Below are 144,179 nucleotides of genomic sequence, written 5' to 3' on the forward strand. Positions count from 1 at the left end.
ACTTAACGACTCAGTTAAAATGTATATACATGTAGTGTTTTAATATGTATTTATACACTTTTGAAAGACTTAAATACACTTATCAAAATACTTCTACTTAACAAAAATGCTTACAATTACATCCTCGTTCAGTTTCATCAACAATTCTACTCGTATGCACCCGTACTCGTACTCGTACCATACACAGCTTTTAGATGTATGTACTATTGGTATATACACTATAATGATTAGCTCTTAGCAGCCCATGTGAGTCACCTAACCCATGTGGGAACCATCATTTGGCAACTAGCATGAAATATCTCATAAAATTACAAAAATATGAGTAATCATTCATGACTTATTTACATGAAAACAAAATTACATATCCTTTATATCTAATCCATGCACCAACGACCAAAAACACCTACAAACACTTTCATTCTTCAATTTTCTTCATCTAATTGATCTCTCTCAAGTTCTATCTTCAAGTTCTAAGTGTTCTTCATAAATTCTACAAGTTCTAGTTACATAAAATCAAGAATACTTTCAAGTTTGCTAGCTCACTTCCAATCTTGTAAGGTGATCATCCAACCTCAAGAAATCTTTGTTTCTTACAATAGGTTATCATTCTAATACAAGGTAATAATCATATTCAAACTTTGGTTCAATTTCTATAACTATAACAATCTTATTTCAAGTGATGATCTTACTTGAACTTGTTTTCGTGTCATGATTCTGCTTCAAGAACTTCGAGCCATCCAAGGATCCGTTGAAGCTAGATCCATTTTTCTCTTTTCCAGTAGGTTCATCCAAGGAACTTAAGGTAGTAATGATGTTCATAACATCATTCGATTCATACATATAAAGCTATCTTATTCGAAGGTTTAAACTTGTAATCACTAGAACATAGTTTAGTTAATTCTAAACTTGTTCGCAAATAAAACTTAATCCTTCTAACTTGACTTTTAAAATCAACTAAACACATGTTCTATATCTATATGATATGCTAACTTAATGATTTAAAACTTGGAAACACGAAAAACACCGTAAAACCGGATTTACGCCGTCGTAGTAACACCGCTGGCTGTTTTGGGTTAGTTAATTAAAAACTATGATAAACTTTGATTTAAAAGTTGTTATTCTGAGAAAATGATTTTTATTATGAACATGAAACTATATCCAAAAATTATGGTTAAACTCAAAGTGGAAGTATGTTTTCTAAAATGGTCATCTAGACGTCGTTCTTTCGACTGAAATGACTACCTTTACAAAAATGACTTGTAACTTATTTTTCTGACTATAAACCTATACTTTTTATGTTTAGATTCATAAAATAGAGTTTAATATGAAACCATAGCAATTTGATTCACTCAAAACGGATTTAAAATGAAGAAGTTATGGGTAAAACAAGATTGGATAATTTTTCTCATTTTAGCTACGTGAAAATTGGTAACAAATCTATTCCAACCATAACTTAATCAACTTGTATTGTATATTATGTAATCTTGAGATACCATAGACACGTATACAATGTTTAGACCTATCATGTCGACACATCTATATATATTTCGGAACAACCATAGACACTCTATATGTGAATGTTGGAGTTAGCTATACAGAGTTGAGGTTGATTCCAAAATATATATAGTTTGAGTTGTGATCAATACTGAGATACGTATACACTGGGTCGTGGATTGTTTCAAGATAATATTTATCAATTTATTTCTATACATCTAACTGTGGACAACTAGTTGTAGGTTACTAACGAGGACAGCTGACTTAATAAACTTAAAACATCAAAATATATTAAAAGTGTTGTAAATATATTTTGAACATACTTTGATATATATGTATATATTGTTATAGGTTCGTGAATCAACCAGTGGCCAAGTCTTACTTCCCGACGAAGTAAAAATCTGTGAAGGTGAGTTATAGTCCCACTTTTAAAATCTAATATTTTTGGGATGAGAATACATGCAGGTTTTATAAATGATTTACAAAATAGACACAAGTACGTGAAACTACATTCTATGGTTGAATTATCAAAATCGAATATGCCCCTTTTTATTAAGTCTGGTAATCTAAGAATTAGGGAACAGACACCCTAATTGACGCGAATCCTAAAGATAGATCTATTAGGCCTAACAAACCCCATCCAAAATACCGGATGCTTTAGTACTTCGAAATTTATATCATATCCGAAGGGTGTCCCGGAATGATGGGGATATTCTTATATATGCATCTTGTTAATGTCGGTTACCAGGTGTTCACCATATGAATGATGTTTATCTCTATGTATGGGATGTGTATTGAAATATGAAATCTTGTGGTCTATTATTATGATTTGATATATATAGGTTAAACCTATAACTCACCAACATTTTTGTTGACGTTTTAAGCATGTTTATTCTCAGGTGATTATTAAGAGCTTCCGCTGTCGCATACTTAAATAAGGACAAGATTTGGAGTCCATGTTTGTATGATATTGTGTAAAAACTGCATTCAAGAAACTTATTTTGTTGTAACATATTTGTATTGTAAACCATTATGTAATGGTCGTGTGTAAACAGGATATTTTAGATTATCATTATTTGATAATCTACGTAAAGCTTTTTAAACCTTTATTGATGAAATAAAGGTTATGGTTTGTTTTAAAATGAATGCAGTCTTTGAAAAACGTCTCATATAGAGGTCAAAACCTCGCAACGAAATCAATTAATATGGAACGTTTTTAATCAATAAGAACGGGACATTTCACATGGAACCTGAATGGAATGATTATGAGGAATACAATTCAAATTGGGATCATTCCCAAGAATATATCCAAACTCAACAACCAGAGGACGAGGAAAATTATGTGTCTGAAAATTTTTTAGATTCTATGAAAATCAAACTCGAAGAACTTGACGCTCAAAATGAACAAATGAGAGAGTTCGCAAATATGCAAGCTGAAACTCTATCAGATTACACACCTATTAATCTGAGGAGTATTGTGCAAGAAAATCCCATATCATCGAATTTTGATGAATTCGAGAGCTCCGAAATCACCAATTATCCTGATGATACTTTTTATTCAGTTTTACCAATTTCACAACATACCGACACATTAACCTCTACCGACGAAATCATCGATCCATCAATGGATAAAGAAGAAGTAAGGGTGACAAATTGGTACTCTTGGAAAAATGATAACGTTGAAAATTTTACCCCCGAGACCAAAGTGATGGGACCGATAAGGACCGTTAAAGAAGAAGAATTTGCTTCGATCCCGAAATTCACCATTCCACAACCTTCCAACCCAATATTCTCAATAGACGAGTCATCTACCAAAGATGAATTACAAGCTGTAATAGATATTGACACCTCGAATTTCACCCAATTGGGTAATAGAGGTGAAAACTTTGATCCCGAGAATAAACGGAAGGAAATGTTAGGAATTGTCCACCCTATAGAAATATGTATGTCGGTGTATATCGATCCATTTGACCAAGAACCAGAAAAGAGACATATCCATTTACTAAAAGCTACACTTAAAAAAGAATTAAGTAGTGACGATCGGGTGGGTCTAAACTTTAAACCCATTGATATATTTTATACCATCCGAGATGTAAATAACTGGCTCACTATTTTAATTCGTGGAACTTATTCTACCGACTTCACATGTCGTCAGCTAAGTATGGGGAAGTCTAACCCCACTTAACGTTAAATTCGGGGTTCGGGTTAGTGCATAACTCGTTAATAAACATGCATAATAAGTTAAGGTAAAAGACGCATTTTCAAAAATTAGCAAACAGTTCAGAAAAGCAACCGTTTTTGAAGAAAAACATGTGTGATAAAACAAGAAGGAATGAACGATGAGGCGCGACATCTATCATTCGATGAGCTTTGTAATTACAAACTGGGTATTTTTAATCACTTTCTACACTTATCACCCTCGTGAATTTATAATTATAGTCTGATTTCATGCAAATGAGGGCATTGCATGATCTCAAGTGTGGGGAAGGGTTATAAATTCTCTCGGGTTTGCACTTGGTTTATTTGCCAAATTTTGTGAAAATTTTTAAAAAAATTTCAACTAAATGATTTCAAAATCATGTTTATACATATTTATGAACGATGAAAACTAGGTGTTAATACCGAAATTACCGTTACCTCGAAAAGGACATAAATTGAGAAACAACCCAAAACACTTGAATTCATTTAAAATGGAATAAAGGAGAATAAAAAGGCAAAGAAAGAAACTAAGTGTGGGGAGAATGTACCAAGTTATTCAATTAAAAAAAACTATCTATCACATGTTTCTGTAAAGTTATTGCGGGTGCTTTTGTTTTAGACTAAATTGACTGTATTACCCACAATATTATAATAAAGATAAAAGAAAAGATGGATCTACAATATGAATCCATTCCATCATTAAAAGGAAGTAAAGTCTTCCGAAAAAGACACGCGCTTCTTGATTTAGGTCAAGAAGTTGTCGTCCAGACCAGCTATAGGTTGACGAAAAATCTAGAAAAGTCATCTCTAAAATCAGCAGGAAATTCACGGACCTCAGCATCAAACAGGGTTGCCAAGTGGTCAGACTTATCCTAACCATGAGAGGATCTGTCTCGTAAAATGGGGAGGGTGCCGTGCAAATTAGCTTGATAAGACTAATGAATCAGACTCCCAGAAAGGATAATCTCCTTAAAAGATTAAAAATCAGCTTTTAAGCCTGATATTACTCAATCCTTGAGATTGACTTTAAATATTGAGAATTACAAACTCATGGAATTCGATGATATCTAAACTCGAGCTTGAACGAGAAAATATTTTGATCAAATTACAAACCGATTTATTTTCTGAAAACCCATTTTTAATGCATTCATTACCATTGAATGTAAAATCCTAGGAATTTACCTGGAATTCATTAGGTCATCTGAACCAATTCGGGTGTCAACCGTAAAAACAGTGGTTGCATAGCATGGTCGAAGACAGGACCTTGTGCCAGACTGAAAAAATCATAAGGGTGAGCTTTACTATTGCTCCTACCAAGGATAGTAATTGCATCCGACACGATATAGACCATAATCAAAAGCATGTCACGGGGCATTGCCTTAACAGTTTCTTGTTCATCGCTTTCCTTTACAGTCGGACGGTAGTTTACCGAAAGGTAATATACGGAGCAAGTAAACTGGACGTGTTGCTTTCCCAATACAAGGTTAGCATGTGGGTGACACAAAACCATAAGTTTTTAGCTAAAATTTTAAAATCTGAAACCCACCAAACCCACAAAAACATTTTGCAAACACCGGTGAAGGGTTATTCCGGAAAACTTATCTAGGGTAAAAGCTAGAATGAATTTTCTAAAGATCAAATGTTTTCATAAAGATCCTTTCCTTAAGGATCTAAATTTTTATAGTCATGTGGGACTGTAAACCACATCGTTACTATCATTGTTTATACCGTCATATCAAAATCACTGATGTACAAAGTGTGAAGAATAAAGAAGTGATTCGTGTGATGAATTATATTATTTCAAGTTCTGTATTGCTTGAGGACAAGCAACGTTCAAGTGTGGGGATATTTGATAGTGCTCCAAATGAACATATATTTAGTATCAATATCCTTCCAATATGTAAAGTTTTCAGTTGCAATTATTCTATTTCAAGTAATATTCGTTTATATGAAATAAGTGCAAAGACAAAAGGCAAAAACGAAGATTTGAAGACGCAAACGTCCAAAAAGCTCAAATGTACAAAATACAATCCAAGTGGTTCAATTTATTGATAAGAAACGTCTAAAAAAGACAAGAGTACAAGTTGCGGAACGCAAATTACAAGATATTAAATTATACGAAAGGACGTTCGAAAATTCGGAACCGGGACCAGAGCCAACTATCAACGCCCGACTCAACGGACCAAAATTTACAAGTCTACTATGCACAAGAATATAATATAATATTTAAATAATTATATAAATTATTTATATATTATATATTATATTAAATAACGTCGACAAGCAAGAAAACAAAAGAAATGTGATCTGATCCAGCTGTCCATGCGATCGCATGGCTAGAAGGCACAAAAGCCATGCGATCGCATGAGCCCAAAAATCTGGCCAACTCTATAAATTCAGCAATTTTTGGCCAGTTTATGTACACCATCATTCTCTCTACTCTTTGTAACATATATATATATATATATATATATATATATATATATATATATATATATATATATATATATATATATATATATATATATATATATATATATATATATATATATATATATAGGGTAGTTTTATATTAGTTAGTTTGGGTTATGTAATGGTTAATTTACGGGTTTTAAAGTCAAAGTTATGTCCGTGTAAAGCTACGCGATAAATAATCAATGTAAGTTATGTTCTTCCTTTTTAAATTAATGTCTCGTAACTAAGTTGTTATTATGCTTATTTAAATCGAAGTAATCATGATGTTGGGCTAAATATTAAGATTGGGTAATTGGGCTTTGTACCATAATTGGGGTTTGGACAAAAGAACGACACTTGTGAAAATTAGACTATGGGCTATTAATGGGCTTTATATTTGTTTAACTGAATGATAGTTCGTTAATTTAATATAGAGATTTACAATTTGATGTATTTATAAATAACCACATACACTCGATCGGACACGATGGGCGGGATATTTATAAGTACTAATGATCGTTCATTTAACCAGACACGGGAATGGATTAATAGTCAATGGACTTATTAAAACACGGGTGAATTATATACAAGAAAAATTGGTGTAATTATAGTTTAAGTCCCCAATTAGTTGGAATATTTGACTTCGGATATAAGGATAATTTGACGAGGACACTTGCACTTTATATTTATGACTGATGGACTGTTATGGACAAAAACCAGATGGACATATTGAATAATCCAGGACAAAGGACAATTAACCCATGATAATAAACTAAAATCAACACGTCAAACATCATGATTACGGAAGTTTAAATAAGCATAATTCCTTTATTTCATATTTAATTGCACTTTTAATTATCGCATTTTTATTTACTATCATTTTATTTATTGCACTTTTAATTATCGCACTTAAATTATCGTCATTTATATTCTTATTAGGTTTTAATTGTGACTTTAAATATAAAATCGACAAACCGGTCATTAAACGGTAAACCCCCTTTTATATCATTATTATATATAAAAATATATTTTTTGTACAAATATAGTTGTTTAAAATATAGTGTAAAATAAGTCGTCTCCCTGTGGAACGAACCGGACTTATTAAAAACTATACTACTCTACGATTAGATACACTGCATATAGTGTTGTAGCAGAGTTTAGTTATATCCCATTTGTAAATAAATTAATTAAAACTTGTATCATATTTCGTAGTAAAAATATAGCATATTTCGTACGCCTCCGCTCGCACATCAATACAGTATTGTGAGTTTCATTTGCTCCTTTTTTAATTGCTTTTGCAATATATATTTTTGGGCTGAGAATACATGCGCTACTTCTATGTTTGACGAAATAGACACAAGTACTTAAAATATATTCTACGTTGAGTTGTACCACCTTTCATATCTTCCCTAATAGCTTGGTAACTAATATTTACATGTTGGAAGAACATGTAAGCGCGAATCCTATTGATAGATCTATCGGGTTTGACCACCCCAACCGGGCTAGTCGCTCTAGTATCATAAACGGTTGCATAGTACTTCGTTTTTACTACACTTGGTACAGTGTAGGGAGATTTCATAATAAAGGGAATATGCCACATTAATTGTTAAGTATGGTTACCGAAGCGCTCAACAACTTATAGAATACTTTTATACACTTGCGAGTGTACATATATATAAACTGAAATCTTGTGGTCTATTAAAATATTGAAATAACTGTTATGATAAACCTATGAACTCACCAACCTTTTGGTTGATACTTTTAAGCATGTTTATTCATAGGTATGAATTAAGTATTCTACTGTGCATTTGCTCAATCAAAGGATATTACATGGAGTCATTCATGGCATATTTAGGTCAGCACCTCGCAATGGGACCAGATGTTGATGACTTCATCCTGGTGGATTAGGATGGGTCGTCACAGGTATGATCTGTGAACCTTTATCACGTTCCATTAGAAACTCAGCATGACTTACTGTAATATAACCACGTTGGCCCGACGTCATTATATTATACTAACTCATGCTTCAATTCCCAACACTACTTCAAAAACATCCATTTTTCGAATTTTTCAGAATTTATAAAATAAAATAGTTTCTTTTATGATGTACCATAGATAGCGCGAAGAGATAAATAATTTCGGATAATAATAGTTATGAAGATATCTTCGGAAATATCGAAGATATTTATAATGACAGATATGATGATATCTTAGAATTTCTAATATCGAAGGATGATGAAGAAGATTTGTTTGTAAAGGTTTAGAGTCAGGAGCAAGGTATTCGTTAATGACTTCAGCAGATACTGAATCATTTGGATTCTTTGAAGGCGGGTTTAGTCTTTGTGATTTGTCCACAGCCTCCTTCATGGTTTGCTTAACAGTTTCTCAGTACCAAATTTTTCTCATTTTCTGAGTTTTTTCAACACACTACTCTTTATCATCAAACTTTCGACTGTTAAGGTCATTTATAGTTTTTGCTGCTTCATCAGCTTTTTCAAACTCCAAGAACTGATTCGTAAACTGGTGTAACGACCCGACTTTTTTGACTTTTAATTATGTTTATTTCTTTCACGAAACTGCATACTTTTGCGTACTGAGATAGATTATATTCTGGGATCATTAGTTATGTTAATTACATTCGTTAATGCCTTACAAAGTGTTTTTAGGTACTTAGTTACTTAACGTGATCCTTGATTGCATTTACGACCGTTAGTGTCACTTATTGATTAAAGCGAGCTACGAACTTGGTACATGTTAAACTTTTGCCATAATTGGGATATTATGGCTACGTAAAAGTAATTGTTACTTATTAATGGTAATTACTTAGTTTTATGGTTCCTTAATTATACTTAAGTGCTTACTAAGGCTTACTAGTTACCTTATTGGACTTAACACCTTAATGGACTTCCATGGCCCAACCCACCCAACTTAGTGGGCTACTTAGTGGGCTAATTAACCCATGTGATTAAGATTTAGCCCATGAAAGCATAAGACAAGTATTATGCATGCTTATGTACCAAGGCTTGCATGATGTCTCAAACTACCCAACATGTCACCATCACCATGTACTACACCATGCACCACACCACATAAGGCCAAGATGGTCCCCCCACCCTTGCCCCCCATGACCGTCGGCCACCACCCCCATCCCCACCAATTTTTATTTTTTTTCTTTTTCTTTCTTTGATAAATACCAACACTTCATCCACTTCTCTCATTCTTCATTCATTTTCTCAAACACACACTTCTCTTTACTTTCTCACTCTAGAATTCTCTCTCAAATTGTAAGTTTGAAAACTTACTTCTTTTCTTTCTTTTCTTAACTTTAATTCATAAATCATCATCATCATGAACAAAGATTCAAGTTTGTAACTTGAATCTTCATAACTTTTGTTGATTTAAACTTTGTTTTGAAAAGCTTTCAAGAACATGATGGATTAAAGCTTCTTAGCTTTGAATCTTCATAATCTTGCTAGATCTAAGTCTATTTACTTAAGATCTCTTTATTTATGTTTAAAGATCAAAACCCATGTTTATAATCTTCATGTAACTTGAAGATCTAACACTTTACTTTATGGATCTTCAAGAAAGTTTGAAATACAAGCTTACTAGCTTGATTTTTCTACAAAAAGTTAAGATAAGATCAAAGTTTGTTAACTTATTATCTTCTTTTGTTTGTTGTAGTTTAGATTTGTGACTTGTGTTTTCAAGAAACAAAAGATGCAAGCTTACTAGCTTGAGATCTCATAAGTGTTGTTAGGAATCAAAGCTCTCTAGTTTAGGGTTTCATTTTGGTGGTTGATCTAAGTTGTGTAACTTAGATCTTCTACTTTGTTTAAGAGAAAGCTTATTAGCTTATGATCACTTATTTTACAAGATCTAAGTTTCCTAACTTATGGTTGTGTAAGAGTTGAAAGTCTAAGTGTTATGACTTAGGGTTTCACCAAGAACATGAGATCTAGACTTTGTAGTCTAAGGTCTTTAATATTTAGCTAAGATATAAGCTCTCTAGCTTAAGGTCTTGCTTATTTAGTTTGATTCAAAGTTTATAGCTTAATAGAACTTGTGATTGTGTTAAAACTAGGAATTGATGTAACTTTGGTTCATCGTCTTGCTCAAACTCGTACATTAGTTTTTATTTGTTTTCTAGTCTTAACTTTGTGTGTTGATGGTTAAACCTTGGTTAAATTTATGCTAAAACATCAAGAGTTGTACACTTGAGGCTTATACGCATCAAGGATGAGAACCGTGATGAGCATTAAACACTGAGAAACCCACCGGAGCACTTGCTTTCTGTTTTCAGGGTCTTATCAGGCTCCTGGGCTACTGGAAATGTTTATTTCCAGATAGTTCGGTTCGATTAGATGACTTTTCGTTTAGGCCTTTCCTAAATCCGATGTACGGTTTAGGATTTATAGCCTTTCGAAAGTCACTACGCCCTTATAACGTTGTGCTGAAATTTCTGACCTACTCGTACTTAAATCGTCACCACGGTCAAATGCAGACGAGTTAGGTTCTGAAAATTGGTCAGCGATTAGAGGACTCAGATACGGAGCCATTTCCACTGGCCTCGCTTCATTTCAACTTGTATAGAGGTCGTAGCATCTGAACGAAATCAGCCTTTGTTATGGTCTCTATCCTTGATTGAAAACTTACTTTACTTTTTACGTATGATGTTGATGATGATGATACTTAAGACTTAACTTACGTACTTTTAAACCTTTGGGAACGATTTACTGACTTAGTAACTTTTGACCTAGGTTGAGGACCTTTCGGACCGACTTACTTGCTTACTTATCTCGTATCGACTTCTACCGCACTTTCACTGTGAGTTATAGCTTCCCTTTTTACTTATACTATTTTTGGGACTGAGAATACATGAGCTTTTTATGTTTTACTTACTAGACACGAGTACTTAAACTTTATATATGTGTGTGTTATATAATGGCATAAACTTTCCCCTTAGCCCGGTAACGTTTAGCCATTGGTTTTTGAACCGGTGAACGCGAATCTTAGATAAGGATCCATAGGGTTTGACATCTCCACTCGGGCTAGTCGCGCTAGCATTTAACGGGTGTTTAATACTTCGTAGACTTACGCACTCGCCAAGTGTACCTTTAGGGGGTGATATTACGTTAAGTTAGTTACCAAGTGCCCACGGATAAACATATACTTTTCATACTGTTTTGAAATACGAAATCTCGTGGCCTACCTCTCATTACTGTTATAATTAAACTATAGCTCACCAACATTCGTGTTGACTTTTAAGCATGTTATTTCTTAGGTGCTTAGACGTTTGATGCTTCCGATGTAGTAGTCTCGCTGTTAGACTTGCTGGGTAGACTCCCGCTGCTTGTTTAGAGATGTCTCTGCATGAAACATTTACTTTGCATTCACAATCTATGTTACTTTTGAACAATGAATTTGTAATGACCTTTGAGTCTCGTACTTATGTTATTGCTTCCTATTCGTAGAAGCACACTATCATTTGTAAAACATTTGACGTCGGTAATGACGTTACCCCTTTTTATGAATGCAAACTTATTTTAAAATAGCATATAGTGTTTGACCTTGTAATGATCCTGTTGTTGATGATCCGTACACGTTAATTTTGTACGGGGAGTCACATTTGGTATCAGAGCATTGGTTGTAAGGAATTAGGTTGCATTAGTGAGTCTAGACCGAGCCAAGTAGGATTCACTAATAGGACTAATCTACAACTTGCTTGTTTACCTGTTTCTGCGGAACTTACTGCATGCTACTGCTTACTTTTACTGCTATGATTACTTACCGTACGCTACTGTTCATTCTCACTACTGCATGCTACTATCTGCCTTTGATTACAGGTTACTTTAGTTTAATACTGTCAATATTGTCATGCTATGTACTGCTAGGATGCTGTAGTGCCTAATTACATGCTTGCTATCTGTCTTACTAATATGGAAAAAGTTATTTTTGCTTGTTCAGATGTCGGACATACTGCCCATTATCATTGATTTGGAGAGTGGCCAGATTCGTCCGCTGCATCGCCTACCATTGTTGCTGACTCACAGATCCCGTCACCGCTACCCTCCGACGACTCTGGCGATTCACCTTCCAGTGGACTCGTGCTGGACCTTATGGACATCTCAGACGGAGACGAGGATCCCGCGGAGATTCCAGCTCTACCCAGCCCTAGACTCCCGAGGCCACAGCACCATTCTGGTGGTACTGTGATTACTGGGGGAAATGGGGACGGTCCTTTCTGTAATGAGCATGGACATTAGGCTAGACGCCTTGCTGATGGACGTGTCGTGCCGATCCCACCTGGCAGATATCGACTTATGACCACCGGCCGGACAGATCCACCTTCAGATGATTCAGACAGTTCATCATCCGATGATACCAGCGAGGAGGATTTCGAGGAGGATTCCGAGGATGATTCCGAGGAGGACCCTTAGGAGGAGCCCTTGCAGCTGCCCTCTACCCCGCCGAAGAAGTGGTATCATTTCGATGGTACTGTTATCCCAGGGATTAACGAAGGTAGAGTGTTCGTGGACGCACGTGGACAGTTGGTTAGGGTTACCGCCCGTAAGCGGGTTGTGCCATATCCTGCTGATCCATTCGTGCGTAAGGCCGCTCGTTATGTGCCTTCTACTTCTGGCACTGCACCGTCTGCACCATCGGCGCCACCTGCACCATCTGCACCATCTGCACCATCTACACCACCTACCCCACCAGCGTCTCCCACCGTCGAGGAGCTGACGAGGGAAGTGCATACCCTCCGTGCTCGAGTGACTGAGCTCGAGGACCAGATGACCCACCTGATGGACATTATTTACCCACCATCACCATAGGGCTGTTGTATTAGATTTCATTATGTAATCCCGTTGGTAGTTTCATGTTTTACTCATGTATTGTACGAACCTTATGCGGATGTATGCAACTTTCTTATTAATGAATGGAACTTAATGTTGTTTCATTATTGTACCATGTTTATTTAAGTTATTGCATGTTGGCTTTTGTGCAATCTGCTGCTGTTTGCCTTGCTTAGTTGTCGTGTTTTGTGTTGATTCCCTATTGGTTACCACATGTTATAATATTATGACTTATTGAACGCTGGATTTTGACTTAAGTTGAAATTTTGTTTAGAAGATCAATGGCAAACAGAAGAGTTCCAAGGGAAACGCCCACATCGGCACAGATTGAGGAAATGATAACTGCTAGAGTAGCCGCAGCAATGGTGAATGTCAACCCCCAAGCTCCACTGGCTAACCAGAAGATTCAGAACGGGTGCACCTGTAAGGAATTTCAGAGCTGCAAGCCCCACAATTTCAGTGGTACTGAGGGGCCGGTTGGATTAACGAGATGGTTTGAAAAGTTGGAAGCTATTTTTCGCGTGAGTAACTGTTCCGAAGCAAACAAAACTAAGTACGCCACCTGCACGTTATCGGACGGCGCTTTAACTTGGTGGAACATACTTGCTCAGGCTAAGGGAATTGACGAGGCTTATGCTACACCATGGGAGGAGTTTAAAAGTGCTATGATCGAGGAGTACTGCCCCAGAACCGAAATTCAGAAGATGGAAGCGAAGTTTTGGGAACTGAAAGTTGTAGGGACTGATCTTGATGGCTATAACAGCAGGTACTTAGAGTTAGCTTTGATGTGCCCCACGATGGTTACCCCTAAATTTAAGCGAATGGAACGGTATTTGTGGGGACTTCCCAAGACAATTCAGGGAAATGTTACCTCTTCGAAACTGGCAGATGTCCCGGAAACTATGCGCATGGCGCATACCCTGATGAACCAGATCACCCGCAAGGAACCAGAAAAAGCGAAATCAGAATCAGGAGCTAGTAATGAGAAGCATAAGTGGGAAGGCAACAAAGGAAAGGTCTTTGATCAAAACCCAGCTAAGAGGCATGAGAGTTTTAAGGGAAACAACGACTGGAGGAACCCCAACCCGAACCCTAGCTCGAACCCTAACTACAAGGGTAGTCTCCCGCAGTGCAAAAGATGCTACAAGCATCATACTGGGTACTGCAACGTGGTATGTTAAAAGTTTAAGAGGACTGGGCACATTGGCAAAGATTGCAAGATCACTACCCCAGCTGTGAAGACAAACCCTACTGGACCAAGAAAGTGTTTTAAGTGCGGTCAACAGGGCCACTTCAGGAATGAATGCCCGAACAAGAAGAAGGACGGCGGACCGGCACGTGGAAGGGTTTTTAACATGAACGCCAGGGATGCCCGTGAGGATCCTGACTTGGTCACAGGTAAATTCACTATCAATAACCTATTTGCTTCTGTCTTATTTGATACCGGTGCCGATAGGAGTTATGTATGTAGACATTTTTGTTCTAACATAGACTGGTCGTTAGTACCTTTAGACGAAAGTATTCTTGTTGAAGTAGCCAATGGGAAACTTGAGAAAGCTGACCAAATTGGCCGAGGAGGTATAATAAACCTAGCTAGTGTGAACTTTGAGATTGATTTGATACCCATCAAGTTGGGAAGTTTCGATGTGATAGTTGGTATGGACTGGTTGTCCAAAGTAAGAGCAGAAGTTGTTTGTGGAGAGAAGATTATCGGTATACCTCGCGAGGACGGTGTGCCATTGATTGTATACGGAGAGAAAGGTAGCCTAAAACTGAACCTTATTAGTTGCATGAAGGCACAGAAAGTAATGAGGAAAGGACATTTTACTATTTTAGCACATGTGAAGAGGTTAGAAACCGAGGAGAAGAGCATTGATAATGTACGAATTGTGAATGAATTTCCCGATGTCTTTCCAGAAGAGTTACCTGGATTACCGCCGCTGCGATCAGTGGAATTCTAGATTGATCTAGTACCAGGAGCTGCACATGTAGCTCGCACACCTTATCGACTTGCACCTTCCGAAATGCAAGAGTTGCAGAGTCAACTACAGGAATTGTTAGACCATGAATTTATCCAACCAAGCTCTTCGCCTTGTGGCACTCCTATTTTGTTCATAAATAAGAAGGACAGATCTTTCCGCATGTGTATCGACTACCGCGAACTCAACAAATTGACGATCAAGAATCGGTATCCCCTTCCCAGGATTGACGATCTTTTCGATCAGCTGCAAGGATCAAGCGTTTACTCTAAGATCGATTTGCGATCCGGTTACCACCAGTTGAGGGTGAAGGAGAGCGATGTGATGAAGACTGCGTTCAGAACCCGTTACGGTCATTATGAGTTTCTCGTGATGCCATTCAGTTTAACCAATGCACCTGCCGTGTTCATGGATCTCATGAATCGCGTATGCAAATCATACCTGGACAAGTTCGTTATCGTCTTCATAGATGATATCCTCATCTATTCCAAAAGTGAAGCAGAACATGAGCAACATCTTCGACTCGTACTGGAACTCTTAAGACAAGAGCAACTTTATGCTAAATTCTCCAAGTATGAGTTTTGGTTGAAGGAAGTCCAATTTTTTGGTCATATTGTGAGCGATCAGGGTATCAAAGTTGATCCTGCAAAGATCGAAGCTATCAACAAGTGGGAAACCCCCACTACTCCAACTCATATCTGCCAATTTCTAGGCCTCGCCGGTTATTACCGAAGGTTCATTGAAGGTTTCTCTCTGATTGCACGCCCATTAACTGCACTGACTCACAAAGGGAAGAAATTCATTTGGGCAACCGAGAAAGAGTCAGCATTTCAAACCTTGAAGCAGAAGTTGACCACCGCACCTATCCTATCCCTCCCCGAAGGCAGTGATGATTTTGTTGTTTATTGTGATGCCTTGAAAAATGGTTTTGGGTGTGTACTAATGCAACGAACGAAAGTTATTGCTTATGCCTCTCGTCAACTAAAAATTCTCGAGCGAAACTACACGACTCACGATCTCGAACTTGGAGCCGTTATCTTTGCATTAAAACTATGGAGACACTATCTTTATGGAACAAAGAGTACCATCTTCACCGACCACAAAAGCCTCCAACACATCCTTGATCAGAAGCAACTAAATATGAGACAGCGACGATGGATCGAGACGTTGAACGACTACGATTGTGAACTTCGTTACCATCCTGGCAAGGCAAATGCTGTAGCTGATGCTTTGAGCCGAAAGGAAAGAATGGTACCTCTTCATGTCCGAGCCTTGAACATTACCATCTATTCAAATCTCAATAGCCAAATCCGAGTAGCCCAAGGTGAGGCTCTCAAAGAAGAGAATATTTCTCAAGAACATTTGAACATCCTCGTTTCTCGATTTGGGGTCAAGGAGACTGGACTCCGGTACTTTGCCGGAAGAATATGGGTGCCTAGTTATGGGGATTTACGAAGCCTCATTCTAGACGAATCCCACAAGTCAAGATATTCGATTCATCCAGGAGCCGGTAAGATGTACCACGATCTCAAGGAACAGTATTGGTGGCCTAATCTTAAGAAGGACGTTGCTACTTATGTTGGGAAGTGTTTGACTTGTTCAAAGGTTAAGGCCGAACATCAAAGGCCATCCAGGTTACTTCAGCAACCCGAAATCCCACAATGAAAGTGAGAAACGATAACGATGGACTTCATTACGAAACTACCAAAGACGGTGGGCGGATACGATACCATCTGGGTTATCATTGACCGTCTTACCAAATCTGCACACTTCCTAGCCATGAAAGAAACTGATACAATGGAGAAACTCGCTCAGCTATACATAAAGGAAATTGTATCTCATCATGGTGTGCCCTTATTGATTATTTCAGACCGAGATGCCCGTTTTGCTTCTAGATTTTGGCATTCCCTACAAGAAGCTTTGGGAACACGTCTCGACTTGAGTACCGCATATCACCTGCAAACCGACGAACAAAGTGAATGCACGATTCAAACTTTGGAGGACATGTTGCGTGCTTATGTTATTGATTTCGGAAAAGTTTGGGAAAAGCATTTGCTGTAATGACCCGTCCTAATCCACCTGGACGAAGTCTTCAACAACTGGTTCCATTGCGAGGTACAGACCTCTATATCTCTTGAACAACTCCATGTAATATCTTTAAAATGAGCAAATGCACAGCGGAAGACTTAATTCGTACCTGAGAATAAACATGCTTAAAAGTGTCAACCAAAAGGTTGGTGAGTTCATAGGTTTATCATATCAATCATTTCAATATATTAATAGACCACAAGATTTCCATTTATAAATATATGTACACTCGCAAGTGTATAAAACAGTTCTGCTTATGTTGAGGCCTCAGTAACCAACCTTAACAATAATATAATAAGTCATCTTCGCAAAGATGGATATGTACACTCGCAAGTGTATAAATAATCCTCGAAGTACTAAACATCCGCCCACTAGCTCTTATGTCTAGTGCAGCCTACAGGATGGGGGTGTTAAGCCCAATAGATCTATCTTTAGGATTCGCGCTCACATGCTCTTATAACATGTAACTAAATTACCTAGCACATCAATCCGCAGAATTATCATTTTTGATCACTTGTCTCTATTTCGTAAAGCATTTATAAAAGCAGCGCATGTATTCTCAGCCCAAAAATATATATTGCAAAAGCAATTAAAAAGGGAGCAAATAAAACTCACCTAATGTATTTTGTAGTAAAAATACATATGACGAAATTGAACAATGCAAGGTTGACCTCGGATTCACGAACCTATATTATTTATATATATATTAAAATATATACTTGAAATCTCATAATTTCATTTATTAATTGTATAAATTTTATATGTTTGTAGTTATATATAATTTATACTAAATTTCATTAAAAATATATACTTTACTTATATATATTATATCTTATGTTGTATTTGTTTATTTTGTATATATTTAAAATAACCAATATCTATACATTTAGTTATATTACTAGATCTATATATATCTATGATTAGTATTAAATGTTAAATTCAATAGTTTATTGTATGAAAGTATTTATATAAATAATATTAGTAAATTTGATATATATAGTTATGTGAAAACTTAACATAATTATAGTATACGTAATAAGTATATTTTATGTGCAAAATATTTATCTGTTAAAAAAATGATAGTCTTGATAATAATGATTTACTAATAAAAATAATAATAATTTTATTGATAATGATAATACTAATAATAGTAATGATATTGTTATCGATAATGCTTAGGTTAATAATAATAGTAATAATACTAATAATTTCATAAATGGTACTAATACTTATTTTAGTATTACCAATTACATTACTTGTAATAATAATAATAATATCTAATAATAACAATACTAGTAACAACTATAGTAATATTTAGTAATAATAATCATACTAATATTATTGTGTGCTAATTAATAATACTACTATTTATAATACTACTAATAATGATAATAATCAATTTAATGATACTACTAATGATAATAATAATAATAATAATAATAATAATAATAATAATAATAATAATAATAATAATAATAATAATAATAATAATAATAATAATAATAATAATAATTTTTGAAATTAAACACTACCTCAAAAGGCCCTTAAAAAAAATAATGTCCCGAATCGGAATCGAACCCGTGACCTCCCGTTCCCTCACCAACACACCGAACCACTACTTTGTCCCTCATTTTTCTGAATTACACCCCATTCCAATTTACTTAAACCGATTCTTTGTTTATCTTCTTCATCTTCTTTATATCAAAATCAACATCGAATCCAATTCCTTTTTAATCTTAATAATAATTACAACTTAACTTTAGGATTTAATCTCCAACATGAAAAAGATTAAATGAGATTAATTGTATTGAAAAAAAAAAGAAACACAGGTACCTGCTCGTCGCTGTTTACTTAAATAAAGAAAAAAAAATTTGATTTTTGCAAGTGGTAACAATTTAGATAACAGTTATAACACGAAATAGGTTTGAAAACATCCTTGAAAACATTACAAATCATTAATTTAACTTGAATTATAACAAGTAACTCGAATTTGATCAAAACATAATCGATTGACTTTTTATTTCAAACTGTTTGACTTCGAAATTAGAACTCGTTTGAAAGAATTGGAACTTGAGATTTTGAAGAAAGTTTGAGTAGGAGATTTCAATCATAACTAAATTTTTACATTTTAGAAATTTATTCGAAATTGAGTTTTGGTCAAAAAAATTGAAGGACAGAGGTACCTGACTGTGTTCTTCATTTTTCTGTTTAAAATTCATACAATTTAATATTGTAAAAGATATTAGGAATCGATAATTGATAGTGTAAGATTGCTTCTGTATTAAATAACACTGAAATTACTCGAACTTTAAAGTAAAATCCCTCGACAAGAAGATCATTCGTACATGAAAAGAAAATAAATAAAAAGTACTGATTTGCTGTAAATATTTGTATGCTTGTGATGGTGGTCGAAAATCAGTTCCATCAGATACAAGAGAAAGTCAATAAGGAATAAATCAGATGGCGAGAGTTAACAGAATTTGTAGTATTATGCTTGTATCTTCTATATTTAATAAATAATAATAATTAATAATTACATTATTAATAATATTAATACTAATTAATAATAATTGCATTAATTATTAATAATAAGATATATAATAATAATAAACTTGAAAATATATTGATAATCATATGATGTTATTAATAATAACTAAAATGATAATTTTTATTAAGTTTTGTAATAATCATTAATAAGAATGTTAAATATAATATTATTAATGATATAAATAATAATTTGTATCAATTTCTAAGATTAATTATAATAATAATGATTTTAATGATAAGGATAATTATATAAGAAAAGAAAATATAATAATCGAAATTTTACTACTTATTATAATATAATAGTGATATTAACAATGATAACTTTAGTAATAATCATAATATTTATAATTTTTAATAATAAATTTTACTAACAATAATTATAATACTACTACATAATAATAACATTATATTAACTGATAATATTTAACTTACAATTATAATATATACATAGAATTAATCTTAATATTGATATTAGTATTGTATTAATAATAAATAATAAAAGTTATTATGAAAACTATATTCTTAACTTGTATTATTTACATACATATAATTTATTAAAGTTTTCTATTTAAAACATTGATTACATTTATGTATAGAAATTATAAGTTCGAACTAACGGGTTAAATATTAATCGAAGCGATATACGAGTATTAATCATCTAATATTTATTTTAATATACAGTATATATATATATATATATATATATATATATATATATATATATATAGTTATGGTAATATCATATATTATTTTATTTACACAAATGAATTGAATCATATAAGTTTCTATTTCAAGTTATTATATATATTTAAACATATATGTATTTATTTACAGATAGTGGTTCGTGAATCGTCGGAAATAGTCAAAGGGTAATTGAATACATGAACATAGTTCTAAAATTTTTGAGACTCAACATTACAGACTTTGCTTATCATGTCGAAACCATACAAAGATTAAGTTTAAATTTGGTCGGAAATTTCCGGGTCGTCACAGTACCTACCCGTTAAAGAAATTTCGTCCCGAAATTTGATCGAGGTCGTCATGGCTAACAATAAGAAAGTTTTTAAGACGCATATGAGCTAGAATTTAGAGTTTTATCATCATTGAATAATGTGGATAAAACAACTCAATTATGTGAAGAGTACGAATGAAGCTATCGTAAAAGAGTGGAATGAGAAGATAAAGTTTCGTCATATCTTTTGACGTAGATAGGGTTGATTTCGGAGTTCAAGGGATTTGGAGAAATTCTTCTAATCAGAAAGAAGATGTAATAGCACGATCTGATTTGTTAAATTACCAGAATTACAGAAGATAGAACTATCAAGAATATATTTTTCTTGATATGTTCAGAGGTTAAGTAGAATGAAAGAGTTATGTAACATGACACATGATGATGGTATAATCTACTGTGAACCATCATCACGTTTCATTAGAAATTCAGCATGACTTACTGTAATATAATCACGTTGGTCAAGTGTCATTATATTATACTAACTCATGCTTCAATTCCCAACACTTCTCCACAATTCATTCATAATTTATACTTAGATTTTACAGAGGTTTCCAATATAATGGAATACAGAAAACACGAAGAGATAGATAATTTCGGACAAGAATATTTATGAAAATATCCTCAGAAATATCGAAGATATTTATGATGATATTTTGGAATTGCAAAGTTCGAAAGTTGATGAAGAAAAATAAAAAAATTTCGCAGGATTTTAACATGGGTACGGAGCAAGATATTCTCTAAAGATTTCATCGGATCCAGATTTATCTAGGTTCTTTGAATATTGGGTTTGGTCCTTGTATTTATCCTTGGCCTCCATCATGGTTTGCTCAATCCGTTTTTCAGTACCAAATTTTCTATCGAGTGTTCCCAACACTCCATTCTTTATTATCAAACTTTTGGCCATTAAAACCATTTACTACATGCTGCTTCATCAGCATTTTCAATTTTAACGGATCTGGATCATTGGTTATCAAACCGAGGGGTTTCAAGAATTGTGTTTTTAGATGATTAAACGCTTATTTCTGGTAATTGGTATGGCAATCCTCGTTACATGGTGCGGATGAGTTCATGATAAGACTTCAATAGATAAATATAGTGATTTGTTGGAGAGATTTAAGCCAAGGAACAACGAAGTTACTGGTACGTCTGCTGGTGATGTGGTGGAATATAAAAGGTTCTCCGATAACAATAAAAGAGTACGCATATATATCAAGGTTATAATAAGGTTGTTTCAAATAAAAATCGAAGTTGACCTGCTGGGGCTGTGACAAGATTGGCTACTTTGAAAAGGGATTACAAAGTTATTTTTGGTAATAACAACTCCCAAAGGGTTAGCACAGATACGTTTTAAACATTTACTCAGGTTCTGAGTGTTTTCAGGTGCATAACTATATGCATCATTTTTTTTTTTAGATGAAGTGCGGTTGGTTCATCCTCTTGATTAAAGTGTTTTCAAGAATTATGAAATGTTTGAACGCGGATTGGAATTGTTAAGATACAAATGAGGTTTAAGATGAAATCAAGTGGCAGACTTGAAGAATTGTTTAGTTTCATATGTTATAATCAATATTTTAATTCATCTTAATTGTCCAATGTTGGTAATCCATAGTTCAAAGTCCACTGTTAGCAATTCAATAATTCATATATAGTTTAATATATAACATTCGAATTAATTAATACGTATCGTGACCCGTGTACATGTCTCAGACTCGATCACAACTCAAACTATATATATTATAATAGAATCAACCTCAACCCTGTATAGCTAACTCCAGCATTACTGCATATAGAGTGTCTATGGTGATTCCAAATAATATATATAGATGCGTCGATATGATATGTCAAAACCTTGTATACGTGTCCCGATATTTAAAGTGCGTAAAATAAATAACAGAAATTAAATGACGATAAATTAAATTGCGAGAATTAAAAATTGTGATAATAAATTGCGATAAATAAATTGCGATAAATAAATGTAATATGGAATTAACAGTTAGCTAGGAACAGTTAGCTAGGAACAGTTAGCGTGGATTCTTAACAAAATTTTTCACATAGTTAATTTGTTTGTTTCTAACAAATTTTATTTTGTCCAATGTTTTCTTCATTATACCACTTGTTGGATTCTGATAGGTCAAAATCCAAATATGAAATTGAATAAAAATGGTTATTCTGTGGTGAACGGATTCGTATATCTGTGGATGTGAGTAGGATAGTAAATGACTGTTGAATCAGATTCGAAGAATGTACAGTGTAACTTATTAATGTGAAATCTAAATATTCCTCGGGTATTATCTACCCGTTAAAATATTTTCACCATTAACAGTTTGTACAAAAGAATTTTTAATTACAATCCTTATGAAAATATATATACATATATATTTTCTTCAGATGTAATCATGGATTTAATGAGTTAATATAATATTAATCTCATTTGATTTATCGTTAGAGCTAGATCACATAATCTGTAAAACATTAGAGATTACATAATCGTTATGTCGAACGAAGATAAATGATGTAAATTGTCATGTAGAACGATGATTATACTCGAGATACAGAATGAGATGTTGGGGCATGTAATGTTGAAACTTGGGTTATTGGTGGTACTGGTGTTGATGTTGGTGGTTTTGCTAGTCCTGGTGATGTCGCTGAAGCTGGTAACTTTTGCACCACGTTTTCCAAAATTGATTACTCGAGCGTGAAGTTCGTTGACTTCTTCTATTACTCCGGGATGATTATCGGTAAGAACGAGCGAATGAATAAGGTTTAGAATCTGAGATAGTATGTAATCATAACGAGATATTCGGAAAATGAGGGTGAAAATGGTATTTCGGCCTGGTTCACTGGTAAGTGCTTCAGGTTCATCGCCAAGAGGTAAATTCGGTTGGTGAAAAGGATCGCCTTCTTTGCGTCTCCATTGATTAAGTCGACTACGAACCCATCAGATGAATTGGGGATGGCTGATTCATTGATTCATTCTGGTGACACCGCTTTCGGAGCTTAGGTGAATATCCATGTCGGAATAGCTGTCGGAATAACTATCGGAATAGTTATCGAAATCTGAGAGACTCGAACTGGTTGAGGGATTCATCTCGTACAATCAGATGAAGTATTTTCGATAAGAAATAGATTATAGGATGTAGATTAGTACCCTGTAATACATAATTTACATATGCATATAATACTAAAATCCCATAAGTTACGGAGGAATCTACGAAAGCTGTCAGGCAAAGGTAACAATAACAGGTACGCTAAGATATGAATTTATCTATACACTGTCTATGCAATAGAGGCAGTAAGACGTGTCTAGACTTTAAGGATGATAAGCAAATAATTTTCGACACTAAATGATAAGCAAAACTTTTGACATGCAGACACGGTCGAAGTCTAGACTTGCTAATGCATCTAAACAACTATCATTTAGACACACTAATGCAAGACCTGGTTCGCTAAGACCACTGCTCTGATACCAACTGTAATGACCCGTCCTAATCCACCTGGACGAAGTCTTCAACAACTGGTTCCATTGTGAGGTACAGACCTCTATATGTCTTGAACCACTCCATGTAATATCTTTAAAATGAGCAAATGCACAGCGGAAGAATTAATTCGTACCTGAGAATAAACATGCTTAAAAGTGTAAACTAAAAGGTTGGTGAGTTCATAGGTTTATCATATCAATCATTTCAATATATTAATAGACCACAATATTTCCATTTATAAATATATGTACACTCGCAAGTGTATAAAATCGTTCTGCTTATGTTGAGGCCTCAGTAACCAACCTTAACAATAATATAATAAGTCATCTTCGCAAAGATGGATATGTACACTCGCAAGTGTATAAATAATCCTCGAAGTACTAAACATCCGCCCACTAGCTCTTATGTCTAGTGCAGCCTACATGATGGGGGTGTTAAGCCCAATATATCTATCTTTAGGATTCGCGCTCACATGCTCTTATAACATGTAACTAAATTACCTAGCACATCAATCCGCAGAATTATCATTTTTGATCACTTGTCTCTATTTTGTAAAGCATTTATAAAAGCAGCGCATGTATTCTCAGCCCAAAAATATATATTGCAAAAGCAATTAAAAAGGGAGCAAATGAAACTCACCTAATGTATTTTGTAGTAAAAATACATATGACGACATTGAACAATGTAAGGTTGACCTCGGATTGACGAACCTATATTATTTATATATATATTAAAATATATACTTGAAATCTCATAATTTCATTTATTAATTATATAAATTTTATATGTTTGTAGTTATATAGAATTTATACTAAATTTCATTAAAAATATATACTTTACTTATATATATTATATCTTATGTTGTATTTGTTTATTTTGTATATATTTAAAATAACCAATATCTATACATTTAGTTATATTACTAGATCTATATATATCTATTATTAGTATTAAATGTTAAATTCAATAGTTTATTTTATGAAAGTATTTATATAAATAATATTAGTAAATTTGATATATATAGTTATGTGAAAACTTAACATAATTATAGTATACGTAATAAGTATATTTTATATGCAAAATATTTATCTGTTAAAAAAATGATAGTCTTGATAATAATGATTTACTAATCAAAATAATAATAATTTTATTGATAATGATAATACTAATAATAGTAATGATATTGTTAACGATAATGCTTAGGTTAATAATAATAGTAATAATACTAATAATTTCATAAATGGTACTAATACTTATTTTAGTATTACCAATTACATTACTTGTAATAATAATAATAATAATAATATCTAATAATAACAATACTAGTAACAAATATAGTAATATTTAGTAATAATAATCATACTAATATTATTGTGTGCTAATTAATAATACTACTATTTATAATACTACTAATAATGATAATAATCAATTTAATGATACTACTAATGATAATAATTATAACAATAATAATAATAATTTTTGAAATTAAACACTACCTCAAAAGGCCCTTTAAAAAAATAATGTCCCGAACCGGAATCGAACCCGTGACCTCCCGTTCCCTCACCAACACACCGAACCACTACTCTGTCCCTCATTTTTCTGAATTACACCCCATTCCAATTTACTTAAACCGATTCTTTGTTTATCTTCTTCATCTTCTTCATATCAAAATCAACATCGAATCCAATTCCTTTTTAATCTTAATAATAATTACAACTTAACTTTAGGATTTAATCTCCAACATGAAAATGATTAAATGAGATTAATTGTATTGAAAAAAAAATAAATAAAAAGAAACACAGGTACCTGCTCGTCGCTGTTTACTTAAATAAAGAAAAAAAATTTGATTTTTGCAAGTGGTAACAATTTAGATAACAGTTATAACACGAAATAGGTTTGAAAAAACATCCTTGAAAACATTACAAATCATTAATTTAACTTGAATTATAACAAGTAACTCGAATTTGATCAAAACATAATCGATTAACTTTTTATTTCAAACTGTTTGACTTCGAAATTAGAACTCGTTTGAAAGAATTGGAACTTGAGATTTTGAAGAAAGTTTGAGTAGGAGATTCCAATTATAACTACATTTTTACATTTTAGAAATTTATTCGAAATTGAGTGTTGGTCAAAAAATTGAAGGACAGAGGTACCTGACTGTGTTCTTCATTTTTCTGTTTAAAATTCATACAATTTAATATTGTAAAAGATATTAGGAATCGATAATTGATAGTGTAAGATTGCTTCTGTATTAAATAACGCTGAAATTACTCGAACTTTAAAGTAAAATCCCTCGATAAGAAGATGTTCGTACATGAAAAGAAAATAAATAAAAAGTACTGATTTGCTGTAAATATTTGTATGCTTGTGATGGTGGTTGACAATCAGTTCCATTAGATACAAGAGAAAATCAATAAGGAATAAATCAGATGGCGAGAGTTAACAGAATTTGTAGTATTCTGTTTGTATCTTCTATATTCAATAAATAATAATAATTAATAATTACATTATTAATAATATTAATACTAATTAATAATAATTACATTAATTATTAATAATAAGATATATAATAATAATAAACTTGAAAATATATTGATAATCATATGATGTTATTAATAATAACCAAAATGATAATTTTTATTAAGTTTTGTAATAATCATTAATAAGAATGTTAAATATAATATTATTAATGATATAAATAATAATTTGTATCAATTTCTAAGATTAATTATAATAATAATGATTTTAATGATAAGGATAATTATATAAGAAAAGAAAATATAATAATCGAAATTTTACTACTTATTATAATATAATAGTAATATTAACAATGATAACTTTAGTAATAATCATAATATTTATAATTTTTAATAATAAATTTTACTAACAATAATTATAATACTACTACATAATAATAATATTATATTAACTGATAATATTTAACTTACAATTATAATATATACATAGAATTAATCTTAATATTGATATTAGTATTGTATTAATAATAAATAATAAAAGTTATTATGAAAACTATATTCTTAACTTGTATTATTTACATACATATAATTTATTAAAGTTTTCTATTTATAACATTGATTACATTTATGTATAGAAATTATAAGTTCGAACTAACGGGTTAAATATTAATCGAAGCGATATACGAGTATTAATCATCTAATATTTATTTTAATATATATATATATATATATATATATATATATATATATATATATATATATATATGGTAATATCATATATTATTTTATTTACACAAATGAATTGAATCATATAAGTTTCTATTTCAAGTTATTATATATATTTAAACATATATGTATTTATTTACAGATAGTGGTTCGTGAATCGTCGGAAATAGTCAAAGGGTAATTGAATACATGAACATAGTTCTAAAATTTTTGAGACTCAACATTACAGACTTTGCTTATCTTGTCGAAACCATACAAAGATGAAGTTTAAATTTGGTCAGAAATTTCCGGGTCGTCACATTTGCCGCTAGCCGAATTTTCTTACAACAACAGCTATCATTCGAGTATTAATGTCGCACCTTTCGAAGAATTGTATGGCCGCAAGTGCCGTTCTCCTATTTGTTGGGCCGAAGTGGGTGAGAATCAAATCACCAGACCTGAACTCGTTCATGAAACCACCGAGAAGATTGTTCAAATTCAAGCGAGGCTTAAGATGGCCCGTGATCGTCAAAAGAGCTATGCCGACCTTAAACATAAAGATTTCGAATTCCAAGTAGGCAACTGCGTGATGTTGAAAGTAGCACCTTGGAAAGGTGTAATCCGTTTCGAAAAGCGTGGAAAGTTAAATCCGCAATACATTGGTCCTTTTGAAATCTTGGAGCGTATTGGACCCGTTGCTTACCGTTTAGATCTTCCGACACAATTGAGCTCCGTTCATCCTACCTTTCACGTATCAAATCTGAAGAAGTGTCTTGCTGAATCAGAACTTGTCATACCACTAGAAGAACTTACGATTGATGACAAACTCCACTTCGTGGAAGATCCCGTTGAAATTATGGACCGTGAGGTCAAGACCATGAAACGTAACAAGATTTCGATTGTCCGAGTCCGTTAGAATGCCAAACGAGGACCTGAGTTTACCTGGGAACGAGAGGATCAAATGATGCAGAAGTATCCTCACCTTTTTCCTGACTCCACCATCTACCTCAGCTTAAATTTCGGGACGAAATTTTCTTTAACAGGTGGGTAATGTAACGACCCGACTTTTTTGACTTTTAATTATGTTTATTTCTTTCACGAAACTGCGTACTTGTGCGTACTGAGATAGATTATATTCTGGGATCATTAGTTATGTTAATTACATTCGTTAATGCTTTACAAAGTGTTTTTAGGTACTTAGTTACTTAACATGATCCTTGATTGCATTTACGACCATTAGTGTCACTTATTGATTAAAGCAAGCTACTAACTTGGTACACGTTAAACTTTTGCCATAATTGGTATATTATGGCTACGTAAAAGTAATTGTTACTTATTAATGGCAATTACTTAGTTTTATGGTTCCTTAATTATACTTAAGTGTTTACTAAGGCTTACTAGTTACCTTATTGGACTTAACACCTTAATGGACTTCCATGGCCCAACCTACCCAACTTAGTGGGCTAGTTAGTGGACTAATTAACCCATGTGATTAAGATTTAGCCCATGAAAGCATAAGACAAGTATTATGCATGCTTATGTACCAAGGCTTGCATGATGTCTCAAACCACCCAACATGTCACCATCACCATGTACTACCACCATGCACCACACCACATAAGGCCAAGATGGTCCCCTCTATCCTTGCCCCTCATGACCGTCGGCCACCACCCCCATCCCCACCAATTTTTATTTTTTTTTTCTTTTTCTTTCTTTGATAAATACCAACACTTCATACACTTCTCTCATTCTTCATTCATTTTCTCAAACACACACTTCTCACTACTTTCTCACTTTAGAATTCTCTCTCAAATTGTAAGTTTGAAAACTTACTTCTTTTCTTTCTTTTCTTAACTTTAACTCATAAATCATCATCATCATGAACAAAGATTCAAGTTTGTAACTTGAATCTTCATAACTTTTATTGATTTAAACTTTGTTTTGAAAAGCTTTCAAGAACATGATGGATTAAAGCTTCTTAGCTTTGAATCTTCATAATCTTGCTAGATCTAAGTCTATTTACTTAAGATATCTTTATTTATGTTTAAAGATCAAAACTCATGTTTATGATCTTCATGTAACTTGAAGATCCAACACTTTACTTTATGGATCTTCAAGAAAGTTTGAAATACAAGCTTACTAGCTTGATGTTTCTACAAAAAGTTAAGATAATATCAAAGTTTGTTAACTTATGATCTTCTTTTGTTTGTTGTAGTTTAGATTTGTGACTTGTGTTTTCAAGAAACAAAAGATGCAAGCTTACTAGCTTGAGATCTCATAAGTGTTGTTAGGAATCCAAGCTCTCTAGCTTAGCGTTTCATTTTTGTGGTTGATATAAGTTGTGTAACTTATTATCTTCTACTTTGCTTAAGAGAAAGCTTATTAGCTTATGATCACTTACTTTACAAGATCTAAGTTTCCTAACTTATGGTTGTGTAAGAGTTGAAAGTCTAAGTGTTATGACTTAGGGTTTCACCAAGAACATGAGATCTAGACTTTGTAGTCTAAGGTCTTTAATATTTAGCTAAGATCTAAGCTCTCTAGCTTAAGGTCTTGCTTATTTAGTTTGATTCAAAGTTTATAGCTTAATAGAACTTGTGATTGTGTTGAAACTAGGAATTGATGTAACTTTGGTTCATCATCTTGCTCAAACTCGTACATGAGTTGTTATTTGTTTCCTAGTCTTAACTTTGTGTGTTGATGGTTAAACCTTGGTTAAAGTGATGCTAAAACATCAAGAGTTGTACACTTGAGGCTTATACGCATCAAGGATGAGAACCGTGATGAGCATCAAACACCGAGAAACCCACCGGAGCACTTGCTTTCTGTTTTCAGGGTCTGATCAGGATCCCGGGCTACTGGAAAAGTTGATTTCCAGATATTTCAGTTCGAGTATATGACTTTTTATTTAGGCCTCACCTTAATCCGATGTACTGTTTAGGATTTATAGCCTTCCGAAAGTCATTACACCCTTGTAACGTTGTGCTGAAATTTCTGACCTACTCGCACTTAAACCGTCACCATAGTCAAACGAAGATGAGTTAAGTTCTGAAAAATGGTCAGTGATTAGAGGACTCATATACGGAGACATGGCCACTGGCCTCATGTCATTTCAGTTTGTATAGAGGTCGTAGCAGGTGAACGAAGTCAGCCTTTGTTGCGGTCTCTATCCTTGATTGAAAACTTACTTTACTTTTTACGTATGATGTTGATGATGATGATACTTAAGACTTAACTTACGTACTTTTAAACCTTTGGGAATGATTTAATGACTTAGTAACTTTTTACCTAGGTTGAGGACATTTCGGACCGACTTACTTGCTTACTTATCTCGTATCGACTTTTACCGCACTTTCACTGTGAGTTATAGCTTCCCTTTTTACTTATACTATTTTTGGGACTGAGAATACATGCACTTTTTATGTTTTACTTACTAGGCAAGAGTACTTAAACTTTATATATGTGTGGGTTATATAACGGCATAAACTTTCCCCTTAGCTCGGTAACGTTTAGTCATTGGTTTTTGAACCGGTTAACACGAATCTTAGATATGGATCCATAGGGTTTGACATCCCCACTCGGGCTAGTCGCGCTAGCAATTAACGGGTGTTTAATACTTCGTAGAATTACGCACTCACCAAGTGTACTTTTAGGGGGTGATATTACGTTAAGTTAGTTACCAAGTGCCCACGGATAAACATATACTTTTCATACTGTTTTGAAATACAAAATCTCGTGGCCTACCTCACATTACTGTTACAATTAAACTATAGATCACCAACATTCGTGTTAACTTTTAAGCATGTTATTTCTCAGGTGCTTAGACGTTTGATGCTTCTGCTGTAGTAGTCTCGCTGTTAGACTTGCTGTGACGCCCCGTACAAAACCATCGTGTACGATCATCAACAACAGGATCTTTACACGGTCAAGTACTACATGCTGTTTGAAAACCAGTTTGCATTCATAAAGACATAGCATTTACAAATGATAACGTGACACAAAGGTCGTTACAAAGTCATTATTTGAAAATAACATAAACTACGAATGCAAAAGAAAAGTCCCATGATTGAGACATCTCTAAGATTATGCAGCGGAATTCTAGCACGGCAGGTCCTTAACGGCAAGTCTAAACAGCAAGACAGCAATTCTAAACAGCGGAAGCAACAAACCTCTAAGCACCTGAGAAAACATGCTTAAAAACATCAACAATAATGTTGGTGAGCTATAGTTTAAGTTGTAACATTAATGTAAGGTAGGTCACGAGATTTCAGTGCTTCAAACAGCGTATCCAAACAGTATGAAAAGTATATGTTTAACCGTGGGCACTTGGTAACTAACTTAACATTTATAACCCCCTAAAAGTACATTTGGCGAGTGCGTATGTTTACGAAGTATTAAACACCCGTTAAATTCTAGCGCGACTAGCCCGAGTGGGGATGTCAAACCCTATGGATCCATATCTAAGATTCGCGTTTACCGGTTCAAAAACCAATGACTAAACGTTACCGATCTAAGGGGAAAGTTTATGCCGTTGTATAACCCACACATATATAAAGTTTAAGTACTCGTGCCTAGTATGTAAAACGTAAAAAGCGCATGTATTCTCAGTCCCAAAATAGTTAAAGTAAAAAGGGATGCTATAACTCACAGTGATAAGAGCAGTAAAGTCGATAATGAAAGTACGCAAGTAGTAAGTCGGTCCGAAAGGTCGTCAACCTAAATCAAAGGTTACTAGGTCAGTAGGTTATCCTCATAAGTTTTAATAGTGCATAAAATAAGTTTAAGTGTTATCATCATCATTATTCATCATCATAAAAGCTAAGTAAGTTTGACAAGAATAGAGATCGAAACAATAGGCTGACTTCGGTCAGCTGCTACGACCTCTACGTAAATTGAAAAGACACGTAATCAGTGGATATGGCTCTGTAAATGAGTCCCCTAGTTTCTGACCAATTTCCAGAACCAAACTCGTCTTCGTTTGACCATGGTGACGGTTTAAGTGCGAGTAGGTCAGAAATTTCAGCACAACGTTAATAGGGTGTAATGACTTTCGGAAGGCCATAAATCCTAAACCATAACTCGAATTAAGACGAGGTCTAAACAGAAAATCATCTAATCGAACCGAACTAACTGAAAATTAAATTTACAGTAGACCAGATAGTCTGATCAGATCCCGAAAATAGTAAGAAAGGTGCTCCGGTGGGGTTCTTAGTGCTTGATGCTCATCACGGTTCTCATCCTTGATGCTTGTAGCTTTAAGTGTACAACTCGTTGATGGGTTAGCATCACCTTGACCAAGATTCTACCATCAACACACAATATGTTAAGACCAAGTAAGAACACAACTCATTTAAGAGTCTTAGATGGATGATGAACCAAGGTAACATCATATCCTTAGTCTTAACACAATTAAAAGTTACATTTACAACTAAATCTACAAACTTTACTTCAATCAAGCAAGTATGAACATAATCTAAGTCAAATGAAGTGATGGAACCCTAATCTAGAGAGCTTGGATCCCTTTTACACAAGTTTTAAGGTCACAAAGCTAGAAAGCTTGAACCTTTAGTGTTCTTGAAGATCTTGAAGCATAAAGCTTGGATCTTTAAGTTACTTGAAGACCATAAACACAAGTTTTGATCTTTATAACAAAATAATGAGATCATAAGTTAGAAAACTTAGATCCAACAAAAGATATGAAGATCCAAGCTAGAAAGCTTGCATCTTGATTGTTCTTATAGATCTTGAAGCATAAAGCTTGGATCTTTAAGTTATATGAAGATTACAAACACAAGTTTGAATATTTATAACAAAATAACAAGATTTAAAGTTAAAAGATATAGATCTACAAAGTTGGTGAAGATTCAAAGCTAGAAAGCTTGAATCTTCCATGTTCTTGAAAGATTCAAATCCATGTTTGAATCTACAAGATGTAATCAAGATCAAAAGCTAAAAAGTTAGACCCATGATGATGATGATGATGATGATGAATTCGTGATGATAAGAAGGAGAAGAAGAAGAAAAATTCAAAATATTTACACTTTTAGAGAGAGAAAGAACTAGAGAGAATTAGAGAGTGAGTGTGTGTGAATTAAAAATGAAAGCAAGTGTAAAATGAATGGAATAAGGCTAGTATTTATAGGTGAATGGGGGGTGAGGGTAGTGGTGGTGGCCATGAATTTGGAGGGGGACAAGGGGGACAAAAGTTTACTTTTTGGTTAATGGTTGTCTAAAGTTGATGCTTATGTTAGGATCCCATGCAACATTAAGGATAATACTTAACATAAATGCTAGTATGTTCCCTCTAATAAATGGACATTTGTCTTACATATTAATGGGTCACTAGCTAATAATAATTGGGCTAATTAAATAGTCCACTAAGTAGTGTAGGGTGGGCTAAGGCCCAACAAGGTAGAAAGTCCAACAAGACTAACTAGTAAGCACAAGTAAATTATTACGCGTAATTAAGCATCCATAAACCCAGGTAATTATTATTATAAAATAATAATTAAGATTTCGTAGTCATAATATTTCGATTACGACAAAAGTTAAACGTGTACGCAATACGCAGTTTGTTCGTAACGTTAAGTGACACTAACGGTCATAAAGGTTTCTGGTGAACAAATTAAGTAACATACGTACTTAAAGGCACGTTTTAACACATAAATGAAAGTAAGCCATGTGTATAAAGATTCCAGAGTATAAAGTAGCACAGTACGCACAAATACGCAGTTTCGCAAAAACACAAGGCACAAAAGCAAGTCGAAAAAGTCGGGTCATTACATTACCCACCTGTTAATGGAAATTTCGTCCCGAAATTTAAGCTGAGGCAGGTGTTGAAGTTGGGAAAAGGTGAGGATACTTCTGCATCATTTGATCCTCTCGTTCCCAGGTAAACTCGGGTCTACGTTTGGCATTCCATCAGACTCGGACAATTGAAATCTTATTGTGCTTCAAAGTCTTAACCTCACGGTCCATGATTTCGGTAGGTTCTTCCACAAAGTGGAGTTTGTCATCAATCGTAAGCTCATCGAGAGGGATGAAAAGTTCTGGTTTGGCAAGACATTTCTTTAGATTCGACACGTGAAAAGTAGGGTGAACTGCGCTCAACTGAGTCGGAAGATCCAAACGGTAAGCAACGGGTCCAACACGTTCCAAGATTTCAAAAGGACCAATATATCGCGGGTTTAACTTTCCACGCTTTCCAAAATGGATCACACCTTTCTAAGGTGCGACCTCCAACATTACACGGTTACCCACGTTGAATTCAAAGTCTTTACGTTTAAGGTCGGCATAACTCTTTTGGCGATCACGGGCCGCCTTAAGTCTCGCTTGAATTTGGACAATCTTCTCGGTTGTTTCATGGACTACCTCGGGTCCGGTGATTTGCTTTTCGCCTACTTCGGCCCAACAAATAGGAGATCGGCACTTGCGGCCATACAACGCTTTAAAAGGTGCGGCATTAATAATCGAATGATAACTGTTGTTGTAAGAGAATTCAGCTAGCGGCAAATGTCTCTCCCAAACTTTTCCGAAGTCAATAACACAGGCACGCAACATGTCCTCCAAAGCCTGAATCGTGCATTCGCTCTGACCGTTGGTCTATGGGTGATATGCGGTACTCATGTCGAGTCGAGTTCCCAAGGCTTCTTGCAAAGAACGCCAAAATCTAGAAGCAAAACGGGTATCGCGATCTGAAATAATTGATAAGGGTACACCATGACGAGATACAACCTCTTTGATGTATAGTTGAGCGAGTCTCTCCATCGTATCCATTTCCTTCATGGCTAAGAAGTGTGCAGATTTGGTAATTCGGTCAACGATAACCCAGATGGTATCATAATCGCCTACCGTCTTCGGTAGCTTTGTGATGAAGTCCATCGTTATCCTTTCTCACTTCCATTGTGGGATTTCCGGTTGTTGAAGTAATCCAGATGGCCTTTGATGTTCGGCCTTAACTTTCGAGCAAGTCAAACACTTACCAACGTAAGTTGCAACATCCTTCTTAAGATTAGGCCACCAATACTGTTCTTTAAGATCGTGGTACATTTTACCGGCTCCTGGATGAATCGAATATCTCGACTTGTGGGCTTCATCTAGTATAAGGCTTCGTAGATCTCCATAACTAGGTACCCAAATCCTTCCGACAAAGCATCGGAGTCCAGTCTCCTTAACCTCGAATCGTGAAACGAGAATGTTCAAGTGTTCTTAAGAAATATTCTCCTCTTTGAGAGCCTCTTCTTGAGCTACTCGGATCTAGCTATTGAGATTTGAATGAATGATGACGTTAAGGAACGGACACGAAGAGGTACCGTTCTCTCCTTTCGGCTCAAGGCATCGGCTACAACATTTGCCTTTCCAGGATGGTAACGAAGTTCACAATCATAGTCGTTCAGCGTCTTGATCCATCGTCGCTGCCTCATGTTCAGTTGTTTCTGATCGAATATGTGCTGGAGGCTTTTGTGGTCGGTGAAGATGGTACTTTTAGTTCCATAAAGATAGTGTCTCCACAATTTGAGTGCAAAGACAACAGCTCCAAGCTCAAGGTCGTGAGTGGTGTAGTTTGTCTTACAAAAATCTTCAGTTGACGAGAAGCATAAGCAATGACCTTCGTTCTTTGCATCAATACGCAACCAAAACCATTTTTCGAAGCATCGCAGTACACAACGAAGTCGTCACTGCCTTCAGGAAGCGACAAGATAGATGCGGTGGTTAACTTCTGCTTCAGGGTTTGAAATGATGATTCTTGTTTGTTCTCCCAAACGAACTTTTTCCCTTTGTGAGTCAGTGCAGTCAAAGGACGCGCAATCAACGAAAAACCTTCAATAAATCTCCGGTAATAACCGGAAAGGCCTAGAAATTGGCAGATGTGAGTTGGAGTAGTGGGTGTCTCCCACTTGCTGATAGGATTGATCTTTGCGGGATCAACTTTGATACCTTGATCACTCACAATATGACCCAGAAATTAGACTTCCTTCAACCAAAATTCACACTTGGAGAATTTGGCATAAAGTTTCTCTTGTCTCAAGAGTTCAAGCACTAGTCGGAGATGTTTCTCATGTTCTTATTCACTTCGGGAATAGATGAGGATATCATCTATGAAAACGATAACGAACTTGTCCAGATATGGCTTGCATACTCGATTCATGAGATCCATAAACACAGCAGGTGCGTTGGTTAAACCGAATGGCATCACTAGAAACTCATAGTGACCATAACGGGTTCAGAACGCAGTTTTCATCACATCACTCTCCTTCACCCTCGATTGGTGATAACCGGATCGCAAATCGATCTTGGAATAAACGCTGGATCCTTGCTGCTGATCGAAAATATCGTCAATTCTGGGAAGGGGATACCAATTCTTAATCGTCAACTTGTTCAGCTCACGATAATCGATACACATGCGGAAAGATCCATCCTTCTTCTTCACGAATAAAATAGGTGCGCCCCAAGGCGATGAACTTGGTTGGATAAATCCACGGTCCAGCAATTCCTGCAGTTGACTCTGCAATTCTTGCAGTTCGGAAGGTGCTAGTCGATAAGGTACGCGAGCTACGGGTGCAGCTCCTGGCACTAGATCGATCTGGAACTCCACTGCTCTCGGTGGTGGTAATCCAGGCAATTCTTCCGGAAAGACATCGAGAAATTCGTTCACAACTCGTACATCGTTCACACTCTTCACCTCGGCTTCTGATGTTTTCACATGTGCTAAAACAGCAAGACGTCCTTTCTTCATGATCTTTTGTGCTTTCATGCAACTAATGAGGTTCAGCTTCAAACCACATCTCTCTCCATAAATAATCAGTGGCTCACCATCTCCGTGGGGTACACGAAGAACTTTATCTCCACAAATAATGTCGGCCCTTACTTTGGTCAACCAGTCCATACCGACAATTACATCAAAGCTTCCTAATTTGATGGGTATCAAGTCAATCTCGAAATCCACACCAGCTATGTTGATAATAGCTCCTCGGCCAATTTGGTCAACTTTCTCAAATTTTCCATTGGCTACCTCAACAAGCATACTCTCCTTTAAAGGAACTAACGACCAATCTTTCTTAGAACAAAAGTTTCTACAAACATAGCTCCTATCGGCACCAGTATCAAATAGGACAGAAGCTAATAGATTGTTGATAGTGAATATACATGTAGCCAAGTCGGAGTTCTCACGGGCATCCCTTGCGTTTACATTGAAAGCTCTTCAACACGGTGGTCCACCGTCCTTTCACTTGTTGGGACACTCATTCCTGAAGTGGCCCTGTTGTTCGCACTCATAGCACTATCTTGGTCCAGTAGGGTTTGTCTTCACCGTTGGGGTGGGAATCTTGCAGTCCTTACCAATATGCCCGGTCCTTTTGCGCTTTTCACATACCACATTACAGTACCCGGTATGGTGCTTGTAGCACCTCTTGCACTGTGGTAGAGTACCCTTGTAGTTGGGGTTCGAGCTAGGGGTCGGGTTGGGGTTCCTTCCGTCGTTGTTTCCCTTGAAACCCTCATGCATCTTAGCTGGGTTCTGATCAAAGACATTTCCCTTGTTTCCATCCCACTTACGCTTCTCATGACTAGTCCCCGATTCTGATTTCGCTTTCTCAGGTTCCTTGCGGGTGATCTGGTTCATCAGGGTGTGTGCCATGCGCATAGCTTCCGGGACGTTGGGTGGCTTAGAAGAGGTGACATTTCCCTGAATGGACTTGGGAAGTCCCCACAAGTATCGTTCCATTCTCTTAAACTCCAGGGTAACCATCGAGGGACACATCAGTGCTAATTCCAGATACCTACGGTTGTAACCATCAAGATCGTTTCCCACAACCTTCAACTCCTAGAACTCAGCCTCCATTTTCTGTATCTCTGTTCTGGGGCAGTACTCTTCGATCATGGCTCCCTTAAATTCTTCCCAAGGAGTAGCATAAGCCTCGTCAATGCCTTTGGCCTAAGTAAGTGTGTTCCACCAGGTTAGGGCGCCGTCCGACAGCGTACAGGAGGCATACTTGGTTTTGTTCATCTCTGAGCAGGTGCTTACATGGAACACAGCTTCTAGTTTCTCAAACCACCTAGTCAATCCAACCGGCCTGATGTTATGCGAGGTGTATATAAAATAGCTTATATTTTACTAGGAAAAACTATTAAATACGATACAATTTTACACAAGATATTTTTTTATTTATAGAATGGATATACTTAAACCTTGCTACAACACTTATAGGCAGTGTACCTAATCGTATAGTAGTGTAGTTTTTAGTAAGTCCGGTTCGTTCCACAGGGAAATCTTTAAACAAAGCTCAACGCTATATTAGTTTACATTTATAAAAATACAAACATATATATAAGTAATATTATTATTATAAAGGGGGGTTTTTACCGTTTAATGACCGGTTTGTCGATTTTAAGATTTTAGTCGCAGTTAAAACCTAATGTAAAATATAAAATAAATACAAGACTTAAATTAAAGCGTAAATTAAATAACGATAATGAAATTGCGAATAATAAAAATGCGATAAAATAAAATTGCGATAATTAAAAAGTACGATAATTAAAAGTGCGATTAAATAACAATAAATAAAAGTGCGATAATTAGAAGTGCAATTAAATATAAAATAAAGGAAATTAAATATGAAATAAAAGAATTATGCTTATTTAAACTTCCGTAATCATGATGTTTGACGTGTTGATTTTAGTTTTATGCCCATGGGTTAATTGTCCTTTGTCCTGGATTATTTAATATGTCCGTCTGGTTTTTGTCCATAACAGTCCATCAGTCATAAATATAAAGTGCGAGTGTCCTCATCAAATTATTCTTATACCCGAAGTTAAATATTCCAACTAATTGGGGATTCGAATTGTAACAAGGTTTTAATACTTTGTTTAATGAATACACCAGGTTATCGACTGCGTGTAAACCAAGGTTTTACTACTTTGTTAACAATTACACCAATTACCCTTGAATGTAATTTCACCCCTGTTTTAATTATTCTAGTGGCTATTAATCCATTCCCGTGTCCGGTTAAATGAACGATTATTCGTACATATAAATACCCCGCCCATCGTGTCCGATCGAGTGTATATGGTAATTTATAGGGACGCCCAATTGTAAATCTTTATATTAACATTAACAAACTTTCATTTAGTTAAACAAATATAAAGCCCATTAATAGCCCATAGTCTAATTTCCACAAGTGTCGTTCTTTTGTCCAAACCCCAATTATGGTACAAAGCCCAATTACCCAATTTTAGTAATTAGCCCAACATCATGATTACTTCGTTTTAAATAAGCATAATAATAACTTAGCTACGAGACATTAATATAAAAAGGTTGAACATAACTTACAATGATTAAAAATAGCGTAGCGTTACACGGACAGAATTTCGACTTATACCCTTACAACATTCGCTAACATACCCTTATTATTAGAATTAAAATTAAAATTAAAATATAAATTATATATATATATATAAATTTTACGTATGATAAGAGAAGAAAAAGATGATGAATTTTGATCAGAATTCGGTTTGCTTTATAGCCAGAGTCGAAATTTGGGGCTCCGCGACTCGCGGCATATTTTGCCTTCAAACTCCGCGAGTCGCGGAGTTTGAGATTCCAGCTCACACTTTGGAGTCTTTCTCTGCCGACGGTTTTTATTATATATATAATATATATATAATTAATATAATTAATTATATATTATATTATATTTATATACATAGTTAACTTGTAATTTTTAGTCCGTTGCGTCGAGCGTTAAGAGTTGACTCTGGTCCCGGTTCCGGATTTTCGAACGTCCTTGCGTACAATTTTATATTTTGTACTTTGCGTTTTGAATCTTGTACTCTTGTAATTTCGAGACGTTTCTTATCAATAATTGGAACTTTTTTGATTGTCTTTTGTTCTTTTGAGCTTTTTGGTCGTTTGCGTCTTCAATTCGTCGAATCTGTCTTTTGTCTTCACCTTTTATTATTTAAACGAATATCACTTGTAAATAGAACAAATGCAACTAAAAGCTTGTCTTTCTTGAGGAATAATGCTATGAAATATATGTTCGTTTTTAGCATTATCAAATATTCCCACACTTGAGCGTTGCTTGTCCTCAAGCAATATTGTTTTGAAATACTAGAATCACTTCTTTATTCTTCACACTTTGTACATCAGTGATTTCTATACGGCGGTATGAACAATGGTAGTAACGATATGGTTTACAGTCCCACATGACTATAAAAAATTAGATCCATTAAGGAAATTGGATCTTTATGAAAACATTTGATCTTTTGAAAATTAAATCTAGTTTTTACCCTAGATAAGTTTGAAAACATTTGATCTTTAAAAATAAGTTTTCCGGGATAACCCTTTACCGGTGTTTGCAAAATATTTTTGTGGGTTTGGTGGGTTTCAGATTTGAAAATTTTAGCTCAAAACTTATGGTTTTGTGTCACCCACTTGCTACCCTTGTATTTGGAAAGCAACACGTCCAGTTTACTTGTCCCGTATATTACCTTTCGGTAAACTACCGTCCGGTTGTAAAGGAAAGCGTTGAACAAGCAACTGTTTAAGGCAATGTCCCATGACATGCTTTTGATTATGGTCTATAACGTGTCGGACGCAATTACTATCCTTGGTAGGAGCAATAGTAAAGCTCACCCTTATAATTTTTCGGCCTGGCACAAGGTCCTGTCTTTGACCATGCTATGCAACCACCGTTCTTACGGTTGACACCCGATTTAGTTCAGGTGACCTAATGAATTCCAGGTGAATTCCTAGGATTTTACGTTCAATGGTAATGAACGCATTGAAAATAGGGTTTTCAGAAAACAAATCGGTTTATAATTTTTGATCAAAATATTTTCTCGTTCAAGCTCGAGTTTAGATATCATCGAATTCCATGAGTTTGAATTCTCAATCTTCAAGGTCAATCTCTAGGATTGAGTAATATCAGTCTTAAAAGCTGATTTTTAATCTTTAAGGAGATTATCCTTTCTGGGGATCTGATTCATTAGTCTTATCCAGCTAATTTGCATGGTGCCCCCCCATTGTACGAGATAAATCCTTCTCATGGTTAGGATAAATCTGACCACTTGGCGACCCTGTTTAATGCTGAGGTCCGTGGATTTCCTGCTGATTTTAGTGATGACTTTTCTAGATTTTTCGTCAACCTACAGCTGGTCTGGACGACAACTTCATGACCTAAATCAAGAAGCGCGTTTCTTTTTCAGAAGACTTTACTTCCTTTTAATGATGGAATTGATTCATCGTGTAGATCCATCTCTTCTTTTCTTTCATCGGGTAAAACAGTTTAGTTTAGTCCAAAGCAAAAGTATTTTCAGTTATTTGTTACAGATATATGTGACATATGTTTAAAATAACTTGGTAAATTTTCCCACACTTGGCTTTTTATTTTTCTTTTTATCGTCCTCTATTCCATTTTAAATGAATTTTGACATTTTAGTTTGTTTCTTAATTTATGTTCTTTCTGAGATAACAATAATTTCGGTGTTAAAACCTAGTTTTATCGTTCATAAATATGTATAAACATGATTTGAATTCATTTAATTGAAAAATTTTACTAGAATTGGGTAGTCAGTATATAAGACTAGGGATGTTCTTTATTATCAGAGAGCACTAGATTCTAATACAACTACTGCTTTACTAGTATTTTTAATGGTAACCAAATGTATAAAGTAAAAAAAAAATTTTTTAAAATCCGAAAGAATTTAACCCCTTCCCACACTTAAGATCTTGCAATGCCCTCATTTGCAAGAAATCAGTAACAATTTAAATTATTGAGGGTGATTAGTGTGAAAATGATTAAATTTTACCAAAGTTTCCAAATATATTGGCGTTTGTTTGCTGAATGATAAATGGTGCACATCATTTGTTCATTCCGTCTTGTTGTTATTTCACATATATTTTGCATCTTGTCGTCAAAATTAGTTGCTTTTGCTGAACTTAATGTCAGTCTTTGAAAATGCGTTGTTTTACCCTGTTGTGTACATAAGATAAACTGCAAACATATATACATATTTTTGAAGTTTGGTATATTACCCCACATTCAAAAATTATTAAAATATAAGAATAAAAGTTAGATAATTATAAAAATGATTACAATATTAACAAAAGTATTAAACGTATCAATAATTACAAATTACAAAATAATAAAAAATAATAAGTAAACTAAGGGTGATATTGGTACCAATAGGGGTTCCAGGCATAACCATAAGTGCTATAGAATGCTTCGGCAGGGTCATACGTAGGATATGGTGGCTGCATCTCTATAGACCAAGGAGGGAAGATGGGTTTCGGTGTAGGAATATAGTTTCTACCTATATGTTGGCAATGAGCTATGATCTGGTTCTGATGAACTTGTCAATCTTCAAATGCTCTCTGTCTAGCATTTTCGTATTCCTGAGAAGCTATAAACCTATGCATTTCTTGCATCTCATTCCCCCCTCCTACATTACCTTGCTGCTGGTTTCTCTCCACCTGTGGATGTCTACCATGGTATCGTACTGCGGCGTTATTTCGCCTCTTCAAAACTTTCGCACCATGGTATACATTTAAACCTATAGTATCGCGGGGTTCCGGCTCTTCTAGTAATAATCCCCCACGACTTATATCCACACCGAGATATTCACCAATCAAAGTAATAAAAATACCACCTCCTATTATGCTATGTGGTCGCATCCCCCGAACCATAGCTGATAAATAATAACCCACACAATATGGTATACTTACAGCGCTTTGTGGGTCTCGAATACACATATGGTAAAACAAATCTTGTTCATTTACTTTTTCCTTGTTTTTACCCCTTTGTGTAATCGAATTAGCTAAAAACCTATGTATCACTCTTAATTCGGCTCTATCTATATCCAAATAAGAGTAATTTCCCCCTTTGAAACGGTGATGGCTTGTCATTTGACTCCACACACCGTGTGTATCAAAATTTTCATCTATCTTTCTACCGTTTAGTATCAATCCTCTACAATCGGCAGACGCTAACTCCTCAGGCGTATATATACGTAAAGCCTGAGCCATGTCCAGTAAAGACATGTGGCGCATCAAACCGCCTAACAAAAATCTAATAAAAGAACGATCGGTTAAACTAGCTACCCGATCATTCAACTCTATACTACATAACAATTCTTCACACCATACTTTATATACAGGTCTACGTATGGTGAATAAACATATCCAGTCATTAAAAGAAGAATTACCATACCTCTGTACAAGTAATTCCCTAATTGGCTCGGCCAATTCTACAGCTTCTAAGGGTCCCCATTCTATGACCCTCGGTACCTCAACAACCTTGGAATGAAGAGTATGCAAATCCCGTTGATATTTTGGATAATCTATCCAAAGTCTGTCAAATCTCAGGTTCGGGTGCAACTCTTCCAAGTGCATATCAGAAAAGGTCATGACTGGATGAGGTATATCCTGCTTGTAGTAGTTATCCACCTCCTGTTGTTCCAAATTCTCAGCAGGAGCATTGCGGGCTTGGGATGAAGATTCACCCCTTTCATTCTGCAAAACACATCAAACACAATTTTTGTGCATCCAAATATGCATTAGTGTCAGCAAAATCATCAATCAAAATAATTACAATGACATTATCAATTTATATCAAACTTAAGCTTATTTTCACATTTTTATCAAATCTACACTTTTTCAAATAAGCATATACGAAAATTTTCGCCAAGTTCATAAGCATTCAACTCAAATAACATGTCAAAATAATCATTACTAGCAATTAAACAAGTCTCAAATGGCATTATCTTTCAAAAATCAAGTTCATGAATTTTAGACTTGAAAAAGTCCACTTTAATTCTCAAAATCATGTTTAGGCTCAAAGTTTGGATCATTTAACTACCTAGACATGTTACACTACTCAATTTAGCAACAATTCATGACAAAAATCGGCCATAACCTGTTTATATCAAAAAGCCCCAAATTTGCTCAAGAACACAAACCCTAGATTACTCAAAATTTTAAGTTTAAGGCTTCTAATCATGTTAAACAGCATCAATCTAGGTTATACAAGCATAATACATAAACAATTTAAGTCTAATTACACTAAAAAGCATCAAAATTAAATTGGGGAAAAAATAGCTCAAGAACATCAAATTTCGAATTAAATGGTGTTTAGGTGTAGAAATTTACCGTTTTTCTTGAGTAATTCTTAGATAGCATCCTTCTCAACATGATTTTAGCAAAAAATTTGGTGATTAACGGTTAAAAATTGGGATTTTTGGGGGTGTTTTTCGGGTTTTTTCGGAGTATTTCGAGCTGTATTTTTCGCAGTGTGTTTTTGTGGGGAGTAAACTGATCTGTTTTTACGTTTTATTTTTTTCTGGGTTTTGGTCCCTCCGCGAGTCGCGGTGAAACACCCTTTAAACTCCGCGACTCGCGGAGTTTGTTTGTTTTTTTTTTTTTTTTATAATCATTAACTTTTGAAAACAATTAAGAAATTAATTTTAAAATTTTGTTTCCCTTGTTATTTAGGACGAGGTCGTTTCGGATCGATGTCCTAGTCCGTCCTTCGACAAAATTTTAAAATTTGTCATTTTTAAGCAATTGCTTTAAAAGCTTAGATTTTTTTGGATTTTTTAATTTTTTTGGCATACTTTAATTCAATAAGATTAAAAATAATGATAATAAAAGTTCTCGTCCCTCCCTCGGGTAAAGCAATTTCGGTTCAAAGACCTAGTCTTCAACTTACGACGAATTTTAAAAATCATATTCTTAACTTAATGAGATAAAGTAAATTTTTGTTTTTAAATTCACACAACATAAATATAAAATTCAAAATTAATAAAAAAAAATCACACCAAACTTAAAATTTGAAATGCATAAAATTAAAAATTCATATTTTAAAAATTAAAAATTCACACCAGACTTAATTTAAAAATTTATAAATTCATACTAAACTTATATTAATTTTTCAAATATTTACAATTTTAAATATATTGTTTTTACAAAGTTTACAATATTAATTTAAGATTTAAATATTAATTTTAAAAATATTGTAAAAATAAAATTAAAATTCTTTTTGTCTTTTTATCCCACTTTAATCAATCAAATATTATCAAAAATATGCGCCCCTCTTTTCGGTAAAGTAATTTCGGTTCCAAGACCTAATTTAACTCATGACGAATTTTTGAAATATTTTGGGTTGATTGTTTAAAGATATTTATACCTTAAGAATAAACGTTAAATTTCGCAGTGATGTAATAAATTTTTGAATGATATCAATAATTTCGGTCGCCAAACCTAATTTTATTCAATACCAATTTAATACTTTTTAGCGAACAAATTAGCGTTTATTATCAAAAGGTTAAAAATAAAAATAAAAATAAAAACTGTACAGACATACCTGTGAAATAGATTTCTTAGTTATATGATCTATCCCATTCATAAGATAGTCGGTTTAATTGGTTTTCCATGGCTACATAGGCGTAACCTCGAGCATTCAGTGTCTTTTCTTCTAAACATATGAACGGTCCGTCTCTGCATAAAGTAACAAATTCGGTATTTGAATAGGTTTGATTATTTGAACATTTACCTCCATGTGACCATTTTCCGCATTTGTGACATCTTTCTAGGTGTCGTGCTCTTCTTTTCGCTGCGGATTTTGATTTTCCTTTACCAAATTGTAACTTATTATCTTCGCATCTGGATTCTTTTCTAACTCCGTCCATTCTTTCTCTGATTACTGATACTATCTCACTCGGTAGTATGTCATTATTACGTTTTGTGATCAAAGCGTGTAGCATTAGACCATGGTTTAGTTCACAAGCAGTCTTCATTTCGTAAAAACCTAAAAAAATAAAAATTCAGAATGGGGGGAGAAGACTAGTTCTTTAGGGTCTGCTAGGGAAAGACCATTCGGGTTCCATTTTCGAGAACTACACGAGAACAGAACAACTAACTCTAGATAGCATTTTCTTTTTAGAACATTTGAATCTCCCCACACTTAGGTAGCCGTGGTGTCAAAATTGTGATTAACTTCATCGTTAATTTCTCTTGGTCCATAATCAACTTGCATATCCGTGACTTTTTCTTTAAGCCATTGGTCGGATTCCTGTGTAATTTCCACAATTTCAACTAGTTTCTCCTTTTCTTTAGGTGATAGATTGGATACTAACCGGTTACATAACTTAAAGTTCCCCTTGGTTCTAGCATCGCGAATCCGTTTAATAAGTTTCTTCATTGAACTATTAATAACGGGATCATTTAATTTCGTATCAACAACGGGGTTCTTTGTTATCATGTCATCATTAGGTGTTACTTCATTTTCCCCACACTTAGGCGTTTCATTATTGCTAAGTATTACCGTTGGAGTTGGTAAAAACACATGGTTCTTACCAATTATTTTTACTGGTTCAACCGTTTTGGCTGGTGGAGATTTAGACTTTCGAATCATAAAGGTGATCGATTTGTCACCACTTTTAAGTGTCATTCTTCCATTTCCTACATCAAATAACGCCTTGGTGGACGCTAAGAATGGCCGACCTAAAATTAGAGGAATGTTTGGGTCCTCTTCTATGTCAATGACAATAAATTCGACTAGAAAGGTTAAATTACCTACTTGAATGGGTAGGTTGTCAGCAATTCAAACTGGGTGCTTAATGGTTTGATCAAAGAGTCGAACACTCATATCCGTTGGAGTTAACTCACCTACACCTAATCTCTTATATAAGGAAAGAGGCATAACACTCACACTTGCACCTAAATCTGCTAGTGCATCATACATGACACAATCACTAAGTAGACAAGGAACAATAAATTCACCCGGATCACCTACCCTAGGTGGAGGTTTTGGTGGAACTGTCTTCACCGGGTTTACTTCTACGGCTTTTGTTTCTTGTACTTTCTTATTCTTTTTCTTCTTCTTCTTTCCAGAAGTATCACAATCTTTATTACTTATTACTTGCTCATACTCAACTCCTTTTCTTGGAAACGGGATGGGTGGTTTGTATGGTGTCACCACTGGCTTTACATACTCGGGTGGTGGTGTTGGTGTAACTTCTTCATTGTTACTCACATCTAAAACCTTCCCATCTTCTGGAGCTGGTTTTTCAGAATTTGTTGACACCATATTAACATTCTCTTTCCGAGGATTTACTTCAGTATTACTCGGTAGCTTTCCTTGTTCCCTCTCACTCATCATGCTAGCAAGAGTACCTACGTGTTTTTCTAGATTCAAAATGGAAGCTTGTTGAGTTCTTAATGACTGATCAAATCTCTCGTTCGTTTGGGTTTGAGTTTCAATAAATTATGTTTGAGATTCAACTAGCTTGAATACCACGTCTTCCATATTTGACTTTTTCTCTTCGGTTTGTTGTTGTGGTTTATATAAGTCAGGTCTTTGTTGATTGAAAGTGTTGTTTTGAGTTGGTTGGTTATTCGGACCTTGTTGGTTATACCAGTTATTTTCGGGTCCTTTTGGATTGTAAAGAATGTTTTGATTTCGATTGAAGTTTAGCTTTGGCGGTTGATAATTATTTTGATAATTATTTCCAGGCCTTTGGTTCATATAGGAAACATTCTCTCGTTGTTCCAATGTTGGTTCAATGTGACAATCTTTCAATAAGTGTGGTCCACCGCATAGCTCACAACTGATTCGTATTGCGTGAATATCTTTATTCATCTTTTCCATTCGTCTTTCGAAAGCATCTATTTTTGCTGAAACGGAATCAAAGTCATGGCTAGAATCGGCTCTAGCCACTTTAGATGAACGAAAAATATCTTTTTCTTGGTGCCATTCATGCGAGTGGGAGGCTGTGTTATCAATAATTTTGTAAGCTTCAGTTGCGGTTTTCTTCATAATGGAACCACCAGCTGTTATGTCGATGTCTTTTCGTGTAGCAACGTTGACACCTTGGTAGAATATTTGTACTATTTGATAAGTGTCTAAACCGTGTTGAGGACATCCTCTCAACATCCTTCCGAATCTTGTCCACGCCTCATATAATGTTTCATTTGGCTTTTGTGTGAACGTAACAATTTCTCCTTGAAGTCTCACGGCTTTAGATGCCGGAAAGAATCTTTGAAGAAATTTTTCAACTAAGACATCCCATGTGTCAATCGCCCCTTCAGGTAACGATTCTAACCAATCTTTGGCTTCTCCTTTTAAAGTCCAAGGAAACAACATGAGATAGATCTGCTCATCTTCCACTTCTCGGATTTTGAATAGTGTACAAATTCTTTTAAACGTACGAAGGTGTTCGTTAGGATCTTCATTCGGTGCACCACTGAATTGGCATTGGTTAGTTACCATGTGTAGAATTTGTCCTTTGATTTCATAATCTGGCGCATTAACTTCTGGCTTAATAATGGCGTGACCTTGGCCCGTGCGTGTGGCTCTCATTCGATCTTCCATACTTAGAGGTTCCGTTACTTCCATAATTGAATTTGTTGAATACGAATCACTAGAGGATTCTGATTTAATGGTTTGTGGCTCAGGAGGAATAATTAGTGGTTCAAGATCTTGGAATTGTCCTTGAATATGCTCCGGGTTCTTAATTGTGAAGTCGGGTTCAAAAGATGGATTATCGGAAATTTGAGTTGGAGTTCTTGTTCGACTAGATGACGATTCTAAAGAAAAATCAATGGCGACAATATTTGCTAAATGTCTTGATCTAGTTACAGGTGGTGAACGTACAAAAGGTGGTGAACGTCTTGCTCGGTGCATTCACTGAATATCCTATTAGTTTTTAAAAGGAAAGAAAAATTATAATAAGTTATCCAATCAATAGACTTTTCTGATTTTGCCCACGTTTCGAATAGCCAAAAGATGCAGCAGAGGGGCAGGATTCGTTTGGTCTCAATATAATTGAGGACTGTTTGGCTCCAATAACCCGGTCCACGTACAAATCCAACTATTACTACGAACCAGAAAATTTTGATGTCTATCAATTTAACCACTTAAAATAAATTTTCGTAATTTTAAGAAATTTAGATAAGAAGTAGAAAAAATTCTAAGTCCTAAAAACTAGAATGGCGAGAAATAAGAGAGAAAAAGAGTTCGTCGAAAAAGGTAGAAAAAGAAAAAAAATGGTTGAAAAATAAAAGGTGACGGAAAAATAAAAGAAACTTATAAAAACTTAAAAATACTTGACTAACCTAACCTTATTACTACAACTAACTTAAAATTATAATCGCAAATTGATATTACTAATTGGAATGATAATTGGTACATAGTAAAAGTCGTCTAAAAATATTAAAGCTTACAGGAGAAACTAAATCCCAAATGGAAATAACTTAAAAAGAAACTAAAACTTAAAAAGGCGTCGCAAAATTCTAAAGCACCTAAATCTTAGTCTAAAGAAAAAGCACTTAAGGAATTCTACGGCAAAGCCTAAAAATCTAGGAGTAAAAATAACTATAGTAAAAACTAAGTTTAAAATTAAAAATGAGCTAAAAATACAAATATTACGCTTCAACGATTAAAAAGGGACAAAATATAAAAATATACAAAAAGTTGTAAAAAGTACAATTTTTATAAAAATATTATTTTTATATTATTTATTTAATAAAACTACTAATTTTACAATTTAATTAAAACTAATTAATACTAAATACATAAATTAAATAAAAAGTAAAAGTTAAAGTAAAATTAATTATAATAATAATAATAATAATTAGGGTTAAATAATAATTATAATTAATAATAAACCGTAATTAATGCAGGATTAGGGTTTCTGTTCGCGTGTCAGAGAAGCTCCGCGACTTGCGGTGTATAATGCTTCAAACCCCGCGACTCGCGGGGTTCCAGAATTCAGATGACAGCTTTCAATATTCGACGCGTTTTTTCTTTATTTTTTTTTTTTTTATTTTCTGTTTTCTGATTTTAAATAAATAAAAGATATTAAAATAAAACTTATATTTTTATAAACTAAAATAAAAATAAAGAAACTTATAAAACTTAAATATTTAACAAAATCTTAAAAATAATTATATTTTTGTTTTTCTTTTTATATTTTAAAACGTATTTTTACAAAAACGACTTTTAATAAAAGTAACTAAAAATCTTTTTTTTTTTTATATATTAGCGTTGCGCTTCCGGCGTTTAAGAGTGTTCCCCGGCAGCGGCGCCAAAAATACTTGATGTTATGCGAGGTGTATATAAAATAGCTTATATTTTACTAGGAAAAACTATTAAATACGATACAATTTTACACAAGATATTTATTTATTTATAGAATGGATATACTTAAACCTTGCTACAACACTTATAGGCAGTGTACCTAATCGTATAGTAGTGTAGTTTTTAGTAAGTCCGGTTCGTTCCACAGGGAAATCTTTAAACAAAGCTCAACGCTATATTAGTTTACATTTATAAAAATACAAACATATATATAAGTAATATTATTATTATAAAGGGGGGTTTTTACCGTTTAATGACCGGTTTGTCGATTTTAAGATTTTAGTCGCAGTTAAAACCTAATGTAAAATATAAAATAAATACAAGACTTAAATTAAAGCGTAAAGTAAATAACGATAATGAAATTGCGAATAATAAAAATGCGATAAAATAAAATTGCGATAATTAAAAAGTACGATAATTAAAAGTGCGATTAAATAACAATAAATAAAAGTGCGATAATTAGAAGTGCAATTAAATATAAAATAAAGGAAATTAAATATGAAATAAAAGAATTATGCTTATTTAAACTTCCGTAATCATGATGTTTGACGTGTTGATTTTAGTTTTATGCCCATGGGTTAATTGTCCTTTGTCCTGGATTATTTAATATGTCCGTCTGGTTTTTGTCCATAACAGTCCATCAGTCATAAATATAAAGTGCGAGTGTCCTCATCAAATTATTCTTATACCCGAAGTTAAATATTCCAACTAATTGGGGATTCGAATTGTAACAAGGTTTTAATACTTTGTTTAATGAATACACCAGGTTATCGACTGCGTGTAAACCAAGGTTTTACTACTTTGTTAACAATTACACCAATTACCCTTGAATGTAATTTCACCCCTGTTTTAATTATTCTAGTGGCTATTAATCCATTCCCGTGTCCGGTTAAATGAACGATTATTCGTACATATAAATACCCCGCCCATCGTGTCCGATCGAGTGTATATGGTAATTTATAGGGACGCCCAATTGTAAATCTTTATATTAACATTAACAAACTTTCATTTAGTTAAACAAATATAAAGCCCATTAATAGCCCATAGTCTAATTTCCACAAGTGTCGTTCTTTTGTCCAAACCCCAATTATGGAACAAAGCCCAATTACCCAATTTTAGTAATTAGCCCAACATCATGATTACTTCGTTTTAAATAAGCATAATAATAACTTAGCTACGAGACATTAATATAAAAAGGTTGAACATAACTTACAATGATTAAAAATAGCGTAGCGTTACACGGACAGAATTTCAACTTATACCCTTACAACATTCGCTAACTTACCCTTATTATTAGAATTAAAATTAAAATTAAAATATAAATTATATATATATATATAAATTTTACGTATGATAAGAGAAGAAAAAGATGATGAATTTTGATCAGAATTCGGTTTGCTTTATAGCCAGAGTCGAAATTTGGGGCTCCGCGACTCGCGGCGTATTTTGCCTTCAAACTCCGCGAGTCGCGAAGTTTGAGATTCCAGCTCACACTTTGGAGTCTTTCTCTGCCGACGGTTTTTATTATATATATAATATATATATAATTAATATAATTAATTATATATTATATTATATTTATATACATAGTTAACTTGTAATTTTTAGTCCGTTGCGTCGAGCGTTAAGAGTTGACTCTGGTCCCGGTTCCGGATTTTCGAACGTCCTTGCGTACAATTTTATATTTTGTACTTTGCGTTTTGAATCTTGTACTCTTGTAATTTCGAGACGTTTCTTATCAATAATTGGAACTTTTTTGATTGTCTTTTGTTCTTTTGAGCTTTTTGGTCGTTTGCGTCTTCAATTCGTCGAATCTGTCTTTTGTCTTCACCTTTTATTATTTAAACGAATATCACTTGTAAATAGAACAAATGCAACTAAAAGCTTGTCTTTCTTGAGGAATAATGCTATGAAATATATGTTCGTTTTTAGCATTATCACGGCCCTTCAGTACCACTAAAGTTGTGGGGCTTGCAGCTTTGAAACTCCTTATATGTACACCCATTACGAATGGGCTGGTCAACTGGTGGAGCTTGTGGGTTGATTTCTGCAATATCTGCGGCTACTCTCTCCGCAATCATTTCCTCAATTTGTGCTGCTGTGGGCGCTGCTCTTCCATTTTCCATTGCTCTTCTAAACAAAAATTTTGACTTAAGTCAAAATCCAACATTTAATAAATAATAATATAGTATAAGGCAACCAACATGGAACCAACGCAACACATGTTAACTAAGCAATGCACTAGATACAGATACCACAGAAACAACATATAGTAACGTAATTAGAACACCGCACAAAAGTAAACAACACTAAGTTCCATTCATTAATAATAAGTTGCATACATCCGCATAAGTTCGTACAATACATGAGTAAAACATGAAACTACAAACGAGATTACATAATTAAATATACTACAATGCCCTATGGTGACGATGGGTAAAGGATGTCCATTATGTGGGACATCTGGTCCTCGAGCTCAGTTACCCGAGCACGGAGGATCTCTACTTCCCTCGTCAGTTCCTCGACGGAGGGAGATGGTGGGGCAGGAGGTGCAGTCGGTACAGGTGGTGCAGGTGGTGCAGATGGTCTAGCTCCAGAAGTAGATGGTGCGCATTGGTAAACCTTATGCACAAATGGATCGGCAGGATATGGCACAACCCGCTTGCGGGCGGTGACTCTAGTCCTCAGTCCATGCGCACTAACGAATGTCCTACCTTCGTTAACCCCTGGAATAACGGTACCATCGAAACGATACCGCTTCTTCGGCGGGGTAGAGGGTGGCTGCACGGGTGCCTCTTCAGGGTCCTCGTCGGAATCCTCGTCACTGGAGTCATCAGAGGATGAGTCATCGGATGATAAGTCTTCAAAAACAGCTGGAGGTGGCTCTGCTCGGCCGGTAGTCATAATCCGGTATCTGAAAGCTGAGATCGGTATGACACGTCCATCAGGAAGGCGTCTACACCAATGGTTATGCTCATTACGGAACGGAACGTCCCCGTATTCCCCGGGAATCACAACATCAGTAGAATGCTGATGTGGCTCCGAGGGTCCTGGGATGAGTGGAGCTGGAATCTCTGGTGGATCCTCGTGTCCGTCTGAGGTGATCACTGGGTCGGGTGCATGGCCACTGGCTCCAGAGGATGAAGCGCCAGAGTCACTAGAGTGTGTCGACGACTGGATCTGTGAATCGGCAACAATGGCAGGCGAGGGGGAGGGTGAGTCTGAGTCGCTCTCCAAAATGATAACGGGCGGGAAAAATAACTGTTTCCGTGTCAGTAAGTCATAAAGCAAGCACGTAAACAATAGCATGCAGTAATATCATGCATGGCAATAATAACAACGCTAAACAGAAATAACATGTGAAAGCAGATAGTAATCATGCAATAGCGGAAATAAGCATACAGCAAGTTCGCATGGCAGTAAAGATAAGCAATAGCATGCAGTAATATCACATAGCAGTAAAAGTAATCAGTAGCATGCAGTAAGTTTCGCAAAAACAAGTAAACTAGCAAGTTGTAGATTAGTCCTATTAGTGAATCCTACTTGGTCGGGTCTAGACTCACTAATGCAACCTAATTCCCTACAACCAATGCTCTGATACCAAATGTGACACCCCGTACAAAACTATCGTGTACGATTCATCAACAACAGGATCTTTACACGGTCAAGTACTACATGCTGTTTGAAAACCAGTTTGCATTCATAAAGACATAGCGTTTACAAAATATAGCGTGACACAAAGGTCGTTACAAAGTCATTATTTGAAAATAACATAAACTACGAATGCAAAAGAAAAGTTTCATGATTGAGACATCTCTAAGATTATGCAGCGGAATTCTAGCACGGCAGGTCCTTAACGGTAAGTCTAAACAGCAAGACAGCAATTCTAAACAGCAGAAGCAATAAACCTCTAAGCACCTGAGAAAACATGCTTAAAAACGTCAACAATAATGTTGGTGAGCTATAGTTTAAGTTGTAACAATAATGTAAGGTAGGCCACGAGATTTCAGTGCTTCAAATAGCTTATCAAAACAGTATGAAAAGTATATGTTTAACCGTGGACACTTGGTAACTAACTTAACGTTTATAACCCCCTAAAAGTACACTTGGCGAGTGCGTATGTTTACGAAGTATTAAACACCCGTTAAATGCTAGCGCAACTAGCCCGAGTGGGGATGTCAAACCCTATGGATCCATATCTAAGATTCGCGTTCACCGGTTCAAAAACCAATGACTAAACGTTACCGATCTAAGGGGAAAGTTTATGCCGTTGTATAACCCACACATATATAAAGTTTAAGTACTCGTGCCTAGTATGTAAAACGTAAAAAGCGCATGTATTCTCAGTCCCAAAATAGTTAAAGTAAAAAGGGATGCTATAACTCACAGTGATAAGAGCGGTAAAGTCGATAATGAAAGTACGCAAGTAATAAGTCGGTCCGAAAGGTCGTCAACCTAAATCAAAGGTTACTAGGTCAGTAGGTTATCCACATAAGTTTTAATAGTGCATAAAATAAGTTTAAGTGTCATAATCATCATCATTCATCATCATAAAAGCTAAGTAAGTTTGACAAGAATAGAGATCGAAACAATAGGCTGACTTCGGTCAGCTGCTACGACCTCTACGTAAATCAAAAAGACACGTAATCAGTGGCTATGGCTCCATATATGATTCCCCAAGTTGCTGACCAATTTCCAGAACCAAACTCGTCTTTGTTTGACCGTGGTGACAGTTTAAGTGCGAGTAAGTCAGAAATTTCAGCACAACGTTAATAGGGTGTAATGACTTTCGGAAGGCCATAAATCCAAAACCGTAACTCGGATTAAGATGAGGTCTAAATGGAAAATCATCTAATCGAACCGAACTAACTGAAAATTAACTTTCCAGTAGCCCAGGTGGTCTGATCAGATCCCGAAAACAGTAAGCAATGTGCTCCGGTGGGGTTCTTAGTGCTTGATGCTCATCACGGTTCTCATCCTTGATGCTTGTAGCTTCAAGTGTACAACTCGTTGATAGGTTAGCATCACCTTGACCAAGATTCTACCATTAAAACACAATATGTTAAGACCAAGTAAGAACACAACTCATTTAAGAGTCTTAGATGGATGATTAACCAAGGTAACATCATATCCTTAGTCTTAACACAATTACAAGTTGCATTTACAACTAAAGCTACAAACTTTACTTCAATCAAGCAAGTATAAACATAATCTAAGTCAAATGAAGTGATGGAAACCTAAGCTAGAGAGCTTGGATCCCTTTCACACAAGTTTTAAGGTCACAAAGCTAGAAAGCTTGAACCTTTAGTGTTCTTGAAGATCTTGAAGCATAAAGCTTGGATCTTTAAGTTACATGAAGACCATAAACACAAGTTTTGATCTTTATAACAAAATAATGAGATCATAAGTTAGAAAACTTAGATCCAACAAAAGATATGAAGATCCAAGCTAGAAAGCTTGCATCTTGATTGTTCTTGAAGATCTTGAAGCATAAAGCTTGGATCTTTAAGTTGTATGAAGATTACAAACACATGTTTGAATCTTTATAACAAAATAACAAGATTTAAAGTTAAAAGATATAGATCTACAAAGTGGGTGAAGATTCAAAGCTAGAAAGCTTGAATCTTCCATGTTCTTGAAAGATTCAAATCCATGTTTGAATCTACAAGATGTAATCAAGATCAAAAGCTAAAAATCTAGACCCATGATGATGATGATGAATTTGTGATGATGAGAAGGAGAAGAAGAAGAAAAATTCAAAATGCTTACACTTTTAGACAGAGAAAGAACTAGAGAGAATTAGAGAGTGAGTGTGTGTGAATTACAAATGAAAGCAAGTGTAAAATGGATGGAATAAGGCTAGTATTTATAGGTGAATGGGGGGTGAGGGTGGTGGTGGTGGCCGTGAATTTGGAGGGGGGACAAGGGGGACAAAAGTTGCTTTTTGGTTAATGGTTGTCTAAAGTTGGTGCTTATGTTAGGATCCCATGCAACATTAAGAATAATACTTGACATAAATGCTAGTATGTTCCCTCTAATAAATGGGCATTTGTCTTACATATTAATGGGCTACTAGCTAATAATAATTGGGCCAATTAAATAGTCCACTAACTAATGTAGGGTGGGCTAAGGCCCAACAAGGTAGAAAGTCCAACAAGACTAACTAGTAAGCATAAGTAAATTACTACGCGTAATTAAGCATCCATAAACCCAGGTAATTATTATTATAAAATAATAATTAAGATTTCGTAGTCATAATATTCCGATTACAACAAAAGTTAAACGTGTACGCAGTACGCAGTTTGTTCGTAACGTCACGTGACACTAACGGTCATAAAGGTTTTCGGTAAACAAATTAACTAACCTACGTACTTAAAGCCACGTTTTAACACATAAATGAAAGTAAGCCATGTGTATAAAGATTCCAGAGTATAAAGTAGCACAGTACGCACAAATACGCAGTTTCTCAAAAACACAAGGCACAAAAGCAAGTCGAAAAAGTCGGGTCGTTACACTTGCTGTGTAGACTCCCACTGCGTTTTTAGAGATGTCTATGCATGAAACATTTACTATGCATTCACAATCTATGTTACTTATGAACAATGAATTTGTAATGACCTTTGAGTCTCGTACTTATGTTATTGCTTCCTATTCGTAGAAGCACACTATCGTTTGTAAAACATTTGATGTCGGTAAGACGTTACCCCTTTTTATGAATGCAAACTTATTTTAAAATAGCATATAGTGTTTGACCTTGTAATGATCCTGTTGTTGATGATCTGTACACGTTAATTTTGTACGGGGCGTCATAACTGGGGTGCTTTTCAGAAATTTATAATTGAAGTACATAAGTTCAGGAGATAGATGTTATATGTATATATATATAATTATTGATGTTGCGGTGTTCGAATATGATGATTGATGCTTCTCGATATTTGGTATGGCAATTATCGTTAGAAGATGTAGACGAGTACATGATAGGGTTTCAATGAATAAATATAGTGATTTTTCGGAGAGACTTAAGTCAAAGGTTAATGAATTTGCTGGTACGTTTACTGTTAATATGGTGAAAACATAAAAGGTTCCCCGGTAAAAAAAAACGTACATATCAAGGTTATGATAAGGTTAATCTGAAAAGTCGACGTTGACTGATTGGAAGTGTGATAAAACTGGATACCTTAAAAAAATTTGCAAGGTTATTTTCGGTAATAACAATGCCAATGGATCACAGATTTATGTTAAATTTTTACTTAGGTTCCGAGAGTTTTCAGGTGCATAACTATATGCAAAAATCTTTCTTTTCGCAGATAATGTGTGGTTGGATCATCCTCTCGATTGTTTCTTAATTGAGGTGTTTTCAAGAATCATGAAGGGTACGAACGCAGATTGTAATCGTCAATATACATATGATGTTTTAGAATCTTGAATGATAAAAATATTTTCCTGGGTTTTATGAATAGAAGTGATGTTCTAGCACAGTTTTAAAGTCAGTATAGTTTTGAAAGATGTAGGGATCTAAGAGTGATGTCACCCGTTAAATCTTGACCTGAATTCTGTTTTGTCAAAATCGGAATATGTAATTGAATTTGTATGAAATGATTGTGTATAGATGTAAAGGTAGTGAGTATAGTTAATGATTTTTGAATCAAAATTTGAAGAATGTACAGTGTAACATATTAATTGTGAACTTATATATTTCCCGGGTATTACCTACCCGTTAAAAATTTCACAAGTAATATTTTGTACAGATGATTTTTACTACAGTCTTTATGAAAAAATATATATATATGTATATTTTCTTCGGATGTAATGTGGATTTGATGAGTTAATATACTATTAAACTCATTTGATTTTTGGCTGGAACTAGAAATGAATAATCTCTAAAACATTAGAGATTGCATAATCTTCGCGGAGTATTTCACTAATGTAATCAATACTTTATTATCTATTCTTATTGACATTCCTCGGTGAAGGATATTAGTGCTTGTGGAATTTTGTGAACTTTGCAAGGTACGAATGATGTTTTCTAGAAAGTTTCAAATACATCGAAGATGAAAGTGTAAAATCAAACATGTAATTGATTAATACGTTTGGTTTATTATGAAATGGAATTCATTGAGTTAAAATAGAGATTGTAGTTAACGATGGTTAAGTCGTACATCATAGCATATTAGTAATATGAATTAACCGAGTAGTACTTACCCTTAAAAATTCATACGTAATAGCTTAGTACGAAAAGATATATTATGGTTATATATATATATATATATATATATATATATATATATATATATATATATATATATATATATATATATATATACATATATATATATATATATATATATATATATATATATATATATAAATTCTTTGGAAATAATAAGTTAATACTCCATAACTCGTTATTTCAATATAACCATTGGTGATTGTGTTGTCAATATTGTCGGTGGTTATGGAGCTGGTGGAGCTTGTAGTGCTACAGGTGTTGCTGGTGTTGGTGATACTGATGGTGATGCTGGTGATACCGCTGGTGGCGCTTGTACAACAAGTGTAGCTTGTAAATCACACACCATTCTTGTCAGGGTTTCCTCTATCATCTATATCCATCTACTCATCTGGTTTACTGTTAGAACTAGAATAAGTAATCTCTAAAACTTTTAGAAACTACATATTCTCTGCAGAATATTTCTTCAATGAAGTGATGAATTAATACTTCATCGTTTGTTGTTGTTGGTACTCCTTGGTATCTGTGGTGCGTATGATGTTAATGCTCGAGGTACAGATTATGATGTTGAGGCATGTGATGTGGACGTTGTTGTTGTTGGTGGTAATGGTACTGTTGGTGTTGATGATGGTGGTACTGTTGATGCCGGTGTTTCTTGCGATGCCTGTAAGTTGCGCATCATACTCTCCAAAGCCACTACTCGAGCGCGAAGCTCGTTGACTTCTTCTATTACACCGGGATGATTGGCGGTTCGAACGAGCGGATGAATAAGATTTAGAATTGTAGATATTACGTAATCGTTGCGAGCTATTCTAGAAATGAGGGTGAAAATGGTGTTACGAATTGGTTCGCCGGTAAGTGCTACAGGTTCTTCGCCCAGAGGGAAATGTGGTGGATGGAAGGGATCACCTTCTTCTTGTCTCCAATGATTAAGTAGATTACGAACTCATCCCCAATTCATCCAGAATAGATGATGGCTAATTGGTTGATCCATTCCGGTTACACTACTTTCGGAGCTTAGGTAGAATTCCATATCAGAAGAGCTATCGGAATCTAAGGAATTTGAACTAGATGCGGGATCCATATTGTATAATCAGGGAAATGATTTTTGATATGAAATAGATTATAGGACTTAGATTGGTATTCTTCAACACATAATTTACATATGAATATATAATACCAAAATCCCATAAATTACGGAGGAATCTTTGGAAGATGTCAGGCAAAGTTTACAGTAACATATATGCTAAGATATGAATTTGTCTGTACACTATCTATGCAATAAATGCAGGAAAACGTTTCTAGACATAAGAATGATAAGTATGTAATTTCCGACAAGAAATGATAAGCAAAAATCGGTAAAAACAAATACGGTCATAGTCCAGACTCACTAATACATCCTAACAATTACCAGTTAAACACACTAATGCAAATTCTGGTTCCCTATGACCTCAAGCTCGGATACCAACTGTAACGACCCGCCAAAATCGCTATTGACGCAGTACGTTATTCATTGGTTTCATAGTGAGGTTTTGACCTCTACATGATACGTTTTGTAAACATTGCATTCTTTTGAAAAGGCACACCATAAATGAATATCTAATTCCAAGGTTTTCGACATCTGATGATTTCTACATATAGACAATCACCGTAAATAATAGTTTACAATAATACATCCATTGACAATGCAGTCAAAATAAGATACATGGTGATGATTTTGTGAATGCAAAGTTTTCTCGAATAAAGCATGTATGACTCCATGCACATAGCTTGTATAACGTATAAGCAAACAGTGGAAGACTTCTAGGAACCTGAGAATAAACATGCTTAAAAGTGTCAACACAAAGGTTGGTGAGTTCATAGTTTTAAATGTTGCGCATAATCTGTATATAAAGATGGATCACAAGATTTCAGTTGTTTCATCCAGAAATGTTTATCATAATATTCTACGAAATTGAGCACCTTGGTAACTAAACTTAATGTATATATAATAAATACCCCTGTTTTAACATACATGCAACCAACATGTACAATACACGCAAACCAACGTGTACTAAACTCAAATAGCATACGTCCATTTTATAGTTCAGGCTAAGGTCTCTATACCTGGAACGAACGGGGATATCAAGCCCTATGGATCCATATACAACTATTCGCACCCACCAGTTCTTATAACTAGCAGCTACTAGTTACCAAAGCTAAGGGATTTTCGGTTCAAACTCGGTGTAGAATTTAGTATGTACTTGTATCCATTGCATTTAAAATAAAGTGCATGTATTCTCAACCCAAAAATATAGATTGCAAAAGCAATTAAAAAGGGAGCATATGAAACTCACCGTTCAATATTGTGGTTCAATATTGTAGAAAAATATATGTAGGTGCAACGAAAATGATAAGTGCAAGGTTGGCCTTTGATTCACGATCAAAACCCCCGAGCAATACCCATAAAATCCTTAGCTATAACCCATAATTTCCTTAGCTTTAGCCCGTTTGAAAACCCGTTTTGAAATCACTCGAACATCACTCCGTCGTAGTATTTTATGTATATACTAATAATAATAATACTATTAATGATAATAATAAGATTAATAATAATAATATTAATCTTAATAATAATAATAATAATAATAATAATAATAATAATAATAATAATAATAATAATAATAATAATAATAATAATAATAATATATTAGAGAGAATGAGGTCGAGAGATAGAAAAGATCAAATGAATTTGGCAGAAACGATCGAGTATATATATAGATATAATAATAATAACTTAAATAATATAATAATATAAAAAATAAAAACGTGACAATTAACATTCAAAAATATCTGCCGACAGTTTTCGCGGACCGGTATTTCGTACTCTGTTGCTAATAATTGACGGGTAAAAGTATAAATAAAAAGAATTCCACTTTTTATAATTGAATACATATATTTATTTTGGTCTTAAACTTTATAAAACTAGTTGTAAAAAGGTCCATTTATTTATAAAATTTCTATATACGTTCGATGTAGAGTGTACGTACTAGTCTGCTGATCATTCTGTGCCACTGTAATTTACTGAATTCTTTTAATTCAATCGAATTAACAAATTTTAATATTTTAAAAAGTCGTATTTATTAAATACTTCAGAGGTATTTTATGTAACTTATAATTAATAATTTCTATCATGTCGCTTTCATGTGAATAGTAAATTAATTAATTTCGTTTCATTTACTATTCACATGAATAGTAAATGAATTAATTTTAATTCAACTATTTAAGTCAGTTGTTGTACGTTGTGCTTTACAACTTGTACATCTTTGATTTAACTTCGTGTCTTCTTAAAATTTTTAAAAAATACATCATAAAAATAAAACGATTATATACGTAAAAATTTTAATTTTTAATTGTATCATTCACTAGTAAATTTTTATCATTTCGTATATAAATATTATTCGCATGTTTCTGTATATATATATATATATACATACACAATTATATAATTATCACAAGTTATGACTTTCGTGAATCGTCGGACAAACAAGGTGGTCAACCGTTATATAAAACTCATCTACAAAAGTTTTAAAACTTGTCAAAATGCATTGCTTAAATATTAAATCATATAGAGAATTTGTTTAAATAAGTCAAAATTTTCCGGGTCATCACAGAAGCCATCATTCCTCAATGCAGAGTCAATATTATCCTATGAATTTATCCTTGTGGATGCTGAGGTAAGGAAATTCCATTCAAATATTTAATCATATTTACTTTTGCTTTGTTAAATTTAAGTTAATATTCAGTTATGTACTCTGTATATTACAATCTATGATACAATAATAATATATAGATCTGTTATATCACAGTATGTAGATACAATACACAAAACAGTTAGAAAATATACCTCAGTATGTTATGACTCTATTGTTCCTTGAACATACCTCAGTATATAGTAACAATAGTTTTTAGGCTTTATGTTATAAATCTTAGGGTTTAGGTTAATGTATATTACAATGTATGATACAATTATAATAGATAGTTCTGTTATACTACAGTATGTAAATACAATACACAAAACAGTTTGAAAATATACCTCAGTATATTATGACTTTATTGTTTCTTGAGCATACCTCAATATATAGATACAATATTTTTTAGGTTTTATGTTATAAATCTTAGGGTTTAGCTTTAGGTGTATGGTTTACACTATAAATCTCATGGTTTAGGTTTTGGTTTATGATTTATATTATAGATCTTAGGGTTTATAATTTTGGGTTTATAATTTTGCAATAATAGTTTTATGTTATTAATTAAATATGTTTTTATGAATCTACTTCACCTATACATCTGCTAATGTAGTTTTACTATTACAGGGGAATAAAATAAGGGCTATAATTTTTAAAAATTTAATGCCATTTTTTGCTCATACATTCAAGGATGGTAGTTTTGTGGAAGTTAGCAACTTTGAAGTCAAAGATGATAAAGATGACAAAAAAGAATATAAACTCGTGGACCACAATTTTATAATCAGTTTATTGAAAAAATCTAAAGTAAGAAGATGTCAGCAGTTTACTATTAACAAAGATATCTTCAACTTTGTTACTTTCAAAGATGTTCAAGAGTGGTTTGTTCCAAAGGAAAACAAACAACCCATGGTTTCTGTTTTTAGTGAGTACTACAATAAGTAATATATTTTCATATGTATTTTAAATTCTATTCACATTAATTTTGAAATAATATCTGACTTCATCATATTTATGATATTATATATTATATAAGATGTTGGACAACATGTCAAGATGAACAAGTATAAAGCTGTTGGCAAAAAAAATATTGAGTTTGAGCTAGCAAATGCAAGGTATCACTCTTATGTTTGTTATTATTTTGATTTAATTAATATTATAACAAGCTACATGAATGTTTTTTAATATTTATAGTGGAGAGGTGGTTCGCTGTAGAATATAGGGTGCACATGCTAAAAAATTGCATGAAACTTTATTGAACAATAATGATAAGGAAGAACCTATTATATTGATGCTTCACAACTGCAGGATGAAGAATTGGGAAGGTAAAAAATAACAACCTTTCATACACTTTTTATCCCTCATAATAATACTATATTCATTTCTTATTTATTAACTTTTTTTGTTTCTATAATTAGGTCCTCAAATCAACAATCAATGGTGGGGCTTTAGACTTTACATCAATGACAATATTAAACCCATTGAGGATTATAAACAAATGTATGGTTCATCACATATATTCTTACATCTGATTAAATACTAAAAAGTTAAATATAATATTGGTTACTAATATGATCAAGTATTTACTTTTAATCAATATCAACTAACAGGTGGCATCTGCTAAGAAAGAAAACAAAGATTATGTTAAACCTGTTGTGGAAATTGATCTTGGAAAGGATGACACGTCCGATCTTGACAAATTTACTGATCAAAAGCAGAATCTAGCATACATACTTGATGATGTCCGTTTCATTGAGAAGATATGAAAGTTTTATTATTAATAATAATAATAATAATAATAATAATAAAGTATGCCAAATATATATTAATTGTTCTTATAAATTGTAATACATGTCATTAATTTTGTTGTTTTAAACTAATGCTAATCTAAATTACCATAGGTCTGCACTTTTGTTGTACGAGGACGTGTCAGTAATTTTGGAAACAATGAGGGATGGTTTCAATATTACTGCAGTCAGTGTGAAAAAAGGTGATGAAAATCTTTTGTCTAGATCAAATGATCTTCGTGTATGATTGTCGTAAATGCAAAAAAATAGTTGAAGATGTATTCCCAAAGTAAGTACGGAGTACAAAATTTTAAACACAAGTTGTAATATACTATTTATCTAATGTACTACTGTTTCATATTAATTAATTTTAAATAATTCCAATATTTCAATGTTTTTAAAAACAACACTATGTATACCTTATAAGTTTTTGTTTCGATATTTCATGAAGATCCGATTAACTTTAGAAAAAAGTATAGTGATTGGCTTACAGAACATCAACAACATATATTACAACTACGAAGAAGATTGATTGTAGATTTCATTGAAGAAGATATTCTACCAATTATCGAAAACATATTATCACATTTCTACAAGTTATTTAATATGAAAAAATTGGCAACTAAATTTGATATCTATAGTATTACTTATGGTACTTGGATGTGCCTGATGTGTGTGAGGTGTACTAGGAAATAGTATTATTTTTACAACGAAATACTATTAAATACGATACAATTTTACACAAGATATTTATTTATTTATAGAATGGATATACCTAAACCTTGCTACAACACTTATAGGCAGTGTACCTAATCGTACAGTAGTGTAGTTTTTAGTAAGTCCGGTTCGTCCACAGGGAACTCTTAAACAAGCTTAACGCTATATTAGTTTTAAATTTATAAAAATACAAATATATATATAAGTGATATTATTATTATAAAAGGGGGTTTTTTACCGTTTAATGACCGGTTTGTCGATTTTTAAAACTTTAGTCGCAGTTAAAACCTAATGTAAAATATTAAATAAATAAAAGACTTAATTTAAAGCGTAAAATAAATAACGATAATGAAATTGCGATAAATAAAAGTGCGATAATCAAAAAGTACGATAATTAAAAGTGCAATTAAATACAATGGCAATAAATAAAAGTGCGATAATTAAAAGTGCAATTAAATATGAAATAAAAGAATTATGCTTATTTAAACTTCCATAATCATGATGTTTGACGTGTTGATTTTTAGTTTATTCCCATGGGTTAATTGTTCTTTGTCCTGGATTATTCAATATGTCCATACGGATTTTTCCATAATAGTCCATCAGTCATAAATATAAAGTGCGAAAGCCTTCGTTAAATTATTCTTATTCCCCAAAGTCAAATATTCCAACTAATTGGGGATTCGAATTGTAACAAGGTTTTAATACTTTGTTTAATGAATACACCAGGTTATCGACTACGTGTAAACCAAGGTTTTACTACTTTGTTAACAATTACACCAATTACCCTTGAATGTAATCCACCCCTGTTTCAACAAGTCTATTAACTATTAATCCAGTTCCGTGTCCGGTAAAATGAACAATTATTGGTATTTATAGATATCCCGCCCACCGTACCCAGTCAAGCGTATGTGGTTATATATAAATACGTCAAATTATTAGTCTATATATTAATTTAACGAGGTATCGTTTAGTTAATATAAAACCCATTAATAGCCCATAGTCTAATTTTCACAAGTGTCGTTCTTTTGTCCAAACCTCAATTATGGTACAAAGCCCAATTACCCAATTTTAATATTTTAGCCCAACATCATGATTACTTCGGTATTAAATAAGCATAATAATAACTTAGCTATGAGACATTAAATTAAAAATAACAATAATCATAACTTACAGTGATTAAAAATAGCGTAGCGTTACACGGACAGAATTTTGACTTACACCCTTACAACATTCGCTAACATACCCTTATTATTAGAATTTAAAATTAAAATTAAAATTATAATATAAATATAAATATATTTACGTATAGATAGAGAGATGGATATATCATATATATTGAACCAAAACACGTGAATTTATAGCAATGTGGCCTGTCACCTACCACCATGCGATCGCATGGTATTAAAGCTTCCAGGCCATGCGATCGCATGGCCTCTTTTTCCAGCTCACATGAGTTTGTTTCTTTGTATGCCGACGGTTTAATATATAAATATAATACATAAATAATTATAAGAATTATTTAAATATTATATTATATTTATGTGCATAGTTGACTTGTAATTTTTAGTCCGTTGCGTCGAGCGTTGAGAGTTGACTTTGGTCCCGGTTTCGGATTTTCGAACGTCCTTGCGTACAATTTAATATCTTGTATTTTTCGTTTTGCATCTTGTACTCTTGTAATTTTGAGAAGTTTCTCATCAATAATTGGAACCACTTTGATTGTATTTTGTACTTTTGAGCTTTTTGGTCGTTTGCGTCTTCAATTTGTCGAATCTGTCTTTTGTCTTCACCTTTTATTATTTAAACGAATATCACTTGTACATAGAACAGTTGCAACTAAAAGCTTGTCTTTCTTGAGGGATAATGCTATGAAATATATGTTCGTTTTTAGCATTATCAAATATTTCCACACTTGAGCGTTGCTTGTCCTCAAGCAATATAGTCTTGAAATAAAAATACTAGAATCACTTCTTTATTCTTCACACTTTGTACATCAGTGATTTCTATACGGCGGTATAAACAATGGTAGTAACGATGTGGTTTACAGTCCCACATGACTATAAAAATTTAGATCCATTAAGGAAATTGGATCTTTATGAAAACATTTGATCTTTTGAAGATTAAATCTAGCTTTTACCCTAGATAAGTTTTCCGGAATAACCCTTCACCGGTGTTTGCAAATTATTTTTGTGAGTTTGGTGGGTTTCAGATTTGAAAACTTTAGCTCAAAACTTGCGGTTTTGTGTCACCCACTTGCTAACCTTGTATTGGGAAAGCAACACGTCCAGTATACTTGTTCCGTATATTACCTTTCGGTAAACTACCGTCTGGTTGTAAAGGAAAGCGTTGAACAAGCAACTGTTAAGGCAATGTCCCCTGACATGCTTTTAATTATGGTCTATAACGTGTCGGATGCAATTACTATCCTTGGTAGGAGCAATAGTAAAGCTCACCCTTATAATTTTTCGGTCTGGCACAAGGTTCTGTCTTTGACCATGCTATGCAACCACCGTTCTTATGGTTGACACCCGATTTGGTTCAGGTGACCTTAATGAATTCCAGGTGAATTTCTTGGATTTTACATTCAACGGTAATGAACGCATTGAAAATGGCTTTTCAGAAAACAAATCGGTTTGTAATTTTGATCAAAATATTTTCTCGTTCAAGCTCGAGTTTAGATATCATTGAATTCCATGAGTTTGTAATTCTCAATCTTTAAGGTCAATCTCAAGGATTGAGTAATATCAGTCTTTAACAGCTGATTTTTAATCTTTAAGGAGATTATCCTTTCTGGGGGTCTGATTCATTAGTCTTATCCAGCTAATTTGCACGGCGTCCTCCCCATTTTACAAGACAGATCCTCTCATGGTTAGGATAAGTCTGACCACTTGGCGACCCTGTTTGATGCTGAGGTCCGTGGATTTCCTGCTGATTTTAGTGATGACTTTTCTAGATTTTTCGTCAACCTACAGCTGGTCTGGACGACAACTTCATTGAAAGGACCCGTTCATATACATTATAAACGATTCACAATAGTTGATTACATTGCGAGGTATTTGACCTCTATATGATACATTTTACAAACATTGCATTCGTTTTTAAAAGACAAACTTTCTTTACATCGAAAATTGACAGGCATGCATACCATTTCATAATATCTACTATCCAACTATAAATTAATTTAATAATAATCTTTGATGAACTCAATGACTCGAATGCAACGAACTTCGAAATATGCTATGAAAGACTCCAAGTAATATCTTTAAAATGAGCAAATGCACAGCGAAAGATTTCTTTAACACCTGAGAATAAACATGCTTTAAAGTGTCAACCAAAAGGTTGGTGAGTTCATTAGTTTATCATAATCATTTATTTCCATCATTTTAATAGACCACAAGAATTTCATTTCCAGTTCTCATAAATATACGTCCCATACGTAGAGACAAAAATAATCATTCATATGGTGAACACCTGGTAACCGACATTAACTAGATACATATAAGAATATCCCCTATCATTCCGGGATCCTCCTTTGGACATGATATAAATTTTGAAGTACTAAAGCATCCAGTACTTTGGATGGGGTTTGTTAGGCCCAATAGATCTATCTTTAGGATTCGCGTCAATTAGGGTGTCTGTTCCCTAATTATTAGATTACCAGACTTTAATAAAAAGGGGCATATTCGATTTCGATAATTCAACCATAGAATGTAGTTTCAATTACTTGTGTCTATTTCGTCAAACATTTATAAAAGCTCATGTATTCTCAGTCCCAAAAATATAAAGGGTAAAAAGGCAAATGAAACTCACCATACTGTATTTTGTAGTAAAAATACATATAACATCATTGAACAAGTGCAAAGTTAGCCTCGGATTCATGAACCTAAATTAATTATATATATTTATGTGTTGGTCAATATTTGTCTAACAAATTAGGTCAAGTCATAGTGTACCACAATTCTAATGCTCGAGACTATATTGCAAAAGTCAACAAAAGTAAATTTGACTCAAAATAATTTCCAAAAATCTATACATGATTAATATATAATTTAAATATCGTCATTTTATATTTTTAAATATTTTTAAAATATTTATTAGAGTAAATAATATAATTTATTTATTAATAAATAAAATTTTATATTAAATTTATATAATAAAATATACTTTTATATATATTAAGTAATAAAATTTATAGGGTTCATTTAATATCATAAAGATAATATGATAGGTATTATTAAAGTAAGTTATTACGCGTAGTAAAATATGTTTGTATCACATATTTATTTGATAAAATAATATCTATAATGATAGTAAGTAAAAGTTGTATTATTTTGTAATAATAATTATTATTATAAAAATATCAATATTTATAATTACTAAGATGACATTATGATAAAACGATAATTCTAATTATGATAACTTTAATATTTACGATAATTTTTAATATTATCTTTAAAATAATAATTCTATTTAAAATAATAATAATAATAATGATATTTTATAGTAACAATGACATTTCTATTAAAATGATAATTTTTGTTAAAATGATAGTTTTAATACTAACGATACTTTTAATAATAATAGTAATGATAAAAATAATAAGAACGATAATTTTATCTAAATCAATATCTTATAATATTTTAATTTCATTATGATACTCTTACTCATTATTTCCTAATCGTTTCGTTTAATAGCTTTTAATCGTCTTTTATATCGTATTCATAATAATGATAATAATAGTAATCAAAATAATTAGGTGTTATAAATATTTGTTTTAATTACACTAATATTAATAATGATAGTTACTATAACATTATTAACGATAATACTAATAATTATCTTAATGATAATATAGTAATAATAATAACAATGACAATAACCATTTTTAAATAATGATATATATATTAATAATGATAATAATAATAATAATAATAATAATACTAATAATAATAATAATAATAATAATAATAATAATACTAATTATAACTTTAACGATAATAACGATAGTAATAATAAAAAAAATAACAATTTTTAATGATAAATCCCTTTTATTGATAAAGATAATAATAATGATAATAATAAGATAAAACTAGAACGACGATAAAAACGACGATAATAATAATCATTTTTAATAAAAATATCGAAAATTCAATTGATTATAACTTCTAATCCATTCATCGAAACCATTCGATATCTAAAGGAAAAGTTCTTAATTTTTCGCTAGCTTTCCAAGGACATGCATATCTTATACCTTATCTCAACCGCAAGTGTAACTAATTCAAGATTCAACCTAACCTGTCTAAGGGCAATATCAAAAGTACAAGCATGCATAATCCTAAATACTCGAGCACTAGTCAGGGATACACTATTAGTATGTAAAAGTTAAATTATGAGTACTCACGTATCAATATTGAGATTCAATATTGCAGGAAAGGTACGTAGACGCAACGAAAATGATAAATACTATATTGACCTCACGAGCATAACCATGAACCATACTCAATCACCTCCATAGCTATAACCCATAATTTCCTTAATCCTATCCTACTCGAAAAACAATTTCGAAATCACTCGGACAGCACTCCGTCGTAATATTTTATGTATACTAATAATATCTTGAAATAATACGGAGTAAATATATATATGTAAATCGATTGAGAGAGTTTAGAGAAAAATATTTTCAAGTTTCTATGAAATAATGAAACCTATTGAATTCTATTTATAATAGATTTTTGAATTATTAAAGTGAGATATTAAAGTGAATTATTAAAGTATGAATTATTAAAGTGAATTATTAAAGTGAATTATTAAAGTATGAATTATTAAAGTGAATTATTAAAGTATGAATTATTAAAGTGAATTATTAAAGTATGAATTATTAAAGTGAATTATTAAAGTATGAATTATTAAAGTGAATTATTAAAGTATGAATTATTAAAGTTAAAGTAAAGTAAAAATAAAGTAAAGGTAAAGTTTATAGTAAAAGTATAAAATTATGTACGTATAATACGCGTATAAATATATATAATATTAATTTAAATTGTTATATATATTTAATAAAATAAAATATAAATATCGTTATCTTTATCATACTAGTTAAGTAATGAGTTGTCAAAAGTGGTTCTAGATATTTATAAAAGTTATATACGTTTTAATAATAAAGTTCTTTTTAAACTGAAAACGTTTTTGTACGTTTGAAACTAAATAGATCAATCGAGTCTTTATGAGATTCAATCTTCCACTATCCTTTGTCTAGTTCTCAATGATTGACAAATATATATAAGTGATATTATTATTATTATAAAAGGGGGTTTTTTACCGTTTAATGACCGGTTTGTCGATTTTTAAAACTTTAGTCGCAGTTAAAACCTAATGTAAAATATTAAATAAATAAAAGACTTAATTTAAAGCGTAAAATAAATAACGATAATGAAATTGCAATAAATAAAAGTGCGATAATCAAAAAGTACGATAATTAAAAGTGTAATTAAATACAATGACAATAAATAAAAGTGCGATAATTAAAAGTGCAATTAAATATGAAATAAAAGAATTATACTTATTTAAACTTCCATAATCATGATGTTTGACGTGTTGATTTTTAGTTTATTCCCATGGGTTAATTGTTCTTTGTCCTGGATTATTCAATATGTCCATACGGATTTGTCCATAATAGTCCATCAGTCATAAATATAATGTGCGAAAGCCTTCGTCAAATTATTCTTATTCCCGAAGTCAAATATTCTAACTAATTGGGGATTTGAATTGTAACAAGGTTTTAATACTTTGTTTAATGAATACACCAGGTTATCGACTGCGTGTAAACCAAGGTTTTACTACTTTGTTAACAATTACACCAATTACCCTTGAATGTAATCCACCCCTGTTTCAACAAGTCTATTAACTATTAATCCAGTTCCGTGTCCGGTAAAATGAACAATTATTGGTATTTATAGATATCCCGCCCACCGTACCCAGTCAAGCGTATGTGGTTATATATAAATACGTCAAATTATAAGTCTATATATTAATTTAACGAGGTATCGTTTAGTTAATATAAAACCCATTAATAGCCCATAGTCTAATTTTCACAAGTGTCGTTCTTTTGTCCAAACCCCAATTATGGTACAAAGCTCAATTACCCAATTTTAATATTTTAGCCCAACATCATGATTACTTGGGTATTAAATAAGCATAATAATAACTTAGCTATGAGACATTAAATTAAAAATAACATTAATCATAACTTACAGTGATTAAAAATAGCGTAGCGTTACACGGACAGAATTTCGACTTACACCCTTACAACATTCGCTAACATACCCTTATTATTAGAATTTAAAATTAAAATTAAAATTATAATATAAATATAAATATATTTACGTATAGATAGAGAGATGGATATATCATATATATTGAACCAAAACACGCGAATTTATAGCAATGTGGCCTGTCACCTACCACCATGCGATCGCATGGAATTAAAGCTTCCAGGCCATGCGATCGCATGACCTCTTTTTCCAGCTCACATGAGTTTGTTTCTTTGTATGCCGACGGTTTAATATATAAATATAATATATAAATAATTATAAGAATTATTTAAATATTATATTTATGTGCATAGTTGACTTGTAATTTTTAGTCCGTTGCGTCGAGCGTTGAGAGTTGACTTTGGTCCCGGTTCCGGATTTTCGAACGTCCTTGCGTACAATTTAATATCTTGTATTTTGCGTTTTGCATCTTGTACTCTTGTAATTTTGAGACGTTTCTCATCAATAATTGGAACCACTTTGATTGTATTTTGTAATTTTGAGCTTTTTGGTCGTTTGCGTCTTCAATTCGTCGAATCTGTCTTTTATCTTCACCTTTTATTATTTAAACGAATATCACTTGTAAATAGAACAATTGCAACGAAAAGCTTGTCTTTCTTGAGGGATAATGCTATGAAATATATGTTCGTTTTTAGCATTATCAGTGCCCTACTCAACAGTGTATAATGTGGATTGGTAGATTACGTCCAACTGATATATTAAAGGCAAGTAAAAGAAATTATTTATTTACCTTATTTATTATCATTGGTTTTATATTAACTACATTTTCCTATTTACATTTCAATAAGAACATACAATAACTTAATTTTTATTGTGGCAGTTAATCAACAATTATATTGAAGTATTTGGCCCTCAACATGAAAAACTGAAATCTTTAACAACTGAAATTACAAACGAAGAGATTGCACTAACTACAAAATTGAGAAATTTAGAAGCAACAATATCAAATTCTTTAACAGGCAAAGATTTTGTGAATAAAGGAGACGAAGCGGCGCTGTCAAGTTATCAAAATTCTATATCGTGTTTAGTTGGAAAGCTTACAATTATGAACAACTTTATGGATGAGGTATAGTAAATCATAACATGCATATATCCTATTAATAACCAAAAAAAAAAAAAAAATACTATATTATGCATTTTAATACAATTATAATGTTATTATAGGCTGACGAATTACGACAGAAGACTTTTTCAATGATGCACAAAGTACTAAACACGAGACAAAAAGTTATGACATTATTTACAATTCATGATCATCTAACGAGAATAACTACATTGTCAAATATGTGAGAAACTACAACAAATATCTAAGAAATAACATATAACACTATATTTTAGATAATTTTTTAAATTTTAAAGCAATCTATCTTTTAAATATATATTCGTTGTTACATTTTTAAATTTTATTTCTAAGAACTCATTCTACACCCATTGGTTTAATTTTGGTAAAATAATTAATCATATAAATTCTATTATATATATATATATATATATATATATATATATATATATATATATATATATATATATAGGGGTTTTAACATATATCCCCTTAGTAACTTTTAAAATAACATATTTACCCAATTAAATATGATAATATCATATATGCCCCTTGTTAACCTCTAAATTCACATATTTATACATTTAAAGAGCATAATATCATATAAAACCATATTAACAGTTAAACTTATATCCTTACTATGTCGGTAATGAAATTACTAATTACTACGCCTTTTTGAATAGAAAGTCTCTCTAGATAATCGCTTGCAAAGAACACTTTAGGGACTAGATCAACACATTTGCACCACAATACCGTGGACTCATCTCGAACTCAGACACCATAAGTCCATACCCCTCAAGACTAAATCGAATTAAAAAAAAAAAAAAAAACTTTCAATCTTTAAGTTAGTTAATACAAACACATCATCTTGACATTTACACTAAGCAGGTCAGGAGGCAGTTCGAGTATAGTATTTATTATATTCTATAGGATTTCATGCAAACAAATTATAATGTAAATGATGATTCGTACAGAACAAACATGAAATTAATACAAAACACGAACATGTTATTCCCAAACTAAGAAAGAGCCTTGGATACCCATTGCTCGTGTGAAGAAAAATGACATATAAATTGGGGCTCATTATCAAGAATTCACGTTATATTTTATATTAGGATTAGGATTGAGTTAAAGGATACATATGATGAGTGTAAGTGTTTAAATTGCTTATGTAATATTATTGTTTTTGTGTGGGTAAATATGTGAATTTATAGGATAAATTTGATGAACTTAAGTGTTTACAATGGGCTTATATGATATTTTCATCTTTAAGTGGGTAAATATGAGATTTTACTATATATATATATATATATATATATATATATATATATATATATATATATATATATATATATATATATATAACATATTATAAATCGTGAAAAATTATCTGACGTGTCAAGCCATTAGTTACCCTTAATCTCACATGTCATTGTTAATTCCTCTAATCACAAATTAGCAGTTAATTATTCCACGCTGTCACAAACACAATCAGTACGCTCATTCCCAAAACCAGCCTCTCTTCTCCTTTGGCGATTTTGCATCTCATCCCATACAAACCCTAAAACTCAATAGATTCAATCGGAAAATAATCAAGCCCAACCTAAAACTCAATTGATTCAACCTGAAAAATAGATGGATATACTTTGAACGATTCATTCCCTATTTTCAGGTATGTATAATTGATTTAATTCTGCTTTGTACTCAAACAATCAATTATGTTTTTTTGACATCATGTTTGAACGATTTATGCCACATTCTTGCGGTTCTTTCACTCTTTTCATCTTCAAATCGTGTTGAAGGTGTATTCCTTCTTCCCGGTTGTTTGAAATCGATTGAAATTGGGGCGAATATTAGGGTTTCATGTGATAAACCATCCCGTTATCTCTACTGTCACCATTAGTTGCTTGTATTTTTCGTGTAACTTTTTATATACTTAAAATTGTTAAATAATTTTTTTGATTTTGTTAATCCTAATTAGATGTTTTTTTTGTTAAACCTAATTATATGCATTCGTTTATTTAATCCCCCTAACAATTATATGGACAAAATGGGCTATCTGCAAATTTTAGGCTCATACATTAGATATTTTTTGTTAACCCTATTAGTAGAAATTCTACTGCAACAACAGGGTATTTGGGTAAAGGTGGACCCAAATGTGATACTGATAATACATCAAACCATTTATTTGAGTTAGATTGGATCCTTGTATTATAGGACAGGAATGTAAAAATGCAAGGCAATTTGACATTAGTGTATGAGCCTCACAGGTATCCTACTTTTTTGGTCAGTATAGATTCTATTTCCCTTCCTATTGCTTTTTAATGTACATATAGTGTTTCTGAATTGCAGCCGTTCCTCGGCTCTACATTGTGTAGAATGTAAATCACCAAGACTAACGTTTTGAGGCATCCCGATCATGGGTCAGAAGATGTGCTGCAGTTGCAAGGTACGTATTCAGTATCAACTATCATACATTCCAGTTTCACATTTTGAGGCGTATTTTATTTTTATTAAATATCATACATTCAACTTTCACAATTCAAGATCCACGTGCTAACTATGGTGTTCAAATTGCTCTTAGTGAGGTCTGTAATCCTTTTTTAAAATTATGGTTTATTATCATGATAGCAAAATAGGCAGGTAAGGTTATGAGTAGAATGGGTCGAGTCAGTTTGGTTGACCCAAAAAACAGATGACCCTTCTTTATTAATTAATAAATAGAATAGACGTTTGGTTGACCCAAAAAAATGCTGGTTAAACAAGGGGGCTTATGTTGCACCTCTTATTGTGAACGCCTAAGTTGGATGATCGGTATAAACAAATTGGCTTGACTTGATAACACTTAATTTTTGTAGGTTATAACAGTCTTAATAATATATAAACTATTATTTTAAGATATTTGAATTTAAAGAACATTGATCAAGATATTTGCATTTATGTTAATTATCAAATTGTTACGGATAATCGTGTAATTCACATTTTTGTGTTACTTCTCATTTTTTCGATGAATAGTACATCGTTCGACACTCGAAAGAGCTATGAGCAAAAAACAGATTTCAAGCGACATATATAGTTCAAACTTGTGGAAGCTGTTAAAACGCGCGAGGAAACGATAGGGTAAGAACCATGATTGTGGAGGTATAATACTGTTATCCTTTTGGACTTGATAAATTTTAATTATTTCTTTTTATACCAATCATCCTATTTATACATAGGGATGTTTTGATGGCTAATCTTATTTTATGCAGGTGCAACTACTATTCTGGTTGCAGATACGACTGATCTGAGAAATTAATCATCATGGATTGGACTTGCCCGGAGATAATACAAATGCAGATTACTTGCAATACTTAACACTCCCATAGGCACTCATTAACTACTCACTTGGGAAGTTGAGAAAGAAGGTCATACACAATAAGGATCATGTCCTCATATCTTTTACGAAGCTAATGTTGATAGAGTGACAAATGGGCACGTTGGACAACGGGTCAAAAATGAAGTTGGTTGGTAGGCGTGCCATTATCCCTTTCTTCAAGTTTGATATGTCATTTTTAAATTTTGGTTATGGTAAAAAGATATGTCAAACATAGTAGCTAAAATATAAAACTCGCAACACATGTGGACGTACCAAGCTACTTTTTATCCATCTAACTTTTCAACCCAACGCACTCATAATTGTTAATAATTGTATGTTTTCTAACCAATATACACACTTTTTTTACAGAGGCAAAAAGAAGCCTTGCGAATGGTGTTGATTGAAGATGTTCAAACGTTCGGCGGCTTGGAATTGGTTATGTATTTTTAGTGCTAATAAGTTTCAAACTTTTTTTATTATCATATAATACCCGTTTGACCTTACAATGTTTATATGAAACATGAATCTATAAAGCTTTCATATCCATAAAATATGTAGTTGAATTATTTCAGATATTAATACTTCCTATGAATATAATCCTTCTTTTCTGAAAGAAAAAAAAAAAAAAAACTATACCCATGATATGACCAAAAATATTGTATATAAAGGACTTCTGCAGGTCTTTCAATCATAAAGAATGCATTATGTTTACCATGAAGCAACTTTAAGCAGCAACAGTACAGAATGAATTTAGCTTTTCAATATTAGTAACCCATTTTACACATTTATTTTTTACAGGATGGCACAAACTGGCACAACCAGTTCCAATAAGTGATATAAAGCCCAATGACACAAACAAGGTACTAGACGTTAAACTTTACCGGACATGAACTAGACGCAATTTCAAGACAAACACTCCAATAGGGTACTGCTGCATTCTTCTAGATCACTATGTAAGTATACGATAAAGCTACAACTATACCAACGACCAGCTTCACCAAATTAGTCTATACCAACTGACATTTAATGCAGAAGTAGGTTTTCGACTACATGATCAAACCTTATTGCTAAGTGAAGGCTTTTCAAAGATAATTAATGATCTACAAGTTCGAGAATCTAATACAATGTGTTTCACTCCTTTTGATAAAGGAAACTATGAGTTGGTGATTTACTCAAGAGACATGATCCCAAAGAATTTTTTTAACATCACCATAAATTGGACAAAAATTCTTGAAATTCAGCGTAAATTGTTTGATATGGCTCCTTACAGGTGATGTTATGAGAGAGGTATACGAAATAGTATTAATTTTTGCAAGGAAATAATATTAAATACGATACAATTTTACACAAGTTATTTATTTATTTATAGAATGGATATACCTAAACCTTGCTACAACACTTATAGGCAGTGTACCTAATCGTACAGTAGTGTAGTTTTTAGTAAGTCCGGTTCGTTCTACATGGATCTTTAGTCAAGTTTAACGCTATATTTTTAAATATATAAATATATATAAGTAGTATTATTATTATAAAAAGGGGGTTTTTACCGTTTAATGACCGGTTTGTCGTTTTTAAAACTTAAGTCGCAGTTAAAACCTAATATAAAATATTAAAAAATAACTTAATTTAAAGCGTAAAGTAAATGACAATAATGAAATTGCGATAAATAAAAGTGCGATAAAATAAAATTGCGATAATTAAAAAGTACGATAATTAAAAGTGCAATTAAATAAAATGACAGTAAATAAAATGTGATAATTAAAAGTGCAATTAAATATGAAATAAAAGAATTATGCTTATTTAAACTTCCGTAATCATGATGTTTGACGTGTTGATTTTTAGTTTATTACCATGGGTTAATTGTCCTTTGTCCTCGATTATTCAATATGTCCGTCTGGTTTTTGTCCATAACAGTCCATCAGTAATAAATGTAAAGTGCGAGTGTCCTCGTCAAATTATCCTTATATCCGAAGTCAAATATTCCAACTAATTGGGGACTTAAACTATAATTACACCAAGTGTCCTTGTATATAATTCACCCCTGTTTTAATAAGTCCATTAACTATTAATCCATTTCCGTGTCCGGTTAAATGGACGATTATTAGTACTTATAAATATCCCGCCCATCGTGTCCGAGCGAGTGTATATGGTTATTTATAGGTACGTCCAATTGTAAATCTTTATATTAAATTAACAAACTATCATTTAATTAAACAAATATAAAGCCCATTAATAGTCCATAGTCTAATTTTCACAAGTGTCGTTCTTTTGTCCAAACCCCAATTATAGTACAAAGCCCAATTACCCAATTTTAATATTTTAGCCCAACATCATGATTACTTTGGCTTAAATAAGCATAATAATAACTTAGCTACGAAACATTAATTTAAAAAGGTTGAACATAACTTACAATGATTAATAATAGCGTAGCGTTACACGGACAGAATTTCGACTTACACCCTTACAACATTCGCTAACATACCCTTATTATTAGAATTTAAAATTAAAATTAAAATTAATATATATATATATATATATATATATATATATATATATATATATATATATATATATATATATACACGTTGAGAGTAAGAGAGGAAAGAAAAAGATGTGTTTTGATCGATCACAAAACTGCTTTTTATAGGGATGTGGCCAGAAAAAGTGGCCTATGCGATCGCATGGAAAATGCACTTCTAGGCCATGCGATCGCATGGTCTGCTTTTCCAGCTCACATGATTTTGTTTGCTTCTTTTGCCGACGGTTTAATATATAAATAATTTTAAGAATTATTTATATATTATATTATATTTATGTACATAGTTGACTTGTAATTTTTTCTCCGTTGCGTCGCGCGTTGAGAGTTGACTTTGGTCCCGGTTTCGGATTTTCGAACGTCCTTGCGTACAATTTAATATCATGTATTTTGCGTTTTGCGTCTTGTACTCTTTTAATTTTGAGGCGTTTCTTATCAATAATTGGAACCACTTTGATTGTATTTTGTACTTTTGAGCTTTTTGGGAGTTTGCGTCTTCAATTCGTCGAATCTGTCTTTTGTCTTCACCTTTTATTATTTAAACGAATATCACTTGTAAATAGAACAATTGCAACTAAAAGCTTGTATTTTTTGAGGGATAATGCTATGAAATATATGTTCGTTTTTAGCATTATCAAATATTCCCACACTTGAGCGTTGCTTGTCCTCAAGCAATATAGTCTTGAAATAAAAATACTAGAATCACTTCTTTATTCTTCACAATTTGTACATCAGTGATTTCTATACGGCGGTATAAACAATGATAGTAACGTTATGGTTTACAGTCTCACATGACTATGAAAATTTAGATCCTTAAGGAAATTGGATCTTTATGAAAACATTTGATCTTTTAAAAATTAAATCTAGCTTTTACCCTAGATAAGTTTTCCGGAATAACCCTTCACCGGTGTTTGCAAAATTATTTTTGTGGGTTTTGTGGGTTTCAGATTTGAAAATTTTAGCTCAAAACTTATGGTTTTGTATCACCCACTTGCTAACCTTGTATTGGGAAAGCAACACGTCCAGTATACTTGCTCCGTATATTATCTTTCGGTAAACTACCGTCCGGTTGTAAAGAAAAGCGTTGAACAAGCAACTGTTAAGGCAATGTCCCGTGACATGCTTTTAATTATGGTCTATATCGTGTCGGATGCAATTACTATCCTTTATAGGAGCAATTTTAAAGCTCACCCTATAGTTTTTCGGTCTGGCACGAGGTCCTGTCTTCGACCATGCTATGCAACCACCGTTCTTACGGTTGACACCTAATTTGGTTCAGGTGACCTAATGAATTCCAGGTGAATTCCTAGGATTTTACGTTCAATGGTAATGAACGCATTGAAAATGGGTTTTCAGAAAACAAATCGGTTTGTAATTTGATCAAAATATTTTCTCGTTCAAGCTCGAGTTTAGATATCATCGAATTCCATGAGTTTGTAATTCTCAATCTTTAAGGTCAATCTCAAGGATTGAGTAATATCAGGCTTAAAAGCTGATTTTTGATCTTTAAGGAGATTATCCTTTCTGGGGATCTGATTCATTAGTCTTATCAAGCTAATTTGCACGGCGCCCTCCCCATTTTACGAGACAGATCCTCTCATGGTTAGGATAAGTCTGACCACTTGGCGACCCTGTTTGATGCTGAGGTCCGTGGATTTCCAGATGATTTTCGAGAAAACTTTTCAAGATTTTTTGTAGACTCTACAACTGGTCTGGACGACAACTTCCTGACATAAATCAAGAAGCGCGTGTCTTTTTCAGAAGACTTTACTTCCTTTTAATGATGGAATTAATTCATCGTGTAGATCCATCTTTCTTTCAAATATATTACAATTTACCGGGTAAAACAGTTAATTTTGTCCAAAACAAAAGTATCTTCAATTATTTGTACAAAAATATGTGATATATGTTTTAAATAACTTGATAAATTTTCTCACACTTGGCTTTTATTTTCCTTTATTTGCCTTTTTATTGTCCTCTATTCCATTTTAAATGAATTCTAACATTTTGGGTTGTTTCTCAATTTATGTCTTTTCCGAGGTAACAATAATTTCGGTGTTAACACCCGTTCATAAATATGTATAAACATGATTTTGAATTCATTTATTTGAAAATTCTGAAATTTTTTTACTAGAATTGGATAGTCAGTATATAAGACTAGGGCTGTTCTTTATTATCATATAGCACTAGATTCTAATACAACTACTGCGTTACTAGTATTTTTAATGGTAACCAAGTGTATAAGTTAAAATTTTAAAAATTCGAAAGAATTTAACCCCTTCCCACACTTAAGATCTTGCAATGCCCTCATTTGTAAGAAATCAGTAACAATTTAAATTATTGAGGGTGATTAGCGTAGAAAAATGATTAAATTTTACCAAAGTTTCCAAACATATTGGCGTTTGTTTGCTGAATAAAAAAAAATGGTGCACATCATTTGTTCATTCCGTCTTGTTGTTACATCACATTTGTTTTTCGTTTTGTCGTCAAAATTAGTAGCTTTTGCTGAACTTAATGCCAGTATTTGAAAATGCGCTGTTTTACCCTGTTGTGTACAATGGACAATATACATACAATACAAATAATAACATGCATGGTAATTTGAAATGAGACTTTAACATCCCACTTTCAAATCAAATATGAAATATTAGTACAACATAATAAAAATATTAAACATTACAATAAAAGTATCACAAATATTATATGTTTAAACATAAATAAATAGAAAAAATAAAAATAAAAATCAAAGAAATCACCAACGGGAACTAAATCAATCTGGATAGGGGTTCCAGTTCATGTCGTCGTTCGGGTTCCATGGTTGGTGATAAGTGTACTGGTAGGCCTGGGTCGGGTCGGTACGTAGTGATCCTGAGGTGATAGCCAACTCATGATCTGACGCTGATGATAGTCCCATCTATCATGCTGTCGTTGCCTGGAATGCTCGTAATCATTCCGGGCTTGCCACAGCTCTAACCGACTAAATCTATCCTCGTTTGTCATTTCTACCTCATTTATACGCTGGTAGACGTCAGTCATAGCCTCTCTAATGACATCCCTAATGTCATCCGCTTCCTCCATTTCCTCATCTGAACCTCTCTCTACCTGTGGATGATTACCATCATAGGGTACTGCCTGATTTCGTCTGCTCTTTAATACCTTAGCACCCTGATAGACCCTCAATCCTAAAGGCTCAACCTATTCTCTACATAATAAAAGTGGACCTCCTTGTTCCCTATCTACACCTAAATACTCTCCAATGAGAGTAACAAAAATACCTCCTCCTATTACTCCCCCTTCCTGTATTCCTTCCACCATCTTAGACAAATAAAAACCAACACATTAAGGGATATTAACAAAGCCTCTTGGGTCTCGAATACACTTTAGGTAAAATAAATCATGTAAGGTCATTTTCTCCTTGTTGTGACCTCTCTGTGTAATCGAGTTAGCCAGAAATCTATGAATTATACGAAGTTCGGCTTTGTTAATATGTAAGTAGGTATGTGTTCCTGCCCGCCCAAAAACATTAAAATCTGACATACGCCTCCAGACGGCGTGAGCATCAAAATTCCTATCTACCCTTTCACCATGATAAATCAAGTTTGTACAATCGGGTAATAGTAATTCAACGGGCGTATATATCTGTAAAGTCCTGGCCATGTTCAGTATGGATATCCTGTACATCCTACGGCCAAGTATAAATCTAAGAAAACTTCTATCATCTAACCTATCTACATCCGCATTTAACGCTATAGTACTCATAAGCTCAACGCACCATTCTTTATATACAGGCCTACGAATGGTGAATAAACGTTCCCAATCGGGAAAAGAAGAGCTGCCATACCTTTGGATCAGATGGAGTCTAACTCGGTTAGCTAGTTGGACCCTTTCCAAAGGCTCCCAATCGATTACCCTTGGTACTTCTACATTTTTCGGTACCAGTTTGAATTTGTTACTTTGATATGATGGGTAATCTCTCCAACTTCGATCAAATATGTAGTGACTCGAACTTTTCCATGTTTATATATATTAATTGAGATTGATATTTACATGATTAAATGTTTCCAACATGTTAAGCAATCAAACTTGTTAAGACTTGATTAATTGAAATATGTTTCATATAGACAATTGATCACCCAAGTTGACCGGTGATTCACGAACGTTAAAACTTGTAAAAACTATATGATGACATATATATGGATATATATATATATATATATATATATATATATATATATATATATATATATATATATATATATATATAGTTAACATGATACTATGATAAGTAAACATATCATTAAGTATATTAACAATGAACTACATATGTAAAAACAAGACTACTAACTTAATGATTTTTAAACGAGACATATATGTAACGATTATCGTTGTAAAGACATTTAATGTATATATATCATATTAAGAGATATTCATACATGATAATGTCATGATATTATAATAATTTAAAATCTCATTTGATATTATAAACATTGGGTTAACAACATTTAACAAGATCGTTAACCTAAAGGTTTCAAAACAACACTTACATGTAACGACTAACGATGACTTAACGACTCAGTTAAAATGTATATACATGTAGTGTTTTAATATGTATTTATATACTTTTAAAAGACTTCAATACACTTATCAAAATACTTCTACTTAACAAAAATGCTTACAATTACATCCTCGTTCAGTTTCATCAACAATTCTACTCGTATGCACCCGTATTCGTACTCGTACAATACACAGCTTTTAGATGTATGTACTATTGGTATATACACTCCAATGATCAGCTCTTAGCAGCCCATGTGAGTCACCCAACACATGTGGGAACCATCATTTGGCAACTAGCATGAAATATCTCATAAAATTACAAAAATATGAGTAATCATTCATGACTTATTTACATGAAAACAAAATTACATATCCTTTATATCTAATCCATACACCAACGACCAAAAACACCTACAAACACTTTCATTCTTCAATTTTATTCATCTAATTGATCTCTCTCAAGTTCTATCTTCAAGTTCTAAGTGTTCTTCATAAATTCTACAAGTTCTAGTTACATAAAATCAAGAATACTTTCAAGTTTGCTAGCTCACTTCCAATCTTGTAAGGTGATCATCCAACCTCAAGAAATCTTTGTTTCTTACAGTAGGTTATCATTCTAATACAAGGTAATAATCATATTCAAACTTTGGTTCAATTTCTATAACTATAACAATCTTATTTCAAGTGATGATCTTACTTGAACTTGTTTTCGTGTCATGATTCTGCTTCAAGAACTTCGAGCCATCCAAGGATCCGTTGAAGCTAGATCCATTTTTCTCTTTTCCAGTAGGTTTATCCAAGGAACTTAAGGTAGTAATGATGTTCATAACATCATTCGATTCATACATATAAAGCTATCTTATTCGAAGGTTTAAACTTGTAATCACTAGAACATAGTTTAGTTAATTCTAAACTTGTTCGCAAACAAAAGTTAATCCTTCTAACTTGACTTTTAAAATCAACTAAACACATGTTCTATATCTATATGATATGCTAACTTAATGATTTAAAACCTGAAAACACGAAAAACACCGTAAAACCGGATTTACGCCGTCGTAGTAACACCGCGGGCTGTTTTGGGTTAGTTAATTAAAGCCTATGATAAACTTTGATTTAAAAGTTGTTATTCTGAGAAAATTATTTTTATTATGAACATGAAACTATATCCAAAAATTATGGTTAAACTCAAAGTGGAAGTATGTTTTCTAAAATGGTCATCTAGACGTCGTTCTTTCGACTGAAATGACTACCTTTACAAAAACGACTTGTAACTTATTTTTCCGACTATAAACCTATACTTTTTCTATTTAGATTCATAAAATAGAGTTCAATATGAAACCATAGCAATTTGATTCACTCAAAACGGATTTAAAATGAAGAAGTTATGGGTTAAACAAGATTGGATAATTTTTCTCATTTTAGCTACGTGAAAATTGGTAACAAATCTATTCCAACCATAACTTAATCAACTTGTATTGTATATTATATAATCTTGAGATACCATAGACACGTATACAATGTTTCGACCTATCATGTCGACACATCTATATATATTTCGGAACAACCATAGACACTCTATATGTGAATGTTGGAGTTAGCTATACAGGGTTGAGGTTGATTTCAAAATATATATAGTTTGAGTTGTGATCAATACTGAGATACGTATACACTGGGTCGTGAATTGATTCAAGATAATATTTATCGATTTATTTTTGTACATCTAACTGTGGACAACTAGTTGTTGGTTACTAACGAGGACAGCTGACTTAATAAACTTAAAACATCAAAATATATTAAAAGTGTTGTAAATATATTTTGAACATACTTTGATATATATGTATATATTGTTATAGGTTCGTGAATCAACCAGTGGCCAAGTCTTACTTCCCGATGAAGTAAAAATCTGTGAAAGTGAGTTATAGTCCCACTTTTAAAATCTAATATTTTGGGATGAGAATACATGCAGGTTTTATAAATGATTTACAAAATAGACACAAGTACGTGAAACTACATTCTATGGTTGAATTATCGAAATCGAATATGCTCCCTTTTTATTAAGTCTGGTAATCTAAGAATTAGGGAACAGACACCCTAATTGACGCGAATCCTAAAGATAGATCTATTGGGCCTAACAAACCCCATCCAAAGTACCGGATGCTTTAGTACTTCGAAATTTATATCATATCCGAAGGGTGTCCCGGAATGATGGGGATATTCTTATATATGCATCTTGTTAATGTCGGTTACCAGGTGTTCACCATATGAATGATTTTTATCTCTATGTATGGGATGTGTATTGAAATATGAAATCTTGTGGTCTATTGTTACGATTTGATATATATAGGTTAAACCTATAACTCACCAACATTTTTGTTGACGTTTAAAGCATGTTTATTCTCAGGTGAATACTCTGTCGCATACTTAAATAAGGACGAGATTTGGAGTCCATGCTTGTATGATATTGTGTAAAAACTGCATTCAAGAAACTTATTTTGTTGTAACATATTTGTATTGTAAACCATTATGTAATGGTCGTGTGTAAACAGGATATTTTAGATTATCATTATTTGATAATCTACGTAAAGCTTTTTAAACCTTTATTGATGAAATAAAGGTTATGGTTTGTTTTAAAATGAATACAGTCTTTGAAAAACGTCTCATATAGAGGTCAAAACCTCGCAACGAAATCAATTAATATGGAACGTTTTTAATCAATAAGAACGGGACATTTCAAAATCTCAGATTTGGATGCAACTGTTCTTCATGAATTGTTGGGTGTTGTACTATTGGATGCATCGGAAATACTATGTAGGCATCAATATATTCTATTTGCGGATCATAATATGGAACGTGTTGATCAAGTTGTTGTTGTTCCTGTTGTTGCTCAGGTTCAGGTTCATATTGCATTTCTGGTTCAGGTTCTGGAGCAGATTGTCTAGATGATGATGAAGCACCATCAGTATCGGTATTTTTCTGCAAAACACATTAAACACAAGATTTGTGCATCCAAATATGGATTAGTGTTAGCAAAATAACAACTTGAAACAATTACAATAACATGTTTAATCAAAATTAAACTTATACACATTTTCACAATTTTAACAATTCTACACTTTTTCAAATAAGCATATATGAAAATGTTTACAAAGTTCATAAGCATTCAACTCAAATAACATGTTAAAATAACCATTACTAGCAATTAAACAAGTTTCAAATGGCATTTACATCAATTTAATCAAGTTCATGAATTTTATACCTAAAAAGTCCACTTTAATTCTCAAAAATCATGTTTAGGATCAAAGTTTGGATCATTTAGCTACCTAAACATGTTACACTACTTAATTTAGCAATAATTCATGACAAAAATCGGCCATAACCTGTTTATATCAAAAAGCCCCAAATTGCTCAAGAACACAAACCCTAGATTCTTAAAAATTTTGAAGTTTTTGGCTTCAAATCATGTTAAATAGCATCAATATAGGTTATACATGCATAAAATACTAACAATTTAACTCTAATTACACTAGAAATTAACAAAATCAAATTAGGAAAATTATAGCTCAAGAACACTAAAAATCAAATTTAAAGAGGTTTGGGGGTGAAATTGTTACCCTTCTTGATAAACTTCTTATCAAATTCATGTTTAGAGCGGATTATAGCGAGAAATTTGGTGAATTTTGGTATTAAAAAAATGGCGAATTTAGAGTGGATTTTGGAGAGTGTTCGTGTGTATGTGTGTGTTGGAGTGGGAAGAACAGAACAGCTCGATGGGTTTTTGATTCTGCCCAGTTTTCTCTATCCATGCGATCGCATGGTTTTACTGGCCAAACCCCATGCGATCGCATGGGGTTCTGGTATTTTTTTTTTTTAATTATAAAAACCTTATACTTTTTAAAACAAATAATTAATTAAATATTAAAATTTGTTGTCCTTGTTATTTAGGACGAGGTTGTTTCGGATCGTTGTCCTAGTCCGTCCTTCGACAAAATTTTAAAATTTGTCATTCTTTTTAAGCGCGGTTTTAAAAGCAAAGATTTTTAGATTTTTTTTTTATGTTTTTGGCATACTTTAATTCAATAAGATTAAAAATAATGATAAAAATTCTCGTCCCTCCCTTGGGTAGAGCAATTTCGGTTCAACGACCTAGTTTTCAACTCACGACTAATTTTAAAAATCAAATTTTTAACTTAGTGAAATAAAGTACATTTTTATTTTTAAATTCACACCAAACTTAAATTTAAAATGCATAAAATTAAAAATTCATATAATTAAAATTAAAAAATCACACCAAATTTATATTATATTTTTGTTTTTATACATACAAACTTATATTAAAAATATTAATTTTTCAAATATTTACAAACTTAAATATATTAATTTAAAAAGATTACAATATTAATTTAATATTTATATATTAATTTTTTTTTTTAAAATAAGGTAAAAATTAAAAATTAAAAATCTTTTTGGTCTTTTATCCCACTTTAATCAATCAAATATTATCAAAAATATACGCCCCTCTTTTCGGTAAAGTAATTTCGGTTCCATAACCTAGTTTTACTCCTGACGAATTTTTGAAATATTTTGGGTTGATTGATTAAAGATATTTATACCTTAAGAATAAACGGTAAATTTCGCAGTGATGTAATAAATTTTTGTATGATATCAATAATTTCGATTACGCATACCTAATTTTATTGAATACCAATTTAATACTTTATAGCGAATGATTCAGCGTTTATTATCAAAAGGTTAAAAGCAATAAAAATAAAAATAAAAACTGTACATACTTACATGTGAGAAAAAATTCTCAGAGACCTGCTTTAGCCGACTCATAGGAGAGTCGTGTGATTTGGTTCTCCATAGCTACGTAAGCATAACCTCGAATCTTCAATATCTTTTCTTCTAAACATATAAACGGTCCTTCTCTGCATAGAGTAACAAATTCGGTATTTGAATATGTTTGATTATTTGAACATTTACCTTCATGTGACCATTTTCCGCATTTATAGCATCTTTCAAGGTGTCGTGCTCTTCTTTTTGTTGCGGATTTTGATTTTTCTTTACCAAAATGTATCTTATGATGATCTTTTCTGAGTTCTTTTCTTACTTCGTCACATCTGCTTCTTATTACTGACACCAGGTCACTCGGGAGTGTGTCATTATTACGTTTAGTAATCAAAGCGTGTAGCATTAGACCATGGTTGAGATCAAAGGAATTCTTCATCTCGTAAAACCTAAAAAAAATAAAAATTCAGAATGGGGGGAGAAGACTAGTTCTTTAGGGTCTGCTAGGGAAAGACCATTCGGATTCCATTCTCGGAAACTACACGAAAACAGAATATCTACCTCTAACAGAAATATATATTACCCTAAAAAGATTCGAACCTTCCCACACTTAGTTAGCTGTGGTGTCGAAATTGTGATTAACTTCATCTTTAACTTTCATTGGATTATCTATGTAATGTTTAACTCTGTGACCATTAACCTTAAATTTAATCTCATTTGAATTTATTAATTCTACTGTTCCGTATGGGAAAACTCTTTTGACTATGAATGGTCCAGACCATCTTGATTTCAATTTTTCAGGAAATAGCTTGAATCGTGAATTGAAAAGAAGAACTCTGTCTCCTTCTTTAAATTCTTTTGAACTTCTGATTTTTTTATCATGCCATTTCTTCGTTCTTTCTTTATAGATTAACGAATTTTCGTATGCTTCATGTCTTAATTCTTCTAATTCATTTAATTGACTTAACCGTAGACGTCCAGCTTCATATAAATCAAGATTACATGTCTTCAAAGCCCAAAATGCTTTATGCTCAATTTCTACTGGAAGATGACATGCTTTTCCGTAAACAAGTTTAAAAGGTGTGGTTCCAAGTGGAGTTTTGTAGGCTGTTCTAAAAGCCCAGAGTGTATCCTCCAATTTCATGGACCATTCCTTCGGATTTGATCCTACGGTTTTTTCTAGAATACGTTTTAAGCTCGGTTGGTATTTTCAACTTGTCCACTTGTTTATGGATGATAAGCGGTTGAGATTTTATGAGTTACTCCATATCTTTTGAGAATTTTCTCAAGTTGATTATTATAAAAATGAGTACCCTGATCACTTATTAAAGCTTTCGGTGTTCCAAACCTAGCAAAAAGATGTTTTAAAAAGTTGACTACAACTCGTGCATCGTTAGTTGGGAGAGCTTGTGCTTCCGCCCATTTAGAAACATAATCAATGGAAACGAGAATGTAGAGATTATTATGAGATTTTGGAAATGGACCCATAAAGTCAATACCTCAAATGTAAAATACTTCACATACTTAAATGACATTTTGTGGCATTTCATCACGTTGACTTATTTTTCCGGCCCTTTGACAAGCATCACAGGATTTGCAAAGAAGGTGTGCGTCTTTGAAAATTGTAGGCCAATAGAATCCAGCATCGTAAACTTTTCTTGCTGTGAGTTGAGGCCCATAATGCCCTCCTGTTGGTCCTGTGTGATAATGGTTTAAGATTTTACTAGCTTCATCTCCGAATACACATCGGCGTATTATTCCATCGAGACAACTTTTAAACAAATGTGGATCTTCCTAGAAATAGTGTTTTATATCACTAAAGAATTTCTTTCGTTTTTGGTACGACAACCCTTTTTCAAGGAATTCACATACTAAGTAGTTTGCATAGTCTGCAAACCATGGAATTTCACTATAATCTATCTTCAATAGATATTCATCAGGAAAGTTATCTTGTATGGCCGATTCATTTAGAACTTCTAATTCGGGATTTTCAAGACGAGAAAGATGATCAGCGGCGAGATTTTCTGCTCCTTTTTTATCTAGGATTTCAATATCGAATTTTTGTAAGAGTAAGATCCAACGGATTAATCTTGGTTTAGCATCTTGTTTCGAAAATAGGTATCTAAGAGCAGAATGGTCAGTATAGACCACCGTTTTTGCTAGAACGAGATATGAAAGAAATTTGTCAAAAGCAAAGACAATGGCAAGGAGTTCTTTTTCAGTAGTTGTGTAATTTGTTTGTGCTCCTTGTAACGTCTTACTAGCATAATAAATAGGTTGAAATCGTTTTTCAATCCTTTGTCCTAAAACGGCTCCCATTGCAAAATCACTTGCATCGCACATGAGTTCAAATGATAGATTCCAATTTGGAGTTATCATGATCGGAGCATTAGTGAGTTTTTCTTTAAGAATATTAAAAGATTTGATGCATTCATCTGAAAAGATGAATGGAGCATCCTTTTCTAGGAGTTTATTCATAGGAGTGGCAATTTTAGAAAAATCTTTTATGAAACGTCGGTAAAAACCGGCATGCCCTAGAAAATTTCTAACTCCTCTAACGTTGGTGGGATGTGGAAGTTTAGCAATTACATCTACTTTAGCTCTATCCACTTCAATTCCTTCCTTTAAAATTTTATGACCGAGAACGATGCCTTCTTTAACCATGAAATGACATTTCTCCCAATTTAGTACTAGATTTGATTGTTCGCATCTAATAAGCATTCGTTCAAGATTAACTAGACATGATTCAAATGTATCACCGAAGACTGAAAAGTCATTCATGAAAACTTCCATGCATTCTTCTATCATGTCGTGAAAAATTGCCATCATGCACCTTTGAAAGGTTGCAGGGGCGTTGCAAAGTCCAAATGGCATGCGTTTGTAAGCAAAAGTACCATAAGGGCACGTGAATGTGGTTTTCTCTTGGTCCTCGGGTGCTATCGGGATTTGAAAATATCCGGAAAAACCATCAAGAAAACAATAGTAACTATTTCCGGCTAATCTTTCCAACATTTGATCAATGAACGGTAAGGGAAAGTGATCTTTTCTGGTGGCGTCATTTAATTTTCTATAATCAATACAAACACGCCATCCTGTTACAGTCCTAGTAGGAATAAGCTCATTTTTCTCATTTGTGATGACAGTCATGCCACCCTTCTTAGGTACGCATTGAACTGGGCTTACCCATGGACTATCAGAAATTGGATAAATTAAACCTGCATCTAGCAGTTTAATAATTTCTTTCTTAACAGCATCTTGCATATTTGGATTTAGTCTTCATTGGCGTTGCACATACGTTTTATGACCTTCTTCCATAAGGATTTTATGTGTGCAATACGAAGGACTTATGCCTTTAATGTCATGAATTTTCCATGCAATAGCTGGTTTATGAGCTTTTAGCACAGAAATGAGTTGAGATTTTTCATTTTCGGTAAGAGAAGACGATATTATTACAGGTAATTCAGATTCACCATGTAAATAAGCGTATTCCAAATGGTTTGGAAGTGGCTTTAACTCTAATGTCGGTGGTTCTTCTATCGATGATTTATATCGATATCTGTCTTCTTCTTTTAGCATTTGAATTTCTTCTGTTGTTGGTTCATATCCATTAGCCATGAGTGCGGCTGACATTTCAGCTTCATCAATTGGTTCAGTTCCTTCTCCTAAAGAACATTCTCCTGTTCCTTGTAATTCTGGAAATTCTTCTAATAATTCTGCATGTGAATCTATAGTTTGAATATAATAACATGTATCATCTGCAGATTGCGGTTGTTGTATGGCTCTATCAACTGAAAAGGTAACACTCTCGTCCTCTATACTTAGGGTCAGTTTCTTACCGAACACGTCTATTATTGCTTTAGCCGTGTTTAAGAATGGTCTTCCTAATATGAGAGGAACTCGAGAATCTTCTTCCATGTCCACAATAACAAAATCTACTGGAAATACTAAAGTACCAACTTTAACTAGCATGTTCTCCATTATCCCTCTAGGATATTTTACTGATCGATCGGCTAGTTATATACTTATTCGTGTTGGTTTCAATTCTCCAAGGTCTAGTTTAGCGTATAGTGAATACGGCATTAAATTTATACTAGCACCTAAATCTGCCAATTCTTCTATTGAACTAAGACTACCCAGAAAACATGGAATTGTGAAACTTCCTGGATCTGATAATTTTTCTGGTATCTTATTTAATAGTACTGCAGAACAATTAGCATTCATTGTAACAGCCGAAGTTCTTCCATTTTCTTTCTATTTGTGATTAGATCTTTCAAGAATTCAGCATATCTAGGCATTCCTGAAATCACATCAATGAAAGGAAGATTTACATTTATTTGTTTAAACATATCCAAGAATTTGGATTGCTCGGCTTCAAGTCTCTCTTTTCTCATTTTACTCGGGTAAGGAAGTGGTGGTTGGTATGGTTTAACATAAGGTTTAGCCTTAACTGTGTTATCTTCATTAACCTTTTCAACTACCGGTTCTTTTTCCTTATCTTGCTCAGATTGTGGTTCTTGTGGAGTAGGAATAGAGTCATCAGAAATTACAGACATTTCAGGTGGTTTAAGTGTTGTACCACTTCTTGTGGTAATGGCTTTAGCTGTTTCATTCCGGGGGTTAGCATTTGTATCACTAGGTAAACTTTTCGGTTTTCTTTCACCTATCAACCTTGCTAGGTTACTTACTTCTTGTTCCAGATTTTGAATAGAAGCTTGTTGATTTCTAAATGCTTGTGCATTTTGTTCATTGGTTTGTTTCTGAGATGTGAAAAACTGCGTTTGAGATTCAACTAGCTTTGACATCATATCTTCTAAATTTGGCTTTTTATCATCGGTTTGTGGTGGTTTGTTTTGAAAAATAGGTCATTGCTGATTGTAAGTATTATTGGATACTTGTTGATTACTAGGACCTTGTTGGTTGTTGTATGGAACATTTCGGTTATAGTTCTGATTTTGATTGTAGATTAGTCTTGGCGGTTGATAATTATTCTGATAATTATTTCCAGGCCTTTGGTTAATGTATGAAACATTCTCTCTTTGTTCCATTGTTGGTTCAATACCGAGACAATCTTTTGTCAAATGTGGTCCTCCACACTGCTCACAACTAATTCGTATTGAGTAAATATCTTTAGTCATCTTTTCCATTCGTCTCTCGACAGCATCTATCTTTGCAGAAATGGAATCGAAGTCATGGCTAGAATCGGCTCTAGCTGCTTTAGATGATCTAACGATATCTTTTTCTTAGTGCCACTCATGTGAGTGGGAAGCAGTGTTATCAATAATTTTGTAAGCGTCAGTTGCGGTTTTCTTCATAATGGAACCACCAGCTGCTATATCTATGTCTTTTCTTGTAGTGATGTCGCATCCTTGGTAGAATATTTGTACTATTTGACAAGTGTCTAAACCATGTTGCGGACATCCTCTTAACAACTTTCCAAATCTTGTCCACGCCTCATATAGAGTTTTATTTGGCTTTTGTGCGAACGTAACAATTTCTCCTTGAAGTCTCACGGCTTTAGATGCTGGAAAGAATTGTTTAAGAAATTTTTCAACTAAAACGTCCCATGTATCAATCGCCCCTTCAGGTAACGATTCTAACCAATCTTTGGCTTCTCCCTTTAAAGTCCGGGGAAATAACATGAGATATATCTGTTCATCCTCCACTTCTCTTATTTTGAATAAAGTACAGATCCTATTAAAGGTTCGAAGATGTTCATTTGGATCTTCCTTTGGCGCACCACTAAATTAGCATTGATTAGTTACCATGTGTAGGATTTGTCCTTTGATTTCATAATCTGGCGCATTAATGTCTGGTTGAGTAATTGCGTGACCTTGGCCAGTGCGTTTAGCTCTCATTCGGTCTTCCATACTTAGAGGTTCCAGATTTTCCATGATTGAATTTGTTGAATCTGAATCACTAGAGAATTCTGATTTAATGGGTTGTTCCTCTACAATCTCTTTTTGATTGATTGGTGGTTCCGGAGGAAAGATTAGTGGTTCAGGATCTCTGAATTGTCCCTGAATATCCTCCGGATTCTCAATTGTGAGGTCGGGTTCAAAAAATGGATTATCGGAAATTTGAATTGGAGTACTTGGTCGACTGGATGACGATTCTAAAGAAAAATCAACGGCGACAATATTAACTAGATGTCTTGATCGAGTTACAGGTGGTGAACGTATAAAAGGTGGTGAACGTTTTGCTCGGTGCATTCACTGAATATCCTATTAGTTATAAAAGATAAAAATTATATAAGCTATCAAATTAATAGACTTTTCTGCTTTTGCCCACGTTTCGAATAGCCAAAAGATGTAGCAGGGAGCCAGAACCCTTTAAATCGGAAGCTCACAACTCAGCCACTAACAAATCCAACTATTACTACGAAGCAGAAAATTTTGAATGTCTATCAATTTAACCACTTAAAATAATTTTTCGTTGAAATTTAAAGAAATTTTAGAGAAGAAATAGAAAATTCTATGTCCTAAAAACTAGAGCGGCGAGAAATAAGAAAGAAAAAGAGCGCGTCGGAAAACGTCGAAAAATAAAAGGTCGAAAAATAATAAAAAGAACGTAGCACGTCGAAACTTAAAAGTCTAAAAACTAAAAATTAAAAGTTACGTCTAAAAATATTAAAGCTTAAAGAAATTCTATATCCAAAATGGCAATAACTTAATACTACTAAAATTTATAAAACGGCGTCGCAAAATTCTAAAGCACCTAAATCTTAGTCTAAAGAAAAAGTACTTAAGGGATTTTACGGCAAAGCTTAAAAATCTAGAAATAAAGTAACTACGACAAAAATTATGACTTAAAACTAAATATGAACGAAAAATACAAATATTACGCTAAAACAAATAAAAAGATACAAAATATAAAAATAAACTTAAAGTTATAAAAAGTACAATTTTTTATAAAAATATTATTTTTATATTATTTATATAAAAGTATAAGTAAAAATATGTAAATAATAATAACTAAAACTTAAAATACAAATTATATTAAAACTATATAATAATTAAACCCTAATAATAATAATAATTAAATATTTTAACCTAATTTCGTAATTAATGCTCAGGTCAGAGCTGTCAGGTTAACCCATGCGATCGCATGGGTTTATAGCCTTTCTTTCATGCGGTCGCATGAACTATAAAACCGGGCCAGATATTGGGCTGCTACAGTACCGGGCCGATTACTTATTTTTTTTTTGTTTTATATTTAATTTTCTGTTTTTATAAAATATATATATAAATAAAAACTTATATTTTAAGAACTAAAATAAAAATAAAGAAACTTTATAATTTTATATATATTTAACAAACTTTTAAAAATATATAATTTTTGTTTTTCTTTTTATATTTTTGTATTTTTAATAATTAAAACGTAAATTTTTATAAAACTAAATTAAAAATCTCTTTTTTTTATATAGCGTTGCGCTTTCGGCGTTTAGAACTTCCCGGCAGCGGCGCCAAAAATACTTGATGTTATGCGAGAGGTATACGAAATAGTATTAATTTTTGCAAGGAAATACTATTAAATACGATACAATTTTACACAAGTTATTTATTTATTTATAGAATGGATATACCTAAACCTTGCTACAATACTTATAGGCAGTGTACCTAATCGTACAGTAGTGTAGTTTTTAGTAAGTCCGGTTCGTTTCACAAGGATCTTTAGCCAAGTTTAACGCTATATTTTTAAATATATAAATATATATAAGTAGTATTATTATTATAAAAAGGGAGTTTTTACCGTTTAATGACCGGTTTGTCGTTTTTAAAACTTAAGTCGCAGTTAAAACCTAATATAAAATATTAAAAAATAACTTAATTTAAAGCGTAAAGTAAATGACAATAATGAAATTGTGATAAATAAAAGTGCGATAAAATAAAATTGCGATAATTAAAAGTGCAATTAAATAAAATGACAGTAAATAAAGTGTGATAATTAAAAGTGCAATTAAATATGAAATAAAGGAATTATGCTTATTTAAACTTCCGTAATCATGATGTTAGACGTGTTGATTTTTAGTTTATTACCATGGGTTAATTGTCCTTTGTCCTCGATTATTCAATATGTCCGTCTGGTTTTTGTCCATAACAGTCCATCAGTCATAAATATAAAGTGCGAGTGTCCTCGTCAAATTATCCTTATATCCGAAGTCAAATATTCCAACTAATTGGGGACTTAAACTATAATTACACCAAGTGTCCTTGTATATAATTCACCCCTGTTTTAATAAGTCCATTAACTATTAATCCATTCCCGTGTCCGGTTAAATGGACGATTATTAGTACTTATAAATATCCCGCCCATCGTGTCCGAGCGAGTGTATATGGTTATTTATAGGTACGTCCAATTGTAAATCTTTATATTAAATTAACAAACTATCATTTAATTAAACAAATATAAAGCCCATTAATAGCCCATAGTCTAATTTTCACAAGTGTCGTTCTTTTGTCCAAACCCCAATTATAGTACAAAGCCCAATTACCCAATTTTAATATTTTAGCCCAACATCATGATTACTTTGGCTTAAATAAGCATAATAATAACTTAGCTACGAAACATTAATTTAAAAAGGTTGAACATAACTTACAATGATTAATAATAGCGTAGCGTTACACGGACATAATTTCGACTTACACCCTTACAACATTCGCTAACATACCCTTATTATTAGAATTTAAAATTAAAATTAAAATTAATATATATATATATATATATATATATATATATATATACGTTGAGAGTAAGAGAGGAAAAAAAAAGATGTGTTTTGATCGATCACAAAACTGATTTTTATAGGGATGTGGCCAGAAAAAGTGGCCCATGCGATCGCATGGAAAATGCACTTCTAGGCCATGCGATCGCATGGTCTGCTTTTCCAGCTCACATGATTTTGTTTGCTTCTTTTGCCGACGGTTTAATAAATAAATATAATATATAAATAATTTTAAGAATTATTTATATATTATATTATATTTATGTACATAGCTGACTTGTAATTTTTGTTCCGTTGCGTCGCGCGTTGAGAGTTGACTTTGGTCCCGGTTCCGGATTTTCGAACGTCCTTGCGTACAATTTAATATCTTGTACTTTGCGTTTTGCGTCTTGTACTCTTTTAATTTTGAGACGTTTCTTATCAATAATTGGAACCACTTTGATTGTATTTTGTACTTTTGAGATTTTTGGTCGTTTGCGTCTTCAATTCGTCGAATCTGTCTTTTGTCTTCACCTTTTATTATTTAAACGAATATCACTTGTAAATAGAACAATTGCAACTAAAAGCTTGTCTTTCTTGAGGGATAATGCTATGAAATATATGTTCGTTTTTAGCATTATCAACAGGAGATTCCCTTCATTCATGACTTTTGTGGATGATACTAATCATCACGAATTGGTATGAAATTTCTTAAATACTACATCTTTTATTTTAATACTTTCTACATTAGTAACTTAAATTCCTGATTTGTTGTTTTTTCAATATTGCATATGTTTTTTTTTTTTTTTTTTTTCCATTAACTGCATTAACATGACATTACATGAAAATTGTATATTATTGTATTTGTACATTCATCAGCAACAACTTAATATTGTTTCGGTTTCAGAAACTTAAAAGGAAATGTATATCTCCATACAAAGGAAGGTCGAGGCCCAAAGATCATGTTGTCATTCACTATAATGGATCATATTAAAAAGGTTAGGCATATCATCTGTTGAAGACAAGTTGATCATACGTGTAGGATGGCCAGAGTTAGTTACGGGTCTCAACTTGAATTCTGGAGATTGTGTCATTTTTTATGCAATTGATGAACTTAATATTGAGATGCTAATATATAACAAATATGGTGTTGAATATACTTGCATATTAAATCTTACGGTGGATGTAATGGATCGCCCATATTTCTTGCAAAAAGAAATTTTTTCATGGGATTGCGAGATTTTCATACCCCGCTGTAATCTGCTGGTAGGTAACTATACTATACATTTAAATTTATAAACAAATCTTTAAAATAAGTAATTTTTTTTTTAAATTTACTACTATACAATTATGTTGTAAATTACTTGAATTCATTTCAACATTTTACATTATAATATATAGATACATGTTTTTTTTGTGTTTTTCAGCGTCTTTCAACCAAATTGATGTTACTTCCGTGCCTTCGTAGTAGTAAAGAGTGTGCGTTTCATCTTTTACATGTTTAGAATAATCCTTATATTTTAGTTGTTTAATGAATAAATGAATGAACAATTGTTTTTCAAGTATTGTTATGTATATTTTTTATACTTTACCAATTTAACAACATCAGTACTTGTGATACTATCCGTTGAAGTATCGTTAATTCATATACAACTTTTAAAATTCAATATATTGTTTGCGGATGAGTTCCCGTGCATCGCACGAGCTCATTAATCTAGTATATATATATATTAACAATCTTCTATAAATTCATAAAACAATACATATTTAAAATTTCAAGCACATAAAACAAATTTAGTTAAATGTTGATCTACACATAATAATAGTTTAAAAATTAATATATTTATTTTCAAAGCTTAAATGATTATACTCTACAAAAATCCCGCGAAACTGCGGATATTTAACTAGTATATACATAGAGTAGTTGCAATATCTGAAAGGTTAAAATTGTAAAAGTTTATATTTTGATTGATTTCTTCACTTTCCATCCAACTCAAGAATACGTATAAATTATTTTACATTACATTCTTTTCTATCATTTTTTTTCTCTTTCCCTTTCAATTACATCCCTTTCCATCCAAAAAAAAAAAAAAAAATTGAGAACACAAGCATTAGGGTTTGCCTTCTCTACATTTAAAATCGGAGTATTTTTTCTGTAAATCTAGGAGCGGATTCTTTGTTAATAAAAAATGGAGAACGGATTCTCTTTTGAACAAACGTCTCAATAAAATGGATTGGATTCTTTGTTTATCAAAAATGCTTTTGAGGAGATACTCTTTCACATGTAACATCATGAAATTTTGTTTTCTACAAGAATCGCCGATTAACAAAGAATCGACGATTAGTATCATGAAAGACATATACGATTTGTTAATATTTTTAGTTTTGTCAAATTTCTTACTAAATCTTGCTCTAAAAACCCTAATTTACAACAGAAACTAATTAACGCGGCTGGATTATTCAAAAGGTGTAACTCTGAATCTATTTTTATTCCAAGTCAATTTCATTTGCTAAAATTCTTCACCATCGTAACAAGGTATGTATAATTCGTATGTTAACCTTTTGTTTCTATGTGTTTGATTTACCTTTTTGGATTCAATTTTAATTTAATAGGTTTATTATTGTTTAGGCGTAACTTAATTCGATCTAGGATGAAGAAGCGAAAGTTTCTATACAGATAAGGAGGTTTCCGTCAAAACAGGTTTGATTAATATTTTTATTTGGATTGGTTTTGTATTTGATTTGATTGTATCAGATTTTAAATCACGATCAGTTATTGTGATGAACATGAAGCTATTTTGTATCTGATTTGATTGTGTTAAATTTTAAATCACGATCAGTTATTGTGAATTTGTGATGAACTTGATCGAGAAATCTCCGAGATATAACGAGATCTGCAACACTGTTTTCAACTAAAATCTGCTTATTTACAGCTACATATGCTAAGGTTGTACACAACAATGGTTAAGTGGCTATTTTGAGAGCAAAAAATTTTGAATTATGAAGTCTAATGGAGTAAGATTTTTTAGTGGCTATTTTGATCCATTCAAATAGGACTATTGAATTATGCAATCTAAAGAAGGTTGAATGAGGATATTGCACATTTTGATTCAACGTAGGTTGGTGCCCAAACTCATACTCAAAGTATGTAGTTCAACGTCTTAAATAATACCTAGTGTATTAAATATTGTGTGTGTTAGTTGGATGTATGGTGGTTCAAAGTAGCTATAAGTATCACTTATGTAGACAGTAGTGAGTTTACTGATGTTGTTGCAGTTAGTGCTGGAAACACTTACAGATTAAAAAATATCTTCAAATATAGAACATATTAGGTGCTGCAATTGGTGCTTACATTGACCTATGTCTAATTGTTTGGATATATTGCAAGCTTAATTATTTGTATTTTACAATTTACAATGCTTCTAAACTGTTTCATGAAATGTCAATTAGAAGGTCGGTAACGGATAAGGTCAAAACTAATAACGATCAGTTTATCTAACGGATAAGGTCAAAACGGGCAACATTATAACTCAGGTTCGATACAGTTGGAGTTTATTGATCAATATATTTCTGTTTTGATTTTCTAATTAGATTGGTGAAATGTGGATTTGAGGAGCTGACATGATGCAAACAAGGTATGCATCTTATTATTGTCACTACAGTTCATGTTTGCCATAATGCCATTGTGATGCATTTTTCACTTATTAATATATATATTTACCTCACTCATATGTGCAGGCGTTAAGGAAACGTAGGGTGAGTATTATGAAGACTGGGCAAAAATTCTCGCGTATGACAAGAATTGTTCTATAACTATATGCAATAACCAATTATCAATTCAAAGGTGCTCGATTATGTGAACACTTTTTATCGTTAGTTCCAGATTCGTAATGTGTTAAGATTTTGCTTGAAATCACAATTATTTTTATATGTTTTACGTACGGAAACACATAAAGTTGCTGGAATCATTATCCCGGGGGCTAAGGTATTTCCAAAACTATATTTTGGCGAAGAGGTAATTGCCACACCAGTTCTTCGTTACACGATTTATTGTTACTCTACATCTATATTGCAGCATTAAGTCGGCTTGATTTTAGCACTCTACTACCGATGTTTTTATAAGGTTGGTTAGTTTTAATTTGTTCTACAGTACCATAAAGCAATATTGGTAGTCAAAGAGTTATTAATTAATTTTTGTAATTATAATGAACTACTACTGAAACATTTGAAATATGTACAATGTTTGCTTCTATTGAAACAAACTACCATTAGAGTTGTGGCCATTGTTGCAAAGGGTTTTTCTGAATCTGACAATAGGAGTTGATTTCCAAGGCAAGGTCGAACAACAAGGTACAAATACATGAAATATGTGGTAGTTTTGACACACATAATTAACAAAGGTCAGTCATTTTGGTTTGTTTTATCCAAAACATTTCTGAAAAAGAAAGTTAAGAGGGAACTGGTCAAATGTTTGATATATACATACATTTCTCGATGAAGCTATGTAGCTGTATTTAGGGATGTGATTGTATTGCAGATCTAAGTAAAGGATGTAATTTGTTGTTGGTTTGATGGTATTTTGGTTGTATATTCAGAAAAGGGCTGGTCAAAATGAGCTTGGTCCATTAGTGCATGTTGGTTTCCAATGGACTAACCTCTTTGCTGAATCAGGTGAGTTTCTTTAATTTCTTATTTTTATTTTAACTTTTATTTTAGTCATTAAGAGATAAGATAAATTAACCAATTTGTTTTATTGTTTTTCTTTTAAAATGTTCGTGGTTGCATCTGATCCATACTACATATTGCAGCTACATAAAAGTTAGAGTGAAGAATCTTGTCATCTGTCAATAAAAAATGTGTTTCTCATGAGAGAATTTCTCATTTTACTACACTGATGGTTAGGGTGTTTGCATTCTGATGCTTATTTGGTTGAGGTGTATGTCACAATACGGACTGGAAAATACATTACTCTATTTGAAGGTAAAAATTTTTACCCCTTAAACATGTTTGTGTCGTTATATATATATATATATATATATATATATATATATATATATATATATATATATATATATATATATATATATATATATATATATATATATATATATATACTTATTTGGTCATCTTTCAAATATATATCCTTTAGCTATCAACTTAATTTAGCTGACTTTTAGGCTGTTATCTTGTGAATCGGGCATAGTTGGTGTGTTGTAACATGATTTAACAGGCAACCTTAGGCTGGAAACTAGATTTTTTTTTTTTAAATAGTAATTTTTTGATGTTTTTTTGCAAAAATAGAAATATGAAAAAATTTGTTACAAAAATAGTAAAACCGGAGTTTGAAACTCCGGTTTTGGTGAACCCGAGGTTTCGAACTTCGGTTTGTGTATTTTTTGCCATGTGTACAGAAAACCGGATTTCAAACTCCGGATTTAATTTTTTAATCTTTTTTTAATGATATGAAACAATTCTATTTAATGTCAACTTAAAATTGTGATGATGATGTACGATGTGTTTGGTTTGGTTTTTGCATCGGACCCAATGAAACCTAAAAAACCTATAAAAAATGTAGTGATGCAGTGATGTTCCATCTTTCCATAGTACAAAAATGTTAACATGGAGTCTACATCTTCTCAATCTCTTTTCCTTTTTGCATACTCAAACACCTCTAAACTTTGAACAATTTTTTCTCTCAAAATCAGAAGAATTACACCAGGCCATCACCACCATTAAATTTGTTTTCTTTTTCTGAACACACTCATACAAGTTTGATCTGAAAAAACGTAAAAAAAAAAAAAAATCTGACGACAATTTCCAGCTGCGAGAATGGTGGTCGGAAGTTCATGACAATGGTGGCTGTTTATTGCGTTAGACGGCGATGGTAACTGTTTATGGATGGTGTTTGATAGTGTTTGTATTACTTATTTGTTACAAATATAAATCTATTTAGTACTTGTGAAAGATGAAATAATTAAAATGGAGTTTGATGAGAGTGGAGATTATACTAATAGAGAGTTAATTTTCTTTGAAAATGATGATGTTGACATAAAGTTTTTTTTTATTTTAAAAAAATAGTAATTTGTACGGTCACCTATTTTAAACTAATTTGGTAATTTTGTTTTTTTTTTTTTTTACTATTTTGGACCCTTTTCTTCAACTTTTGTTTTCACATGGTTTAAATATAAAGGGGAATTGTTTTATATCATAAAAAGAAAAAAAAAAGTAAATCTGGAGTTTGAAACTCCGGATTCTCTGTACACATGGCAAAAAGCACACAAACCGAAGTTCGAAACTTCGGGTTCACCAAAACCAGAGTTTCAAACTCCGGTTTTACTATTTTTGTAACAAATTTTTTCATATTTCTATTTTTGCAAAAACACATCAAAAAATTACTATTTTAAAAAAAAATCCCTGGAAACTATATGTCTACTTTTAGATATCCAACTCGCTATGTTTTGTATGTTATCTGTTCACCAAAAGTTAAAGTGTTTTATTTGTTTGAATGCAAATGTCACTTAGATAAGCATAAACGAGATGTGAATCATTCTTTTACACTTACATGTAGGAATGTCAACGACCATCCGATTCGATGGATATCCATCCGACCCGATCCGCTTAAAGCGGATATGAATGATCTAAATGGATGAATATCGGATATGGATATGGATATGGATGTTTACTGGATCGGATATGGATGACAATTTATAATCCATGAATGAACCCGATTTCACCCGAAATGCTTTTATATATACACATATAATATATAAATATTGATATATCGTTATAATTACTCTCAATTATATATAATATTTCATTATATATATATATATACATATTCCGTTCACCTTTTATTACATTAAATTTTCAATACGTCTAAGTCTTAGCGTTAAGAAATTTTTCTAGAAAGTTGATTGATATTTCAATCATCGTACCCGTAGAGATGATCATATTCTTATATGTATGATGTTTATATGTTGTTATCATATCGTATATATGTATATATACACACAAGTTACGATACACTAGTCAGTTAAGTGATATCGAGCTTTTAGGTTATATACATTATGACTTATTTTTAAATAACTTTATAACAAACGATGACTTTAACTAGTATTAAGTTGAAAAAAAAATTAACGACGACTTATCCAATGGATATCCATTAACCCGAATAATCCATCGAATATGGATATGGATGGATGAAACTTTGGTTAACGGATATGGATATGGATATGGATGAAACTTTGGTTAATGGATATGGATGTGGATATGGCGTAATCCGATTCATATCCGATCCATTGCCATTCCTACTTACATGTTACATAAACCTATTGTTAAATCACCAGACTTTTGATATAACAAATAAATCATACCTTGCAGACATATACTACTATTAAATAATCTAAGGTATCACATGATAAATCAATTAATATTCAATAAATTTGAACAATATGCTACTGAAATATGACTCAACACTCTTATTTAAGTATAAATCTTATACTAAAGCTATAATCTTAGCTAATCTCCAATATTAGTAGGTTATCACTCATGGTCGATCATGTTACTTACAAATCTATAATAATAATAATAATAATAATACTAATAATAATAAAAGTTAAATTTAGCTAATCAACATTCAAAAAATTTAAATGAAATAACAAGGACCATTAAATTAAAAATTATCTTGATAACAACTACTATTAGATTACTTGATTAGTCGACAATTATCTCTCGGGAATTTGATATTTCCAAACTTGTTTTTGATAGATCCAAACAAATTCACTAAAGTACCCTTAATGATGTGTTATATAGATTTTTCATTTTCAAATTATTGGAGGGTATAACTGGAAATTAACTGCCGTGTATCTATCCTGTATCGTATAGATGGTTGGAAATATCACCTCCCTTATCTCTCCCCTCAATTTTGTTTAGTGAAAAAACTACCCAAAAGAATTCTCCTCCCAAACTAAAGTACGGGTAACGAATACTCTTGCCTTCATCACAAAAACACCTTCTCTCTGGAAACATACGCTACAGCAACGATCTTCAAAAATCAAAATTAGGTATCCAAACTGGAATTGTGTGGAAATCGAACCTCTTAACCTTTTTACGCTACGATAACCTTTAAACAAAGTAGTATTAATCTTTAAAAATCAAAATTGGACCTCTAAGATTAGGGTTCCAAAGTGGAATTGTGTGGGAACGATCCTCTTAGATTTCGTTAAATTATTTATCTGGCTTCTCAAATTCATTACTCGCGATGATAATAAGGTCAGATAGTTTCTTTTGTTTAAGTTTGATTTATCGTTATTATTTATATCTGAATTATTGAATTTTTGATTTCAAGGGTTTGTACGTTTGTATTTATACGTTTATCATATTGTTATGATATTTTGTTAAACACAAATTAAAACCCTAATTTTGCTTCCGACTATTCACTATGTGATACTCATAATAAATGTTCTATATTTGAAGTGTGACAATTAATGCTCATAATGTTGCTGATTCTGATTTTGTAGATTTTTGACTACTTTAATAGTCGTATGGATGGATGCATAACAGCTGGATGGTCAATGGGAAGTGATTTGTGTAATGAACAAAAGCTGTACATTTTGACTGGGTGAATGGATGGATGAAGCTAAACATAGTTATTTGTCAATTTTATGTTCTAATCAATTCTATAGTTTTTGTTTTGTGTAGATACCAATTTGGTGCTCTATTTGTGTTGCAGCTGTATGCTACAGCCATTTCCTTCAGCAGCCTCCTTCAAGATCATCAAAATCATCATGAAAATAGTTCATGGAAGGATCACTTTTTTGTTTATAAGGTGGTTTTTTGCTCTTAATCGTGTTTATATTCTTTAAGGTTTTTTTAATTTGATTATTTTTAGTATTTCTCAAGATAGTTCTTGAGCTTCAAAATGTTTTAGAGTTCTGACAATTTATGCTTATAGTACGTGGGTAGGCTAATTCGATTGCATTATTATTTAAGATAAGTGAGATTTGGTCATCAGTAATAAACTAATAACACTAATGTTAAGTATGTTTTTATTTTTTGGAAGTGAAATCATATGAGATTAACGCTTATTGTAGTGTAGTTACAGAATGTAATGACAACACATCCTTATAGCTCACAGTAAAGGTTGTAACAGACCAATTACTCCACCTGGTATGCAACTATTAATTAAGGGAGTGTTTGTTGATTCATTTTTCTTGTATTTTTGATTAAATATTGCTATTACTGAATAAGCAACTGGACTAATATGGTGTAGTTTAGGTTTGTAATAAAACATAGATAAGAAGGGAAACAGATTATTAGATATTGTGAAGATTGCAGTCTACTACATACTTCTAAATCTTTTTATAAAAGAATAAATTGAATTGATAAAACTAAAAATATCTTAGATTTTTGAAGATACAGTAAGTACATTAGTCATCAAAGGATACATCTAATGATTCTTCGAAGACCCTTGGTTCATGAACATGGCTGAACTTCTTGGTAGTGCCTTGATGCACGTATTACGTTAGTCGTTAACCTAAGTTGCTTTAGTTGTTCTCACATAATATGCTACAAAACAGATTGCTAAATCATTTCATGTGTTTATATGGCAGGATCTATTAATGTCTCATATGCTTAAGAGTTTATCTAATCCAGATCCTGGATCTGCTTGAAGGGTGAGTGGCACACATCAAATAGGGTCCATCTTCAATTAAAGTGTATTTTATAAGAGAGATAAATATATAAATCGGTGGTATGACTGCAATAATGAGTTAAAAGCTTTTATATCAATGTTTATATGCATAGTTGTTCCAGTTAGGGTTGTATATAAAATGAATCTTATTGTTGTATCAATTCAAAATCCAACATGGCAAAGCCTTGTACTATAATATTTACCAAGCAATTGGTGATGGCAGGTCTACAAGCTTATGGACTGATATGATATCTGGACAGGAAATGTGCAACTCAAAGACAAATACAAGAGGCTTTTTCATCCTGTATATAATATAATATACTTGTATATAATGCTACTATGAATGATTAATGTATGTGATCTTTAAATAAAATATACGGGAATGCAAATCTTAATGGCATAATATGTTCTACAAAGATGGGGAAGAACCTACTGCAGTTCTTTGGAATTCAAAAGAGAGAAGATTGAAGAAGAATAAATAAATGATGAGGAGCCTATCATCAAATTATTAGATTGGTAGCATATGGAGGTACTCAATCTTCAATTATGTTCTTTAATGTTATAGTGTAGGTGGATAGGTGGATGTTCTTTAATATTATGGTGTAGGTGTATGCTGTAATGATCTATTGATCCGATTGATACTAACGTGAGTTTGGCATGGATCAAAATGGGTTCAACTTGTAACATGTCATATTTAGTAGAGTTCGAAAGGGGTCGTGTTTTGTCCAATATCTTGTTTTTTTAACAATAAATGATCGCTTAATTGCGACTATAGAAATAGGAACTTTATGGAGAACATAAAGTGGTGTTGGTAATTCATCCTTTGGGGCAAAAAAAATTACTTACAAAGAGGAATTGTTTAACTTTGGGGTCTTTATGGAGAACATGAAGGATGATTACACTCCTATCAAACCCTCAAAACAATGAGGATCGCCTCGTGGAACATACGCGGCCTAGGTAACAAATCAAGAGGGCCTATGGCGGGGGCTTTAGTTGGTCGGTTTCAAACCCATTTTTTAGCAATTCAAGAGACTATGGTCAAGGAAGTGGAAACGATATATGGGAAGAAGATCCACTGTTGGTTAAGGAATTTGCAATTCATCATTTTGTGAAGTTGTTCACTCCTAATGCTATGTTGTCACAGCCTACTGTCAATTTAGAATGGGCCTCGCTGGATTTGGGCCAGATTACAGCCCAAGAAAAGTCCAAATGTGAGGCTATTTTTTCGACTGTTGAAGTGCTCAAAGTTGTACAATCTTTCGGTGGGAACAAAACACCGGGTGCGGATGGATTTTCGTTACAATTTTTTAAGAAGTTTTGGAGTTATTGAAGAAACTTTCATGGACATGTTCGAAGAATTTCACTCTAATCCTTCTTTTCCTAAAGGAACATAAAATTGAAGGTTTTCCTTTGGGAGACAAATCTCAAGTTTGTTCACGGTCTTCAAGCTTACGTTTGGGAGCATATTCCTTTCTTACTTTGTCATTAACGTTTAGTTATGTTTCTTTTCTTGTGTAACGTTCCACGTTTTTGTATCATGGTTGTAATAGTTCCATTGTACTCTTTTTGATAACCTTCATTTTTTTGATGAAGTTATCATGTTATTTATATATCATATATTCTCTTCGCCGTAAAAAAAAAAAAAAAAAAAAAATGCAAGGTGCTTGGCAGGTTTAGGATGTTATATTCTAGAATTAAAGGATTTATATGAAGTTATATAATAAAAAGAAATGGTCAAATTCATCTTGTAAATTATGGAGTATATTAGTTATGTATGTATCGTACCTATAACAAACGTTTTTACACTCATCACATGGGCACAATATTTTTATATTGCACATCATAAATGAAGAAACATGGCATGGAAATTCTACAAAACTTTATATATATAGAATGGTCAACTAAAAAAACACCAAAATGAACCCACATATTTAGTAAATGCATTACAAATTAATAGGAGTAGGCTTGACAATTAAACCGATTATAAGAGTTTTGATGTCGCCGGTTATAAACTAGTTTATTAAAATGAACCGAAATAGACAATTAAAGTTATCAATTTTTATTTCGATATCGAGAAATCCAAGTTATTAAAATAAACCGATTATAGCGAATCAGGATTCAAATGCTATATTATATTATTTACAGTAATAAAATTGTATAAATGATAAATATTGATAAATAAGAAAGAAAAAATCGCCATATGTATGTTGAAATCACTTAGTGATATTAAAGAACAAACGAAGAAGACGATTTGCACTTTTCATGATTTTTCAGTTTGCCCCTGAACTATTTAAGAAGTTAACGAAATTGTAAATGGATGTTATGCATTATGTAGAGAGTAAAAAACAATGGAATGATGGATGTCACTAGTACTAGTAGATAATTATCATTCTGATATAATTTGATGTAACTTTAGAATCAACATATAATTAATTAGAGAAAATTATTTGAAAATACATTGAACTTTTATCAAGGCGGGATGATAATTAACAGCCGTTATATTGAGAGATTAACTGCGTTAAAAAGTTGATGTTTGTGAACCTGATATATAAAGTCATTTCTTGCATACAATATTACATATTTAAAGTGTTAAAAATTGAATGCATACAATAGGAATTTGTGTAAGTTTAATATATTTTCAAATAATTTTATCAATTAATTACTCAAAATTATTGAATGGATCCCACTTTTAAGAAGGACCAATTTGAGGGAAAAAACAAATCACGGCCGGTGACATTGACAATTACACTTAATGGTGGTTGGGTGATTAATTTTCCAAGCATCTGCTGAGAATTTTCGAAGTGTATATGCAACACATTATTATTAAATTATTGGTTAAAACGTGTTGAAAGTCGAAGTCAATTCGTTTAATACCATTGCAAAACAACCATCAATATCTGTTTGCAACATTTTTACCCATAAAGTTTTCTCTGAAACTCATCTTTTTCTCTTGCATTATTTTTCTTTCAAACACATAACAATTTATTATACAAAACAATATAATAATTAATAGCACTATAGAATTCTTCAATCAAAGTCTTAAGTATTTGGTAAGAAAATTAAAATACTTTGTTTATAGTAAGTACATACCACATATCTTTAGTTTTGCTAATTCCCATTTCATCATTTTCTTTGCGTGAGCGGAACCTAATTATGAGTGGATACGTTTATCTAGAGTACCTAATGCTTATGGATAAACTAGAGAGTAACCAAGACATTTCAAGAGATTTGATTAATTCCTTTTGGGAATTCAGGCAAATAATGTACCGTGCAGATGAGCAAAACAAGTACAGCAAGCCAATGCCATGGATAGGGATGTATATCGCATTTGCTTCTCTGTTTATCATGTCTGCAGTAGTGGCTGATTTATTACATGGTTTGAAAAACAAAAAATTATGGTTTTCGTGTAAATATTTTACACTCAATGCTGCATCTCTCACGGTGATAGCTGTTGCAATGAAGCTACCTGTCGATCTAACTACTCTAATGCCAGGTGAGATAGACCAATATGCTAAGCTAGGAAGCATGTCTTTTATGTGCACCATGATGGCTAACATGTTGCCTTCACTAGCAACCATGGACAACAATGAACTTGTCACAAACATCATAGCTTTAGGTATTCTAGTTATCACTGTCGTTGTGAATGTTTGCATTGAGATAACAACCGGAGTTGTTATTTCCATTCCTGAACTTGATTTATACGCGGGAGTTTTAACTCCAGAACATTATTATTTTTCTGAATCTCAACCATTTGGTATCGTTAAGATATCAGCAATCATTTATGTGGTTATCTTACTAATGTTGCTAATAATACACACATCTTCAGCGTCAACGCTGGTAAAGTCCAAACAACTATTAGAATCAAAATACCAATCAGGTCATGAAACAGCTCTCAAGGACCTAGAGATGCAACAAAAAGGAATATTAACTGTTGAGAAGCTAAAGCATCATCTTAAAAAATACTGGATTATGGCAGGAACTGGAAGCCCTCAATTCATGACAGTTTGCTCTGTTACAACTTCTGCTTCAGGGGTAATATGTGCTTCAAGCACCTTCCTACACATTGTTATTATGATCCGGTCTATTGATCATATAAGGGACGGGTACTATGAATCCGATTATAAGTGGTCTACATTAGTAATTCTCATAACACAATTTATCGCAGTCCTACTTGGTACAATTGCACCAGTTTCAAGATGTTTTGCTAACTTGAGCTTTGAGCTTTCCATAAAATGGATATGGAGTCATATTAAAGTCTTTAAAGTAGAGAGCTATTGGACTCAGAAGTTGTGTGATTGGAAACAGAGTAGCATACCGTTCTTTGCAAGAAACCGCAAAATCAAGATTATCATTAAGAATCTAAAAATCCTAATTCTGAACTTTTGTATAATATTTCAGAAGATAGTTGTGGTGACATGCAAAACGATAGCGTTGATACCAACTTTCTTTGTGATTTGTGTCTTATATTGTAAGAAGTGATTAAAGTCAATATTTAGTTATTCATGTATTGGGTTAGGTAATACGGCTATTCAACAGGGTACAAGCATAGATCTTAGCCATTTTGTTATAAAATATCAAGACGATATGGAGTTTACTACGACAACATTCAAGAAAATTTTGAACTCCATGGACATCTTAATCAAGAAGGCGGAGAAGCAACAACCATATAACCTCATGAAGTTTTGATAACCATGATGTTACAGGTTCACTTACGGAAGAACCCCATAATAGTTGGAGCTTACCCGTGGTAACCTTGACATGCATCGCTATTTCTCTTCCTAACATCCCAAAGAACAGAGTTAATCTCATGAAGCTACTAGAGAGATCTAAAGGTTTTGAAGGAGTTGAAAATTTTGATAACTATAATGTTTCAGGTTTGCTTACTAAAAAACCCCATAATTCTTGGAGCTTACCCGTGGTAACATTGACATCCATCGTTGCATCTCTTCCTAATATCCAAAAGAACAGAGTTGATAGCTTGTTGAAAAGTGTAAGTGAAGGTCTTGTATACGTCACGCTTGTGGAAGAAGTCCTCAATGGTACTGATGAGTACGTAGGAATTAAAAAAGCGGCTGACATGTTGTGGCAAGATGTTGAAGATTCCCATAAGTGGTTAGGAATCAACCTGCAAAATCACACTCCTCGGAGGAATACAGTGGGACAAATATTGCAATGGTTCAAAGTTACCTCTGAAAAAGTGGTGGCTGAAGTCACAAGTATGGATATTGAAAGCGCAAATGCTAATTCCATACAAAAGTTTATTTGCGCCAACTCTATGTATCGAATCAGTGAAACAATGTTGCTTTCATACCACACTGACATTGACCAGGTTAGTGAAGAGGAACTATTTGAGAAATTATCATCCTTGATATCTGACATTTTGGCTGCTTGTTTGACCAACTTACCTCAAGTCATATCAATTAAATGCCACGAAAGTGCAATTGAGAAGAGGGAGGCGAGTGTGAGTGATGTAGTCAAACTCCTTGGTAAGACTGAAAAGATGATCAGCGGCCTTCAAGAACGTGAAATTCCAGACTTGAATCCAGATGACTTCCGCTTCATTGACAAGTGGCGTGCGAAGTTAAGGCATACTTCTCCGTAATAACCAAATCGGTTGAACCAATGAGGTAAGAATCATTAAGTTTTTTAGAGATTTTGAACTTCTTTTGTGTAAAATTATTTCAATTGTTATTTACACTCTTCTCTTGATTTTTTTTAATACTTGTTAAAATTCTTAATCTTGTACTGCAGAATCAAGCTAATTAATTATCTAAAACAACAAGTTCCCCAAATTAAGATCCAGAATGAGAGGCTCGGCTCAAGAAGTCTGCTCAATGAACATTAATAACCTATGTTAAGTTTAGGGTTTCTAGTTAAATTGTGAATTTAGTAAGTCGCTCTTGTGGCGTAGTCCTTGTTTCTCATCGTATTTACTCTTGTGTAATATTTTATTTCTTGTTATGTGGATGATTAATTAATATTTATGATAAGACAATATACCATTTCTAGTGTGATCCAGTATTAGACCGATCATATCAAGAAAACATATATAGCGAATATTAAATCAGAATTGGCTTGTTATTGTGTTATCTTTTCTGTTTTGCATCCTTACAATGGCGACTAGTTTATTACGGATACAATAGAAAAGTTGTGGTTTATGTAAATCCACCAAGATTTTGCATTATGTACACGTTAATGCACATTTTGTGTAAGTGAATCTATCACTATCTTTTCTTTAAATCAGTCACATGCAACTTATGTTCATCAGGCAAATGAAAACAGTATATCCGATTCAAAGGGTTAACTGGTGAGTTACATCAAATCAGTACTTTATAGAAAGTTTGTCACTGGATTTTTAGATGAATGCTTTTTTAAGGTTGATAACAAACATTCGTGGCTCAAGTAAGTTTATGCGTAGGTCTCGGTGTGTAAAGGCTTCGAGGTATTGATTTTTTTAAGTAGTTTTGTTCTTGATTGAATTTCACTTGCATAAAGAAAGTTTATTAGCTTAGTTGATTAAAGTTAATAAGATCATAATCCATTGAAAGGCAGCTAATTTATAGGTTTCTCTTAAAGTTCCAGTGTAAATTTGAAAAATATGTGGAAATTGTAAATTTTAAAACTAAGCAAAGCTACTTAATTTGATACTGCTTTTTGAATCTTTTTCTTTTAGCAACACTTTTCTTGACTAGTTTTAAAATTAATAAATAACATAACCAATCTTCAAAAAAAACATATTCATTGCTACTAAAAATGCTTATTGTTGTTATAATTTATGAGTTTATAACTACTTTTAGTGGTCTGGTTCTTAACAATAGACTACTGATAAAATTAAAAGAGTGAGAGAGAAAGAGTTTATGAGAAGTTTGTATATTGAAAGTGTGTGTGCTTAAAACTCAAACGTTGCATGCATATATATACTACAATATTTATTGTGCAAATAAATACAATAATAATAAAATTGTTGTCCATTGTGGACTTTTGTGTTTCCGTCCATTTGAACTTTTGAGATTACAACACTCCCCCTTGGACGACAATTTTATTATAGAGTAACTAGTACTGCCTCATTAAAAACCTTGCTAAAGAAAACTCAGTGGGAAAAACTTGAAAAACTTTAGCTAAGAGAAAAAGAGTGCAGCATAGAGTTGACTCCCCCTCAAGTAGACATCGTTGAGCTTTTACGTCTTCTTAACATGCCTCATGCCAATATTATGAACGTGTGTTTTGAAAATAGCAGTTGGAAGTGCTTTCGTTAAAAGATCAGCAGAGTTTTTACTGGATTGAACATATCTCATTTCAATCTGGTTGTCCTTAATGAGATCTTGAGTATATGAGAAGAATCTTGGAGGTATATGTTTTGTTCGATCACTTTTGATATATCCTTCCTTCATCTGTGCTATGCAAGCAGAATTATCTTCATAAATAACTGTTGGACTTTTATCACGTTCTAGTCCACAAGAATCTGTAATGAGTTGTGTCATTGATCTCAACCAAATATATTCCTGAGTAGCTTCATGTAATGCTATGACTTCAGCATGATTTGAGGATGTAGCAACAAGTGTTTGTTTCTGGAAATTGTGACAACCCGGAAATTTCCAACCAAATTTAAACTTTAATCTTTATATGTTTCCGACACGATAAGCAATATTTGTTAAGTTAAATTTCAAGAATTTTAAACTATGTTCATACATTCATTCAACCTCGACCAAGTTCCAACGATTCACGAACCATTAAACGAATATGATTATATATGTATATGTGTATATATATTATAACTTGAAACGTAAACAAAATATTAGATTAAATACTTTATATGATTGTATCTGTTTCAAAATGTTTATCAATGGAATTAGAAGATAAGATCAAATGATTGAATTATCAGATATATTGAATTATGATTACAAGTCTCTGTTGAAAGGCCCACGTTGATTTGAGAAATCTTTTCATTTTAACAATATTCGGAAAATGGTAAAGTGATTTATAAATATGAACAAATTGTCAATCATTGAGAACTAGACAAAGGATAGTGGAAGATTGAATCTCATAAAGACTCGATTGATCTATTTAGTTTCAAACGTACAAAAACGTTTTCAGTTTAAAAAGAACTTTATTATTAAAACGTATATAACTTTTATAAATATCTAGAACCACTTTTGACAACTCATTACTTAACTAGTATGATAAAGATAACGATATTTATATTTTATTTTATTAAATATATATAACGATTTAAATTAATATTATATATATTTATACGCGTATTATACGTACATAATTTTATACTTTTACTATACTTAAACTTTACCTTTACTTTATTTTTACTTTACTTTAACTTTAATAATTCATACTTTAATAATTCACTTTAATAATTCATACTTTAATAATTCACTTTAATAATTCATACTTTAATAATTCACTTTAATAATTCATACTTTAATAATTCACTTTAATAATTCATACTTTAATAATTCACTTTAATAATTCAAAAATCTATTATAAATAGAATTCAATAGGTTTCATTATTTCATAGAAACTTGAAAATAGTTTTCTCTAAACTCACTCAATCGATTTACATATATATATATATATATTTACTCCGTATTATCTCAAGATATTATTAGTATACATAAAATATTACGACGGAGTGCTGTCCGAGTGATTTCGAAGTTGTTTTTTCGAGTGGGATAAGATTAAGGAAATTATGGGTTATAGCTATGGAGGTGATTGAGTATGGTTCATGGGTATGCTCGTGAGGTCAATATAGTGTTTATCATCTCCGTTGCGTTTACGTACCTTTCCTGCAATATTGAATCTCAATATTGATATGTGAGTACTCATAATTTAATTTTTACATACTAATAGTGTATCCCTGACTAGTGCTCGAGTATATAGGATTATGCATGCTTGTACTTTTGATATTGCCATTAGATAGGTTATGTTGATTCCTGAATTAGTTACATATACGATTGAGATAAGGTATAAGATATGCATGTTGTTGGAAAGCTAGCGAAAAATAGTTGAATTTTGGTTTAAGAATCACTTGAATCCAAGTAATGGTTAGAAAGTTATGAAATAAACAAATTGCATAATTAATTTCGTAATTAAAATTGCTGATGATAATTAGTGAACTAATTTTCTGGGTTATAAAAAGTGATTATTTGGATTCTACTCGTCGAGTAGATGAATTTTCATATAAAGCACGTCTCGTTTCGTTGAACGGTTGTCAAGTTATGGACAAAAGAAGTTTTGCAAATTTTGATGAAATCTCGAAACGGGAACTGAAATTCTCGCAGATCTGCGTTGTTTCATATATAAAAAAAAATACCACTGAATTCTTTGCTGTAAGGTCTAATAAAAAACTCTAGCCGTTTGTCAATTCGAGTCTCGACGACTTTTCTAAAAATCATCAAAGTTGACAGTTTGGTCACATTTTAAAATTCTAAAAAGAGCTGAAACTTTTTTATTTAAAAATGTCAGTTTTGTATCAGTTGTCATGGTCGGCCTGATATGTGTTTACTCTTGCCAAAAATCATGTTATATCTTTGTGGTAACGAGAATTTGCAGGCTTTGACCGTTTGTCAATACGAGTTTTGAGGAATTTTCTAAAAATCTTCAAAGTAGGCTACTCGGTCACTTTTGTAAATTTATTAAAGCTGAAAAATTAACTTTGAAACGCCGAAAACGCGTTGGCAACTACGAGTTGTCTAGGTTTAGTTTACTTCTGTAATATTTATGCTTATTTTTTTTGGTAATGTGTAACTTTTATCTTTGGCCGTTTATCAATCGGAGTTCCGATAATTTTTCTAAAAATAGCTGAAGTGGCCCGTTTAGTCATGTTTGACCGAAAATCATTTTTGTATAAGTTATTATATATTTGCATGCGACCTCATTTTTACTTTGACCTTTGACTTTTGACTTTAACCTTTGACTTTTGACTTTGAACTTTGACTTTTCCTGTTAACTTTTCAGTTAACTTTTTGTGTTGATTTTCTCTAAAAAAAAAAAAAAAAAAAAAAACCTAAAATACTATTTTATGATTATGAAACCATTTGTGTTACGTTGTTTCACACGTCACATTTTACTAGAATCTTAATTGAGCATGATTAATATAACATGTTACTATACTGTAGAGTTAGACTCGAGCTATAGGATAGGATTACACTATGACCTGACCTAAATTGCTATACAAATATTGACCAACATATAAATATATATAATTAATATAGGTTCGTGAATCCGAGGCCAACCTTGCACTTGTTCAATGACGTTATATGTATTTTTACTACGAAATACAGTATGGTGAGTTTCATTTGCCTTTTTACCCTTTATATTTTTGGGACTGAGAATACGTGCGCTTTTATAAATGTTTGACGAAATAGACACAAGTAATTGAAACTACATTCTATGGTTGAATTATCGAAATCGAATATGCCCCTTTTTATTAAAGTCTGGTAATCTAAGAATTAGGGAACAGACACCCTAATTGACGCGAATCCTAAAGATAGATCTATCGGGCCTAACAAACCCCATCCAAAGTACCGGATGCTTTAGTACTTCGAAATTTATATCATGTCCGAAGGAGGATCTCGGAATGATAGGGGATATTCTTATATGCATATTGTTAATGTCGGTTACCAGGTGTTCACCATATGAATGATTATTTTTGTCTCTATGCATGGGACGTATATTTATGAGAACTGGAAATGAAATTCTTGTGGTCTATTAAAATGATGGAAATAAATGATTATGATAAACTAATGAACTCACCAACCTTTTGGTTGACACTTTAAAGCATGTTTATTCTCAGGTGTTAAAGAAATCTTCCGCTGTGCATTTGCTCATTTTAAAGATATTACTTGGAGTCTTTCATAGCATATTTCGAAGAACGTTGCATTCGAGTCATTGAGTTCATCAAAGATTATTATTAAATCAATTTATAGTTGGATAGTGGATATTATGAAATGGTATGCATGCCTGTCAATTTTCGATGTAAAGAAAGATTGTCTTTTAAAAACGAATGCAATGTTTGTAAAACGTATCATATAGAGGTCAAATACCTCGCAATGTAATCAACTATTGTGAATCGTTTATAATGTATATGAACGGGTCCTTTCAGTTGGTATCAGAGCGGTGGTCTTAGCGAACCAGGTCTGCATTAGTGTGTCTAACAGATAAGTCGATAGGATGCATTAGTGAGTCTGGACTTCGACCGTGTCTGCATGTCAATAGTTTTGCTTATCATTTTGTGTCAAAAATTAACTACTTATCATCCTCAGGAAATTACCTGCTTATCATTTTTAGTCTAAGACACGTCTTGCTGCATTGATTGCATGAATAGTGTATAGACAAAAATTCATATCTTAGCGTATCTGCTAAATCATATCTTATCGTATCTATTACTGTAAACGTTGCCTGATATATCCCGTAAATTCCTCCGTAATTTACGAAATCTTTTGTTCTATATATATGGATATTCTATGTAATTAGAATACCATCCGATAACCGAAAATAATTTCATATCGAAAAAAAAAAATCCTTATTCAATCGTACGAAATGGAATTCATCATTAATTCAAGTTCCTCGGATTTTGAAATGGAATCCCACTCCAGCTCCGAAAGCAGTGTGACCGGAATAGATCAACCAATCAGTCATCACCTATTCTGGATGAATTGGGGATGGGTTCGTAGCCTCCTCAATCATTGGAGACAAGAAGAAGGTGATCCCTTCCATCCACCACATTGCCCTCTTGACGAAGAACCTGAAGCACTTACCGGCGAACCTGTCCGAAACACCATTTTCTCGCTCATTTCCAGAGTATCTCGTCACGATTATATATTACATCAAATTTTAGATTTTATTTATCCACTCGTCCGAACCGACAATCACCCCGGTGTAATAGAAGAAGTCAACGAGCTTCGCGCTCGGGTAGTGGCTTTGGAGAATATGGTGCAGAGATTACAAACACCAGCAGCAGCATCAGCAGCATAACCAGTAACACCATCATCAACGCCAATAGTACCATTACCACCCCAACCACAACCACGTCGTAAACCTCAACTTTACACTCTGTCCCACGAGCACCAATGTCATACGCCCTGTAGATACCAAGGAATACCAACAACAATAACCGACGAAGTATTAATTCATAACTTCATTGGAGAAACATTCCGCGCAGATTATGTAATCTCTAAAGTCTTAGAGATTATCTAATCTAGCCCTAACCATAAATTAGTTAAGCGAACCAAAATGATAGAAGGAAGAGTAGAAACCCTGACAAAAATGGTGTGTGATTAACAAGCTAAACTTGTTTTACCAACAGCGTCAACAGTACCGTCAGCGTCACCAGCATCATCAGTACAGTCAACATCAGAATCAACAACACCTATAACATCACAAACTCCGTCAGCTCAAGAATCACTATGGACATCATTACGAATCAATAACCCGTATATTGTATCAACGAGTTATGAAGAATTAACTCATTCCCTTTGAAGAAATTATATGTATATTTTATATATTTTGAAATAAAAATAAATCTTTCCGTGCTAAGCTATTGTGTGTGAATCTTAACTACTCGGTTAATTCATATTACAAATATGCAATAATGTACGTCCTTCGGCCGCAACTTACCCAGCGTTAACTACAATCTCTTTCGCAATTCAACAAATTCCAATTCATAATAAATCAAGTATATATTTGATTTTACACTTTCATCATCGATGTACCCGAAACTTTTCAGATAACATCATTCGTACTTTGCGAAATTCACAAGAATTCCACGAACCGAACATCATACATCAACAAATAACGAAGTATTGATTCATAATTTCAATGTCATTAAAGAAATACTGCGTAAAAGTTATGTACTTTTTAAAGCCTTTAGGGATTATTCAATTCTAGTTTCAACCGTAAATCAAATGATTTTAATTTAACATTAACTCATTAAATCTATGTTACATCTGGATTATTCAATTCTAGTTTCAACCGTAAATCAAATGAGTTTAATTTAACATTAACTCATTAAATCTATGTTACATCTGAAGAAAATATACATATATATATTTTCATAAGACTGTAATAAAATTCTTTTGTACAAAATATTAATTGTGAAATTTTTTTTAACGGGTAGGTAATACCCGAGAGATATATAAATTCACAATTAATATATTACATTCTTCGAATCTGATTCAGCAAATCATCCATTATACTCCCTACTTTCACAACAATATACATTCTTTTATAGAAATCAAAACAACCATACTCATTCAAAATTTAATTACATATTCTGATTTTGAAATCTCAAAATTCAACTTGAGATATGACCAAAATCATCACTCTTAGATCCTTACATCTTTCACAAGCTATATTTTGACTTCAAAACTGTGTTAGAACATCAAATGTATGTTAACGATTATAATCTGTGTTCAAACCCTTCGAAAATTTCTGAAGACACTTCGAATGATGAGCAATCGAGATGATGATCCAACCACATGTTACCCACAGTTATGTACCTGAAAAACTCTTGAAACCAAAGTAAAAGTTTAAACAACGTATCCGCATCAGATTCTTTAACATTTATTAGCAAAAATAACTTTGCGACTCCTATTCAAAGTAGCCAGTTTTGTCACAGCTCCAGCAAGTCAACTTCGACTTTTTAGTCAGACTAACCTTATTATAACCTTGAGATATACACCATCGTTACCAGGAAACCTTTTACATTCCACCACATTATTAACAGATGTATCAACAACTTCATTACCCTTTAACTTTAGCCTCTCCAAAAAGTCATTATAATTATTCATTGAAACCCCATCATTTACTCATTCGCATCTTGTAATGAGAATTTCCATACGAATCATTGGGAATTAGCAATCAGTATTTTGAAATCTCGCAGCATGTCTACGCCAACAGTTATATGTGTATATATAACGTCTATCTTCTGGACTTAATTTGAATGTGAAGATTCTGAAAAACACTTCGAAATACGAATTGGTTCTCCGAAAATGGAAAAATACTGATGAAGCAGCAAAAAAACTATAAACGACCTTAACAGTAAAAGTTTGATGATAATGAATAGGTGTGCTGGCAAAGCGCAGAAAAAGAGAAGTCTTGGAACTGGAAAACGGATTGAGCAAAGTAGGAAGGAGGCTGTGGACAAATTACAAAGACTGAACCTGACTTCAAAGGATCCAAATAATTCAGTATCTGCTGAAGTCATTAACGAATACCTTGCTCCTGACTCTAAACCCCTGCGGACAATATTCTTCATCATCCTCTGATATTAGAAATTCTAAAATATCATCATATCTTTCATTATAAATATCCTTCATATTTCTGAAGATATTAATTTTTCTTATTTGAAATCATTTACCTCTTCGCGCTATCTGTATTACATCATAAAAGAAACTATTTTAGTTTCTAAATTCTGAAACATTCAAGTTTAAAATAGGAATATTTTGAAGTAGTGTTGGGAACTGAAGAATGAATTAGTATAATATAATGACACTTGATCAATGTGATTATATTACAGTAAGTCATGCTGAGTTTCTAAATGGAACGTGATGATTCACAGATCATAACATCATCATGTGCCATGTTATACGACTCTTGTATTCTATTTAACCTCTAAAATATCAATAAAATATTTCTTGATGATTCGGCCTTTTCCAAGGTATTTTAGTAATTTGACAAGTCAAGATCATGCCATCACAATTTCCTTCCTAGAACATTAACAATGTTCATTTCGAAATTCGTATCTGTGAATTCTGGACCATTACAAGCGGTGCTTAATCGCAAGAAGAAGAAACGAAAGGACAAAACTTCGAAATAGAAATTGGGGTATAAATTGCAGCAAATAAAAGAGAGCATTAACTGTGAATGATAATGATTATAGAAGACAGAAGCAGAGACTTTGAAATATAAGGGAACATATAAAGCCCAACGACAAACCAGAAATTATAAACCATATATATCGATGCATATAGCAATATAAAGACACGGGAGAACTAGGAACACTATAAACCCAAGAGTATAGTAGAAGTAAATAGATTCTTCCGGCGGTAGATGAAAAAAAAAAAAGAATGACCGATATGAAAGTTAGAAGTATATCGAGAATCAGAATTGGATGGAGCTTATTGATGAATACTTTAAAATATGAGTTAAGGGGGAAAGAATAGAAGGTGATGAAACATGACTAGGAACTTAGAAATCAACAGATTTAACTCACACAATGGCAGAATAAGTGAATCAAACCCTCTAGTGAATAGGTTAAGTTTTTTTTTGATTAATTTAGTCAAACCACAACTAAATCAAGTGTGATTAGATCAACACCTAGAGCTATTATTCACCACCTGGGTGATTTGGACTGAGAGAGAATCGAAGGAGCTCACTAGATCTGAGTGTGTGTAACAAATGAGAGGCTTAACCTAAAATGAAGAACATAAGACTTTATATACCCCTGTTGTTGACACACCCATACAATTCATTCATCACACGTACGAGTTGGCTTCATCAACTGTACGGGTGATCACTCACTCGTGTCTTATCATTTAGGTTGTAATTGTGACTTAGCTCAGCATCAACCATGCGCATGAGCCTGTCAGCCGTACTAGTGAGGCTTCACTCATACGTCTGACTAAGTCTAACATAGTCAAACATCTAAATCTCATTCATGTAGTTCCTGTAATCACATACAACCACGGATAGGATAATAACGAGCAATCATGGTGGCCTGTAAACTGTTGTACCTGCAATGGACGTGGGTAGATGTCTAGGGACTTGCATAAAATGCATCAACAGATGGTGTGAGTTGTAAGGAAATGAAGGAGGTGAATTTATAAGAAAATCTCCGACAGAACAATTAAAATGGACGATCACATTTAAAGCGGATCCTAATTCCCTTGATTACCGGAGAGTCAAATCTTATTAAGAAGATTTTTTTCAAATCTCTTAAAATCTGGGAATCAATCATATCTACGTCAAATGATAAGATGAATCTACACTTACTCATTTCACTCTTCTATGTTAGCTTCATTCGTACTCTTCATATAAATAGATTGTTTATCCAAATTATTCGCTGATGATAAAACTCTAATTTTCAGCCCGTATGCATCATGATAACATACTTATTATCATTCACGACCTTTCCACTCAAATTTCGGGACAAAATTTCTTTAACGGGTAGGTACTGTGACAACCCGGAAATTTCCAACCAAATTTAAACTTTAATCTTTATATGTTTCCGACACGATAAGCAATATTTGTTAAGTTAAATTTCAAGAATTTTAAACTATGTTCATACATTCATTCAACCTCGACCAAGTTCCAACGATTCACGAACCATTAAACGAATATGATTATATATGTATATGTGTATATATATTATAACTTGAAACGTAAACAAATATTAGATTAAATACTTTATATGATTGTATCTGTTTCAAAATGTTTATCAATGGAATTAGAAGATAAGATCAAATGATTGAATTATCAGATATATTGAATTATGATTACAAGTCTCTGTTGAAAGGCCCACGTTGATTTGAGAAATCTTTTCATTTTAACAATATTCGGAAAATGGTAAAGTGATTTATAAATATGAACAAATTGCCAATCATTGAGAACTAGACAAAGGATAGTGGAAGATTGAATCTCATAAAGACTCGATTGATCTATTTAGTTTCAAACGTACAAAAACGTTTTCAGTTTAAAAAGAACTTTATTATTAAAACGTATATAACTTTTATAAATATCTAGAACCACTTTTGACAACTCATTACTTAACTAGTATGATAAAGATAACGATATTTATATTTTATTTTATTAAATATATATAACGATTTAAATTAATATTATATATATTTATACGCGTATTATACGTACATAATTTTATACTTTTACTATACTTAAACTTTACCTTTACTTTATTTTTACTTTACTTTAACTTTAATAATTCATACTTTAATAATTCACTTTAATAATTCATACTTTAATAATTCACTTTAATAATTCATACTTTAATAATTCACTTTAATAATTCATACTTTAATAATTCACTTTAATAATTCATACTTTAATAATTCACTTTAATAATTCATACTTTAATAATTCACTTTAATAATTCAAAAATCTATTATAAATAGAATTCAATAGGTTTCATTATTTCATAGAAACTTGAAAATAGTTTTCTCTAAACTCTCTCAATCGATTTACATATATATATATATATTTACTCCGTATTATCTCAAGATATTATTAGTATACATAAAATATTACGACGGAGTGCTGTCCGAGTGATTTCGAAGTTGTTTTTTCGAGTGGGATAAGATTAAGGAAATTATGGGTTATAGCTATGGAGGTGATTAAGTATGGTTCATGGGTATGCTCGTGAGGTCAATATAGTGTTTATCATCTCCGTTGCGTTTACGTACCTTTCCTGCAATATTGAATCTCAATATTGATATGTGAGTACTCATAATTTAATTTTTACATACTAATAGTGTATCCCTGACTAGTGCTCGAGTATATAGGATTATGCATGCTTGTACTTTTGATATTGCCATTAGATAGGTTATGTTGATTCCTGAATTAGTTACATATACGATTGAGATAAGGTATAAGATATGCATGTCGTTGGAAAGCTAGCGAAAAATAGTTGAATTTTGGTTTAAGAATCACTTGAATCCAAGTAATGGTTAGAAAGTTATGAAATAAACAAATTGCATAATTAATTTCGTAATTAAAATTGCTGATGATAATTAGTGAACTAATTTTCTGGGTTATAAAAAGTGATTATTTGGATTCTACTCGTCGAGTAGATGAATTTTCATATAAAGCACGTCTCGTTTCGTTGAACGGTTGTCAAGTTATGGACAAAAGAAGTTTTGCAAATTTTGATGAAATCTCGAAACGGGAACTGAAATTCTCGCAGATCTGCGTTGTTTCATATATAAAAAAAAATACCACTGAATTCTTTGCTGTAAGGTCTAATAAAAAACTCTAGCCGTTTGTCAATTCGAGTCTCGACGACTTTTCTAAAAATCATCAAAGTTGACAGTTTGGTCACATTTTAAAATTCTAAAAAGAGCTGAAACTTTTTTATTTAAAAATGTCAGTTTTGTATCAGTTGTCATGGTCGGCCTGATATGTGTTTACTCTTGCCAAAAATCATGTTATATCTTTGTGGTAACGAGAATTTGCAGGCTTTGACCGTTTGTCAATACGAGTTTTGAGGAATTTTCTAAAAATCTTCAAAGTAGGCTACTCGGTCACTTTTGTAAATTTATTAAAGCTGAAAAATTAACTTTGAAACGCCGAAAACGCGTTGGCAACTACGAGTTGTCTAGGTTTAGTTTACTTCTGTAATATTTATGCTTATTTTTTTTGGTAATGTGTAACTTTTATCTTTGGCCGTTTATCAATCGGAGTTCCGATAATTTTTCTAAAAATAGCTGAAGTGGCCCGTTTAGTCATGTTTGACCGAAAATCATTTTTGTATAAGTTATTATATATTTGCATGCGACCTCATTTTTACTTTGACCTTTGACTTTTGACTTTAACCTTTGACTTTTGACTTTGAACTTTGACTTTTCCTGTTAACTTTTCAGTTAACTTTTTGTGTTGATTTTCTCTAAAAAAAAAAAAAAAAAAAAAAAAAAACCTAAAATACTATTTTATGATTATGAAACCATTTGTGTTACGTTGTTTCACACGTCACATTTTACTAGAATCTTAATTGAGCATGATTAATATAATATGTTACTATACTGTAGAGTTAGACTCGAGCTATAGGATAGGATTACACTATGACCTGACCTAAATTGCTATACAAATATTGACCAACATATAAATATATATAATTAATATAGGTTCGTGAATCCGAGGCCAACCTTGCACTTGTTCAATGACGTTATATGTATTTTTACTACGAAATACAGTATGGTGAGTTTCATTTGCCTTTTTACCCTTTATATTTTTGGGACTGAGAATACATGCGCTTTTATAAATGTTTGACGAAATAGACACAAGTAATTGAAACTACATTCTATGGTTGAATTATCGAAATCGAATATGCCCCTTTTTATTAAAGTCTGGTAATCTAAGAATTAGGGAACAGACACCCTAATTGACGAGAATCCTAAAGATAGATCTATCGGGCCTAACAAACCCCATCCAAAGTACCGGATGCTTTAGTACTTCGAAATTTATATCATGTCCGAAGGAGGATCTCGGAATGATAGGGGATATTCTTATATGCATATTGTTAATGTCGGTTACCAGGTGTTCACCATATGAATGATTATTTTTGTCTCTATGCATGGGACGTATATTTATGAGAACTGGAAATGAAATTCTTGTGGTCTATTAAAATGATGGAAATAAATGATTATGATAAACTAATGAACTCACCAACCTTTTGGTTGACACTTTAAAGCATGTTTATTCTCAGGTGTTAAAGAAATCTTCCGCTGTGCATTTGCTCATTTTAAAGATATTACTTGGAGTCTTTCATAGCATATTTCGAAAAATGTTGCATTCGAGTCATTGAGTTCATCAAAGATTATTATTAAATCAATTTATAGTTGGATAGTGGATATTATGAAATGGTATGCATGCCTGTCAATTTTTGATGTAAAGAAAGATTGTCTTTTAAAAACGAATGCAATGTTTGTAAAACGTATCATATAGAGGTCAAATACCTCGCAATGTAATCAACTATTGTGAATCGTTTATAATGTATATGAACGGGTCCTTTCAGAAATACCATGAAATTGCGGTACCTCCATGTAGGAATACATATCCAGTTTGAGACTTAGATTTATGAGGATCAGATAAATAACCTGCATCTGCATAACCAACCAAATCTTGTTTTGAATCCTTAGAATAAAATAATCCTAAGTCAGTAGTTCCTCGAAGGTATCAAAATATATTTTGATTCCGTTCCAGTGTCTTTTGGTAGGAGCTGAACCTTGCCAACATATTAACTGCAAAAGAAATGTCAGGTCTTGTACAATTTGTAAGATACATAAGAGCTCCAATTGCACTAAGATATGGTACTTTTGGTCCAAGAATATCTTCATGATCTTCACATGGACGAAATGGATCAGCTTCAACATTGAGTGATCTAACAACCATAGGAGTACTTAATGGTTTTGCCTTGTCCATATTGAAACGTTTCAAAATCTTTTCAGTATATGTTGTTTGATGTACAAGTAAACCATTAGACATATGCTCAATTTGCAAACCAAGGCAATATTTGGTTTTTTTTTTGAGATCTTTCATTTCAAATTCTTTCTTTAGAAGTTGAATTGCTTCATGGATCTCTTTATTTGTTCCTATGATGTTAAGATCATCAACATACAAAGCAATGATTACATATCCATATGTTGTTTTCTTAATGAAGACACATGGGCAAATAATGTTATTTATATACCATTTGCTTATCAAGTAATCACTTAATCGGTTATACCACATACGTCTCGATTGTTTTAACCCATATAAAGAATTTTGTAATTTAATCGAATACATTTCCTTGGGTTTTGCATTGGATGCTTTTGATACCTTAAATCGTTTAGGTATCTTCATATATATATATATATATATATATATATAACACTATCAAGTGATCGATATAAATAAGAAGTAACAACATCCATGAGGTGGATTTCTAAATTTTTAGAAATTGCCAGGCTGATTAAGTATCTAAAAGTAATTGCATCCATAACAGGAGAATAAGTTTCCTCATAATCAATACCTGGTCTTTGATAAAAACCTTGAGCTACAAGTCTAGCTTTATACCTTGTAACTTCATTTTTCTCATTTCTTTTTCGTACAAAAATACATCTATAACCCACAAGTTTCACGTCTTTAGGTGTGAGAACGATAGGTTCGAAAACTTTTCTTTTATTGAGTGATTTAAATTCAGATCGTATTGCTGCTTTCCATTGATCCCAGTCATGTCTATTCTGACATTCAATGATAGACTTTGGTTCTGGATCATCATCATCATTCATGATATCGTATGCAACATTATATGAAAATATCTCATCAAGATTTTTCATTTCATTTTGGTTCCATAATATTTTTGAATGTGCATAATTAATTACAATTTCCGTATTGACATCATCAATATCCTATGCAGTAGGAGTATTGATTTGTGGTTCTTCTTGAACACTTTCTTTTACCTCATTATCAGCTGATTTTATTTTTCGAGGATTTTTATCTTTAGGACCAATTGGTCTCCCACGTTTCAGATGTGGCATAGACTCTTGAGTGATATTATTGCTAGCTTTTAGAATTTTAATTCGAGCTGGAGCATTTACTGCTGGTATATATGATTTAGTTACTCTTTTTGTATCTGTAAATGCATCAGGTAATTGATTTGCAAGTTCTTGCATATACATTATTTTTTGAACTTCTGTCTCGTATTCTTTTGTGCGAGGATCAAGATACATTAATCGAGGTTCACACCATGAAACATCATTTGCTTTATTTTTCATTTCTCCCCCTAATCTAGGGAACAATGTTTCATTAAAATGACAATCAGCAAAACGTGCTGTAGAAACATCACCCATCATGGGTTCCATATATCTTTTGATTGAAGATGTTTCATATCCAACATAAATTCTCATCCTTCTTTGAGGACCCATTTTTATACGTTGTGGTGGTGCAATAGAAACATAAACTGCACACCCAAAAGTTCTAAGGTGGGAAATACCTGGCTGATTTCCAAAAGAAAGTTCCAAAGGAGAATATGTATGACTTGCACTTGGTCTAATGTGAATCAGTGACGCAGCATGCAAAATGCATAACCCCATACAGATAGTGGAAGTTTTGTTCTCATTATCATTGGTCTAGCTATTAGTTGCAAGCGTTTAATTAACGATTCAACTAAACCATTTTGTGTATGCACATGGGCAACATGATGTTCAACAAAAATCCCAATAGACATTCAAAAGTTATTAAATGCTTGAGATGTAAAATCACCAGCATTATCCAATCTTACCCTTTTTATATTATAATCAGGGAAATGTGCTCTCAATTTAATAATTTGTGCAAGAAATTTTGCAAATGCCACATTTCGGCTTGATAATAGACAAACATGAGATCATTTACTAGATGTGTCTATTAGAACCATAAAATATCTAAATGGTTCACATGGTGGGTGAATTGGTCCACATATATCACCCTGAATTCTTACAAGAAACATTGGTGATTCTTTTTTAACCTTAAGAGGTGTTGGTCTTATTATAAATTTTCCAATAGAACATGATGTACATGGGATAAGTGCATCATGAGGGATCTTTGGATCCGCTAATTGATGTCCATGTGTATTTTGAATTATTCTTTTCATCATTCTTGATCTTGGATGGCATAATCTTTCATGCCATAAACTGATCATTACAGGATCACGTGTCTTTTTATTAACTACCATGTGTGTTTCTAGTACATTTATATATGTATCATGTAAACCAGAACTAAGTCTTGGTAGTTTTTCAACCGTATGATTCTTGCCAGTGATACTTGGATGTTTTTCATTTTCTGTTGTCACTGACTGATAATCATATCCATTATGATATATATCAGAGAAACTTAACAAATTTCTCATTGACATGGGAGAAAATAAGGCATTATTTATCGAAAAATTGTACCATTTGGTAACATAAATTCTGCCTTTCCCATTTCTTTTATTATTGCAGGACCTGATATGGTATGTACAGTTCCCTCTGTTGCTTTTAAATCTGTGAAATATTTTTTAAATTTGAGTATAGTGTGTGTAGTACCACTATCTGCAATACAAAGATCTTCACCATTTGATTGATTTTGTACTCCAGCAATATTCATGATGAACTTCAAAATATGAGAAAACAAACAATGAGTACATAAATATTCCATTAATATATTACAAAAATATGTAATAAACGATAGTACAAAAGAAGGAAACATATAGTAAATGGCATGTGGTATAGATTGAAAATCTATAACAATTTATCTGATATATATATATATATATATATATATATATATATATATATATATATATATATATATATATATATATATATATATATATATATATATATATATATATATATATATATATATATAGGGAGATCAAGGGATAAGTGACTTTTTTGGAATAAGGGGATAAGTAAAATGATATTTTTATATCTTTTACATTAGAGTTCTAATTTAAAAAAATAAAAATTTCCGTGATCTACTGACATTGTGTAGATCCATAAATTTTTTTTTTTTTTTCAACAGGAGCTTAAAATGCACCTGATGCATGTTAAAGTTTTTTGAGGTTTTTTTGAGGTTTTTTAGGATTTAGCCCGATTTAGAGGTTAGGGTTTTCGGGTTTACGTAGGGTTTAGGGTTTTCGGGTTTACTCCGTAAACCCTCAACCCTAAACCCTAAACCCGAAACCCTAAACCCTAAACTCTAAACCGTTCGTTTAAAAACTCGTTCTAAAATTCTAATTTCTAAACCCTAATTACTAAACCCTAAACACTGTTTTTTTTTTTTTTATCAAAAGTCATTTTTTCTTTGTTTTTTGTTAAGATGCATCTGCTGCATGAAAGGCAGTTAACATGCATCAAACAGCGGATAACATGCATCAGATGCATCTTAACGCTCCAGTTAAAAAAAAAAAAAATTCTGAATCTACACACTGAAAATAGATACGAGCAATTTTTTTTTAATTCGGAGCTGTAGAAATAAAGATATAAAAATCACAAAATCACTTATCCACTTATCCCACCAACACCCACTTAGCGTTTGATCTTCACCCTATATATATATATATATATATATATATATATATATATATATATATATATATATATATATATATATATATATATATATATATATATATATATATATATATATTATGGATTCATTCATTAAAGTAGTCACACGTTGGCTCGGTGATTTTTGTATCGAGATCATCCACAAGGTCTGCCTCTTTTCCTTATCCCTTTAGGGATTATTGATACTGATTAACAGAGTACTGATTTATTCGGCAGTTTTTAGACTAGTGGCCAATTTTACCACATCTATAACAAGAATCTTCAATATTCTTTGAAGAGCTTCCATCAACATTGTGCTTTGTGGGATTGTATGGTGGTTGAAATTTATAATTATGTAGATTATTATTTCTTTGTCCACGACCACGACCACCATAACCACCACGGCCACGACCACCACCACGACTATTACCATAAGGGTGATTTCGAACATAATTATGATTTTTATGATTGTTATGGTAATTTCCATGATGATAGTTTTGGCCAATTTGACCACGAGCTTGTCCACGTCATCTTCCAAGTGCATCTCTTCTTTTATTATTATTGTTTATAGGATTAGCTTCAGGAAATGTTAGCGCACCAGTAGGACGAGAATCTTGATTTTTCACCAGTAATTCTTTATTCACTTCTGCAGGTAAAAGATAAGTTTGAAGTTTGAAAATTTTTTGATAATTTTGCAATCTCAAATTTTCTTGTAAAGTTATGTTTGCAGAATGCATTGTGGAGAAAGTTTTCTCCATCATATCAGCATCGCTTATTTCTTCACCACAGAACTGAAGTTGTGAACGAATCCTGAACATAGCCGAGATGTATTCGCTTACCTTCTTAATGGAACTTTAGATTTCTCCATTCTTTCCTTGCAGCTGGGAGTAATACTTCTTTTTGATTATCGAATCTATTCTTGATACTTTCCCATAATTCTTGAGGATTTTTGATAGTGTGATACTCACGTTTTAGGTTAATATCAATATGTTTGCGAATAAAAGCAATTGATTTTAATTTTTGTTGATTCGAACAAGTATTTTTTTCTTTTATGGTTTCAAGAATATCCATTGATCCAAGATTTATTTCTACATCAATAACCCATGTTGTGTAATTTATTCCCGATATGTCTAGAGCATCAAACTCAAGCTTTGAAGTTTGACATTTTCTATTATCAGAAAAATGAACAACATAAATCATAATCATAGTCAATTTCTATTCATAGATAAATAACAACATGAAATTCGAATCAATTCATATTCATAAGTATCGAGCAATAAAATAATGGCATCATTACACATAATAAAACGACAAGAGAAGGATTGAATACAGGTTCATCTGATGGTATACTAGCAACAACAATGATAGCTAGTATGACTATTACAATAGGTAAAATCATTCTCGAGTTAATCTTTACAAAAACTTTGAGAGTATTAATCTGAGAAAGAGAAGATTTATTTGTTACAATGTAATTTATATTTGAAAATTATAGTCGTAACGTCGTTAGTTGACGTTAACAACCGTAATATATATATATATATATATATATATATATATATATATATATATATATATATATATATATATATTTGACGTTAATGATTATTATGTATCCGTTGTGCATATAAAAAATGATTTTAATAAAAAAATTATGATTTGTATAAATATATTTATTATAAATACAATTAGTATAAATACAGGGATTAACATAAGAATAAATGTAAGGATAAACGTTGGTATAAATTTCAGAATAAATATTAGCATGTGTAAGATAAATACTGATTAGTTACATAAATAAATATATAAACATCAAATATAAATGTTAGATAATATAAATATAGATGTTAGTATACGAAAATACATGTTAGCACACATAAATGATGATTAGGCGACAGTGTAGACCATATGTAAGTAATCATAAATAAATGTTGGATAACAGAAATATAAATATTAGTAAACATAAAAGACAATTAGGCGATAGTGTCGACCATATATCATTCAGGAGGTATAACCGACAATATATCATTTAGGTAGCAGAACCAATTAATGTTAAGATCATCGTACTAATAAAATGTTATAATTTATGATTTTATAACTATTTTAGTGGTCTGGTTATTAACTATAGACTACTAAAAGAGTAGAGTGAGCGAGGGAGAGAGTTTATGAGAAGTTCTGTATATTGGAAGTGTGTGCGCTTGAAACTCAAACGTTACATGCATATATATACTTATATACTACAATATTTACTGTGCAAATAAATATAATAATAATAAAATTGTTGTCCATTGTGGACTTTTGTGTTTCCGTCCATTTGAACTTTTGAGATTACAACAATTGTTAATAAACAAGCAGGTATCCAACCGCGTATTGCGGCGGCCACTTTGAAAGACATTCATATTCGACTGGCATAGATGTTCGTATTGTATCTGTGTTAATATACATTTAGTTACAAAGATGGAATGTATATGATACATATAATCTCGATAGAATGATAAAACACCTGTTTAATTCAAGGGGAGAAAAATGAAGATAGAAGACACTCAATAGTTGATAATAACGATTACAAAGAAACTATGGAGAGATTACGTACACCTAAGGAAGCATACCGTCAGTGCTGAAAATTCCGCAGCCATTGGATCTGGAAAATCTGTGAACGTTAGAAGTTACAACCAATGGCTCGATTAAAGAACGATCGCCTGCACATGCCAATAAAAAAATTATATTACATGTGCACACGTTACGTAAATTTTTTCAAAAAAAGATAAGCTAACAATAACAACCATAGAATGAAATAAACGTTAAATGAAACTGAGCATGCGTTATATAGCGTTGTCTTTTTCCCAGAAGAAGACATAACACCCACCATCGACAACTGACTGAAGACATAACGGTATGCTCGGTTTGGATGAAATGGTTGCTAAATCAGTTGTGTTGCTCAATTTTACGTGGCTCATCTGGTTGGTTCTGTAGCGGTTCAGCGGTGGGTGTAGATATCACCGGTGGTTGTGGTTGGTTGTTGTCAAGTGTTTGGTCAACAATGAACTCGGAGTACCCCTATCGTGACTGACCGTTGTAGTAGAACTGAAAGAGGCGAGTTTTTCCCTTGATTGCCTGTATTGGTGGTGGAAGTTGGTGAGTTACCATTCAAACTTTATACTACTAAGCTTCAAATAACATTATACGATTCTAACTAACTTGTGCCGGTATCACAGAATTGAGCATGAATTAACCAAACTACCATTAATTTCTATATGCAGTACCTATATCCAAAACAAAATCAAAGTAACACCCCATTAACACAGCACCCCCATGTATCATCAACATCACACCACAAAATTAATACAAAATGTTCAAATAAAGGGAGGTGGCCTATATACACCATATCTACCTGATAGATACATACCTTCCACTTTATCAATATACATAATTGAGAACATTCTAACGACTTAGAAATCAGAAAACAAATATGCCAAGCAAAAAGATGGGAGGGAAAAAAATTAGAATCCCAGAAGAAAAAAAAAAATTCAACAAATTCAAAAAAGATGGGAGGACCTAAAATATATGAAGCAAAAGAAGTTCTTACTGTACGATGGTGCAATGTATAACTATCAAAAAGTCCAGAAGGAAAACAAAATCTAAGTGAGTCTAGAAAGCCAAAGCCGGCAGTGAAGTCCACCGCTGCAACTCTGACGAATAGCTGAAGCAGACAATTTGAGTTATATATACGTAAGAGTAAGCGAATATATGTGGATAATAAATTGACATCATCTACACGAATATGGAGATAAAACGCACCTGTATCGTGTGGTCTTTATCGGTGATGAATAAAGACGCATAGATGAAGATGCAGGCATCACCATTACGTATTCAGCAACACCATAGTTGTATGTCAACTCCAGCATACAATGTCTTGTTTTCATGTTCAAACCTATCGAGTTTAATCTTTACCAAAAAAAAAAAAAAAAAAAAAAAAAAAACCCTACCAGATAGCCTACATATTATACACAAATGTGCATTGCCTCCAATGTATACTATTTACAGAAACAATAATTTGAATGTGGTGGTTAATCGTGCGATCAACAGAAAATATAAAGCACAATATTATGATACCTGTTGAAGCGCCTGTAGAGATTCAGGTTGCCATCGAGTGACTTCAAGGGTGAGGTAGTTGCTGCTGTCGTTAACCTGAAACACATTTCAAAAACACCAAACACCACTCAATCGAATGACTAAAAAACGATACTATATGTGGTTAAAAGCGCATCACAAATTCTCAATCGCACGACTGTAGCTTTGTGGTTGAAAAGAAGGCTCTGGTTGCTTCAACCTGTTACTTAGAAGAAACATCAGTTAAGTTTGAAACTTCAAATATAAAATCAAGATCAATTTACACACATTTGATGCAATCTACATACATGCTTACCATCATCAGCTATATACAAATTGAAGAAGAGTAGTGTCTTTGGGAGAATTTGAAGAAGCTGATACAAATTCCTATTCAAGACAATATATGGCGAAATGTGATGAACCTGCTTACTCCTGTTGCCCATCGTAAGGTTTCAAGAGTAGTGGTGGCAAAACTTGTTTTTGCAGCCTCTATTTATTTTATTTGGCAGGAAAGAAATGCTCGGATTTTCAATGCAAAATCTCGTTCTTGGGAGCAGCTTTACCATGTTGTTTATTATACAGTACGTCTAAAGTTGCTTTCCTTGAGATTCAAGGATTCGGTTCAGGTCAAGCGAATGAAGGAGCTATGGAGCATCATTTAAGGCTTTTTATTTGGTGTATCTTGTTTGTCTTGTTGGTGTTATGGGTTAATCCCAGTTGGTTGAGTCTTACGTTAGTAAGACTTGGGCGTTTTGGTTTGTATTTAGATTATAGGGCTTCCTTGTAATCACCGAAACACTTGTTTGTTTTTAATATATTTTTACCGGTACAACCCTTAACCCAAAAAAAAAATAAAAAAATAAAATCAGCTATTTTTTTTTTTTTTTTTTTTGTTTTTTTTTTTTTTTTTTTTTTTTGAAAGGCAATGTTAGTGGTTAGAGTTAATTCACGAAAATCCCCCCCTCCCCCCCCCCCCCCCCCCCGAGACTCGAACCCTTGGTCTCCTCGAACACCATGTTAACATGGTGACCAATGAGGCAAAGCCCCATTGGCATCAGCTATATACACTACTTCTCAGAAAAGCATACACACATCATAAAAACCTAGAAACATAAACATAAATCACAAATCTAAAAAATAAAACAACTATAATAACATGATTCAAACATAAGCAAATAATAACACATGACACCGCCTCCTTTAATGTAACTGAGGATCATCAAAAACCGTAACTTCATGAAGGGCTAAGAGCTACAATAATAACAGACGCATACAAATTAAAAGAAAATTACAAAGTGAAAGCATAGAGTCTGAAGATACCTTTCAGGAAAGAAAAAAGAAAAAAAAAAAAAAGCCTTCAGAAGGAAGGAGCAACTTGGACATGCACCTAAAAAGCAATATAATCAAACAATTAAAGCGTTGATAATCGATTGAAACTAATCGTACCCACGGCGCAGGAACATCGGACACAAATAAGCATATACAGTGTCAAACTAAAACCTGAAATTAATGAAGAAACATGAGCTGACGGAGAAAAACGGTGAAGGGCGTCGGTAGAAGGCTACTGTAGGAGCGTCGATATTGGTGGTAGCAACAACGGCGGTATTGGTGGCAGCAGCAGCGACGGTGGTAACATCAGCGGCGGTGGTGGTGGTAACATTCTGCGGAGGTGGTGTTGGTAACATTCCGCGGCGGCGTTGGTGGTGGTAAAAGAGGCGGATGTGGTGGTCTCCTGCTAACTCAGCCAATTATTTGGATGGATTAGTATTCAAATTAGGGTTACTCGGTGACGGTGGATGGAATTGGGTCGGAGGTGAATGGAAGGGAAGGTTCCAGACTACTAAATATCTAAAGGGAAGGATATGCAAGTTGACCAATTGTGGTGGTTGTGCGCTGGATGAATAATGGAAGAAGCCATAATAATAGGTGGAAGAAGGTAGAGGTGAAGAGAGCAGCCAGAACCATCTGGAGAGATGATGTAGTGATAAATATCTAGCAATTGAAAAAGACAAAAATGCCCTTTTCGAATAAAATAATCGAGTGAACAGTAGCCCCAAATGTAATGTTCTCAAACAAGTAGGGTGGTCAGCCGCGCGTTGCGGTGGTCACCTCTAGTTTACGTAAAACTTTTTTTAGCATCCAATTATATATTCTAATAGGAATATATTAAAGCAAAACAGTTAATGTAATCTATAAGACAATAATTCATTTTAACATAGTAAATATCTTATACAATTGCAAAGAAACATATTGTCATATATTACTATATGAGTTGTAACAAATTAATTATCTTGAGCAGTCCAAATTATGTTGTATAATATTTATTTTTAGATGTATCAAATTAATTGTTATAAATAATTACTATATTTATGTAGCTATTATTAAAAAAAGTTATCACGTGCTCCCTTCTCTATTCCTCTGTTACTTGAAAATCTACCCATCTCATTTTGCCTTTTCCATTTGATTCTCTGGTCTCCGGTCTTCTTCTCAGGTAACCATTTACAATATCTTCCGAATATTTGTTCTATGAGTCTCTACATTTTTGTTAAATCTGTCTTCTCTCATGTGTCTCGCCTAAAATATGATTTTTTCTCGGCGTCGTTTCGGTTTCTGGTATCCTCCGAACTTCCGGACTTTTCTTCTTTCTTTCCTTTTTCCGTCGCTGATATCTTTTGTTCCCACTGAAGAACACATCTATACTACATGGAAAAACTCAAAAAAAATTGCGGGATATATATATATATATATATATATATATATATATATATATATATATATATATATATATATATATATATATATATATAGGCAGTGCGCTTCAGACCGATTGCTGGTAAAATTGTACGTTATAAATATGCTGCGAGTTAATTTGTGTAGGTGGTGTCTTTTTATTTCGCTAGGAAAATGAAAGTATTTGTATTTAAAGTTTGGGGTGAGTTTATGAGGTTTTTTTAGATCTAAAAGCTATGTGAGTAGGTTCTAAAAATTGCGTTGCCGGAAGTATGGCGGTTAGATGTTGTTGAAACAAAGACGAAAATAGTTTGAGATGGAAAAAAATACAAAAAGGTTACTATTGAGAAATAGTAACCATATTTGCTCAAATGTAATATTATTAATATAGTAAAGCAGAAGCTTCTGGCAACACGTAGAGTAAATATTTAATGTGTAAAAAGACAAAATTACTGATAATGCTAAAAACGAACATATATTTCATAGCATTATTCCTCAAGAAAGACAAGCTTTTAGTTGCAATTGTTCTATTTACAAGTGATATTCGTTTAAATAATAAAAGGTGAAGACAAAAGACAGATTCGACGAATTGAAGACGCAAACGACCAAAAAGCTCAAAAGTACAAAAGACAATAAAAAAGGTTCCAATTATTGATAAGAAACGTCTCGAAATTACAAGAGTACAAGATTCAAAACGCAAAGTACAAAATATAAAATTGTACGCAAGGACGTTCGAAAATCCGGAACCGGGACCAGAGTCAACTCTCAACGCTATACGCAACGGACTAAAAATTACAAGTCTACTATGCACAAGAATATAATATAATATATAAATAATTATATTAATTATTTATATTTTATATTTATATATAAAATCCGTCGGCAAGAAAGAATCCAAAAGATGTGAGCTGTAATTTCAATCTCCGCGACTCGCGGAGTTTGAAGGCCAAAAGGGCCGCGAGTCGCGAAGCCCCAATTTCAGAAACTTCCTATAAAAGCAAACGAATTCTGATCGAAAAAACAACCAAATATATTCTCTCTTCTCTCATATATACGTAAAATATATATATATAATTTATATTTTAATTTTAATTTTAATTCTAATAATAAGGGTATATTAGCGAATATTGTAAGGGTGTAAGTCGAAATTCTGTCCGTGTAACGCTACGCTATTTTTAATCATTGTAAGTTATGTTCAACCTTTTTACATAAATGTCTCGTAGCTAAGTTATTATTATGCTTATTTAAAACGAAGTAATCATGATGTTGGGCTAATTACTAAAATTGGGTAATTGGGCTTTGTACCATAATTGGGGTTTGGACAAAAGAACGACACTTGTGGAAATTAGACTATGGGCTATTAATGGGCTTTATATTTGTTTAACTAAATGATAGTTTGTTAATGTTAATATAAAGATTTACAATTGGGCGTCCATATAAATTACCATATACACTCGATCGGACACGATGGGCGGGGTATTTATATGTACGAATAATCGTTCATTTAACCGGACACGGGAATGGATTAATAGCCACTAGAATAATTAAAACAGGGGTGAAATTACATTCAAGGGTAATTGGTGTAATTGTTAACAAAGTAGTAAAACCTTGGTTTACACGCAGTCGATAACCTGGTGTATTCATTAAACAAAGTATTAAAACCTTGTTACAATTCGAATCCCCAATTAGTTGGAATATTTAACTTCGGGTATAATAATAATTTGACGAGGACACTCGCACTTTATATTTATGACTGATGGACTGTTATGGACAAAAACCAGACGGACATATTAAATAATCCAGGACAAAGGACAATTAACCCATGGGCATAAAACTAAAATCAACACGTCAAACATCATGATTACGGAAGTTTAAATAAGCATAATTCTTTTATTTCATATTTAATTTCCTTTATTTTATATTTAATTGCACTTCTAATTATCGCACTTTTATTTATTGTTATTTAATCGCACTTTTAATTATCGTACTTTTTAATTATCGCAATTTTATTTTATCGCACTTTTATTATTCGCAATTTCATTATCGTTATTTACTTTACGCTTTAATTTAAGTCTTGTATTTATTTTATATTTTACATTAGGTTTTAACTGCGACTAAAGTCTTAAAATCGACAAACCGGTCATTAAACGGTAAAAACCCCCCTTTATAATAATAATATTACATATATATATATTTGTATTTTTATAAAAGTAAACTAATATAGCGTTGAGCTTTGTTTAAAGATTTCCCTGTGGAACGAACCGGACTTACTAAAAACTACACTACTTTACGATTAGGTACACTGCCTATAAGTGTTGTAGCAAGGTTTAAGTATATCCATTCTATAAATAAATAAATATCTTGTGTAAAATTGTATCGTATTTAATAGTTTTTTCTAGTAAAATATAAACTATTTTATATACACCTCGCATAACATCAAGTAATTTTTGGCGCCGCTGCCGGGGAACACTCTTAAACGCCGGAAGCGCAACGCTAATATAATATAAAAAAAAAACATAAAAAAAAAGATATATATATAAATCTAGTTTTAATCATTTTATTTATTAAAATTATAAAGTAATTCTATTTTTTATTTAAGTTTTAAATATAAGTTTTATTTATACACATATTTTTTTTTTATAAACAGAAAAAATTAAAAACAGAAAATAAAATAAATAAATAAATAAAGAAAAAACGTGTCGAAGATTAAATCTGTCAACTGAATTTCTGAACCCCGCGAGTCGCGGGGTTTGAAGCATTATATACCGCAAGTCGCGGAGCTTCTCTGACACGCGAACAGGAAGCCCTAATTCAGCATTAATTATGGGTATTAATTAATTATTATTATTATTTTACCCTAATTATTATTATTATTAGTTTTATTTTAAGATTTACTTTTTATTTAACTTGTTTTATTTTGTTTAAATTAGTTTTATTAAATTGTAAAATTAGTAGTTTTATTAAAAAAAAAAAAAAATATAAAAATAATATTTTTATAAAAATTGTACTTTTTACAACTTTTTATATATTTTTATATTTTGTCCCTTTTTAATCATTGTAGCGTAATATTTGTATTTTTAGCTCATATTTAATTTTAAACTTAGTTTTTGCTATAGTTATTTTTACTCCTAGATTTTTAGGCTTTGCCGTAGAATTCCTTAAGTGCTTTTTCTTTAGACTAAGATTTAGGTACTTTAAAATTTTGCGACGCCTTTTTAAGTTTTAGTTTCTTTTTAAGTTATTTCCATTTGGGATTTAGTTTTTCCTGTAAGCTTTAATATTTTTAGACACCTTTTACTATGTATCAATTATCATTTCAATTAGTAATTTCAATTTGCGATTATAATTTTAAGTTAGTTGTAGTAATAAGATTAGGTTAGTTAAGTATTTTTAAGTTTTTATAAGTTTCTTTTATTTTTCTGTCACCTTTTATTTTTCAACCATTTTTTTCTTTTTCGACCTTTTTCGACGAACTCTTTTTCTTTCTTATTTCTCGCTATTCTAGTTTTAGGACATAGATTTTTATTCTACTTCTTATCTAAATTTCTTAAAATTACGAAAATTTATTTTGAGTGGTTAAATTGATAGACATCAAAATTTTCTGGTTCGTAGTAATAGTTGGATTTGTACGTGGACCGGGTTATTGGAGCCAAACAGTCCTCAATTATATTGAGACCAAACGAATCCTGCCCCTCTGCTGCATCTTTTGGCTATTCGAAACGTGGGCAAAATCAGAAAAGTCTATTGGTTGGATAACTTATTATAATTTTTCTTTCCTTTTAAAAACTAATAGGATATTCAGTGAATGCACCGAGCAAGACGTTCATCACCTTTTGTACGTTCACCACCTGTAACTAGATCAAGACATTTAGCAAATATAACCGCCGTTGATTTTTCTTTAGAATCGTCATCCAGTCGACCAAGTACTTCAGTTCAAATTTCCGATAATCCATTTTTTGAACCCAACCTCACAATTGAGAATCCAGAAAATATTCAGGAACGGTTCGTAGATCCTGAACCATTAAACTTTCCTCCGGAGCCACCAATCATTCAAACAGAGATTGTTGAGGAACGAACCATTAAATCAGAATCATCTAGTGATACCGATTCAACAAATTCAATTATGGAGAATCTGGAACCTTTAAGTATGGAAGACCGAATGAGAGCTAAACGCACTGGCCAAGGTCACGCAATTACTCATCCAGACATTAATGCGCCAGATTATGAAATCAAAGGACAAATTCTACACATGGTGACTAATCAATGCCAATTTAGTGGTGCGCCGAAGGAAGATCCAAATGAACATCTACGTACCTTTAATAGGATCTGCAGACTATTTAAAATCCGAGAAGTGGAGGATGAACAGATATATCTCATGTTATTTCCCTGGACTTTAAAGGGAGAAGCCAAAGATTGGTTGGAATCGTTACCTGAAGGGGCGATCGATACATGGGACGTTTTAGTTGACAAATTTCTTAAACAATTCTTTCCTGCATCTAAAGCCGTAAGACTTCAAGCAGAAATTGTTACGTTCACACAGAAACCAAATGAAACTCTATATGAGGCGTGGACAAGATATGGAAAGTTGTTAAGAGGATGTCCGCAACATGGTTTAGACACCTGTCAAATAGTACAAATATTCTACCAAGGATGCGACATCACTACAAGGAAAGACATAGATATAGCAGCTGGTGGTTCTATTATGAAGAAAACCGAAACTGATGCTTACAAAATTATTGATAACACTGCTTCCCACTCACATGAGTGGCACCAAGAAAAAGATATCATTAGATCATCTAAAGCAGCTAGAGCCGATTCTAGTCATGACTTAGATTCCATTTCCGCAAAGATAGATGCTGTGGAGAGACGAATGGAAAAGATGACTAAAGATATTCACTCAATACGAATTAGTTGTGAGCAGTGTGGAGGACCACATTTGACAAAAGATTGTCTCAGTATTGAATTAACAATGGAACAAAGAGAGAATATTTCATACATAAACCAAAGGCCTGGAAATAATTATCAGAATAATTATCAACCGCCAAGACCAATTTACAATCAAAACCAGAATTATAACCGAAATATTCCATACAACAACCAACAAGGTCCTAGCAATCAACAAGTATCCAATAATACTTATAATCAGCAAAGACCGAATTTTCAAAACAAACCACCACAACAAACCGATGATAAAAAACCGAATTTAGAAGATATGATGACGAAGCTAGTTGAAACTCAAACGCAGTTTTTCACATCTCAGAAACAAACTAATGAATAAAATGCTCAAGCATTTAGAAATCAACAAGCTTCTATTCAAAATCTAGAACAAGAAGTAAGTAACCTAGCAAGGTTAATAGGTGAAAGAAAACCGGGAAGTCTACCTAGTGATACAAATGCTAACCCCCGGAATGAAACAGCTAAAGCCATTACCACAAGAAGTGGTACAACACTTAAACCACCTGAAATACCTGTAACTTCTGATGAAACCATTCCTACCCCACAAGAACCACAACCTGATCAAGATAAGGAAAAAGAACCGGTAGTTGAAAAGGTTAATGAAGATAACACAGTTAAGGATAAACCTTATGTTAAACCATACCAACCACCACTTCCTTACCCGAGTAAAATGAAGAAAGAAAAACTTGAAGCCGAGCAATCCAAATTTTTAGATATGTTTAAACAGATAAATGTAAATCTTCCTTTCATTGATGTGATTTCAGGAATGCCAAGATATGCTAAATTCTTGAAAGATCTAATCTCAAATAGAAAGAAAATGGAAGAACTCTCGGCTGTTACTATGAATGCTAATTGTTCAGCAGTGCTGTTGAATAAGATACCAGAAAAATTATCTGATCCAGGAAGTTTCACAATTCCATGTTTTCTGGGTAGTCTTAGTTCAATAGAAGCATTGGCAGACTTAGGTGCTAGTATAAATCTAATGCCGTATTCACTATACGCTAAACTAGACCTTGGAGAATTGAAACCAACCAGAATAAGCATACAACTAGCCGATAGATCAATAAAATATCCTAGAGGGATAATGGAGAACATGCTAGTTAAAGTTGGTACTTTAGTATTTCCAGTAGATTTTGTTGTTCTAGACATGGAAGAAGATTCTCAAGTTCCTCTCATATTAGAAAGACCATTTTTAAACACGGCTAAAGCAATGATAGACGTGTTCGGTAAGAAACTGACCCTAAGTATAGAGGATGAGAGTGTTACCTTTTCAGTTGATAGAGCAATGCAACAACCACAATCTGCAGATGATACATGTTATTATATTCAAACTATAGATGCACATGCAGAATTATTAGAAGAATTTTCAGAATTACAAGGAACAGGAGAATGTTCTTTAGGAGAAGGTAATGAACCAATTGATGAAGCTGAAATGTTAGCTACACTTATAGCTAATGGATATGAACCAACAACAGAAGAAATTCAAATGCTAAAAGAAGAAGACAGATATCGATATAAATCATCGATAGAAGAATCTCCGAAATTAGAGTTAAAGCCACTTCCAAACCATTTGGAATACGCTTATTTACATGGTGAATCTGAATTACCTGTAATAATATCGTCTTCTCTTACTGAAAATGAGAAATCACAACTCATTTCTGTGTTAAAAGCTCATAAACCAGCCATTGCATGGAAG

At 32.6% G+C, this 144,179-nt stretch overlaps 2 protein-coding genes, 3 long non-coding RNA genes and 1 other non-coding gene across 10 annotated transcripts; all 6 read left to right on the forward strand.

The window, feature by feature from the left end:
* Positions 1–48,195: 48,195 nt before the first annotated feature.
* Positions 48,196–48,302, forward strand: LOC139887301 (small nucleolar RNA R71). The gene has a single exon (XR_011773138.1). It is a non-coding gene; the product is annotated as a small nucleolar RNA R71 (small nucleolar RNA).
* A 16,026-nt stretch (positions 48,303–64,328) lies between these two features.
* Positions 64,329–73,506, forward strand: LOC139891143 (transcription factor TGA2.1-like). The gene is made up of 4 exons (XM_071874083.1): positions 64,329–64,409; positions 72,852–72,920; positions 73,037–73,282; positions 73,381–73,506. Exons 1-4 carry the CDS (start codon positions 64,329–64,331, stop codon positions 73,504–73,506), a joined length of 522 nt encoding a protein of 173 aa, XP_071730184.1.
* Positions 73,507–74,783: 1,277 nt separating this feature from the next.
* LOC139866766 (uncharacterized) lies at positions 74,784–98,540 on the forward strand. 5 transcript variants are annotated; one of them, XR_011765617.1, is made up of 8 exons: positions 74,784–74,948; positions 75,629–75,725; positions 76,292–76,417; positions 76,528–76,786; positions 77,004–77,587; positions 77,667–77,904; positions 97,858–97,909; positions 98,118–98,540. It is a non-coding gene; the product is annotated as an uncharacterized lncRNA (long non-coding RNA). The 5 variants fall into 5 exon arrangements; XR_011765620.1 differs by having other exon boundaries at positions 77,004–77,074; positions 77,433–77,904; XR_011765618.1 differs by having other exon boundaries at positions 77,004–77,069; positions 77,433–77,904.
* A 979-nt stretch (positions 98,541–99,519) lies between these two features.
* LOC139866786 (uncharacterized) lies at positions 99,520–100,846 on the forward strand. The gene is made up of 3 exons (XR_011765626.1): positions 99,520–99,746; positions 99,840–99,911; positions 100,802–100,846. It is a non-coding gene; the product is annotated as an uncharacterized lncRNA (long non-coding RNA).
* A 112-nt stretch (positions 100,847–100,958) lies between these two features.
* Positions 100,959–101,875, forward strand: LOC139866791 (uncharacterized). Its single transcript, XR_011765627.1, has 4 exons — positions 100,959–101,054; positions 101,167–101,195; positions 101,286–101,333; positions 101,483–101,875. It is a non-coding gene; the product is annotated as an uncharacterized lncRNA (long non-coding RNA).
* An 8,179-nt stretch (positions 101,876–110,054) lies between these two features.
* On the forward strand, positions 110,055–112,503 carry LOC139891152 (uncharacterized). The gene is made up of 2 exons (XM_071874093.1): positions 110,055–111,369; positions 111,605–112,503. The coding sequence occupies exons 1-2, from the start codon at positions 110,055–110,057 to the stop codon at positions 112,501–112,503; spliced, it is 2,214 nt and encodes a 737-aa protein (XP_071730194.1).
* The last annotated feature ends 31,676 nt before the right edge of the window (positions 112,504–144,179 follow it).

The sequence above is a fragment of the Rutidosis leptorrhynchoides genome, chromosome 1 (assembly GCF_046630445.1).
Source record: "Rutidosis leptorrhynchoides isolate AG116_Rl617_1_P2 chromosome 1, CSIRO_AGI_Rlap_v1, whole genome shotgun sequence".
Classification (NCBI taxonomy): domain Eukaryota; kingdom Viridiplantae; phylum Streptophyta; class Magnoliopsida; order Asterales; family Asteraceae; genus Rutidosis; species Rutidosis leptorrhynchoides.

Excerpts from the sequence above, each read along its gene's own strand:
- LOC139891143 (XM_071874083.1), top strand. The coding sequence starts at position 64,329 with ATGAGGGATGGTTTCAATATTACTGCAGTCAGTGTGAAAAAAGGTGAT. Across the intron at positions 64,410-72,851 it reads CTAGATCAAATGATCTTCGT|CATTATCAGTGCCCTACTCA; the intron begins GTATGATTGTCG and ends GTTCGTTTTTAG. Across the intron at positions 72,921-73,036 it reads GTCCAACTGATATATTAAAG|TTAATCAACAATTATATTGA; the intron begins GCAAGTAAAAGA and ends TTATTGTGGCAG.
- LOC139891152 (XM_071874093.1), top strand. The coding sequence starts at position 110,055 with ATGAGTGGATACGTTTATCTAGAGTACCTAATGCTTATGGATAAACTA. Across the intron at positions 111,370-111,604 it reads TGTGATTTGTGTCTTATATT|GTTCACTTACGGAAGAACCC; the intron begins GTAAGAAGTGAT and ends ATGATGTTACAG.